A 140,046-nucleotide genomic window follows, 5' to 3' on the forward strand; every position below is an offset into this window, starting at 1 on the left:
GGCCAGGCTGGAGGGAGGCCAAGCAAGGGCTGGGCTGGAGATGGCGGGTGAGGCTGGTGCTCTGAACTCAGCCTAGGCTGGGGAAGCTCCTGACCAGGGTGTGTGACTCAGCACCCGCCTGTCCCCTCTGCCCCCTCTGGTCATTTGCATCCCCACTGCCTGTCTCCTCTGCCTGCAGCCTTTCCGCTCTCTCTGCATGTGGGAGGCCCCTGATCCTTCTGGTCTCCCACTGCTGAACCCCCTGCCCCTCCGCCAGGTCCCTTCAGAGTCGGGGTGACCAGGATGGAGTCCAGTGCCCCAGAAACTGGAAGGTCAGAACATCTGACCCTGAGAAAAGGCTCAATGGGCAAAATCAGCCTGTGGAACTCGCTGCCACTGGGCCACGAGCAGGATCCAGCAACGGATCAGAGGTTTCTATGGCGAATGAGAACAGCCAGCGTCACAGTGCATGGGACTGGACGGGCTCCTGCCCCAGGGCTTGGGGCCACTAACTGATGGGAACACAAAGGAAACTGCCCTGTGGCTGGGTTATTCCATCATGGGCCATTAGGGCGTGCCTGGCAGCTCCCTCTGGAGCATCTGGCACTGGCGACTGCCGGAGCCGGGACACCGGGGTAGATGGGCCCTGCTCTGATCCAGGGGGCGGTTTCTAGGCTGCAGGGACATTCCCAGCATGAATCCTGCTAACGGGGCCTTGGTGGGAACTGGGGACCAGCTAGTGTTGTTACTGCTCCCCCCAGCTCCCCTCTGCCCCTGCTCTCCCCCTCCCCAGCCCCCTTTCCGCCTCCCTCCCCACACAGCCTCAGCTCGCTGCCCCTCTGCATGCCAGGAGCTGGCACTTTCTGGCTGTTGTTTGCCCCAGGGCAGTTTGGATGGCGCTGGGCTGGCAGGGGGAACGGCCTGGGCGGGAGGTGTGTGACACTCTGGGATCGGCTCCCAGTGGACAGGGCCAGGGGTCTACTCCCTTGGGTGAACACTAGGGCCCTGGTAATGGGCAGGGGATGACCCAGCCCTGCCTCATGGAGGGATGGGATGGACAGGAGCCGAGGAGCATCTCCGGCTCTTCAGGGGCAAGTCCAGCTCCGGGCACCAGGCCAGGGGGTGGGTTAGTTGGGTGCCTCCATCAGTAATTTCCCACTCTTACATTTCCACCCCCTCTGTTCTCAGCTGCATCAGGGATTCCAGCCTTGCCCCCCACCCCTCAGCCGGGAGGAGCCGAACTCACCTAGCGCCGCGGCGCAGAGCGCTGAGAGCAACACGACTTGCGTCAGGAGCAGCATCTTCCTCTTGCTCAGCCCTGTGGGGACACGCACCCGTCAAGTCACCTGCCACCTGCCACCCCCAGGAAGGGGCGCTGCTGGGCCAGAGCCGAACACCCCCAGAGCCCCTGGGTAGCAGATCCCCCTGTGATCAGGCTGCCCCTGGCTCCAAGCCTGGACTGTCACCTGAGGGCAGCATCTCAGCCCTGCCCAGACCCCCTTCCCTCCGCGAGCTCCCCGGGTCCCCATGGCAGCCCCTAGAGCAGCAGGCTCGGCGCTGGCCCCAGCTGTACTAACAGCAGCTGCCCAGCTGGGGGTGCGGGGAGAAGAGCCGTGCTGGGGGCAGAGCTGGTCCATGGACACCGGTGCCCTGTGGGGTGCAGAGGGGGGCTGGCATGTGCCCACCTGGATTCCTGCAGAGCCGGGAGCAGAGTGAGCTCTGGGCACTGGCACCTGCTCCTCTCTATAAGCGCCTGTTAGGGTGACAGGGTGAGGCCAGGGCGGCAGTTGGTCAATAAACTATTGTGCCAATGCTGGCAGGAACCCCAACCACCGAGGAGGAAGGAGAGGGGGGGATTTCACCGGGAGCTGCAATTGCTTAAGACCAAGCCGGGCTCGTGCAGCAGGGCTCAGGGGTCTGTAGCAACACCAGGCCTGACAGACTGCGTCCGAGTGGGAGGGAGCGATTCTGGCCTGGCAGCGCGATCCCAGGGGCAGAACCTTCATCCCAACGTGGGCAAGGCTGGGCACAGAGCACAACCCGGCCTGGAGATCTGGGGAACGCCACACTGGGGGGGTGTCCGGCAAAGGGCTTCGGGCATCGCCCGGCCAAAGCCCCAGAGTCGGGACTGTCTGGGATGTGGGTCTCCCTAGTCCTGAGTCGCTAGTGTCAGGGACAGGCCATGTGCCTCCAGCCCCGGCTGGGGAGCCCTAGCCCATCCTCTCCCCCGGGCTCCAGGAGGACCCCAAGGCTGGCAGCTGAGCACTGCCCCAGAGTGCTCTGCGTCATGCCCCCTCCCGGCTCACTTCCCGCCTGCCTCCCCAAGCCAGAGGAAAAAGCAAAGACCTGAACAAACCTGAGGGGACGTCTCTGACCGTGCAAATGCCCAGAGTCCTTGCCCTCAGCAGCTCAGGTAGAGCATCATCTGGGCTGGTCCCCTGGCTCCTGCAGAGCTGCGGATCCCAGCCCTGCTCACCTCCTCTGGCGCCTTTCAAGGGAGCTGCTCTCTGCTCCCTGCCAAGCTCCTCCTCCGGTCGGGCAGGCCCTGCGGGTGGAGCAGGGCAGAGCTGCCAGGAGGGGTGGCCCATCACCTACATTGTATTTCTCAAACAAGGGGTGTTTCCTTAGCATCCCCACCCCACCCCACTTGCTGAGATTATCATCAACCTCATCGATAAGCAGGACTCACCTACCTTTGCCAGGCATCTTTCTTGCTGCTTTTCGCAGCGCTCAGCAGCTCCCGGTCTTGTTGGATGGAGATGGAAAGATAAGGGACGTCCCTTGTAATAAGGAACTGTTGGCAACCCTGCCACCGGGGCCCAGGGCAGTTCCCTGACTCCTCCCTCTCTGGGGCAGTTTGTGCATCCACCACAGGGCCCCGTCGTGCCAGGCGCTGCCCAGACACAGTGACTGAGATCAGGGCCCCGTCAGGCCGGGCGCTGCCCAGACACACAGTGACCGAGATCAGGGCCCCATTGTGCCAGGCGCTGCCCAGACACACAGTGACCGAGATCAGGGCCCCATTGTGCCAGGCGCTGCCCAGACACACAGTGACCGAGCTCATGGCCCCGTCGTGCCTGGTGCTGCCCAGACACACAGTGGCCGAGGTCAGGACCCCGTCACACTGGGCGCTGCACAGACACACAGTGACTGAGATCAGGGCCCTGTTGGGCTGGGGTGCAGGAGAGGGTGTGGGGTGCGGGAGGGAGCTCAGGGCAGGTGCAAGGGTCTGGGGTGTGGACTCCGCAAGGGAGTTTTGGTGCAGGAGGGAGCTCAGGGCAGGGGGTTGTGGCATTGGGGGAGTTTGGGGTGCGGGCTCTGGCTGGCGCCTACCTCAGGTGGCACCCGGGAAGCTGCCAACATTTCTCTCTGTCTCCTAAGCGGAGGTGTGGCCAGGCGGCTCTGCGCACTGCCGCTGCCTGCAGGTGCCGTTCCCCTGCAGTTTCCAGCCAATGGGAGATGTAAAGCCAGAGCTGGGGGTCCTGGGAGTAGCACCCCGAGCTCCCGTGACCACCCCTATGTCTAGGAGCCAGAGGGAGATGCCAGCAGCTTCCTGGGAGCCTCATGGAGCTGGGCAGGCAACCGAACTTTTAACGGCCTGGTCAGCACTGCTGACCGGAGCAGCCAAGGTCCCTTTTCAACCCGGCATTGCCGTCAAAAACCGAACACCTGGCAACCCTAGCGCCAGGCACTGTTCTCCTCATGGCACAGCAGGGGGGGAGGGGGTGTAGCTGCCCCAGGCTAGAAGACGGCTGGAGCTCCACGTAGCTGAGGAAGGGGCAATGACGGTGTCACCACTCAGGGAAACTGCACCGATCCTGCCCCTCCCTGGGCCAGCCAGGGCACTAGAGTTGCCAGTTTTGATGGGATGTTTTCCTGGAGATTTCATTGCATGACATAATCTTTAATTAAAGACTCATCTTTAATTCCTGACAATTCCAGGCCAATTCTGGAGGGCAAACCTAACGGGCCCCCGCCCTGGGCTCCTGGCGTGCCAGCCACCACCTCTCATGGGCAGCGACCTGCCTCCCTCTTGCTCCTGCCAGATGCTCCAGGCTGCCCCATTTCCTGCTTGCACTGTGGTATCCCCAGCAAGTCCGATTAGCCGAGCCGGCTGCTTTCCTGCCCCCTCAGAGGTTACAAGCCCTGTGAGCCCCACAGCTCTGGCCCCGCCCAGCCCCCCCAAGCAGCACCGTGGTGTGTACGGTGCCAGCACCGCAGAGAACACGCGTTAAACCAAGCAGTGAATGCACCCGCCTGTAATGAGCTTTCCGGGGTCCCCCCTTCTCCTGGTCAGCTGTTCATGGGCATTTCTCTCACCCAGTCCCATGCAGCCTGGAGCTAAATGAGGGGGTCTGATCCCCCCGTCTGCTTTCAGGGCCCTAATAGCACACCCCAAAGCACAGAAGAGGGGTTACCTGGCACCCAACCCCCGCCCCTTCTCGGGGCAGCCAGAGATCTGGGCTCTCGCAGAGCGAAGGGTTCTGCACTGGCAACATCAACCCACATTTCACTCCTGGGGGGCGTTTGATGGGGCATCGCGACGTGGGGTTAACGACGCTCTCCGCAGTGCCAGGATCTCTGCATCCACTGCGCGTCTTCCCTGAACTCCCACCTGCCGCTCCCCCTGGGAGCCGATGGACAGTTTACAATCTTAATAGGCAGGACAGATTATTACCCTTCTTTTACCAATGAACACCTGAGACACGGGGGAGATTAAGTTACTCAAACAAGGAGAACATTTCAGAGCCAGGCAATTGACCCCAGCTCTCCTGAGCTAGGTGGATTGATGCAAATGAATGTGATTTAAATCAACAATTTTATTCATGGTTTAAATCATCTGGGAGAAAAACCTGGTTTGAAGCACTGATTTTAATCTTGTTTTGCATTAGTATCTTTGAGCTATTTTCTTAAAAAAAAAGGGGGAGGGGTTATTTTCATTGCTTTTAACCATTAAAACATGTTGATTTGCAACTAGCTATAGCCTTTACATTGCCTTTTGTCATAACCAGGGGGACAGGTTATCTCTCTATCTATGCATTTATTCAAGCAATTATATAGCTGGATAAACATTTATTTAGATTCTTAATTTTTTTACATTATGGCAAATGACTCATTTCTTATTGACTAGATGCTTTTTTTTTTTACAAGCTGCGTTTGGATGCAAATCGGAATTCAATTACAAATGCACAAAACCCAGCATCTTAAAATTGTTTTCCATTAGCGAAATGGAACGTCATTAAGCGTGCTGGTTACACACACACACAAACAGTAACTTTGTCAAAACATATTTTGCATTTTAAATTAACTGACTTGCTGAACAAAGGAAGGCGTAACTGTAGTTAATGAATTGTACTCATGGTTTCTGGTCCCCAGGTCCTTCAAGATTTTAAGACTAGTAGCTGTCACCCTCTCTCACCTAGTTTATATTCACACGTTTGTAAGGCGGGTTTGAATGACCTCGCCCCTGACATCTAGAGATGGGCTGGCGGAAAAGTCTTCGGGAATTGCCCTTTGCCTAGGTGCGCAGCGTGATGGAGCTACTTTGCCCAAATGGTCGCTGTTGGCTTGCGTTTGATTGCAAGTCACTTTGGTATTGGGTGCAGGGGTGATGAAAGTGGGTGTCCTTGTTGTGTGAGACGGGCGAGTGGCAGGGCTATGCTTGGCCTGCATCACCCCCAACAAAACTGCACTTGCTAAGCAGAGGGTAGGTGTGATGGGCTCCCCGGGGTGCAACCTGGAAGTGTGGCCTCTGTGCCCCCTTAACTTTCCAGCCTGGGCTCTCTCTCACAATGCTTTGCTAATGACAAGCAGCAAACCCCTCCAGGGGCTGTGATCACTCAGCCAACAGCATACAGAGATACACCCAGCTAAGTTGCATGAATACTCCCAGAGCCATGCATGAACTATACAGGAGACACCAGCAAAGCCGCCCAACCTTGCACCCCAGAAATGTACCATCTTACACTGCTCACAACCATCTCTTCAACAACACAAGCTCATTAATTAGTTTGCCACTTCATCAAAGGATAGCAGCCATGCATCTGCTTTTGTAATCTGAGTGCAGAGTCCCCAGCCACATTAGACAAACTCACTGGTAAGAATAAAACATTAACATAAGTTTATTAACTACAGAAAGAGAGATTTTAAGTGTTTATAAGCAGGGCCAGCTCTAGGTTTTTTGCCGCTCCAAGCAAAAAAATTTTTGGCTGCCCCCCACCGCAGCCCTGGGCTCTCACCCCCCCCATCAATACCCTCCCCCACCCGCACCCCCTGCTGTCCCAGCCCTGGGCTCTCTTCCCCCCCCATCCCATCCGCACCCCCTGCCACCCCCGCCCTGAGCTCCCCCATTGCCTCCAGCCAGTCCAGCGCTGGCAGGGTTGGAGTAAGCAGCGGGGCTCCTGGGCCGCGCCTCAGCCTGTGGTCCCTCCAGCAAGGTCTCCCATCTCCAGTACCAGCCAGGACCCGGGAGGGCAGAGCTGGGGGACCGCCCGGCAGGGGACTGAGGAGCCAGGGCAGGGTAGCCCCAGAGGGAGCAGAGCCTCGGAGTGCGGGATGCAGGCCCCACATGTGTTGTCCCACAAACTTACACAGGATCGTTTTAGGGGTCAAGACAAAGATGCCACATTTATTATTAATCCGTAACTATTAGCAAATACCTTAATGCTTATACACATACACTTACACACACACACACACACCAAAATGTTCTGCAGCTGCTGGATAGTTACCAGTCCTGATTGCAGTTTGAGTTTGCAGCTTGGGATCGGAGCTCGTGGCAGCTAACTGGCCAGGAAAGCTGAGCACGAGGAGGAGCCGGGTCTCTGTCGGGCGCGCACCGATGCTCCTTGATGTTGATAGCAGAACGTTACCCAAAGTTTCTTATCTCACCCTTCCTTTTTTATAGGAGTTTAGTTTGGATTCAAAGTTCCTAGGTCTTGCTGTGTCAAGCCGCCTCTGGGTTTGCTTGATCACCCGTCAATTGCAGGCGTGACTGTCAGCCTGGGACCTGGCTTTGATTTTTCCTCTGTTGTTCTGTTGTCCTTTTCTTTTTAGGGTGGATGCTTCTTACTTTGTTTAGGGCTGTTGTCTAGGTCTTCAGCCGTTGGTATTTGAACTTATCTCATCAGGACAGGCTGGGGCTGGAGGTTGATTCTATTACCCATGCATACCTCATTTACACATGTAAACTAAACTAAGGGTATGTCTACATCTACAATTTTGCAGCGCTGGTTGTTACAGCTGTATTAGTACAGCTGTATAGGGCCAGCGCTGCAGAGTGGCCACACTTACAGCAACCAGCGCTGCAAGTGGTGTTAGATGTGGCCACACTGCAGCGCTGTTGGGCGGCTTCAAGGGGGGTTCGGGGAACGCGAGAGCAAACCGGGGAAGGAGACCAGCTTCGCCGCGGTTTGCTCTCGCGTTCCCCGAACCCCCCTGCAAACCGCAGGGAAGGAGACCTGCTTGCACGGGGGTTTGGGGAACGCGAGAGCAAACCGGGGAAGGAGACCTGCTTGATTACCAGAGGCTTCCTCAGGTATGCTGGGATACCTGCTTATTCCACGGAGGTCAAGAAAAGCGCTGGTAAGTGTCTACACTTGATTACCAGCGCTGGATCACCAGCGCTGGATCCTCTACACCCGAGACAAAACGGGAATACGGCCAGCGCTGCAAACAGGGAGTTGCAGCGCTGGTGATGCCCTGCAGATGTGTACACCTCCTAAGTTGCAGCGCTGTAACCCCCTCACCAGCGCTGCAACTTTGTGATGTAGACAAGCCCTTATAAGATTACAGCAGGGTTTGCAGAAATGAAGGTTGGAGGAAGCTTTTACAAAATGGAGTGAGTGTTTTAAAATGGAGTTTGAATTACAATATGGAACAGAAGTTACAGTGTAGGCAAGTATAGTGAATAGTGAACAGAAGTTACATTAATAAAGTGAACAATTAAAAACAGTTTTATTTATCAGTTCTACACATGGCAGCACCCCGCCTTCTATGGCCCCGCTGCAGCTGCTGCTTCTGGCCGCAGTCCCTCAGGCTGCTTGGCCCAGCCCCGGCTGTGGCGCTGGGAGGTGGCCGCCCTGCGGCACCTGCAGGCAGCTCTGTGTGCCATGCGGGGTGGCCCCCAGCCCGAGTGTCCCCCGCTCAGAGCCTGCCTGGCCCAGCCACAAGGTGCAGGTGCTGCTCCCCCACGACGCGAACCACAGCAGCCCCAGGGCACCACCGTGCACCACGTGCTGCTGCTGTCTGGGCCAGCTCTAGGCTTTTGCCACCAGAAGAAAAGAAAAAAACAGATGGCTGGAATGCTGCCCCTGAAAATGTGCCACCCCAAGCATGTGCTTGGTTTGCTGGTGCCTAGAGCCAGCCCTGTTTATAAGTGTTAGGCATAAAGGTCAGAGATAGTTACCTAAGAAAATAGAAAATAAACACACATTCTAAATCCTAAACTTTCAGACAAAGCAACATTTGAATCAAGCAGCTTTTTCATTGCCGGCAGGTTACAGTTCTTGATACACAGGCTGAATTTCCTTCTCCGCTTGGAACCAGTCTCCTCAGTTCAAAGTCTTTGTTCTTGTTGCCTTCAGCATAGGCGGGCGAGGAGAGAGGTGGTCTCACGATGCCGCTGTCCCTTATTCTAGACTCTCAATCCATGTCCCAGGGAAGGCATTGGCCCAGGCATGTCCTGATGGGCCTTGCTAAATCCCACATTGTGTGGTGCTTGCGCGCTGTCTCTCCCAGAATTATAAATCTCTTGTTTACAAATCCCCTGCTGGTCAATGGCTTGGGATGGTGGCTGGGTGGGGGTCGCCCCCTTTGTTGCTACTTGAGAACCAGCTCCCAGACACACGACATATTTCAACAACAACCCTGGAGCAGAATATCGTAACTCCACATCCGACGACGATACACATATTCTGACAGAACAGTGAGTTTCAGCTGACCATGACCTTTTGTATGGTACCCAGAGCCTCCCAGGGGGTGGGGCAAGAGGGGCAATTTGCCCCAGACCCCTCAGGGGCCCCTATGAGAGTTTTTTGGGGCCCCTGGAGCCCCCCTCCTTCACTTGCTCCAGAGCCCCAGAAAACTCTCTTGGGGCCCGGGCCCCTGGAGCTGCTTCCGCTCTGGGTCGTCGTCGGCAATTCTGTGGCAGGGGGTCCTTCCACTCCGGGACTCGCCGCCGAAGTGCCCCAAAGACCCATGGTGGGGGGGTCCTTCTGGCACTTGGGCGGCGGATCCTGGGGTGGGTCTTCGGCGGCAATTTGGCAGCAGGGGCCCCCCGCCGCCGAACACCCCAGGTCCCCTGAATCCTCTGGGCCGCCCTGGTGGTACCTTCCAAGGCATGCGTTGTGTGAAATATCCCAACCATACAGCAATGGTGAATACGGGGGGTCCAGGTGCTACTCTGAGGTGCCATATGTCACAGTGGACATGGCAGATCCCAGCGAAGGAGAAGACAGGAGGGGGCAGGTGCTTTGAGTGGGTGCTGTGGGCTTTGCCTAGGAGCGCTGGACCCCGTTTGGTCCTTGGTCTCTCTGCTGTTTAAAGATGGCGCTGACGGGGCTCAGTCGAGAGGTTTTGTCTGGCCATTAGACGCCGCTGCTGCAATCGGGGTGACGGATTCTTCCCAAAAGTGTGGGGGGGAGGGGGCACGAGTCCCCGCCCTTTCCCTGCCCCCACCTCTGCCCCTCCTCTCCCCACTGAGGCCCCATCCTTTGGCCAAGCCAGAAGCTGGAGTTGGGGAGCCTGAGAGCAGCCCCTGGCCCGTGTCCCCACCCCGCAGTTCCACCAGCCAGGGTGAGTGGAGGGTCTGCGGCTCCACACAGCTGCCAGCGTGGCTCTTACTCTGACTCGGCTCCAGCTTCTGGCTCGAGGGGGGGCTTGGGGGCCAAGGAGCCGCAGCTGGACCGTGATAAGAGCCGCTCGGGCAGCTGTGGGGAGCCGCGGACTCTCCATCTGCCTGTGGTGGGGGAACCAGGGGGGTGGGGATATGGGCTGGGGGCTGCTCTTGGCCCCTCCTCCCCCCGGGCAGGTGGAAGGTCCGCACCGCAGCTCTCACGGCTTCCCGGGATGCCCAGGCTGCTCTTACCCACGCCAGGCTCCAGCGTCTGGACTGGCCAGGGGGCAGGGCCTCGGGGAAGAGAAGGGGCCTGGGATGAAAAGTGGGAGGGCCTTGGCCCCTTGGCCCCCCCGTGCTCCGGTGCCCCTGACTGCAATCCTTGACAACCAGGTCTAAGTGTCCAAGCATTAGACCTGCTGTGGCGCTGCCCGGCCTGCACCGCGTGAAGTTCCCCAGCGAGCTGCTGAAATCACGGGGAGCCGGTGGAGTCGGTGCAGCAGGGAGGCTGGTGGCAGCAGAAAAAGCAACAGCACATCGGCCAAGTGAACCACAACGCAGTGCCCGATGCCTGGGAGTGGGGCACGGCGCAGAGAGAGGGGAGTGAGGTGTTAATAGGACGTTCGCACCATGACCCAACATGACCCAACATGCTCTGGTGTGGGTGCTTTGCTCCTGGATATATGCTTGAGAATCCTGGTTGTGGCATTTCCCCAAGTGAATGCTGAGTTCCTTTCCCCTTTTTAGTCAAAGTCTTTTCCTACCTAGACTCGGGGCTTGCGAGAGGGGAAGCGTTGCCTCTCAGAGGCACCCCGGTGTGGTGTGTAATTTTTCCAGGCTCGAGCCAGCTCTGTGTTGGGTTGTTAAGAGGAACGTTTAGATCTTGAACCCTGCTCTTCTTGCTGTCGACTCCACCTGGCAGAAGGGTTACACACTGGAAGAGAGAAACAAGCTCTCCTACGTGCTCTGCTCCCAACCAGCATCTTCATTTCAGCTGAGTGAATCATTGAACGGAACTAGCTGAATAGACTCATAGACTTTCAGGTCAGAAGGGACCATTATGATCATCTAGACTGACCTCCTGCACAACGCAGGCCACAGAATCTCACCCACCCACTCCTGTAGCAAACCCCTGACCTATGTCTGAGTTACTGAAGTTCTCAAATCATGGTTTGGAGACCTCAAGGTACAGAGAATCCTCCAGCAAGTGACCTGTGCCCCACGCTGCAGAGGAAGGCGAAAAACCCCCAGGGCCTCTGCCAATCTGCCCTGGAGGAAAATTCCTTCCTGATCCCAAATCTGGTCATCAGCTAAACCCTGAGCATGTGGGCAAGACTCACCAGCCAGCCCCCATGTCATGGAGTCCCCGGGCGATGCTCTGGAACTGCTCCCCACAAAGCCAGTCAGGACTTTGGGGAGCCTCCTCTCCCTTGGAGCAGACTTGTTCAGGGCAAGAAGCTCACACGGCTTCACCTCCTGGATCTCTCCTTGGAGCAATCAGCATTCTCTGCCCCTCCATGCACTTCCCACAGCGAACCCACCCCAGCGGGGTCCTGGGGGAGCCACAGGGTCCTGCACCCCCACTTTGCAGTCAGACATGACTCTTAGCCAGCCAGTAAAACAGAGGTTTATTTGATGACAGGAACAGGGTCTAAAACAGAGGTTGTAGATACAGTGAACCGGACCCCTCGGCCAGGTCCATTCTGGGGGTCAGTGAGCCAGACCCCCACGTCTGCACTTCACTCCTCATCCCCAGCCAGCTCCAGACTAACTACCTCCTCCAGCCCCTCCTCTCTGCTCAGCCCCTTCCCCGGGCCAGGAGGTCACCTGACCTCTTTGTCTCCAACACCTTCAGTTGGCACCTTTGCAGAGGAGGGGCCCAGGCCATCAGTTGCTAGGAGATAGAGTGCCAGGCATTTAGGTGCACTGGCCCTTTGCTCTGCAGCAATCACACACCCTTATTCCACCACCTGGATACTTAAGAACTGCCTAGGGGACACTGAGGCACCAACACAGTATTCAGAGGGAACATTAAGAACATTCCCAGTTTGTCACAGTCCAGGAAAGAATTCTCTGTAGTAACTCAGATCCCACCCCATCTAACATCCCATTACAGACCACTGGGCATACTTACCTGCTGATAATCAAAGATCAATTGCCAAATTAGGCTACCCCATCCAGGAGCGGCGCCAGGGTTTTTGGCGCCCTAGGCGGGGGTCCTTCCACACTCCCGGTCATTGGCGGAAATTCTGCGGTGGAGGGGGTGTCATTCCGCGCTGCCGGTCTTTGGGGCACTTCGGCGGCGGGTCCTGGAGCGAGTGAAGGACCTGCAGCAGAATTGCCGCCGAAGACCTGGAGCGCAGAAGGACCCCTCGCCGCCGAATTGCCGCCCCCCCCCCCCCAAATCCTGGTGCCCTAGGCGACCGCCTAGGTCACCTAAATGGAAGCACCAGCCCTGATCCCATCATACCATCCCCTCCATAAACTTATCAAGCTCAGTCTTGAAGCCAGATATGTCTTTTGCCCCCACTACTCCCCTTGGAAGGCTGTTCCAGAATGTTACTCCTCTGGAATGAGAAACACATTCTGACACGAAGCCTTCCACAACCTCTCACTACGGGTGCTTAGACAGCAACTTCCCCCAGGTCACTGGCTTGACTTTCTGTAAAACTTCATCAGCAAACCCAACCGGCTTGACTAGTATTCTTTTAAAATTTCGTTTCAGTGATTTTAATAATGATCATCAGTTAATCCTTAGCAGGTGTCATTATTTCAAATTTACATTCAGACGGGTTTAGATTTTAAAAGAAAAATCTCTTTAATTTATATTACAAGAATCCTATTTAAATAAAAAATCGGATTGAATAAATAAATAAATAAATACAAATCAGGTTTTTAAATCATTAGTGTTTCTCCACTCTGCTACTGAGTCCTAACTTACCCGTCCCCAGAACAACTTTTCTTTATGTTCCTCGAGCTGAGACTCTCAGAATCCCCTTCCTCCTGGAGCTGAGGCTTTCAGAAATACGCCCAAATTGGAGAGATTTGTGAAAAAATCCCGAGAATTGGCCACACCAGAAGGCTCCTGATTTTTCCCATTTAAAAAAAAAACAAACTCTAGTTCTTGATTTTTCCGTTTAGATTTTTCAACTTTTCAAACAGAACAAAAAAATAACCCCATCAAAATTATTTTTCAATTTTCAAGTTGGAGGGGTGTGGTTTGCACTGTCAATTTTGAATGGTCTTCTTAGTCACACAGGGACAAAACGTTTTCCAGAGAGCTGCAGGCTAGACTTTCAGATGTTCAACACCCAGCAGGCAAGCAGTATATCAACAGGGGGCAGGTTTTTTTCCCCCCAAATAAAAAATAAATAGATCATTTTTGAGATGCTGGCTGAGTCTAATTGTGTGGATAACAGACTTTATCAGCCATAACTAACCAGGTGAACATAGAACCAATGTTTTTTCAGGACAAATGCTGGTAGATTGGCAGGATCAAAGTTAGTTTGCATTCCCATTGTGTGATCAAATTTCAAGCTATCATTTTAAATTCTCAGGTGGTTCCTGGTCCTGCTGGCAGACTAAAGGACTCTGTAGGGCAGCGTGCAATCTGATTCAGACTGCAGAGAGCCAGCTTAGACTTGGGTGGGGTGAGTTGGGTCTCTCTTCATCAGGGAGCAGCCTGCCTTGTCTCCTCTGTTTTGGGTTCCTGATTGTCAGGGTTCTGGGTTTTAGGAAATAAAGTCGTTATGTTGCAACTTTCCAGCAAGAGCACTGCATGTTTTTTTCTAACTTTTCTGGGCTCAGGGGTGGCTCCAGGCACCAACGTACAAAGCCTGGGGTGGCAAGCTGTGGGAGGTGGCCTGCCAGTCGCCATGAGGGCGGCAGCCAGGCTGCCCTCGGCAGCATGCCTGAGGGAGGTCTGCCAGTAACGTAGATTCGGCGGCATGTCTGTGGGAGGTCTGCCAGTCCTGCGGCTTTGGTGGCAATTCGGCAGAGGGTACGCCAAAGGCACGGGACCGGCAGACCTCCTGCAGACATGCCGCCGAAAGCCACCTGACAGCTGTGCTTGAGGCGCCAAAATACGTAGAACCTCCCCTGTCTGGGCATATGCCATGATCTGGAGGTCATAGCAGACCACAAGCTAATATGGATAGTTCAGTGGTTTGCACGTTGGCCTATTAACCCCAAGTTGTGAGTTCAATTCTTGAGGGGGGCCATTTAGGGAACTGGGGTAAACAATCTACTGTCTGGGGGTTTGTTCTATTTTAAGCCGGGGGTTGGACTAAATGATCTCCTGAGATCACTTCCAACCCTGATATTCTATGATCCTATGAGTCAATGGTGTAACACTGTTGCAAAAAAAGGTGAACATCATTCTGGGATGTATTAGTGGGAGTGCTGTAAGGAAGACACAAGAAGTCATTCTTCCTCTCTACTCCTCTGATTCGGCCTCAGCTGGAGTATTGTGCCCGGTTCTGGGTGCCACATTTCAGGAAGGATGTAGACAAATTGGAGAAAGTCCAGAGAAAAGCAACAAAAATGATTAAAGGTCTAGAAAATATGAGCTATGAAGGAAGGTTGAAAAAATTGGGTTTATTTCATCTGGAAAAGAGAAAACTGACAGGCGACATGCTAACAGCTTTCAAGTACATAAAAGATTGTTACAAGGAGGAGGGAGAAAAATTGTTCTTGTTAACCTCAGAGGATAGGACAAGAAGCAATGGGCTTATTTGCAGCAAGGGCGGTTTAGGTTGGACATTAGGAAAAACTTCCTAACTGTCGGGGTGGTTAAACACTGGAATAAATTGCCTAAGGAGGTTGTGGAATCTCCATCATTGTGGATTTTTAAAAGCAGGTTGGACAAACACCCGTCAGGGATGGTCTAATACTTAGTCCTGCCATGAGTGGAGGGAACTGGACTAGATGACCTTTCGAGGTCCCTTCCAGTCCTATGAGTCTATAACTCATGGTTTAGGGTTTAACAATTGTCTTCCAATGCAAGGGCTTCTCTGGGAAAGGAAATTCAAAAGGGGCACTGCTGATATCAGCTTTCTTAGGCGTTGTACGGGGGAAGATACTAACAAGACAGGGCTTTTACCATGGCTTGACGGGCTGCAGCTGATCGATTCCAAAATGTCAGGGGACGTTCTTATCATCAAGAGGCGGCATCCAACAGATTCTGGCGAAAACCCGAAGTCCGATTTTCACTCAGGCCAGCTCTACACTCAAAAGTTCGGTTGACCCAGAGGATTTTTCACACCCCCGAGCGACGTAATTATGCCGACCCAGCTTCTGGAGTAGACGGCACCATCGACCTAGCTAGCACCTCTCAGGGAGATGGACTAACTGCAGTGAATGATGTGCCACAGTGGTGCTGCTGTAGCATTTTAACGGCAGATGTAGCCTGTGATTAGCCACCCTGAGTCCTGCAGGGAAAGAATCGGCCCAGCATCTGCTGCTGCCTACACACATCACAGGCAGCAGCTCAATATCCTGCTCTCTCAGGGGGGTGGATGCTACCGCTTCCCTAGGTGGGGCCCTGTGTAACTCACAGGTTCACAAAAGTGTGAAAAGGCCCCCGAGCGATGTGACCGCTTCAATATTTTGCTTTTTAAAGGAAAACAGGACAAAGTCTTTAACACAAAAAATAATCGCCGTCGTAGCTAGTCAATTTCAGGGACCTTACTTGTAACAGTCCTTCTGTCCTCCAGCCTGGCTCCATTTAGTTGTAAAAGCCATTCCTTGCAATCTCTGCGAAATTCAACAGCCTGCCGGTTACGTGGTCATGAATTTTCTAACAATCACTGAATGAATCATGAATTCCCAGAGCTCAGTCCATAAATAACAATGAAAGCAAACATTTATTACACCCGGTGGGAGGGAGGGCAGAACGATTGTCCCTAGTGTACAGCTGGGAAACTGAGGTACGGACAGACTAAGTGACTTGGCCAACATCACACAGTGCAGCTGCAGCAGAGCAGAGGTTTGAGCCTACCCTTCCTGAGTGTCCAGCGAGCCCCCTAACCACCTGGCCACACTGCTAGCTTGTGGCCGCTTGTGATTTGCTGTGACATATTTCACTCTGTTCCCCGTTCCCACATATCTATGAGGCGTCACCATGCCAGAGCACCAGAAGCGCCCTAGAAGTGGGAGGGGTCATCAGGGCGCAAACCGTGACCCCGCCCCCTGTTCTGCCCCTTCCCTCCTAGGCGCCACCCTTGCTTCGCCTCTCCCCCCGGGGCCCCTCCTTCACCCCGCCTCTTCCCCTAAAGCCCCGCCCTCCTCTGCCCCTTCCTCCAAGCCCACACCCCCGCCTGTTCCTCTCTGCCCCTCGCTCAGGGCTGGTGCAACCATTTAGGCAACCTAGGTGGTCGCCTAGGGCACTAGGATTTGGGGGCGCCATTTTCTTCGGCAGTGACCGTGTGGCCGGATCTTCGGCCGCGCTGGTCGCCGCCGGCACTTAGGCGGAGGGATCCGGGGCAAGGGAGGGCCGCCTGCAGCAAGGAGGGGGGGGCGGCATGCAGGGGGACTCCCCGCCCCAGCTCACCCCTGCCCCACCTCCTCCCCGAGCACGCCATGGCTGCTTCACTTCTCCCGCCTCCCAGGATTGCGACGCCAATCGGCGTAGGCGCTGCAAGCATGGGAGGTGGGAGAAGTGCAGCAGCGACGGCGTGCTCGGGGTGGAGGTGGAGCAGGGGTGAGCTGGGGCGGGGGGGCGCCTCAGGGCGGAGAGCTGCCACGGGGGGGTGCCTCAGGGCAGAGGGTGGGGAGTGAGGAGCTGCTGTGGGGGGGTGCCTCAGGGCGGAGGGTGGGGAGTGAGGAGCTGCTGCAGGGGGGGTGCCTCAGGGTGGAGGGTGGGGAGTGAGGAGCTGCCGCAGGGGGGGGGGTACCTCAGGGCAGAGGGTGGGGAGTGAGGAGCTGCCGCGGGGGGGGGTGCCTCAGGGTGGAGGGTGAGGAGTGAGGAGCTGCCGCAGGGGGGGTGCCTCAGGGCAGAGGGTGGGGAGTGAGGAGCTGCTGTGGGGGGGTGCCTCAGGGTGGAGGGTGGGGAGTGAGGAGCTGCCGCGGGGGGGGGTGCCTCAGGGCGGAGGGTGGGGAGTGAGGAGCTGCCACAGGGGGGGTGCCTCAGGGTGGAAGGTGGGGAGTGAGGAGCTGCCGCGGGGGGGTACCTCAGGGCGGAGGGTGGGGAGTGAGGAGCTGCCGCAGGGGGGGTGCCTCAGGGCGGAGGGTGGGGAGTGAGGAGCTGCCGCAGGGGGGGGTGCCTCAGGGCGGAGGGTGGGGAGTGAGGAGCTGCCGCAGGGGGGGTGCCTCAGGGCAGAGTGTGGGGAGTGAGGAGCTGCCGCGGGGGGGTGCCTCAGGGCGGAGGGTGGGGAGTGAGGAGCTGCTGTGGGGGGGGTGCCTCAGGGCGGAGGGTGGGGAGTGAGGAGCTGCTGCGGGGGGGGTGCCTCAGGGCGAAGGGTGGTGACTCAGGGCAGGGGTTCGGGGACGGGGGAGGGCGCAAGGTGGAAGTTTCGCCTAGGGCGCGAAACATCCTTGCACTGGCCCTGCTCTTCCTCCCCATTGCTCACCCTTGAGGCAGGTAGAGGGTGGCGTGTGTGGAAGGGGAATATGCACTTGTGGTCATTGCACCCGTCTTAGCTACGGAGGCTGGGATTTATGTCCGACAAGGACCTCCCCTTCTGCTCCCCAGGCCTCAGCTGTACCCCTCTTTTTGTGCCCATGTAGGTAGTAGTTGTTTGGGCCCGGGGGGTTCCTTGCACTGTGGATCTGGAGCACGACGGGACCCACATCTCTCCATGCTACCGCAGTTGGAATAATAATTCCCCACGTGCGCTGCTCAGCCTGAGCCCTCCACGCTGCCATCGGAGATTCAGGCCTGGAGAACAAAGCCTCAGCAGCACGATGCGCCGAAGACAGGTCTGAGACAGCTGAGCGGTGACTATCGAGCGCTGGAGTGGTGCAATTACACCTAATTTCCCACTGAACGACGAACATGTCACCTCGAGCAGCTTTTCTGCCTTTCGCCCGCCCACACAGCTTGCTGAGCGCAACAATTAACATTTAAACCTGCCTGTCTGTCTTAGGATAATCAACCCATCGCAGCTACCGCAGCACTAGGGCCCTTGGCCGGGCTGGGCGAAGAGCAATTTCAATCATTGCTCATCCTCCAAGGGCCCTTCGCCATCATTACCGATGGCATTTTTAATGACATCTTCAAAGGATTTTGCTAAAAGAGCCTTTTGGGGGGTGGGGGGGCGGGAAATTGCGACTGCAGCATGTGCCTCTTTTAAAAGTTTTGCAGCATTGCGTGCTGGGAATTCTGCTAACTCCAAACTCCACCTTGTGGAATTCAGCTGCGGGTTGGCGGTGTCCCAGGACCAACCGAATCGAACGGATCTGATTGGCTTTTAGAGTGCGGATCGAGTGGTTGCTTTCAGTAAAGCTTATTTTAAAAGTCACCGTGGCTGCCTGTGCTACCTTCCATCCCATCAGCACCTGGGCTTAATGAGTCGAAACCACAGGGCTTGCGCTCAAGTTACTCCAGTGTAGATCCCGGGTTTCCAGCAGCTCGAAGTGCCGGGCACGGGCTGATCCCAGGTTCTTATTTAGCTCATTCCTAAATCCAGCCCAGGTGAGCAAGAAAAACCAGAAGAAAACCCATCTCTATAGCCTAGGGCTTTGCAGAAAGAGAATAACGGGGCATATTGTACCAAGAAGAGATGGGAATAAATCCTACAATGCCCCAGAAAGACAGTGCTGCCTGGCTGAAGCATCGGGGTCGGCACTGTCTCAGAGAGGAGAGCGCCCTCTACTGGCACCTCACCCTGCCCTCTGCACCACAATGCCCCTTGGCATCACGCTGAGACATTCAGGTCAGCCTTGAGTCTGATAGGAGAGGGCCCCTACTCAGCCACTGACAGCACCCCACAGTGCTGCACTGGGGTCAGCACTGTCTCAAAAGGAAGATCGCTCCCTGGAGCACAGCGCCCCCTAGCAGCACATACTTCCATCTCTTCTGGAATCATACAAGTTTTTCACTCCTTCGCGCGTCACTCGGAAGGCCATTCGTTTTGGCACAGCTCACAGCAGGTTTGGCTTCTCCTGGAAGGTGTGAATTCAATTATTTCCACTGCACAGGGGAGCTGGAGAGATACAAGTGCCGTGTAGAGAACATAAACGGTGCAAACGAGCTAACGGGCCTGGCTCTGTATCACTGTTAGAAAACTCACACATCGTGCTAGTGCCCTACTGCAGCGTGTGAGGTCCTGCTCCGTGCCGGTTTTCACGATCACCTCGCTTCTTCTCAGCACTCTCCGGCAGTGCAATTAACCGCATGGCTCTTCCCTGAGCAAGGTCCATTCCCCTCAGAGCTCCCAGCATGTCTCTAATTGCCCAGTCCACCGTTCTGGACACTGTGTCTATCGCGGCAATGAACTGAGTCCCAGATTCCAAGTCCCAAAGGGCCCATTGTGATCATCCGGTCTGCCCTCCTGGAGAACCCAGCCAGAGACCTGCTCCAAAGTCATTCCTGGGTGTGGCAGGGCGACAACTCACTGGCACAGTGCCTCCTGCTGGTCGTCCAGGGAATTGGCTTTTCCAGCTTTTGGAGCACCCTCTGCAGCTGGTGTCTTGCCTGCCACTGGCCCCGTGTCTCTCCTGGATCTGGTGCCCCTTTATCTTGGGGTGCTGCCCCCTGGCAGTACCCCGACAGATCTGAGTCTCCCCTCCCGGGGGAACCCCCAACCCTCTGTCCCCACCTTGCTTCAGTCTATGGCTCCTGCCAGTCATCATCTAGCCCCTGCCCACTGGGGCAGACTGCAGTGTACAAGCCGTTCATCATTGGCAAAGGAGGGGTTGGACCTGCTGCCTTTGCCTAACCCCTGGACTGCAGCCTCTGCAACCCCAGTACTTGGTTTGGCCTTGCACGGGGCCTGCAGCCTGGGGAGTTGCCAGGCAGGAGCTCCCCAGCTCATCTCGCCTTTCCCCAGCTCTGCTCTGTTGCCTGCCCCCTGAGCTCCCAGGAAGCCAGATCCTTCTCCCTCTGAAGCTTGGGGGGAGTGTGTCTAGCGCCTGGCTCAGAGCCCTGTTATCAGGGCCAGCTGAGGTCTGATTGGGGCGTGGCTGTTTCCCCAGTCAGCCCAGCCCCAGCCCTCTCTCTGACTGTGACCCTTTCTGGACCAGGGAACGGGGGGCCACCCCACTACCCTAGGGCAGAACTGGTAGAAAAACATCCCATCCGGACTGAAAAATCGCCAGTGCTGGAGAATCCCCCTCAACCCTTGGGAAGTTGTTCCGACAGTTAATGATGCTCACGCTTCAAAAGTGACCCCTTATTTCCAGTCTGAATTTGTCCAGCTTCAACTCCCGCCATGGGCTGGTATTAGACCCGTCTCTGCTCGCCTGAAGAGCCCTTTGTGGAATAGTTGTGCTCCAGGTCGGTAGTGATAGACTGGGATCAAGTCAGCCCCTCACCGTCTCTGTGTTCAGCTGAGTAGAGTGAGCCCTTTGAGTCTCTCGCTACACGGCCGGTTTTCAAAGCCTTTGATCATCCTCCTGGCTCTTCTCTGACCCCCTCTGCAATTTACCAACATCCTCCTTGAACTGTGGGCACCAGAGCTGGACACGGGATCCCAGCAGCGGTCGCACCAGGGCCAGATACAGAGTCAAATCACCTCTCGGCTCCTACTCCAGATCCCCCCGTTAATGCACCCCAGGCATCGGATCACATTAGTGCTTTTGGCCAGAGCGTTACACTGGGGGCTCACGTTGAGCTGATTATCCACCATTTTTGGAGTTCCTGCTTCCCAGGAAAGAGCCCCCAACCTTCTCTGCTCCTACGGGTAGACCTTAACATGCCGCTGTACGGAAACACAGAATGTTTACTTGCACCCAGTTCACCAAGTGACGCAGATCTCTCTGCATCACTGACTTGTGCCTTTCGATATTTATCACTCCCCGGTTTTTGTGTCATCTGCAAACTTTATCGGTGTGAAATAGAGCAGGGCTAGCGACCAATCCCTGGTGGACCCTGCAGGCAACACACCCGCTTTGGGATGATTCCTCATTTCCAATCACATTTTGAGACTATTATCATAACCTAGTCCCAGATTTGGACCTTAGCGTCCAAAATATGGGGGTTAGCATGAAACCCTCCAAGCTTAGTTACCAGCTTGGACCTGGTAAAGCTGCCACCACCCAAAAAATTAGAGTGTTTTGGGGCACTCTGGTCCCCCCAAACCTTCCCTGGGGACCCCAAGACCCAAATCCCTTGAGTCGCACAACAAAGGGAAATAAACCTTTTCCCTTCCCCCCTCCAGGTGTTCCTGGAGAGAGACACAGAAGCAAGCTCCGTGAATCTAAACAGAGGGAGTCCACCCTTCCCATTTCCAGCCTTGGAAAACAGAAGTACTGAGAGCTAATCTATCTTCCCCACTCACCCAGAGGGAATGCAAAGTCAGGCTAGTAAATCTAACACACACAGATTTCCCCCTGACTTCTTCCTCCCACCAATTCCCTGATGAGCACAGACTCAATTCCCTGGAGTTCCCCACTAAAGAAAAACTCCAACAGGTCTTAAAAAGAAAGCTTTATGTAAAAAGAAAGAAAAATACATAAAAATGGTCTCTCTGTATTAAGGTGACAAATACAGGGTCAATTGCTTAAAAGAAATATGGATAAACAGCCTTATTCAAAAAGAATACAATTCAAAACACTCCAGCAACTATACCATGTAAATACAAAAGAAAAAAACAATAACCCCTATTGTATTATGATCTCTGTACTCACAACTTGGAAACAGAAGAGTAGAAAGCTGGAAATAGAGAAATCCTTCCCATAGCCAAGAGGGAGATAGGCACGAGACCAAGAACAAAGGACTCACACACAAACTTCCCTCCACCCAGATTTGAAAAAGTCCTGTTTCCTGATTGGTCCTCTGGTCAGGTGTTTCAGATTACTTCTTTCCAGGTGAAAGAGACGTTAACCCTTAGCTATCTGTTTATGACAACTATCCATTAGCCTCCACTCCCAGAGGGAATAATGCCACCCTGTTCTCTAGCCTGGAGCGACTCTCAGCCAGTGTAAAACAGAAGGGTTTATTGAGCATCTGAACCCAGCACAGGAAACTCTCAGGCAGGGCCGCCCAGAGGATTCAGGGGGCCGGGGGCTTCGGCGATGGGTCCCAGGGTAGAAGGACCCCCCCACCATGGGTCTTCGGGACACTTTGGTGGTGGGTCCTGGAACGAAAGGACCCTCTGTCACTGAATTGCAGGCAAAGATCGTGCACTTCAGCGGCAGGTCCCGGGGCGGAAGGACCCCCTGCCATGGGTCTTCGGGGCACTTCGGTGGCGGGTCCTGGAGCGAAAGGACCCCCCGCCGCCGAATTACCGACAACGACCCGGAGCGGAAGAAGCTCCAGGGGCCCAGGCCCCACGAGAGATTTCCGGGACCCCCGGAGCGAGTGAAGGACCCTGCTCCAGGGGCCCTGAAAAACTCTCGTGGGGGCCCCTGCGGGCCCTGGGGCAAATTGCCCGTCTTGCGCCCGCCTCTGGGCGGCCCTGATCTCAGGGCCCTCAGGCTTGGCATCCCTCAGCACAGTACATCTAGGTCTCTCCTGCATCCGGATAGGCTCTGCCTGCTCTCTCTCTCCAGTCCAGAGACCCTGCGCTTTCCAGCTGGGCATCTGATATCAGCAGCCCCAACAGCTCCACCCCTGTCCTTTGTCTTCCTTTGTAAACAGGTCGCTGGGACCCTCTCTCCTCCATCCTTTGTTCCCCCTCTGGCTGGAACTGGTTGGTCAGGTCACTGAGGTCCTCTCTCTTCAGCCCTTTGTCCTCCCACTGGCCAGAACTAGCTGATGGCCAACCTGGGGTGGGCCTCTTAGTCACCAGGTCACCATTTCCCCCATCTCCAGGCCATTGTCCAGCGCTAGGCGAGGTCCTGTGCAACCACAAACCCTCTCCTACCACCTCATTAAACATGCAGCACATGGGGAAACTGAGGCACGCACACACTATTCATGTAAAACACTACCAAAATCCCCAGCTTCGTCACAACTTTCCCCATCACTCAGCCTACTCTGTTGTTGGGGTCCGATTCCCCCAGGGCAAATGCCCCAGCCCCCTTGGCAGGCTCTGACATGGGCAGAGCTCGGCTGGACCCACTGAGGGAACAACTGATGTCAGGGCACCAGGACCCACCTCACCTCAGTGGGTCTGAGGACACTTACCACGAACCTCTCAGCAGCACGAGCATGGTTCTCATCCACCGGCTGGGTTTAGCTTATCTCCTTCCACCTTCCTAGCCTGCTCAGCTTCCCTGCTGCCTGACGACAGCTCCTTGCTGGGCAGATATCTGCCCCCGCATCGCGCTCTCCAAAGCACTTGGACGTGCCTGGAGATGCCCTTCATCAGCCTGCTGAGAGCTGCAAGGAGGACAGCTGGGGCCCGGGGAGCAGTAGGGGACCAGGGGAAAACTGGGAGCAAATCACTGCTGGAGGAACAAACTCCAGCGGGATTTCTTCTTCCTCTTTCAGCTCTCCTTGCCCCAGCACTGAAATGCTCAGAGCAGAGACCAGCGGGTCTGGAGGAAAACAAGCCCTGTGTCCTGACATAGTCCAAACCCCTGGCAAATGAAACCTGGGGCCGCACCAGGCTCTGTGGTGGAGGAAGCTGGGAACACGATGGCTGTTCGGGGAGCCATTCGGTGTAACAGGTGTGTCGGGGGGAACAACCCAGGGGCCTCGTTTATAAGTGAGGCATCAGGCAGAGCTCCAGATCGGGGATCTCTCCCCAGCTCTGCTGCTGGCCAACTTGGGCAAGTCACCCCCCCCCACCCTATGCCTCGGTTTCCCCATCTATAAAAATACGGATAATGAAGGATCATTGCCTTCTTTATAAAGCGCTTTGAGATCTGCTGATAAAAAGCACCAGGGATTGCTCTTGTTAGCCTGGCCAAAACATTCTTTTGCCTGGGTCTAGGTATTTCGTTCTGGGCCTGTTATGAGTTATTCCAGCTAAAGGACTCTTTGGCCAGCGTAAGCTGCATCTGCGCAAGGTGGGGAGATGCTGATATCACTATACCAGCAACCTCTGATAGCGCAGGCACATTCTGAGCCAAGGAAGGAAGGTTGCCTAGCAGTTAGAGCAAGGATACTGGGAAGCAGAAGGGTCGGGTTTTATTCCCAGCTCTGGGATTAGAGCAGGGGGGCTCAGCAGGGAACATGGTGCTGCAAGGAACGGGGCGTGGGGGCAGGGCAGGACCGCTGTCCCCACACAATCAGTGCTCACTGAAGCTAATCAGGAAACGGAATTTCTGCTCTGTGATCGTTTGCAAATCTGGGGGAAATTCTTTGTCCTGAAACAGAATGAAAAGCCAAAAACTTGACATTTTCCCCAGCACTGAAATCCTGCCAGTTTTCATTTCGGGAGCATGGACAGGAGATGTTTCCAAACGGAGACATTCTCCCTGGGAGCCCCACCAGCAGGGACTGACTGAAACTGACATGATTCTTGTCTGTTTCACAACTAGGCACCAGTGAAATGACCAGACTGGCCCAGCCAAGGAGCCAGTCACCCAAGGTTTTCACAGCTAAGGGAGGCATAGCTCAGTGATTTTTTCACTGGCCTGCAAAAGCCAGGGTTGTGAGTTCAATCCTTGAGGGGACTACTTAGGGATGTGGGACCAAATCAGTACTTGGTCCTGCTAGTGAAGGTAGGGGCTGGACTTGATAACCTTTCAGGGTCCCTTCCAGTTCTATGAGATAAGTATATATCCATACATCATTTTATAATGGCACCCACAAACATGGGGTCACAGTTACCTGTGGGTACAAAATTGGTGGGGGTGGACTGGGAAACTGGCTTTAAAAATCCAGATTTACTTGGATTTCCTGATGTTTATTCCAGTGTGAGTGTGATAAATTGGGGGGGGTGGACACCTAGCCAGTTGGCAATGGAATCCCTCTTGGTGGTTGTTCTCAACTTGCTTTACCTGTAAAAGGAGTTAACAAGCCAACAGGTAAAAGGGAGAGGGCACCTGACCAAAAGAGCCAATGTGAGGGCTAGAACTTTTAAAAACTGGGGGAAAGATTCCCTTTGTCTGTGCAGTGTTGTTCTTTGAGAAGGAGGGGACCAGGGAGCAGTTATGCTGTGAGACGCTGAAAGCCAGGTGTGAAAAACCATCTGATCATACCTAGAGGTTGCTTAATACCAGCCTGGAGTGGCCAGTATTAATTTTTATAATCCTTGCGGGCCCCCACCTTCCGCACTCGAAGTGCCAGAGGGGGCAATCAGCCCACATCCCCAGTGATGCCAGGAGACCAAATGGCTTATCTGCGGTTAGAATAGGGAGGGCCTGGGAGTCAGGACTCCTGGATTCAATTTCTGGCTCTTCCCTGATTTTGCTGTGCGACTACGGTGGGTGGCTCTGTCTCCCTGTGCCAGGGCTGTAGAATGGGTTTCATAGCCCCTCCGTCAAGTGCTTTGAGATCCTCAGGCAGCAACTGCTCCTTGGAGCTGTGTGGTGTTATTACCCCGAGTTTTCCTTTCTCTCCCCGACCCAGTGGCCCCAGGAAGAGCGAAGCAGCAAACTGCAGCTTCAGTCCTTGGCGTTTCGCCGGCTAATTAACGTTCCTGGCTTCCAATTTCCTTTCACCATAAGAGAACGCCCAAGGGCCCTTCAGAGATTTCTCTTGCTAACCCTCATGCTCAGCTTTGAGCAGTGACTCTGGAGGCTGGCTTCTGAACAAACTCACCCCTCGGCCTCCGGGTCCTGGCACAGCTCTAATACACACAGCCGGAGAAATGGTGAACACACAAGCCAGGAGTCCTGACTTTCCAGCTCTAACCACTCCACCCCACACTCCTCCCAGTGCTGGGGAGAGAATCCGGGTGTCCTGGCTCCCAGCCCCCTCCGCTCTAACCACTAGATCCCATTCCCCTCAGAGCCAGAGATAGAACCAAGGCTCCCAGCCCCACCTGCTCTAACCATGGGATCTAATTCCCCTCCCAAAGCAAAGGAAGGCAAATAGCTAGCTAGCTCGACTGAGCAATCGATGGGTCACCTAAAATGCACCCTTTGGACCCTTGTGCTTTGGGCGCTTTTCACTTGTTTAAGATGTGCAGACCGACAAGAGTCCCTGCTTCCCCATCACAGACAGTACCTCAGACTCTCCTGACTGCCCAGCCTGCCCAGCTGCACCAGACCCACGAGCTAACGCAAATCACATCAGCCTTCTATGAGCCTGGCTTCTGGAGGGCACAGCCACCCAACGCAAGGTGTCCCAGGGTAGCCAGGCCTCCTCCGGAGAGAGGCGCTCGGAAATAGACCTGTCAGCTGGTGCCTGGCTCCTTCGATGTGCCGGATCCTGTCTCAGCTATTGGGTCTGACTAGAAACGAAATACCTGAACTGCTGTTTGATTTTGCCGGTCAGAGATGTGGAGGCTGGGGATGAAAACAAACCTCAGATCCCATCAGGAGCAGAGCACGCTGGGGACCTGGGGCAGCAGCCTACTGGACTGATACACAAATCTAAACCCGGCAATTAAGACTTTGGAGAGATGCCATTTCTGTAGCAACAGAAATAACAGCCAGATTCTGGCTGTGAAGAGTAAATATCAGCTGCGGTGGCTCACAGGGCCTCAGCTGAGCAACAGATCCCCCCGAGTGCCCATCGTGCAGGGCGGGCGCCATCGCCACCTGGCCTCGCTCTTGGCTTGGCGTATGGGGTGGATGCAGTGCTCTGAACAGCAGTCTGAGACATACAAAGAGACAGGGGCTGCTTAGTGTTTCTGGCACTCAGATGCCCCGCAAGTCTCCGAACACCCCCAGGTCGCAGTTCCCAGTCCAGAGAACAAGGGTCAGGATCCCTTTGTCTGTACGGACTATAAACTCCTTTGGCCAGAGGCTGTGTGTGTCTGTATGGTACACGGCGCAAGGGGCCCTGATCTCGGTCACTGTGTGTCTAGGCAGCGCCTGGTGGGACAAGGCCCCGATCTCGGTCACTGTGTGTCTGGGCAGCACCCTGTGCGTCGGGGTCCCAATCTCGGTCACTGTGTGTCTGGACAGCGCTCGGCCTGATGGGGCCCTGATCTCGGTCGCTATGTGTCAGGGCAGCGCCTGGCCCGACAGGGCCCTGATCTCGGTCGCCGTGTATCTGCACAGATTCGGCACAGTGGGGTTCTCTGTGGTCCGTCAGTACTGGAGATGCTGATGTTCGGATAGACAGAACAAGCAGAGACACGTAGGAAAAGCCCGTTCAGCACAATGAGGGGCTAGTGGGTATCTTTGCCCTCTGACTTTCCTATGAGAGGGAGCAGAGGGGGAAATAGGCTCTGGGGTCTCCCACCCGTCCCTGCTGTGCGGGTTCCCTGCAGGAAGCAGAGCTTGGCGGGCAGCTGCCTACCTGTGCAATTCATTGAAACCAAATTGGGGGGAATTATCCCCAGCAGCTGCAATTACACCAGCCAGCAGCAGGAAATCGTTGCCTCGCTGCTCCCCTCTCGGCTCCAGCAAATTGCCTGTGATTAGCCCAGGACTGATCAACTCCCTGTTCCTAGCCGCAGCAGGGAAAGGACAAAAGAGCCATTCTGGATCCAGGGAGGGGGAGGGGCAGGTTTAATCCTAGGAGCAACTGGCCAGGGTGGCACAGGTACGAGGGGCCCAACAGCAGGGGATGGGGAACAGCTGGGCAGGTTCTGAGCAGCCACCGAGCCCCTGAAGAATCTCTGTGGTGCTCAGCAGCCTCTGCTTCCAAACCAGCCTCCCTACTGCTCCCATCACCCCCTACCTCCATCAGCCCCTGCTGCCAGAATCCCTCAACTCCACCCAACCCCATCCCCTGCCACCAGAACCCCTCAACTCCACCCCAACCCTCATCCCCTGCCACCAGAACCCCTCAACTCCACTCAACCCCCATCCCCTGCCACTAGGACCCCTCAACTCCACCCAACCCTCATCCCCTGCCACCAGAACCCCTCAGCTCCACCCCAACCCCTGCCACCAGAACCCTTCAACTCCACCCAACCCCATCCCCTGCCACCAGAACCCCTCAACCCTCATCCCCTGCCACCAAAACCCCTCAACTCCACCCCAACCCCCATCCCCTGCCACCAGAACCCCTCAACTCCACCCCAACCCCCATCCCCGGCCACCAGAACCCATCAGCTCCACCCCAACCACCATCCCCTGCCACCAGAACCCCTCAACTCCACCCCAACCCCCATCCCCTGTCACCAGAACCCCTCCACTCCACCCCAACTCCCATCCCCAGCCATCAGAACCCCTCAACTCCACCCAACCCCATCCCCAGCCACCAGAACCCCTCAACTCCACCCCAACCCCCATCCCCGGCCACCAGAACCCATCAGCTCCACCCCAACCACCATCCCCTGCCACCAGAACCCCTCAACTCCACCCCAACCCCCATCCCCTGTCACCAGAACCCCTCAACTCCACCCCAACTCCCATCCCCAGCCATCAGAACCCCTCAACTCCACCCAACCCCATCCCCAGCCACCAGAACCCCTCAAATCCACCCCAACCCCCATCCCCTGCCACCAGAACCCCTCAACCCGACACCTAACCCTCATCCCCTGCCACCAGAACCCCTCAGCTCCACCCCTGCCACCAGAAACCCATGTCTGCACTTCACTCCTCATCCCCAGCCAGCTCCAAGCTCACTCCCCCTCCAGCCCCTCCTCCTCTGCTTTGTCCCTTTCCCAGGCCAGGAGGTCACCTGATTCCTTTGTTCTCCAACACCTTTAGCAGTGGGGAAGGGCCCAGGCCATTAGTTGCCAGGAGACAGAGTGTTGGCCATTTATGTGCACTAACTCTTCGCTCTGCTACAATTACACCCCCTTATCCCACCACCTAGAGACTTAAAAAATGCATAGGGGAAACTGAGGCACCCCTACAGCATTCAGAGGAAACATTAAGAAGAGTCACACGTCGTCACATTCCCACGTCGTCACAGGGCGTGTTCTTAATGTTTCCTCTGAATACTGTGCGGGTGCGTCAGTTTCTGGCCGACACTGTCTCCTGGCCCTTCCTCCTGCAAGGGGATGCTAAAGGTAGAGGGAGAACAAAGAAGTCAGGTGACCTCCTGGCCTGGGATAGGAACTCAGCAGAGAAGGAGGGGCTGGAGGGGATTTCAGTTTGGAGCTGGCTGAGGATGGGAAGTGAGGGCAGGCGGGGTTGTCTGGCTCGCCGGGCCCCAGAATGGACCCGGATGAGAGGTCCCATTATCTGTATCTACAAGCTCTGTTTTAGACCATGTTCCTGTCATCTAATAAACCTCTGTGTTACTGGCTGGCTGAGACTCACATCTGACTGTGAAATGGGGGGACAGGACACTCTGGCTTCCCCAGGACCCCGCCTGGGCAGACTCACTGTGGGAAGCGCACGGAGGGGCATATGCTGAATGCTCCAAGGTCAGACCCAAGAAGGTGAAGCCGCGTGAGATTCTTGCCCTGAAAAGTTTGCTCCAAGGGAGAGGAGGCTCCCCAAAGTCCTGACTGGCTTTGTGGGGAGCAGTTCCAGAGCATCGCCCGGGGGCTCTGTGACACGCCCCCTGCCACAGGTGATGTGGGGGAGGAGGGTCATGGCTCCCCACCAGATTTTTTAGTTGTGTTCCCCCCAGCCCAGGGAGGCTGGGTGGGCTACTGAAGTCAGTCAGGGGCTGGAGGTGGCGCTCCCTTCCCAAACCCTGACACGTGGGGCTGGTCCCACCAAGCCAGGCCCGACCCCACCCCCCTGTGGCATTGCACCCTGGGTCGCTGCCCCAGGGCAGGGACTGGCTGGCTCGGGGGCAGGCAATGGGTCCTGGGGCCTTTCACCTCCAGGGGGCGCCAGATCCCATCCGCCCCATGGGCATGGGGGGAATTTCTCCCCTCCAAGGAGCTGACCATGTCTCTCCCCCACCCAGAACAGTCCTGTGAGGGCAGCCAGGACACAGAGGCCTCTCCCAGCCCCTCCCACCATACTCCATTTCCCCACCCTAGTCGCCCTTCCTCGACCCCAGGGGCAGCAGTGGGGGAGCAAAGCGGGTTAGGTGGGAGATGCAGGCCCAGGAGCTGGGAGTGGGACAGGCTAGGCAGGTCAGTGCTGTGGGGCGAGGGGCACTGGGGAGCCAGGGCTGGGCGTGGGGAGCTGTCCGGGGTGCTGAGGGAAGGGGTGGAAGCAGGGCGAGGGATGGGAGGCAGGTCCAGCTAGCCATCCCCAGGGTGTCCCAGGGCAGAGTTGTCCCCTACTGAGAACTCCAGGCCAGGGACAGTCCCATCTGCCATCCCCCCACCTGTCCCCCCCAGGTTTCACCCCCATGAGCCCATGGATCAGCTGCAGATGCAGGCAAAGGGTTGATGGAGGGTCCAGCCGCACACAGCCGGGCACCCCCTGACTGGCTGGACTGGGGCACTGGGGGAACCCTTTTTGTGGTTTGGGCTGCTGTGGAGCCAGGAGGTGCCGTGTTAGAGCTGGCATGTGCTGTGTGGCCATGATATTCTGGGCTCCCAACCTGCTCTAACCACTAGACACCACTCCCCTCCAATGCTGGGGATGGAGCCCAGGAGTCCTGGCTTCCTGCAGTGACATCCCCCACCTGCAGTGCGAGGAGGGCACCAGGCTATGGGGGCCCTGCCTGGGACGCTCCGTCCATCACTGGCAGGGGGCTGGGAGTAAGCGGCACCAGCAGAGCTAGGGGGAGCCCAGGGCTGGGATACCTGGAGGCTGCGGTTGAGGACTGAGGTGCCCGAACCCCCCATGCTGCAGCAGACCGTAAATCAGACACTGGGTTGTGTGCACATGCCCATGGGTGTGCAGCCGTGTGCAGGCATATGGGTGCATGTACCATTGTTCATGATCGCTCATCGTCCAGCTGCCTGGGCTCTGCTATCGCTCTGTGAATGGAGCCCAGCTCCTGCCAGTCACCCCCTGACCTGGCCCCACAGCAAAGCTGGAAGCGTAATTACTGCATCTCCTCCTACCCCCAGCGTGCCCTGGGGAGCAGAGAATTCTGCTCTGGGGGCCAGGTGGCAGGTTCCAGGACCGGGGTGGTGGGTGTCAGGAGGTGGGGGCAGGTGGGTCGGGGTGTAAGGGACTCAGAGCTGGATGTTGGGTGCCAGAAGGGGGGTGGGGTGGGGCTGAGTGATGAGACTCGGCGGCTAGTTTCTAAGGGCCCAGCAGGGAGCCATGGGATTTGTCTCCATCTCTTCAGGGGACGGACAATGGCTGCAACATTAGCACCGTTTATCGCAATAAAAGACATTGGATCGACCAGGCACTTTCTGCTGTCTCCACTTGGTACCAAAGGCCCTGAATTGTTGGGGGGGGGGGTGTTTGGTGGTGGCGGAAATCTGATGAAAGAGTTGAAACTAATTTGTTGTAGGCTGGGAGTGATGGGGTGGGGAGCCTGGGGCTGGGCTAGCAGGGGGCTGGGGTTCGGGAGTGAGGGGCACTGGCAGAGCTGGGGGGAGCCCAGGGCTGGGCTAGCAGGGGGCTGCAGGTCAGGAGTGAGGGGCACTGGCAGAGCCTGTGCCTTTGGTTGTGATGTGGGAAATAGCCCAGTCCCACCCCCCCCCACCCCGAGGACCCGGCACAAACACCAGCCCGGAGTTGAAGACGTTTAAGTCTCTAACCTGGGAAGTGATTGCAGCAGCCGAGCTGCTATCGAGCCAACCCAGGGCTGCGCCGGGATCAGGGGCTGCCCAGCACCAGAGCCTGGAGTGAAAACGAGCTTGCGCTGCAGAGAGGCACCAATGAGGGGCCCAACACCCCCCCTCCATCAGCCCCCACCGCCCCAACCTCCTCTGCTCCCCTGATTCAGGCAGGGCCAGATTAACCTTTGGTTGGCCTGGCACCAAACACATTTGTGGGGCCCCCCACTAGACGTCTATGGCCAGTGACTCCCAGGCCCACTATGGCTACCCCCCCCCGTGACTGCCCCACAGCCCCAGCCCCATGACTGCCCAACTCCCCACTGCCCAGTGCCCCAAAGCCCACAAACCTCCCCCCCGATCCCCCTCCCACGCCCTGCCCCCGGCTGCACAGACTTGCCCTGCTGGGAGGTGACCACGTCCACCGGACTGAGCCAGCTGGGGCTGGTCATGGGGCAGAGATCACTTCAGCCCCTCGGGAGCGGTGCCATCAGCCAGACCAGAGTGGGAGTGCGGCCTGCCCCCACCAGGCTTGCTCAGGACCCACTTGCTAGGTGGGGCCCGACCAAGCCCCCCATGCTGCCCTCCCCCCACTGGCCAAGACAGGCCCAGCCCCTGCACAACTCCCAGGTGGCTCTGCCCTGGAGAGGTGGGTGGTGCCCAACCTGCACTGGGGAGTAGGGCAGACCCCTGGATGTGACCCCCAAGAGCCCCGTGGCCAGCAGTGCTGCCCAGACACATAGTCCCTGCTCTGAAAGTCTCACCATCTAAGTAAACAGGGGAAACTGAGGCTCAGAGAAGGGCAGTGACTTGCACTAGGTCACCAGCAGAGCTGGGACTAGCACCTAGCTCTCCTGAGGCCCAGTCCAGTGCTCTGCCCACTAGGCTTCACCGGCAGCTCTACACCAATGAGCATGGCAAGGCGAATTCTGCACAGTACTTGGCCGGATCCCCAGCTGGTGTCAATGGGTGTTGGTCACTGTATGTCTGTGCAGCACCCGGCGCGACGGGGCCCTAATCTCGGTCACTGTGTGTCTGGGCAGCGCCTAGCCTGACGGGGCCCTGATCTCAGTCACTGTGTGTCTGTGCAGCACCTGGAGCAACGGGGCCCTAATCTCGGTCACTGTGTGTCTGGGCAGCACCCGGCCCGACAGGGCCCTGATCTCTGTCACTGTGTGTCTGGGCAGCGCCCGGCCCGACAGGGCCCTGATCTCGGTCACTGTGTGTCTGGGCAGCGCCCGGCCCGACGGGGCCCTGATCTCGGTCACTGTGTGTCTGGGCAGCGCCCGGCCCGACGGGGCCCTGATCTCGGTCACTGTGTGTCTGGGCAGCACCCGGCCTGACGGGGCCCCGATCTCGGTCACTGTGTGTCTGGGCAGCTCCTGGCGCGACGGAGCTCTGCTCTGCTCTCGGGTGGAACTAGTGACGCTGCTGTCATTCAGTAACCTTAATTAAAGCACAAACCAAATACACACGGAACATGAAATCGACGCTGCTGGATTTGCCGCCCAAGCTGGGCGCAGGGAAATCAGCGCGCGGAAGAGACGATGCGAGGTCACCTCGCTCTCTCCCGCTGTGTCTGCGGCATGGCTCCGAGGGTTTATGAAAACACGGGCAAAGTGTCTGCAGAGACCAAACCTCCCCCCTTCCATTAGCTCCGGCTCAGCTCGCTCCCCAAGGAGCTTTGAACCACTGGCTCTGCTGGTGCTACAGAAGCCCAAGCAGGCAATCGACTTTGAATTAGACACCCTGTAAGGGCCCCTCACTCTCCCACTCGGAGGGGGACCACTCAGGCTGGCCCTGTCACTCCAAGACTGGAGGCTGCGAGACAGCCAAGGGCCCACGATAGGGCTGGGTGAGTAATAGTCCCTGTCAGGGAGTAGCCTGGGTTTGAGTAACCCAAGCAGCCAACCCTTAAACAGAACCTATCCAGGCTGGCTTTAGGCGGGGCGGAGCCCAGGAAGCCAGTCAACGAGACAATCCACGGGTGAGCTGGGTCTGGACTGGAGTCAGGTGCAACCATTTAGGCGACTTAGGCGGTCACCTCGGACTCTAGAATTTGGGGGGGCGGCATTTTCTTCGGCAGCGACCGCGGCAGCCGGATCTTCGGCCGCCCTGGTCGCCGCCAGCATATAGGTAGAGGGAGCTGGGGCAGGGGAGCGCGGGGAGGGCCGCCTGCAGCAAGTAAGACGGGGGGCGGCATGCAGGGGAACTCCCCGCCTCAGCTCACCCCTGCCCCACCTCCTCCCCGAGCACGCCCGGGACAGGGGTGAGCTGCTTCACTTCTTCTGCCTCCCAGGCTGGCGGAGCCTGAGCTGATTGGAGGGCGCAAGGTGGAAGTTTCGCTTAGGGTGCGAAACATCCTTGCACCGGCCCTGGCTGGAGTAGGCTCAGGGTCCCAGCAAGCAACAGTTTAAGTCTGGTGTTAGCCTGGGCGGGGCGCAGGCAGCCAGCAAACGGACAGTCTACGGGGGAGCTGGTAAGGGAGGCTCCTTCTTCAGGGCTGGAACTTCCCTGCCCAGTAAGGAATCAGCCACCCCAGGGTGGGGAAGCAGGGGGATGCGGGCCCACCCTACTCCACCGCGTCCCAGCCCAGGGCCCGGGCAGGGGCAGGATTGGCTGCCCCTGCGTCGGCAGGGATTCAGCCGCAACACGTCTACTGAGCCTGGCTAGGCAGCCGGCTGCTCCGTGGCTGCCCCTGGGCTACTTCCTGCCAGCCCAGGGTTCGCTCCCTCTAGCCCAAGTCCTTTTCCGGTTCCCTCGGGGTAGACGGCAGCAGGCCCTCTGGGCAAGTCCTCGTTGGTGTCTGCGGATGGGGCACCGCTCGGCGAGGGTTCCTCTCGGGGACACAGACGAACCGGCAAAGCGCCCTTCTCCTCCACAGGCTCCCCTCCACCTGTGCTGCAGGGCCGGCCTTTTCTACTTCCAGCCATTTCCCGGTACTTCTGGCGAGAGGGGTGGGGCGATCTAGGCTCCACCCTCCATGGGGTGTGTAATGGTCCGTCACTCTCCCGCTCGGAGGGGGGCCACTTGGTATCACTACACGGCCCTTCTTGCTCCTCTCACAGCCACCCTGCGCCCTGGAGATCAAGCTGCAATTTCCCCTGGAGATGCTCGTTTCCTTTCCCCCTTCATTTCCATGCTGTGTCCAATTGGAAGGTTGCAGTCACTGGACACGAAGAGGGGTTGGTGGGTTACCAACTGCTGTAATAAGCCATAAATCCAGGCTCTCCGCTCAGACCAGGATTTCTAGTTGTGACAGGTTGGGTCACAGAACCCTCCCTTGGTAGCTGCCGCCTGATGTACTGAAACTACCTCTGAGCCTGGTTCCCATGCCAGCTTGGGACTTCAGTACCCTGCCTTGTTGAGCCAGACATGCTAGCCTGCTGCAACACAGAGCCAGGTCTGAACCACATCCCCCAAAAGCTGCAGGCTTCACTGAAAACAGCTTAAGAAGTGTTCCTGTCTCCAACACCCAGATGCCCAGCTCCCAATGGGATCCAAACCCCAAATAAATCTGTTTTACTCTGTATAAAGCTTATACAGGGTAAACTCATAAATTGTTCGCCCTCTATAATACTGATAGAGAGGTATGCACAGCTGTCCCCCCCTCCCCAGGTATTGATACCTACTCCGGGTTCATTAATCAGTAAAAAGTGATTTTATTAAATACAAAAAGTAGGACTGAAATGGTTCCAAGTGATAATGGACAAAAGCAAGTGAATTGCCAAGCAAAATAAAATAAAACACACAAGCCTATGCCTAATACAGTAGGAAAACTGAATACAGATCAAATCTCACCCTCAGAGATGTTCTAATAAGCTTCTTTTACAGACTAGCCTCCTTCTAGTCTGGGTCCAGCAGACACTCACACCCCAGTAGTTGCTGGCCTTTGTTCCAGTTTCTTTCAAGTTTCCTTTGGGGTGGAGAGGCTACCTCTTGAGCCAGCTGAAGACCAAAACGGAGGGGGTTCCAGAGGCTTAAATAGACTCTCTCTTGTGGGTGGAGACCCCAGCCCCTCTCCTATGCAGAATCCAGCTGCAAGATGGAGTTCTGGAGTCACATGGGCAAGTCACATGTCCATGCACGGCTCAGAACTTTACAGGCCGAGCTACGTTCCCAGGAAAGCTCAGATGTGGATTGGTGTCTCTCAAAGTTCATTGTTAGCTAAGTGTTTCTTCATTGGGCACTTACTGAGAATAGTCTGTTCTCAAGAAGCTGATCAACTGCTTTGCTGAGGCTGCTTAAAATCAAACAAGTACACAGCCAATATTCAGAACTTCCAATACAAAAATGATACATGCATGTAAATCGGACGAATATATCCAGTAGATCATAACCTTTGCAGAGATATGTTACATGGCATCTCTAGCAGAAAACATATTCCAGGTAGGTCATATTTACATTCGTAAGCATATTGCTGTAAAGTATTATGGGGTGCAACATCGCACTAGTTAGGAATTTAAACTCTCGGGCAGGTTTCTGTTGAGGAGGAGGAAGGAGAAGTCAGTTATGGAGCAATCGCTTTGTGGAAAGTGTTCGCCCATAGGGGACGAGGTGGTTTTGTCTTTTGTTGGTTTCCGGTGAGAGCTCATCCGCGAGCGCAGGGACTGTCCGGCTTCACCCACATGGTTGTGATGGGGGTGTTTAGTGCACTGGCTGAGATTGCACCACATGTTGTGCTAGGTAGGGGCAGGACCCACGGATCTGGCACAGTGTGTTGTGGGGGGCGTCGATCACTGTAGCAGTGGAGATGTGGCTGCAGGTTTTGCATCTGTTGTTCTGGCGGGGTCTGGTGCCGCTTTGAGTTGGTGGGTCCATACTGTGGCTGATGATGTCTGTTGAGGAGCAGCTGCGTCTCAAAAGGTAGGGGAGATGAGGTGGCAGGCTGGGGTGAGGGAGGGACATGGATTATGGCATTAAAGTGAGAAACAATCATGCAGTGCTCACACAGCAGATGCAAGTGCGATCGGAAGTAGGTCAGGTTCTGTAATCCCATTTCACAGAGAGGAAAACTGAGGCACAGGTGGGGTGCAGTTAGGACTTGAGGTCAGTGGCAGACCCAAAAATAGAACTGAGGAGTCCTGGCTCCCAGCCTCCCCCTGCTCCAACCAACTAGACCCCTCTCCCCTCCCAAAGCAGCATGGAACCCAAGAGTCCTGACTCCTGGCCCAGTGCACCTCCCACTCCTTTCTTCTCTGGTTCCCCCTCCCCAATCCCTAATGCCCTCCCCTCCCCACACCCTAAACCCAAGGGCACGCCCCAGGCATGGCAGCCGGACCCTGCTCCCAGTGGGAGGGGTTGCAGGGCCCTTCCCTAGACCGCATTGTCCCTGGCAGCTCGATCGTCCTGCCCCAGCCCCGGGGCATCAGGCAGGAGGCTGAGGCAGGTGTTGGCGAGGGCGCACTGTCCGATGTGCCGCTGCCTGTGCCGGACGGAGCCGCGCAGGTGGGCTCGGCACTTGCGGTGCAGCGAGGCGTAGATGAAGGGGTTGTAGCAGGCCGAGCTCATGGCAACCAGATGGCAGGAGACCTGGGCCAGGTTAATGTAGCGCTTTTCCAGGAGGGTGAAATCGGGGTCCAGGTCCCGGAGGAGGTTGAGGACCTGCAGGGGCAGCCAGCACAGGGCAAAGACCAGGACAGAAACCACCAGCAACAGGAAGGTCTTGCGCTTCGTCTTGTCCCACCGGGCCTGGCTGAGGTTGGCCGAGCCGGGCAGGCTCCTCCGGCGAAGGTGGGCCGAGATGGAGCAGTAGGAGATGGTGACGGCCAGGAGGGGCACCACGTAGGAGAGGAGGAGCATGGCGCAGGAGTAGACCAGCCGCTGCCTCTCCATATGTTTCCAGAACTCCTCACAGATGATCAAGTCATGTCCGATGGGCCGCAGATCCACGTAACTGGTGTGCCAGGCGGGCGGGGCAGCCAGGGCCAGGGCCAGGGCCCAGATGGCGGCCACCACCAGGCCGCAGTAGCGCGGGGCGATGCGCCGCCGCATGGGGTAGGCCACCACCACGTAGCGGTCCACGGCGATGGCCGCCAGCGAGAGCACCGAGACGTAGACAGTGGCGGCCTGCAGCAGGGCCACGGCGTGGCACATGGCGCGCCCGAAGAGCCAGCCCCGCCCCTCGAAGGCGTAGGAGGCCGTCAGGGGCACGCAGGTCAGGCACATCAGCAGGTCGCCCAGCGACAAGTTGCCCAGGAAGAAGTTGGTGGCGTTGTGCAGCTTTTTGTTGGCGGTGATGCAGCCCACCAGGAAGGCGTTGCCCAGGCAGGCCACAGCCACCAGGAGGCAGTAGAGGGGGATGAAGAGCGGCTTGAAGTGCAGCAGCAGCTCCAGACCGGCAAAGAGATCCTCGGGGTGGCTGGTGTTACCCGGCCGGGGGCTGCTGCCATTGGGCTCCATGGACTCACCCTGGGAGAGAGGGATCACAGTCACCTATGGGTGGGGCATTCTCCCAGCAGGGGCGCTGTGGGGAGCGGACCAGGAGCACTGGCTGTGGAGGGATAGATAGATAGATAGAGGGGGTGTATGTAGATAGATAGAGGGGGTGTATGGGGATAGATAGATAGATAGAGGGGGTGTATGGGAATAGATAGAGGGGGTGTATGGGGATAGATAGATAGATAGAGGGGGTGTATGGGGATAGATAGAGGGGGTGTATGGGAATAGATGGATAGATAGATAGAGGGGGTGTATGGGGATAGATAGAGGGGGTGTATGGGGATAGATAGATAGATAGATAGAGGGGGTGTATGGGGATAGATAGATAGATAGATATGGTGTATGGGGATACATAGATAGATAGAGGGGGTGTATGGGAATAGACAGATAGATAGATTTGTATGGTGATGGATGGATGCATGGATAGATAGAAGGTAGGATGGATAGGTAGAGGGCTGAGTATGGGATGGATGGATGAATCACAGGGGGATGGATGGATGGATGGATAGGTAGAGGGGTGTGTATGGGATGCGGGGATGGATGGATGATAGAGGAGTGTGTATGGGATGCATGGATGGATGGGGGATGGATGAACAGATGGATGGATAGGTAGAGGGCTGAGTACGGGAGGGATGGATGGATGGATGGATGAATCACAGGGGGATGGATGGATAGGTAGAGGGGTGTGTATGGGATAGATGGATGGATCACGGGGATGGATGGATGATAGAGGGGTGTGTATGGGATGGATGAATCACAGGGGGATGGATGGATAGGTAGAGGGCTGAGTACGGGAGGGATGGATGGATGGATGAATCACAGGGGGATGGATGCATAGGTAGAGGGGTGTGTATGGGAGGGAGCCCAACCTGGCAGCTGCAGAGGCAAATAGCTCCTGCCCAAGGATGGGATCCCTCTCCCCAGTGAGAGTTGGCCCAGATTGGAGCCCAGCCGGTGCCAGCACCTGGTGGCAGCTGTGGGCCCTAGGCTGAATCAGCCCAATCTCCCTCCTCTGCCCATAACCCTGCCCTTCACTCTCAGAACACACCCCCGTCTGCTAAAGCCCCAGCCCTGCTGGGGGGAGTCAGGGGGGTTGGGATCCCATAGGGCAGGACCCTGTTGATCATGGTGTGAGATCACAGCTCCCAGATCCACCTCTATGGCGGGGGCGGTTCAGGAAGGCAGCCAAGCCGAAGCCCGGAGGGGCTGGGGATGGCAGGTGGGGCAGCCCCTGGGTTTTGATAGAGCTGGCAGATACCTCATGTTATCTGCTGTCCCGCCGTACGGTGCCAACCCACCACCTTCTGCCAGTGACCTATGGTCGAGTACCACAACCCGGCTGCAAGTGCTAGCAAGTTAAACTCCCTGCCCTGGCAAGAGAATAGCAGGATCCCATTGGGTGGAGAGGGAAACTGAGGCACAGAGTCAGGACTAAAACCCAGACATGCGAACTCCCAGACCCTGGTCAAATGCTAGACCCCACAGCGCCCTCCCCGAGCTGGGGAGAGAACCCAGGAGTCTTGGCTCCCAGCCCCCACCGGCAGTAACCACTCGACCCCCCTTCCTGAGCTGGGATAGAACCCAGGCGTCCGGGCGCCCAGCTCCATACCCAGTGTCTGTCCAGCCGCGCACAGATAAAGCCGGGGGGGGGGGCCTCAGGATCCATCCGCCGCTGGTTGTCTTGCCCGGGGCAGGTTTCTCCGAGACTCTCTGGGTTTTAGGACTGACAAAGCCAAGCAGCCCATGAGGAAAAACTTTCCCCAGCCCGGGTCCCCTCCCAGCTGCCAATGCACCGACCGGCCCCAGAGGAGGGCGGAACCCGGCTCCTGTGGGGAGCGGATCCCCCCAGCCCCTGACCCGGATCATCCCAATTCGCCCCCTCTTCAGAAACCTTGCCGGGCTCGGGCCGATGCTGATTGACAGCTGTCAATCACACCCCGAGATTCGCGGCTCCCCGGAGAGTCTCCCCGCGGCTCCGTACCTGGGCGGCTGCTCCCGGGGCTGGGGGGGTCCCGGCGGCTGAGCAGGTTCCGAGACTCCCTCTGGCTGCTGCGGCTCCTGCATCGCCCCCGGCCCCTCCCCCGCTTGGGAACCAGACTCGTTAACTCCTTCAGCGCCGGCCGCGCCTGGGGGGGGAGGAACCCGGCGGCACACGGAGCACCCCCATTCCCGGGGCGGGGCGGGGCAGGGACCGGGCCCGGGCCCCAGGCCGGACGCTGAGCCCAGGGTCAATCCGGTATTTGCCACCTGTATCTGGCAGTGCCCGGGCCGGGTGGCAGAGGCCGCAGGCAGCAGCTGGGCATTGGGGCTGAGTGGGGGCGAGGGTCTCCGAACAGCTGGGAAACGAGATTGTTCCTTCTAATTAATCCCACAATCCCGCCCCCCACTGCCCTTCACCTGCTGCTGGTAGAGTCACGCCGCCCAGCAGGGAACCCTGAGACCAAGGGGCTGGGAAGGGCTTGTGGGGCTGCAGTGACCTGTCCGGAGGGACAGACCCATCCCTGGGCCGACATTCGGCCCAATTTACCTCAGGAGCCACTTACGTCCAACTTCGCCCCCGTGGGGTCAGGAGCAGAGGAATTCCCATGATACCTATAAGCCCGAGATTAGAACACAGACCCCGTCAGGCCGGGCACTGCCTAGACACGCGGCAACTGAGATTGGGGCCCATCAGGCTGAGTGCTGCACAGACACACAGTGACCGAGATCAGGGCCCCGTCAGGCCAGGCGCTGCACAGACACATGGTGACTGACATTAGGGCCCTGTTGTGCTGGGTGCTGCTCAGACACACAGTGACCGAGATCAGGGCCCCGTCAGGCCAGGCGCTGCACAGACACACAGTGACCGAGATCAGGGCCCCGTCAGGCCAGGCGCTGCACAGACACATGGTGACTCAGATCAAGGCTTTGTTGTGCTGGGTGCTGCCCAGACACACGGCACCTGCTGCTCTCAATAAGCACCTGGGAGAAGCGGCAGGGCTCCCATGGCTATTTAAAGGGCCAGGGTGGTAGAAGCACCAGGAGCCCTGGACTTTTTAAATATCCCCCAGAGCCCCACAGCTCTACCCCAGGGCTACAGCAGTTTAGCCCTGGTGGCAGTTTAAAGGGCTGGGACTCCAGCCTCTGCTGGGAACCCCAAGCCCTTTAAATTGCCCCCTGGGGAAGCCAGGCCACCCCAGTGTGGTGCACCAGCTCTTGCCAGAATGCTGTACCGTGGCTTGGGCACGGGGCCTGATTCAGAGGAATTGGGTGAATCAGCCTAAAGCCGGCCCAGGTCACACGCCATGCAGAAGGGTGGGATGCAGTTTCACTGGGTGCTACTAGTTTCATGAGGTGATGGGGGAGGGAGTTTGTTGTTACAGAGGACCAGCGAGGAAACTTGGGACCACATCCAGAACTACCACATGGACGACAGGGGCTGGTCTGACATCGGCTACAAGTGAGTGGGGTGAGGGCTTCCCCATAGTTATGGGCAGACTCAGGGCTGCTGCCCCCAAGAAGCCACATGGGGGCAGCAGGACCACATTCAGGGGTGGAGGGGACTTGTCCACAGAAGAGATTTGATTTTTACATTTAATATTTTTGACCGAAAAGGGGGAATTGGGGAGGGTGCACCCAGAGTCTCTGCAGTGGGGGAGGGGGAGCTGAGGGGCATAGAGCCCCTGGCAGGGGGAGACTGGGAAGGAGGCTCGGGGATGGGGAGACTGAGAGAGTTACGGGATGGAAACCCAGCTGGGAATTTCCCATGGGGCAGCAGGTTCCTGCACTGTTCTCCTGCCTCTGATCTGAGCGGCTACAGCCCTCACTTGCCCCCCAGCTGTGTCCCAGTGGGGCCCAGGGCTGCTTCCATAAGGGGTGTTACACACAGCGCCACCTAACGGCCAAACAGTGCAATACAGGTTAGCCCCCCAATTCCAGTCCCTTTCCTGAATGGGTTTTTATCTCCATGGCAGAGGATTGAGCTTCTAGCTCCGAGGGTCCCAGGTTCAAAGCCGGGCAGGGCCAGTGACGACCCTGGAGGAGCTGCCTGGAGCAATGGGGAGGGGAGAGTGCGGCTGACGTGCCTGTGTGGGTCTCACACTGCGCTCTGCCTGCAGCTTCCTGATCGGCGAGGACGGCAGAGTCTACGAGGACAGAGGCTGGAGCACCATGGGGGCCCACGCTAAAAGCTGGAACCATAAGTCGCTGGGATTCAGTTTCCTGGGCACCTTCTCCAGTACATGGGTCACGTCTGTACAGATTTCCCTAGCTAGGCCCCGAGAGAAGCTGGGAATTCCTCCTGCAGGGCTCCCGCCCTCTCCCTTGCTGTCCTGACGCCCAGGGCAGAGGGTTTTGCAGCAAGGACCATCTCCAGGTGACCTAGGAATAGGTAACTAATGACGACAGGTCACGGCTGCAGAGCAACCTGGCTGGCTGCAAGCAAACAATGTGGGGTTTTAATACAGCCAAGCACAAGGCAGGGATCGGGCCCAAGGAACGCATGCCAGACCTACGGCCTGGAGCCTGGACAGCAGCAACCAAGAAAGGATCTAGGGCCAGGGAAAGCAGCTGAGCAGGAGCAGCCCTAGGACCCTGGAGCTGTAGTGACCTTTGGCTGTAGGGGGAGGGGAGAGCAAGTAGGAGCTGGGAGGGGGGAGTCACCTGTATACAGCTCCCTGCCCCTGCCCCTGCCTCTGACTCCCCTGTTTGTCCCACCCAGTATCCCATGAGCCCTGCATGTCCCTCCGCTACCCTGGGGGCTCGGGTGTGGCTTGTGACCCCTAGATCCTGCCCAGAGCCTGGATCTCCAGGGTGCAGTCCCTGGGCTGGAGGTGGGGCCTGGGGCCCTCAAGCTGTAACTGTCTGTGGGGCTGGATAAAATGCATTTGGTTTGCCTGGGCCCAGCTCACGCTGTAGCACGGCCCTGGCCTCACCGGGCAGAGAGCGCCTGAGCTGGGCACTCACAGGGCGGCTGCAGCTGGGGGCGCTGGGCACCATGTGCCCGCTCCCAGCTGACAGCCTGGGGGCAGGGGATGGGATTCAGTGAGAGATCTGCCCCTGGGCTAACCCAGCTGGCCTCAGCACCATCCCGCTGGGCTCTGCCACAGTCAAGCTTCCCATGCCTGGGGCACCAGGTTGGGTCACAGGGCCAGGAAATGCAGCAGGCGAGAGGTTGCATTACCCAATGCAATGGGGCGAGGGGGAATGACATTGATGTGGCCAATCAAGAGCGTGGGCAGAGGGGGGTTATTTATTCAGGCCACAGTCACATCCCTTCAGCAGCAGAGAGGGGCCAGGGCCCAGGGTGAGATTAAAAGGGGCTGCTCTGTCCTGCAGGCAGAGTCCCCAGCGCTGCCGCCCTGAACGCCGCCCAGAGCCTGATCCAATGCACCATCAAAAGGGGCTCCCTAAGCAGCAGCTACACCCTGAAGGGGCATCGCAACGTGAACGCGACCGAATGCCCCGGGAACGCCCTCTACAGGGTCATCAGCTGGTGGGCCAGGTTCAAAGCCTGAGTCCCTGCAGCCTCGGGGCAGCCCCTGCTCCCATCGCTGACACCACCCATGGCTTCTGCCTGCTCGAGCAGCACCTCCGCCCCCCAGCAGGGGTAGCCTCACGCGTCTCACCCACCAGCCCGGGAAGGACCCGTTGGGTGGTTCGCAGAGTCCCACAAAGGGGTTTTTAATTCAAGTGCAATTTGCCTCTAACCCAGCGTCCCGCGGCTAAGTACTTGCTTTGCTTGGGAGCTTCTGAGCAGTGACAATAAACCAGCTTCTAGCACATGAAAACTTGAAGCGCCGTGAATCATTTCATCTCCTGTTAAACCATAACCACCCCCTACTGCTGGGCTGGGCTGGGAGAGCTCAGAGGGTGAGATTATGGTCTGTCGGATTAGCAATAAGACGCCCCTTTGTGCTAGGTGCTGTACACACAGAGCATGAGATAGACAATCTCTGCCCTAAACAGCTCATGGTCTAACTTGACAAAGGGTGGGAGGGGAAACTAAGGTCTGGGGAGGGGAAAGGGTTTTTCCCAATCTCCCAGGCCAGTCAGTGGCAGAGCAGGGAACACACCCCATGGCTGCAGTCCAGTTCTCTGCCCACTAGACTGTGCTGCCTCTCAGTCCAACTGTAAGATAAATAAGGGAAAAAATAGAAAAATTTAAGGGAAAAAAAGGCCCCACACTATGGGCAGGGCCAGCCCTCGACCAAACAGTGCCCCCGGTGAGCACCGTCTTCGGCTTCATTTTTATCTAAGCTGATAGACACTTTTTTTATTTTAAGAATAACTGAAATGTTCTAACATGAGGAAATTGATCTGTGCCCCAGCCTTGGGCAGGCCAGTATTAAATGGCGTTACTGAAAGTGGGAGCGTTGGAAGGGAAACCCTCGTCATTCAGTTCCCAAGGGCGCTTTTCTCACCTCTGCCCTTGCAAACGGACACTCAGTGTCTGAGAGATCCAAAGACTGGCCAAAGGCATTTTCCAGCGATAAAATAGCTGGTGAGGCCAGTCTCTCATCAGCTATCGTCCATCCAAGACTTGTTGTAATGAGCCTGAATTTTGAAAAGCTGCGCCCACCACACGCGACTGTGCCCTGCCCTGTGAGCAGAATCCTGAGAGCTCCCCACACACTAGGATCTGCATCATGCATGAATTGGAGAACTGGGAGGGGAGAGCCGCTTCCCCTGTGGCAAAATGTGACGGGTGTTGGCCAATTCGACATAGGGTCTTTATCACTGACAGCCGAACATTCCCCGTGTGTCAGCATTCGGGGGAATTGTTCAAGAGTGTTTTTCTGTCCACCGGCAGCTTACCAAGGTCACACAACGCCCCCCCCCCAGGTCTTTTCATAGTGCTTCATTTGTCCAAATTTTTGTCTATGGATACCCGAGCAGTGTCCCCTGATGGAGTCATGAGCCTAGCCTGCAAGGCCCCTTGTCTGGCGACATTTCCCTGTGCTCGGCCCTCTACCCAGGCTCCCCCAGTTCTCCTAAGCTACTTGCTGCGCTCGGCTGTGGGGTACCATGTGATACGTCCAGCGCCCGCTGTGCCGGCTCCATCCCCACGGCTCCCCTTGCAGCTCAGTCCTGTCTCCCTGCTGGTGTGGCTGGTCTGTGCTGCCCCAGCTCCCGGCTCCGGCCTGCTCCAGCCCAGCTCAGCCCCCTGGCTCTGCTCTGACCCCAGCCCAGCTGCACTCCCCTTAGCTCTGCCCTGCTCTGCCTCAGGCAGCCCCAGCTCACACAGAGGATGGACCCCTGTGCTCCTGACTATCTCATTGGTCTGCTGCCCTGTCAATTGGGAAGACAAGGTCATTGGCATCTCCCCATTGGCCCTGGGCACTGTCAGTCCCAGGATCCTGATTTCTCTTCGGTCCTTCCCCTTTCTGCTGGATTTGGGACAGGGCAGCCAGAACCCCACTAAGTGTCAGTGAGGGGCCAGCAGCCCCTGACACATGGGTGAGGGGGTCCTCTGGGTTTCACCCCATGCTCGCTGGCCCTCACCCCTGAACAGGTGAGATGAGTCTCGAGCAAGAGGGCAGAGGATGGTGCGGGTCAAGGACCCATCAGAGACTTCTGTGTAGCTGGCACCAGCCAGCAAAGGAAACCAATTGCCCCCACCCCCAACCCGTTTGGACAGCCTCAGTAGCCTGTGAGGGTGCTGCCCCCGTGTGGGGCTTTTCAACACCCTGCCCCCAATAACAGTACCAGGAAACCCATAAGAGTCAGTGACATGGCCCCTGGCAGGATGGTTGGCTGAGTCCCCGGTCACCGGGCATGGGACTGTGTCCTGAGGGGCTCAGACCTTTGCTGGGATAACCAACCTCTTGAGGGGAAATGTAGCCCAGCACAGATGGCTCGAATGGGACTTTCAGGCACCTCTGGTTTAAATGGGACCTAAGCAGTGTGAGGCTCTTGTGCTGGCTTTTGCCATGGTGTGTCAGGGGCAGTTTTACCCCGGTGAGCTGAGTGCACTGGGATCTGTGCTGGCCTCTCCCCCGGAGGGAATGAGTGTGGAGACACAGTTCCCTCCTGACTCCACCGGGGGCGATAGCCCATTGTAGGACAGGAGTCTTTGGTGACAGCCACTGAGCTGGGGCATGTGGGCAGGTGGGGGCCACCCACTAACCTGCCTGATGCATTTAACAGCCCAGCCTGGTGCTAATGCCCATTTGAGTAGAGCTGGATCCCCCCCTGAGTGCTAGGGCCCAATCCAGCCAGACACCTGTTCCTTCCTACTCTCGGCTCTTTCAGCGCAGGGACGTGAAGGGTTAACCGGGGCAGCACCGTGTTATTGCAGCGGTGAGTCCTCACAGTGATCCCATCCCTGCCACCATCTGTTCCCTTGTCTCTCCATATCTTGTCCTGCATCTGTCAGTGCGGTGCCTCCAGGATTAACCATTAACCAGGACTCGTTTTCTGCCAAACGCAGCAGGACCGAACAGGGGAACAAGAAAGAGAAAAAGGAGAAGAAAGCCCAACGCAAAACTGGTGGGGGGCGCTTAGCAGGGTGGCACCTGCTGGCATCACTGGCCCAGGGATTGGCTTCCATAACACCCTGTAATAGGGCTTGGAGATATGGACATAATACTGCCAGCTGGACACTGGCAAGCAAACAGAAAGGTGTCAGAGGCAGAGATACAGGAAAGTCCATGGTTTTCCCCAGGAATTGAAATTGGGGGGGTGTTTGAATTTTCAGGGGGGTGAGGGCCGATGAGGGGTGAGACTGTGAGGGTGAAGGTGAACTGTATAGCACCATAGTCAAAACTGAAAAATGTTTCACACTCATTTTATTAGATTTAACTCAAGTTTTAAAATCATCACACAAATGAAAATTGGCTACTCAAGCACTAAATCTACATCCTTCCTGGTTTCTTCTTGTAATTTTGCACAACTGTATTAGTGAACTTCCTGAAAGCAGTGCCTTCATCTTTGGTGGCTGCTCATTTTCTGGTACTTCCAGTCCTTCATGATATGCTCATGATCAGGCAGAAGGCAACTTCTTTCAGAACATAAAATTCTATTCAATGAGGAAAAAGAGAGCTCAACTCTAGCTATTGTGACCGGGAGTAGCAAGAGATGAATTCCTGCTTCTTTCGTCCAAGGAAACGTATCACAAAGATCGGGTCGAGGCACCAGTGATGATAAAGAAGAAGTTGAAGTCAAATCTTCATTCATTCGGCGTATGGTATTTCACTGTGTTCCAATTCTCTCTTCTGTCCCGATCACAGGGCAGCCCCATTGCTGGCAGCACCTCACTCCACTCAACTGTCAGTGTTTTAATAAGACTGGGACTATTCATCTTGGAAAAGAGGGGGGATATGATAGAGGGCTATAAAATCATGACTGGTGTGGGGAAAGTAAATAAGGAAGTGGTTTCATCAGTAGACTTACAGGAGAGAGAATGGTGATAGTCTTCTCTGCACATAGTAGCAAAAATAGTCCACCAGCCTCACTACTTAGATCCGTCCTATCTGAGTAGACACTTTCCAAAGACAGTAGTAACAGTTGCAGTAATTTTAAGACAACAGACAAGGATTGCTCATGGAAAGCCAGTGGCTGAACTAATTTGAACTTTGATCCCAGTGTATCACCTATTTTTTCTAAGACATTCAGTCCTTTTGGGCTCTTCCTGAATAAAGAGTACAATGAAAGCATTAAATGTTTGGCTTTTTTAATGTCTTTTGAAGATTCTGCAGCTCGTACTACTACTAGCTGAAGTCGATGGCCTCTGCAGTGTGTATAGGAGAGATTAGAGTTACACTTTTCTCTAAGCATTTTTCTTTAAGCAAAGCTTGTACTCCATTATGTCTTCCAGAGAAGTTTGCAGTACCATCAAATGCACAAGCAGCCTTCTGTTTGGGGTCCCATTGACAAGCGTTTAACTCTTCTAAGTTGTGGGTTTTCACAGATGCAGCCTATGTGTCTTCTATAACCTGAACATCTAGAAATGTATCTACTGGCCTACCATGGACATTCAAGATAATCACAGTGTCCTAATACTCGATGCTCATTTGCATCGGTGCATTCATCAGCCACGTATGCACATTTTTTGAATGTGGTGAGAGAGTTCTTCACTTGTTCGACAGCTGAGTCTTTCACTGTTGCATCACATGCTTCTAATCAGTCAGCTGAGTTTCTGGCAGAACGACAGTGAGCATTTGCCGGGCTTGTTTGGAACCAGTGTCTAACTCCAGGGTTAACAAGTGACAATGCATTTAACATTGGCCTCCAGTTTGTAGGGTGTGGTATCTTGTGCTTAAATAGGAAGTGTGATGCGACAGCCACGTTTGTTCATGTAAACTGTGTTTGTGCCTCCAACATTCTCAACAGCCTCATTTAGCACTTCTAAAATTGGTTTTTGTAGTGACTGGCTTATAAGGCATTCTGCATATTGATGCAGTCCTGAGGCAAGGTGTTTTGCAGCCTTTTCATGTAGGTTGTCAGCACTGGCTTTGCTGATCAGTCTGGCAAACCAAGCTCCTCCACTTTTACTATATCAATCCATGGTACACCCACATCTTGAACACGGCGTGCAAAAAAAGACATTAGAATTGGAAAAGATACAGAAAAGAGCAACTGAAATGATTTGGGGTATGGAACAGATTCTGTATGAGGAGAGATTAAAAAGACTGGTACTGATCAGCTTGGAAAAGAGACGACTAAGGGGGGATATGACAGAGGTCTATAAAATCACTACTGGTGTGGAGAAAGTAAATAAGGAAGTGTTATTTACTCCTCATAACACAAGAACTAGGGGTCACCAAATGATATTAATAGGCAGCAGGTTTAAAACAAACCAAAAGTAACAGAACACTTGCATAGGTCCTGGAGGGTCTGTAACTCTAATAACGGAGTGTACCCCAAAGTAATGAGCAAATCTGGCAACAATGTACGCCTCCTTTCTCCCTCCACCACATCCCATTCATAGTTATTGTCCTTGACCAAGAGTTCTGAGGTGCTTTCCTGTGACTTCACCTCCCACCCTGGGGTATGTGGGGTGGAGAAGGCACCTTGCTCATTCCTCCAGCTGCTCGCCACTTGCTCTGGCCACTGCTGTTCGCTGTTCCACCGCTCACTCCACTGCTTCATCGCCAAAGGCCCTGCGCCCCCATCACCTTCTGCTACCACCTGCCACTGTGATCTCTGCGAGTCAGTCTCTTGAGGTTCTACCCAGTTCTCAGTGATTTCAGCTCTCAGTGGGCGAACGCACTTCTAGTGCTGGCTGGGCTGTCTCTTCCACAGAAACACTGTTCCACAGCAGGTCTCAGCACTTAGCCCTGATGATCAGTGATTCCAGCTCTAGTGGTCACTTAAAAAAACCAAAGGAGTCTCTATGGAGCCTAATCAGATCTGTCTTTAAACAGGGGAGAGAGGCAGGTGAAATAGTGCCTGTGACTCTTAGGCAGAGCCCACCCCACCAAGCAAAACACCTGTCGGACGCCCAGAACGGGGGGGGCGGGGGGCGCAAGTGGGGCAATTTGCCCCAGGCCCCGCAGGGACCCCCATGAGTTATAGTATTCTATAGTATTGCAACTTTTTTTTATGGAAGGGGCCCCTGAAATTGCTTTGCCCCAGGCCTCCTGAATCCTTCTGAAAGGCCCTGGCCCCACCCTCTTTCTTTCTCCACTGGGATCTGGCATCCATATCCCCTGCTTAGTGACTGCAATTCAGTTGAGTGTGACCATGCTTAATTTATAATGAAAGAGGTGCCGGGGCTCAAGCAAGTTTTTCACTTTCAGAACTGACGTGGCAAGTCCAGAGGTGGTGGGACTATGAACTGCTCAGCCCTGGAAAGCTCTGGCACAAATTAAGCACTGCCTTTTACTCAGACATTATGGATCACAACATTTCATTACCTCTGAATTCCACTAAAGTGATTTGTAACCCCAAACCAAGCAAAACTGATCACTTGGGCAACAGAGCTCTGCCTGCTGGATACCTAGGCACAGTAGGTGCAGTCATGTAAATGCAGCCTGGTTCTGAAGCCTTTCCCCGTTCCTCCCTCCCTCCCCCACCCCTCGACTGCCCATCACTAGCTGTCAGGAAAGAGCTCGTTCAGACCTTGAAATTATTAGGTTGGGCAATATCTCTGAAACAAATGTGCCGACACTGTCATAAAAAACAACAGCTGTAGCTCCTGTCTGCAGGGACCTGGCCCTTTACAGCACAATGGCCACCTATAAAAGACCTTGGCAAACAGCTTGTAAAGGTCTCTGAGGTGTTTATGGAGAGATTGGGGTTGTAGGGGTGTGGGACGGGATGGGACAGGCACAGCAGGATTTTTTTGTGCCAAGGTCAGTAATAAAAATGTTAAATAAGGTTAGTCCCAAGATTGATCCCTGAGGAACTCCACTAGTGACCTCTCTCCATCCTGATAGTTCACCTTTCAGTGTGATCCATTGTAGTTTCCCCTTCAACCAGTTCCTTATCCACCGTTCAGTTCTCATATCAATCCCCGTCTTCTTCCTGTGTCTAAAAAATCAGCTATCTTGCAAAAGAAAAACATTCGTAACTTTGTTACCACCTCGAATCCAACAACTGAAACAATTATAGAAAAATCTACAATGACTTTCTATCATTTCGGCTACTCACTCGTTGCAGTTCACCAAGCTTGGAACAGATCACTGAACTTCAGGAAACATCCTAACAGCCCCTTTCTTACCTTAATCACCTGTTAATCACCTTGTTTATAAAAACAATGAGGAGTCCTTGTGGCACCTTAGAGATTAACAAAGTTATTTGGGCATAAGCTTTCGTGGGATAAAACCCACTTCATCAGATGCATGGAGTGAAAAATAGAGTAAGCAGTATATGTATTATAACAGATGAAAATATGGGAGTTGCCTTACCAAGTGTGTGGGGGGGTCAGTGTTAACGAGGCCAATTCAATCAACGTGGAAGTGGCCAAATCCCAACAGTTGACAAGAAGGTGTGAATATCGACAGAGGGGAAATTACTTTTTGTAGTGATCCAGGCCTAATTTGATGGTATCTAGTTTGCAAGTTAGTCTGCAAATTAATTCCAGTTTTACAGTTTCTTGTTGAAGTCTTTTTCCAAAGTTTTTTTTGTTGAAGAAAGGACACTTTTAAGTCTGCTATTGAGTGTCCAGGGAGGATGAAGTGTTCTCCTATTGGTTTTTTAATTTTACAATTCTTGATGTCTGATTTGTGTCCATTTATTCTTTTGCATAAAGACTGTCCAGTTTGGCCAATGTACATGGCAGAGGGGCATTGCTGGCACACGATGGCATATATCACATTGGTAGATGTGCAGGTGAACGAGCCCTTGATGGTGTGGCTGATGTGGTTAGGTCCTATGATGGTGTCCCTTGAATAGATATGCGGACAGATTTGGCAACGGGGTCTGTTGCAGGGATTGGTTCCTGGGTCAATGTTTTTGTTGTGTGGTGTGTGGTTGTTGGTGAATATTTGCTTCAGGTTGGGGGGCTGTCTGTAAGCGAGGACTGGCCTGTCTCCCAAGGTCTGTGAGAGTGAGGGATCATCATTCAGGATAGGTTGTAGATCCTCAATGATGCGCTGGAGAGGTTTTAGTTGGGGGCTGTAGGTTATGCTAGTGGCGTTCTGTTACTTTCTTTGCTGGGCCTGACCTGTAATAGGTGATTTCTGGGTACCCTTCTGGCTCTGTCAATCTGTTTCTTCCCTTCACTAGGTGAGTATTGCAGTTTTAAGTACACTTGATAGAGATCCTGTAGGTGTTTGTCTCTGTCTGAGGGATTGAAGCAAATGCGGTTGTATCTTAGAGCTTGGCTGTAGACAATGGATCATGTGATTTGGTCTGGATGAAAGCTGGAGGCATGTAGGTAAGTAGGTTTCCGGTATAGCGTGTTGTTTATGTGTCCATCTCTTATTTGCATTGTAGTGTCCAGGAAGTGGATCTCTTGTGTGTTGATGGTGGGGTGGAAACTGTTGAAATCCTAGTGGAATTCTTTAAGGGCCTCCATCCTGTGGGTCCATATGATGGAGATGTCATCAATGTAGCACCAGTAGAGGAGGGGTGCTAAGGAACAAGAGCTGAGGAAGCTCTGTTCTAAGTCAGCCATAAAAATGTTGGCATACTGTGGGGCTGTGCGGGTACAGCTATGGGTAATGCCCGCCTGGTGAAGTGAAGAAACAGATTGACAGAGTCAGAAGGGTACCGAGAAGTCACCTACTACAGGACAGGCCCAACAAAGAAAGTAACAGAACACCACTGGCCATCATGTCCAACCCCCAGCTAAAATCTCTCCAGCATGTCATCAAGGATCTTCAACCTATCTACAATCTGAAAGATGATCCCTCACTCTTACAGACCTTGGGAGACAGGCTAGTCCTCTCTTACAGACAGCCCCTCAACCCGAAGTAAATACTGCCAAAGAGAAAAACAGCCAAAATTGATCACTTGGGCAACACAGCTCTGTCTGCTGGATACCTAGACAGAGTAGGTGCACTCATGTAAATGCAGTCTAGTCCTGAAGTCTTCCCCCCTTCCCTCAGTCCATCACTAGCTATCAGGGAAGAGCTCATTCAGACCTCTCTTACAAATCATAATTTGAAATTATTAGGTTAGGCAATATCACCGAAACAAACGTGCCGACATTATCATAAAAAACAACAGCTGTAGCTCCTGTCTGCAGCACCCTGGCCCTTTATAGCATAATGACCATCTATAAAAGCCCTGGGCAAACAGCTTGTAAATGTCTCGAGGTGTTTATGGAGAGGCTGGGCTTGTGGGGGTGCAGGGAGAGATGGGACGGGCACAGCAGGATGCAGCCTCCTCGGGGGAAGGAAGGGCTCCTACGCTGCCCCCTGCAAAGCTCTCTGTGTGCCGGGCTCCTCTTCAGATGTCCAGAAGAGACCTGGGAAGATGAGTCGCAGCCCAAGCCAGTGGTCCCCAGATCATTGCTCAGCTGCTGGGCACGGGGACCTTGCAGCCTACACCCATCGGTGAGCCCTGCCCGTGCTGGTTTTGCTGTGGCGATGGCCGGATCCTGCTCCCGGGAGCTAATTGAAGCCAGGGATCCGCCCCCTGAGCAAAGAGCAGCTGCTGATATAAAAGGCTTGATAGCAAGCGGGGAGCTCCCTGCGGCAAAGGGGTCATCCCACGGCAGGGCTGGAGGCGCGGGGCTGGCTCTGCTCCTGGGGGAAGGTGCAGCCCCTATTGTGGCCTTGGTGAATTTAGGGCTTGACCAAGGTCCCTTTTCATGGCCCCGTGCAGCCCAGGCTCCTGTATGGGAGGCACTGCCAGGGTCACCCCCACGTGCCCACCACTTTCTACGAACGTGCCTCAGGCCTGTCCTAGTGGCCCCCAAATCAGGCCCTGCCCCCGTCATCACACAGCAGCGTCGGTAACGAAACGATCACCCATGTATCCTAGCAGTGCATCAGGGGAAGGACAAGATGGCTGCCGCACAAGCCGAGGGCTCATGGGAAATGTCTGAGGTTTGAAAACAAAATGGCCACTTCACAAGCCAAGAAGTACAGGCGCTGACTGGGTGCCTTAACGCACAATGGCTGCCTCTCAAGCCAAGGAATCAGGGGAGGTGACTGGGTTTCTGAAAGGAAAATGGCTGTTTTCTGAGCCAAGAGATATGGGTGATGACTGGGTTTATTCAGATCAACTGGCCACTGCTCAAGCCAAAGAATCATGGGAGCTGGCTGGGTTTGTTTAGATAAATGGCCACCTCGTACGCAAAAAAAGTTGGCTAACTGGGTTTCCCAAAACAAAATGGCTGCTTCACGAGCCAAGGAATCATGGAGGTTGACTGGGTTTCCCCCCCAAAAAAATATGGCCAACCCAGCAGCCAAGGAATCATGGGAGTTGATTGGGTTGCCCAAAACAAAATGGCTGCCCCATGAGGCAAGGAATCATGGGAGTTGACGGGTGTCCTAAAACAAAATGGACGCTTCAGGACCCAAGGAATCATGGGAGTTAATTGGCTTTCCCAAAACACAATGGCTACCCCAAGAATTAATGGAGTTTAATTGACTGCGTTTCCTGAAACAAAATTCCAGCCCCATGAGCCAATGAACCCTGGGCGCTGGCTGGGTTTCTACCCAACATTCCTGGGCCAAGGCCCTGGCCCGTCCCTGACTGGAAGGTGGAACCAGCTCCACAAGTGTGGGGGGCTTTGGGGGGCTCCTCGGGGACTCCCATCCTGGGGCATGTTTGCCAATGGGGCTGTTTCCCAACCCAGTTAGCTCCCGTGCCCAGCTCCCAGGGACTGGCCATCCTCCTTCCCTATCCTCCGTTTGTGTGCCCAAGCGATGGCCCAGTGGGGAGATGGAGGGGGAGCCCACGGGGACGGTGCTCGCTGGAGGCAAACAGACAGGGGCGGCTCTATGTATTTTGCTGCCCCAAGCACGGCAGTCAGGCAGCTTTCGGCGGCGCGCCTGCAGGAGGTCAGCTGGTAATGCAGATTCAGCGGCATGCCTGCAGGACGTCTGCCAATCCCGCGCCTTCGGCATACCTGCCGCTGAATTGCCGCAGAAACTGCGGGACTGGCGGACCTCCCACAGGCATGCCACCAAAGGCAGCCTGACTGCCGCCCTCATGGCAACAAGCAGGCCACCCCCACGGCTTGCCACCCTAGGCATGTGCTTGGTGCGCTGGTGCCTGGAGCTGCCCCTGCAAACAGCTGCTCCTCTCCCATCACCCTCCGCAGGGCGAGGCTGCTCCAGCCCAGCTCACGTTCCCCGGCTGCCGGTTGACCATTAACCCAGTTGTGGTTAGCTCTGGCTCGGGGTGTTGCCAGCACCCATGGGCAGGCTGGGGTCGCTGAACTGCTGGGAGGCGCCCACCACCTCCCTCCAGGGCCTCGCTTCTTCCTCCCCTGTTCACTCCCAGGCTGGAGAATTCAAGCCCATCTCCAGATGGATCATTAGTGCTCTGGCAGAGGCTAAGGGGTGCTATGCTCCTTCACCCACCCACGCCCCATTTCTCTGTGCCCTGGAACTTTCCCATCTCCTCCATAGCAGCCAGGCTGAAAGTCCCTTTATGCATCCCAGTTCTCTGTCTCCCATCCAGCCAGGGCCGGCTCCAGGCACTAGCGAAGGAAGCAGGTGCTTGGGGCAGCCAATGCAAAGGGGCGGCACACCGTCCGCTATTGGGGCGGCCTGGCTGGGTCTTCGGCAGCAGATCCCTCAGTGAAGGTCCCACCACCGAACAATGGAGCGGCGTGATCAAGCTGCCGCCAAAGTCCCACCAATCAGCTTCTTCTTTTTTTTTTTTTTGGCCTCTTGGGGCGGCAGAAATCCTGGAGCCGGCCCTGCAGCTAGCACCTACGTCCAGTAGAGTGAGAAGTTATTTAGAACTCCACTCACTATACAAAATGTTCTTCTGATCCCCAAAGGGCCAGCCATGTTACCAGGTCAATATTAGTTAGGATCTTACCCAAAATACCATGCTGTTGGCCAACCCTTTAGTGTCTAAAACTAAAGGTTCATTATAAAAGAAATAACAAGAAGAGAGTTGTTAAATGGTCAAGCAATCAGATACATACATAAGACTTCAAAGTCCATATATCGGGTTCTTAGCAGTATCGGTGAGTTTGCTGGCTTGAAAGTCCCTCTGGAACCCATCCATAGCTTGGGTAGGTCATTCAGTCCTTGTTCAGAGCTTCAGTTTGCAGAGGAGTGAGTCCAGAGGTGAGAAACACGATTGAAGACAAAATGGATATGATGCAGCTCCATGTGGCTCGTACTTCCTGTGTCCCAAACACAAGCTGCCCAGCACATGGCATGGAAAAACCTTATAGTTCCCTGTCCATAGGCCTGTCCCTGCAAGTCTTGCTGACACATAAGATGTAGCCCCTTGAGGCTTCTTTCAACGGGTTCATTGTACAGCTGATGTCTCTTGATGGGCCATCAAGCAGGCTTCGATCCGATGCCATTCTGTCTGGGGTCTCACCCAGAACCACAGCACAAGTCTGAGATACAAACATACCATACATATTTATAACTCACAAAACAAAGATGGCACATACATATACATATGATGATCATATTTAGTGAATTATAACTTTTCCACTGATAGCTTAGACGGCATATCTGATAAGATTCAGTGCAATTCTATAATCTTGGTATCAGTAATATCATAAAGTGTTTCACATATTCCATACATCATCACAAGGATGGTGGCAATATTAATATCAGGAGGTTGGGTGGGGCAGGGATGCTAAGAAAACAGTCTGTTATTTGTGAAATACAATGTTGACAAGCCTACCTAGTAGCTGTGTGCCACAGCTGCAGGGCACTGCCTGGCCAGAGGAGGAGCTTGGTAGGGAGCAGAGAGCCTTTAAAGGCACCAGTGGAGGTGAGCGGAGCTGGGATTTGCAGAAGGAGCCCGGCAGCAGGCCCAGCTGATGCTCTATCTGAGCTGCTGAGAGGAAAGGACTCTGGGCATTTGCAAGGTCGAAAACGTCTCCTTGGGTTTCTTCAAGTCTTTGCTTTTCCCTCTGGCTTGGTAAGGCCGGCGGGAAGTGACCAGGGGGTGGGGGAGGGTGGCACAGAGTACTCCAGGGGCAGACCTCAGTTGCTCCCCTTGGGGACCTGCAGGAGCGTGGGGAGAGGTTGGATCAGGGCTCCCCAGCTGGGGCTGGAGGCACACGGCCTGTCCCTGATGCAATGACTCAGGACTAGGGAGACCCACATCTCAGAGAGTCCCGACTCTGGGGCTTTGGCCGGGCGATGCCTGAAGCCCTTTGCCAGACAGGGCAACTAGTATTTGTTGGACCCTTTATGTACTCCAGTGGGAGTGGACACAGCCTGTGACCCAAACAGAGAGTTAGTCACAGGAGGGGACAGGGTGGGAGCAGCTACCAATAGGGGGTACTAGGACAGAGAGGGCCTGTCACAACCTCGCCAGACCACTAGGTGGAAGCTGTGGGCGCAGATCCCTTCCCTGGCCCCGATCTCGGTCACTGTGTGTCTGTGCAGCGACCGGGGTAATACAGAGAATCTGGAGAACTGGGCCTGGGGCAAGATTTGAGGCCTGAACCAGAGACTGTGAACCAAAGTCAGGCCATGGGTTAAAGCAAATGCTGACAAGTTTGCTGTGCGGTTCATGTACTTGGCAAACTTGTTGCTAGTGTCCTGGGCACTAGAGATTTATGTAAATATAGTTTAGCTGGGACAAATACGATCAATTTAGTGCAAAATAAGATGGTTGGACAAAATAATGAAGAGGGAGGTTTTGTCCAATATCTCAGGACCCAGGGGAGGTGACAGATGAATATTGTGACACACGGAAGGTGGGACATAAGCTGCTTGTCTCAGTCTATTACTCTCGGGGTACCTCGCTGTCACCTGTTTGGCCCAGGGGACAGTGGGCGACTCCCGTTACTGACTGAGCTGTTCCTTGCCCATGGGCACTCGTGTTAGTGAACCTGTACCCACGAAGCCAGGGCACTAGGACTGCGCCTTCAGGGCAATGCACCTGGCCAAGGGACTTTGTCACCAGACCATGCTGTGGTCTTTCTTTAAAAGTGCCATTGAGGTCTTATAAATTCACATACTGCCTTGTCTGCAATTAGTGTTAATAACCCTGGAGCTCCAAGAACAGTTGCTCTGGGCTGATCTAGGTTGGGACCTTCAGGCGCTGCCTTAGTGCACTGCAGCTGGAGTTCAGAGGAGCTGGGGCAGGCGGTGTGTCTGGATCAGTCACAGCAGAAAATTGTGGCCTGGACGGTGACTGACATGCTGCCCCCCAGTGTGGCGTTCCTCAGCTCTCCAAGCCGGGTTGTGCTCTGTGCCCAGCCTTGCCCACGTTGGGATGAAGGTTCTGCCCCTGGGATTGCGCTGCCAGGCCAGAATCGCTCCCTCCCACTCGGACGCAGTCTGTCAGGCCTGGTGTTGCTACAGACCCCTGAGCCCTGCTGCACGAGCCCGGCTTGGTCTTAAGCAATTGCAGCTCCCGGTGAAATCCCCCCGTCTCCTTCCTCCTCGGTGGTTGGGGTTCCTGCCAGCATTGGCACAATAGTTTATTGACCAACTGCCGCCCTGGCCTCACCCCGTCACCCTAACAGGCGCTTATAGAGAGGAGCAGGTGCCAGTGTCCAGAGCTCACTCTGCTCCCGGCTCTGCAGGAATCCAGGTGGGCACATGCCTGCCCCCCTCTGCACCCCACAGGACACTGGTATCCATGGACCAGGTCTGCCCCCAGCACGGCTCTTCTCCCTGCAGCCCCAGCTGGGCAGGTGTTGTTAGTACAGCTGGAAACACCACCGAGCCTGCTGCTCTAGGGGCTGCCATGGGGACTCAGGGAGCTCGGGGGGAAGGGGGATCTGGACAGGGCTGGGATTCTGCCCTCAGGTGACAGTCCAGGCTTAGAGCCCGGGGCAGCCTGAGTGCAGGGGGATCTGCTACCCAGGGGCTCTGGGGGTGTTTGGCTCTGGCCCAGCAGCGCCTCCTCCTGGGGGTGTCAGGCCAGCTGTGACAGGTGCGTGTCCCCACAGGGCCAAGTGAAAGGAAGATGCTGCTGCTGATGCGGGTCATGTGGTTCTCAGTGCTCTGCGCTGTGGCGCTCGGTGAGTTCATATCCCTGATGCAGCTGAGAACTTGAGGGGGGGGGCAGAAATCCAGGAGTGGGAAATTAACAATGGAGTCACCCATCAAACCCGCTCCCTGCTGTGGAGATGCCCCTTGGCTCCCGTCCAGCCCATCCCTCGGCGAGGCAGGGCTGGGTTGTCCCCTGCCCGTTCCCAGAGCCCTAGTGTTCGTCAGCCCAAGGGACCAGGCCCCTGGCCCTGCCCATGGGGAGCCGATCCCAGAGTGTCACACACCTCCCACCCAGGCCGTGTCCCCTGCCAGCCCAGATCCATCTGAACTGTCCTGGGGCAAACAAGAGCCAGAAAGTGCCAGCTCCTGGCATGCAGAGGGGTAGTGAGCTGAGGCTGTGTGGGGAGGGCAGGCGAAATGGGGCTGGGGAGGGGGAGAGCAGGGGCAGCGGGAGTGTGAGGGGAGCAGTAAGAACAGCAGCTAATCCTCAGATCCAACCATGGCCCCATTAGCAGGATTCATGCTGGGAATATCCCTGCAGCCTAGAAATCGTCCCCTGGATCAGAGCAGGGCCCAACTACCCCGGTGTCCTGGCTCCAGCAGCGGTCAGAGGGATGCACCGGATACCCCCTAGTAGCTCATGATGGAATAACCCGGCTACAGGGCAATTTCCTTTCTGTTCCCACCATGGAGAGGCTGCCCCAAGCCCTGGGGCAGGAGCCCGTGCAGTCCCATGCACTGTGACGCTGGCTGTTCTCATTCGCCATAGAAACCTCTGATCCATTGCTGGATCCTGCTCATGGCCCAGTGACAGCCAGTGGCAGCGAGTTCAACAGGCTGATTTTGCCTATTGAGCCTTTTCTCAGGGTCAGATGTTCTGACCTTCCAGTTTCTGGGGCACTGGACTCCATGCTGGTCACCCCGACTCTGAATGGACCTGGCGGAGGGACAGGGGGTTCAGCAGTGGGAAACCAGAAGGATCAGGGGCCTCCCAGATGCAGAGAGAGCGGAAAGGCTGCAGGGCAGAGGAGACAGGCAATGGGGATGCAAATGACCGGAGGGGGCAGAGGGGACGGGTGGGTGCTGAGCTGCACACCCTGGGCGGGAGCTTCCCCAGCCTAGGCTGAGTTCAGAGCACCAGCCCCACCCGCCATCTCCAGCCCAGCCCTTGCTTGGCCTCCCTCCAGCCTAGCCTGGCTCCCTGTTCGCCCCTTTGCTGCCAGCGGTGGGTGCTCCTGCACAGTGAGCAGGCTCCCGGCCAGGCCTCTCTCCAGCCCCGTCACATTTAACACAGGCTGCACGTCCCCCATGCACTGTGCACGGCCTTTGCTGGCCCCCACCCCCACTCCATTGCCGCGGCCCCAACCCACTCAGAGCACCAGCCCTGGGCCCGATCCTGCAGTGTGGGCTGGGGCCGGTGGGGGGCACCCACATTAACCCAGCCCTTTCTCCCCTCTCCTGCATGGCACAGGCTGCCCCTCCATCGTCACCCGCTCCCAGTGGAGGGGCCAGTCCCCGAGAAGCAGGGACCCACTGAAGACTCGGCTGCCGTACATCATCATCCACCACACGGCAGGGAACCGCTGCTCCACACTGGCTGACTGCAGCCGGGAGGTCAAAAACATCCAGAGCTACCATATGAACTCAAATGGCTGGGACGACATCGGCTACAAGTGAGCAGCATGGGGTGGGGTGGGGGCCTCCTCATAGCTATGGGCCGACTCGGGGCCACTGCCTGCAAGCAGCCACATGGCGGCAGCAGAGACCACACTCAGGGGTGGAGGGGACTTGCCCACAGAAGAGATTTGATTTTTATATTTAATATTTTTGGCTGAAAAGGGGGAATTGGGGAGGGTGCACCCAGAGTCTCTGCAGTGGGGGAGGGGGAGTTGGGGGGCAGAGAGACCCTGGCAGGGGGAGACTGGGGGAGCTGAGGGACTCCCTGAAGAGCAGGAGATGGATGGGAAGGGGCAGTCATGGAGCTGGTGGGGGGATGGAGGGCCTCAGGGAGCCCCTGGGTTGTGCCACGAGCTCGGCTCATAGATGCCATGTGGCCTGTGTGCTACTCCTATGCAACACAGCCCCATGCCGGCGTTATCAATGCGTTTTCCTGGGGCCGGCCTGACGCCTCGGAACGAAAACCTGGCCAGGGATTTTGCTCCATGAAGCATTTTGAGATGGTGACATTGGGGGATGGAAACCCGGCTGGGATTTTCCCACAGGGCGCTGGATCCCAGTGCTGTTCTCCTGCCCTACATCTGGGCCGGCTATGGCCCTCGCTCGCCCCCCAGCTGTGTCCAAGTGGGGCCCAAGGCCGCTTCCATAAGGGGTCTAGTATCAGAGGGAGAACTGTGTTACTCTGGATCTGTAATAAGCGACAAAGAGTCCTGTGGCACCTTATAGACCAACAGAATAGTCTGTAAGGTGCCACAGGACTCTGTCGCTTTTCCCATAAGGGGTGTTACACACAGCGCCACCTAATGTCCAAACAGTGCAATACAGGTTAGGCCACCCCCCTTCCAGACTCTTTCTTCAGTGGGTCTTTAGCTGCATGACAGAGGATTGAGCTTTTAGCTCTGAGGGTCCCAGGTTCAAACCCGGGTAGGGCCAGTGATGACCCAGGGGGAGCTGCCAGGAGGGGAAGGTGTGGTCAACGTGCCTGTGCAGGTCTCACACTGCACTCTGCCTGCAGCTTCCTGATCGGCGAGGATGGCAAAGTCTACGAGGGAAGAGGCTGGAGCACCAGGGGGGCCCACGCCAAAGGCTGGAACGATAAGTCGCTGGGACTCGCCTTTCTGGGCAACTTCTCCAGTACGTGGGTCCCATCTGTACAGATTTCCCCAGCTAGGCCGCGAGGAGAGCTGGGAATCCCTCCTGCAGGGCTGCCACCCACAGCTGCTCCCCTCTGCTGACCAGACCTGGCGGCAGGGGATTCTGCCCCAGCCAGGGACCATCTCTGGGTGACCTAGGAATTGGTAACTAATGACGATAGGTCACTGCTGCAGAGCGACCTGGCTGGCTGCAGGCAAACAACGTGGGGTTTTAATCCAGCCAAGCACAAGGCAGGGATCGGGCCCAAAGAACGCAGGTCAGACCTACGGCCTGGAGCCTGGAAAGCTGCGACCTAGACAGGATCTAGGGCCAGGGAAAGCAGCTGAGTGGCAGCAGCCATAGGACCCTGTAGCTGTAGTGACCTTTGGCTGTATAGGGAGAGGGAGAGCGAGTAGGAGCGGGGAGGGGAGAGGAGCAGTCACCTGTATATGGCATCACTGGATCCCCTGGCTGGCTCTGGTGGCCCAGAGGAGTTTGCTCCACTGGCTAATCGCCCTCACTGTTCGAAATTTGGGCCTTATTTCCCAGGGGAACATGTCTTGATTCAGCTCCCAACACCTGGCCCATCTTCTGCCTTTCTCCACGTGGCTAACTGCTAAGGTGCCTGGCAGGTATTTCCTCCCTAGGTGATCAGCTGGGCAGGAAACCCTAACCCAGCCCACTCATTGTGTTTGTGGCTCTTTTCTGTCCCCTGGACAATTTTTCCACATCCCTTTTATTGTGTGGGCCCCAGAGCCAGGCAAACTATCAAGCATCCGTCTCCCCACAGCCGAACACAGAGGGGAAATCTCCTCCTTGGCACTCACTGCCCTGTTTGTCCCGCCCAGGATCCCATGAACCCTGCATGTCCTTGTGCTGCCCTGGGGGCTTGGGTGTGGCTTGTGACCCCCTAGATCCTGGCCAGAGCCCGACTCTCCAGGGTGCAGCCCCTGGGCTGGAGGTGGGGCCTGTGGCCCTGGAAGTGTAACTCTCTGTGGGGCTGGATAAAATGCATTTGGTTTGCCTGGGCCTAGCTCACACTGTAGCACGGCCCTGGCCTCACTGGGCAGAGAGCGCCTGAGCTGGGCACTCACAGAGCGGCTGCAGCTGGGGGCGCTGGGCACCGTGTGCCCCCTCCCAGCTGAGATCCTGGGGGCGGGGAATGGGATTCAGCAAGAGATCTGCCCCTGGGCTAACCCAGCTGGCTTCGCAATGCGGGAGTGGGGAATGGCATGGACGTGGCCAATCGAGAGCGTGGACAGGAGGGGCAGGGTATTTATTCAGGCTATAGTCACGTCCCCTGAGCGGTAGAGAGGGGCCAGAGGCCAGGGCCTGGGGTGAGATTAACAGGGGTCTGCTCTGTCCTGCAGGCAGAGTCCCCAGCGCTGCTGCCCTGTTCGCCGCCAGGCGCCTGATCCAATGCGCCGTCTCCAGGGGCTCCCTGAGCCGCAGTTACACCCTGAAGGGGGCCCGTGATGTGATCTCGACCATCAGCCCTGGAGACGCCCTCTATGGGGCCATCAGCCGGTGGGCCAGGTTCAAAGCCTGAGTCCCTACAGCCTCGGGGCAGCCCCTGCGCCCATCGCTGACCCCACCCTTGGCTTCTGCCTGCTCAAGCAGCACCTCCTCCCCCCAGCAGGGGCAGCTTCGCGCTTCTCACCCACCAACCTGGGAAGGACCCGTTGGGTGGTTCGCAAAGTCCCACAAAGGGGTTTTTAATTCAAGTGCAATTTGCCTCTAACCCAGCGCCCCGTGGCTTAGCGCTTGCTTTGCTTGGGAGCTTCTGAGCAGTGAGAATAAACCAGCTTCTAGCACATGAAAAGTCGAAGCGCCGTGAATCATTTCATCTCCTCTTAAACCATAACCACCCCCCGCTGCTGGGCTGGGCTGCAGGGCTGGCTCCAGGATTTCTGCCGCCCCAAGTGGCCAAAAAAAAAAAAAAAGAAAAAGGTGATTGATGGCACTTCGGCGGCAGCTTGATCGCACTGCTCCATTGTTCGGTGGCGGGTCCTTCACTGAGGGACCCGCTGCCGAAGACCCGGCTGGGCCGCCCCAGTAGTGGACAGCATGCTACCCCTTTGCAGCTTCCTGGAGCCGGCCCTATTCGGCTGGGAGAGCTCGGAGAGCGAGATTATGGTCTGTCAGAGTGGCACTAAGAGGCCCCACTGTGCTAGGTGTTGTACACACAAAAGCATGAGACAAACAGTCTCTACCCTAAAGCGCTCCCAGTCTAATTAGACAAAGGGTGGGAGGGGAAACTGAGGCACAGGGATAGGAAAAGGGACCTCTCCAAACTCACAGGGCCGTCAGTGGCAGAGCAGGGAACTCACACCATGGCTACAATGCAGTACTCTGCCCACTAGACTGTGCTGCCTCTCAATCCAACTGTAAGACAAATAAGTGAAAAAATAGAAAAGTTTAAGGGAAACAAGGGCCCCACACTATGGGCAGAGCCAGCCCTAGACCAAACAGTGCCCCAGGTGAGCACCGTCTTCGGCTTCATTTTTATCTAAGCTGATTGACACTTTTTTTAATTTTAAGAATAACTGAAATGTTCTAACATGAAGAAATTGATCTTCACCCCAGCCTTGGGTGGGCCAGTATTAAATAGTGTTACTGCAGGTGGGAATGTTAGAATGGAAACCCTCGTCGTTCAGTTCCCAATGGTGCTTTTCTCGCCTCTGCCCTCGCAAACTGATGCTCACCACTTGCGACTGTGAGTGGCCGTGTGAGCAGAATCTCAGAGCTCCCCACGCACTAGGATCTGCACCATGCATAAATTGGAGAACTGGGAGGGGAGAGCCGCTTCCCGTGTGGCAAAATGTGACGGGTGTTGGCCAATTCGACATAGGGTCTTTATCACTGACAGCCGAACATTCCCCGTGTGTCAGTGTCCGGGTGAATTGTTTAAGAGTGTTTTTCTGTCCACCGGCAGCTTACTAAGGTCACACAACCCCCCCCCCCCCCAGGTCTTTTCATAGTGCTTCATTTGTCCAAATTTTTGTCGATGGACACCTGAGCAGTGTCCCTGATGGAGTCACGAGCCTGGCCTGCAAGGCCCCTTGTCTGGTGACATTTCCCTGTGCTGGGCCCTCTGCCCAGGCTCCCCTAGCTCTCCTCAGCTGCTCGCCGCGCTCGGCTGCAGGGTTACATGTGATACAGCCAGTGCCCCGTCCTGGATCTGGGCCCATGGCTCCCCCTGCAGCTCGGCCCAGGCTCCCCGCTGGTGTGGCTGGTCTGCGTTGCCCCAGCTCCCGGCTCCGGCCTGCTCCAGCCCAGCTCGGCCCCCTGGCTCTGCTCTGCCCCAAGCCCGGCTCCGCTCCCCTTAGCTCTGCCCGGCTCTGCCTCAGACAGACCCAGCTCACACAGAGGATGGGCCCCTGGGCGCCTGCCTCTCTCACTGGTCTGCTGCCCTGTCAATTGGGAAGACAAGGTCATTGGCTTCTCCCCATGGGCCCTAGGCACTGTCAGTGCCAGGATCCTGATTTCTCTTCGGCCCTTCTCCTTTCTCCTGGCGTTGGGACAGGGCAGCCAGAGCCCCACTAAGTGTCAGTGAGGGGCCAGCAGCCCCTGACACATGGATGGGGGGTTCCTCTGGGTTTCACCCCACACTCGTTGGCCCCCAGCCCTGAACGGGTGAGATGGGCCCAGAGCAAGAGGGCAGAGGCTGGCACAGCTCAAGGACCCATCAGAGCCTTCTGCGTCTCTGGCACCTGAGCCAGCAAAGGAAATTGATTGCCCCCCTCCCTCCAACCTGTTTGGCTAGCCTCAGTATCACCCTGTGTTGGTGCTGCCCCCCTGTGGGAAGAGATGGGCAGCAGTGACCCAATGGGGGTGTTGGGGTGACCAGCTGCCTGGCTGCCCCCATCAAGGGCAAGAAATGAAATGAGTGAATGGAGCAACAACCTGGGGCATGTCCCGTTGCGCTGGCAGCCCCAGCGTATGGCAGGATCTGGGCAGGGCACCATGTCACTTGGATTTTGCAGCACAGAGAGAGCCCTGCCCCGCAGAAGCTCACACTAGAAGGGTCTGAACTTTGATAGGGTCCAACCATAACCACTAGAGCCCCCCTCTTCTCCTAGAGCCAGAAATAGAACCACGGCATCCGGGACCCCAGGCTTCCCTCCCAACAACTACTAATCCCTCCGCCCCTCCCAGAGCTGGGACTGCAACCCAGGAGTCCTGGTTTCCAGCCGTAGACATGGTTTCCCACTGCTTTGAGCCAGGATCAGTCAGGGGCCATTCTAACACTGTCTGCCCTTGCTTGGGGGCAAAGCGCGGCAAATCCCAGCAGCATCCATGTGGCAGATCCATCGTCCTGTGGTGCTGCCAAGCCAGCCTGGCCTGGGATCTGCTGGCTGCACTGGAGCAGCTGGGCGCGGTCTCTGGTTAGGAGGTGGAACCTGGGGGCTTGGCTACGCAGCCCAGCCGCAGCTGTCAGGCTCCAGGCTCAGGTCTGGAGTTTAGATCTCAGCTGGGCCTCGAGCTCCCACAGATCTGTAATTCCAGTGTCATTTCCAGTCTGCTCCGCTGGCCCCTCTCCCAGCCAGGGGGATAAAGATTGTGAGTCCCCAGCACGCCCAGGGGATGCAGAGGGAAGTGTCTGGCTAGTTTGAACTTTGCCCTTTAGCATCTTCTGTTTTCCCACTGCCCCATAAAAGCTTTTTTCCTTCAGGTGCCATCCAGTGAAACGCCCCGAGGAGTTGTTCCCTGCTCTGGAGCGACTGAGCTTAACATACTGAAAGAACGGCTGCGATTTTAAGCAAATGAAAATGAAAATGAGGTGAATCTTCGCATCTGCATAATAATAATAGGCTGTGGATGTGAAATGGGAGGGGCCAGGGAATTAGCAATAACACAACATCCGTCAGGCCCCATCCTTAGCCAGGGTAAGTAATACCCAGCTCTCGCACTGGGCCTTTCTCCAGCAAACCTTAGAGTGCTTCATAAAGCATCATCCACTTTTATACAAGGGGAAACCAAGGCACAGAGCGAGGTGACATGCTCTGATGGGTTCTGCAGGTTGCAGCTTGGAACTGGGGTACCGCTGAGCACTCTGCCTTACCAGCCTGGGCTCCCTCTCCCACTGTGATGTTGTGCCAAGCTGCAAACCTCTCCATGTACTGTACTTACACAGACATCCACAGGAAGGGACACACAAAGCTGAGTTACAGGAATGCTTCTCCTAGCCACTCATGAACTAATGATAGAGAGACTCCGGCCAATTCCCCCAGTTCCCCAGCCTAGGATCTCAAGCCTGCACTGTTTTGCCCAGGTCAGAAGCCTGACCAGTTTAAGTTTATTACCCAGTCCACCCCTCCCTCAATGTGGACAGGACATGCACCAGGTCTTGTTCCTGAGCAGATTTCTCAAGCACTTCAACTTACACTGTTGTAAGTAAAATAGAAAACAGGTTTATTAACTCCAGAAAGACAGATTTTAAGTGATTATAAGTAACAAGCACACAGACCAAAGTTGGTTAACTCAGAAATAAAAGTAAAATCACAATCTGAGTTCTATAAAGTAGACAGGATTTGAATCAAGCAGTGTTCCACCCTGATAGATAATACAAATAGGTTACAGATCTTCCATCCACAGGCTGGAACTTTGCTTCAGCCTGGGACCTTCTCATTCCCGTTCAGTCTTTGTTCTCCAGATGAGTTTCCAGGTGTTGAGTTGAAGGGGAGTGGGGAACAAGGCCAAGTGATGATGTCACTTGCCCTCTTGTATACTTTCTTCCAGCTTGCTGGAAAGACTCTTTGCTATGATGTGAGTCGAGCAGTCTCTATTGTCTGTGTGCTGTCTCTGAGACATCTCCATGGTATACGGTTCTTTGGATAGTCTTGGGAGTGGGGATTCCTTCAATGGCCCATCAGCAGAGTCTGACTCCTCCGTTGTGGTACTGAAAGGCTGGTTGTGGGTGTTTCCAACCTCACAACATATTTCAGTAACACACACAAAGCACAACTTCATAACTTACCATCCAATGATAGCACATACGATCCAACAGGGTATTAACATTCAACAGATCAAAATGATACCTCCCAAGGCACACTGTGTACAAAACATATCATAATGATATCACAGCAGCGAACATGGGGGCTCCAGCGTGCCGCTCTGAAGCACAGTATGTCACATATGCCCAAGGTAACCCAGCAGGCCATCTACAACACACAGGGCTCCTGGGAGCCATGCCAGTGCTCTACCCACTCAGCCACACTCCCTCCAACTGTGGCTACATTGCCCTTCACTTCTGCATGCCGAAGTGTGTCAAGCTGAGCTCAGCTGAGGCCCAAAATCCTGCCAAGAGGCGTCAGAACCGGGCGACAATTTAAAATCTGCAGATTTTGTTTCATTTGTAATTTCAAAGGTCTAACCACTAGACCCCACTCCTCTCCCAGGTTCCCATGGCCCCAAACAACCTGCCATCATTTTAAACAACTGCCCTTTGCGCCCTCCGCAGTGGCATTCCTCCCCCTGTCCTCCTCCACTCGGAGACCCCGGCATCCTGCCACCGTGATGGTTAAGGGGGTGGGGGGCAGGGGAAGCAGCAGCCTCCAGTGAGCAAACCACAAGATTTTTAATTTAAACCCAAATATTACGAAATGACAAGCCAGGAAAATGCAGACGCCCCCTCTGTCCACATGACAGCCACTTCCTCCATCTTGTTTCATTGGCCCCTATTTGCCCAGGCAGCATCCCCTGCACCTGGAACAGGGTCAAGTTTGGGGGCCCAATTCTCAAAGGCACTAACTCCCCTGGCATGAGCACACCCAGCGATGCAGGGGGACAGAGGTGGAGGCCACCCTCTTTGCACCACTGCACTTTCAATAGAAACTTTTCTTCCTTTTATAAACAACTAACAAAATCATCCAAAGCCCAGGATTTGGTGGTGATGGGGGACTTCAACTACCCAGACATCTGCTGGGAAAATAGCACAGCAGGGCACAGATTATCCAACAAGTGCTTGCAATGTATTGGAGACAATTTTTTTATTTCAGAAGGTGGAGAAAGCTACTAGGGGAGAGGCGGTGCTAGATTTGATTCTAGAGGTTCTAGAGGCAGTTCTAGATTTGATTTTGACAAATAGGAGGAACCGGCTGAGAATTTGAAAGTGGAAGGCAAGTTTAGATGAAAGTGATCATGAAATGGTAGCGTTCATGATTCTAAGGAATGGTAGGAAGGAGAACAGCAAAATAAAGACAACGGATTTCAAGAAGGCAGAATTTAGCAAACTCAATGAGTTGGGTAGGTAAGATCGCATGGGAAGCAAGTCTAAGGGGAAAAACAATTGAAGACAGTTGTCAGTTTTTTCAAGGAGATGTTATTAAGGGCCCAAGAGCAAACTATCCCACTGCACAGGAAAGATAGACTGTATGGCACGAGACCACCCTGGCTTAACCAGGAGATCCTCAATGATCTAAAACTCAAAACAGAGTCCTACAAAAAGCGTAAACTCCGTCAAATTATAAAGGAAGAATATAAACAAATAACAGAAGCACGTAGGGACGAGATTAGAAAGGCCAAGGCATAAAACAAGATTAAACTAGCTAGAGACATAAAGGATGACAAGAAAATATTCTACAAATACATTAGAAGCAAGATGAAGACCAAGGACAGAGGCCCGTTACTCAATGGGGAGGTGGTGGTGGTGGGGGGGGCAATAATAACAGAAAATGTGGAAATGGCAGAGGTGCTTAATGACTTTTTTTGTTTCAGTTTTCACCAAAAAGGTTAGCAGTGACTGGACGTCCAACCCAGTGAATGCCAGTGAAAATGAGGTAGCATCAGAGACTGAAATAGAGAAAGAACAAGTCAAAAATTACTTAGACAAGTTAGATGTTTTCAAGTCACCAGGACCTGATGAAATGCATCCCAGAATACTCAAGGAACTGACTGAGGAGATATCTGAGCCATTAGCGATTATCTTTGAAAAGTCATGGAAGACGGGAAAGATTCCAGAGGACTGGAAAAGGGCAAATCTAGTGCCCATCTATAAAAAGGGAAATAAGGACAACCCGGGGAATTACAGACCAGTCAGCTTAACTTCTGTACCCGGAAAGATAATGGAGCAAATAATCCATCAATCAATTTGCAAACACCTAGAAGACAATAAAGTAATAGTCAGCATGGATTTGTCAAGAACAAATCATGTCAAATCAACCTGATAGCTTTCTTTGACAAGGTAGCAAGCCTTGTGGATAGGAAGGAAGCAGTAGACGTGGTATATCTTGACTTTAATTTTGATACTGTCTCATGTGACCATCTCATAAACAAACTAGGGAAATACAACCTAGATGGAGCTACTATAAGGTGGGTGCAGAATTGGTTGGAAAACCATTCCCAAAGAGTAGTTATCAGTGGTTCACAGTCAAGGTGGAAAGGCATATGAGTGGCATCCCGCAGGGATCAGTTCTGGCTCCAGGTCTGTTCAATAACTTCATCAATGATTTAGATACAGAGTACACTTATGAAGTTTGCAGACGATACGAAGCTGGGAGGCATTGCAAGTGATTTGGAGGTTAGGATTATAATTCAAAATGATCTGGACAAACTGGAGAAATGGTCTGAAGTAAACAGAATGAAATTCAATAAGGACAAATGCAAAGGGCTCCACCTAAGAAGGAATGGTCAGTTGCACACATACAAAACGGGAAATGGCTGCCTAGGTAGGAGCACTGCGGAAAGGGATCTGGGGGTCGCAGTGGATCACAAGCTAAATATGAGTCAAGAGTGTAATGCTATTGCAAAAACAGCAAACATCATTCTGGGATGTATTAACAGGAGTGTCGTAAGCAAGTCATGAGACGTAATTCTTCTGCTCTACTCTGTGCTGATAAAGCCTCATCTGGAGTATTGTGTACAGTTCTGGTCGCCACATTTCAGGAAAGATGTGGACAAATTGGAGAAAATCCAGAGAAAAGCAACAAAAATTATGAAAGGTCTAGAAAATATGACCTATGAAGGAAGATTGAAAAGAATGGGTTTGTTTAGTCTGGAAAAGAAAAGACTGAGAGGGGACATGATAACAGTTTTTGAGTACATAAAAGGTTGTTACAAGTAGGAGGGAGAGATGAAAGTAGCTGGGGCAGGAACACTCCAGGGTTTGTCAGGCCCATCTCCTGAGGTGGTGGAAATCAGCATCGCTCTGTTAAATCCATGGCAGGAGATTCCCCCAGAGGCAGATCTGGAGCTTGGACTGTCAACTCCAGATCTCTGGGTTGAGACCAGAAAATTGCCAGGTGGTGATTTGTGAGAATGCAAATGACCCTAATGACAGAGAAGGAGGGTGTCTTCCCGGAGGCTGATGAGACACAGAAATCAGCTGTGGAAAAACTGCTGGGAAAAGTTACATCTGATCAAAGGGAAAATAAATGTAGCCCAGAGAGCACCGATCACAGTCCTCTAGGAAAGGGGGCAGGGCAGGACTCAGTGCTGGGACGTGGAAACACAGGGTAACCCCAAAAAGGAAGCTGGATTTTTTGCATTTGTACTGATCTGGAATTGGGAGACAGCTCCCCAAAGGCCCAGCCAATATGCAGGATCCACCTGGACATCTATCTCGCCAGAATCTGAGGTGCAAAATCCCAGAAACAGGATTAAATTAAGAGCCCACATGGAAGAGAACACAGGAGGGAAGAGGATCCAGTGACTGATTACATTGGAGGGAATCAAATGACATGGTGGGTGATGGACAAACCTATCTCAAACCAGACTGTCTGAACAGAGGGCGCGGTATCATAAAGATATTTGTAAACCCCCATCTGTGATTAGCGTGACCAGACAGCAAATGTGAAAAATCAGGACAGTGGGTGGGGAGTAATAGGAACCTATATAAGAAAAGACCCCAAAATCAGGACTGTCCCTATAAAATCGGGACCTCTGGTCACCCTATCTGTGATACATATTTTGGTATTAATGTTAAGTCTTGGGAGAAGAATGTTGATACTGGTATTACACCTTGTGATGAGATACATTATGCACAGTTCTTGGGAAGAGCTTTGGGACATGCCACAAATGGTAATTGGAAACACCTGCAATATTAGGAAACTCATAGACTCATAGACTCTAGGACTGGAAGGGACCTCGAGAGGTCATCGAGTCCAGTCCCCTGCCCTCATGGCAGGACCAAATACTGTCTAGACCATCCCTAATAGACATTTATCTAACCTACTCTTAAATATCTCCAGAGATGGAGATTCCACAACTTCCCTAGGCAATCTATTCCAGTGTTTAACAACCCTGACAGTTAGGAACATTTTCCTAATGTCCAACCTAAATCTCCCTTGCTGCAGTTTAAGCCCATTGCTTCTTGTTCTATCATTGGAGGCTAAGGTGAACAAGTTTTCTCCCTCCTCCTGATGACACTCTTTTAGATACCTGAAAACTGCTATCATGTCCCCTCTCAGTCTTCTCTTTTCCAAACAAAACAAACCCAATTCCTTCAGCCTTCCTTCATAGGTCATGTTCTCAAGACCTTTAATCATTCTCGTTGCTCTTCTCTGGACTTTTATGATAATGCTGCTTCTCAATGAATACATGTAAACAGACTTAACACTCTGCACAATAGAGAAACCGTAACAAACCTGGTTTGCTGCGTGAAGGCAGAAATTGATGCATGTCGCCTCATGGTCGGATGCCAAAGGAACTATAACACAAACTGCCTCCGAGTTTGTCAGGAAACTGGGGAATGAATAGTGGGAGGACAAGAATATCTCCTCCTCGGTCACTTGGGAGACGATGCCTGGGACTGAATAGCTGAGTCAGCATCTGATCAGCCTGCCGGGCCGGCCCACAACATTTTGGCACCTGAGGTGGGGAGCTCAGATGATGCCCTCATCCCCCTCGGTTGGGCCAAAACTTTGAAAGACCTTGGTGGTGATGAGGGACTTCAACTACTCAGATATCAGTTGAGAAAATAACACAGTGGGGCACAGATTATCCCACACGTTCTTGCAATGTATTGGAGACAACTTTTTATTTCAGAAGGTGGAGAAAGTTACTAGGGAAGAGGCTGCTCTAGACTTGATTTTGACAAATAGGGAGGAACTGGTTGAGAATTTGACAGTGGAAGGCAAGTTTAGGTGAAAGTGATCATGAAATGCTGGAGTTCATGATCCTAAGGAATGGTAGGAGGGAGAACAGCACAATAAAGACAATGGATTTCAAGAAGGCCGACTTCAGTAAACTCAGAGCGTCTCTAGGTAAAATCCCCTGGGAATCAAATCTAAAGGGAAAAACAACTGAAGACAGTTGGCAGTTTTTCAGAGACATTATTAAGGGCCCAAGAGCAAAGTATCCCACTGTGTAGGAAAGATGGGAAGTCTGGCAAGAAACCACCCTGGCTTAACCAGAAGATCTTCAATGATCTAAAACTCAAAAAAGAGTCCCACAAAAAGTGGAAACTTGATCAAATTACAAAGGATGAATATAAACAAATAACACAGGTGTGTAGGGACAAAATTAGAAAAGCCAAGGCACAAAACGAGATCAAACTAGCTAGAGACATACAAGGAAACCAAAAAACCACTCTACAAATACATTAGAAGCAAGAGGAAGACCAAGGACAGAGTGGGCCCGTTACTCAATGAGTGGGAGAAGACAATAGCAGAAAATTTGGAAATGGCAGAGATGCTTAATGACTTATTTGTTTCAGTTTTCTCCAAGAAGGTCAGTGGTGATTGGACATCTAACATAGTGAATGCCAGTGAAAATGAGGTAGGATCAGAGGCTCAAATAGGGAAAGAACAAGTCAAAAATTACTTAGACAAGTTGGATGTCTTCAAATCACCAGGACCTGATGAAATGCATCCCAGAATACTCAAGGAGCTGACTGAGGAGATATCTGAGCCATTAGCGATTATCTTTGAAAAGTCATGGAAGACAGGAGAGATTCCAGAGGACTGGAAAAGGCAAATCTAGTGCCCATCTATAAAAAAGGAAAATAAAGACAACCCGGGGAATTACTGACCAGTCAGCCTAACTTCTGTACCCGGAAAGATAATGGAGCAAATAATTAAGCAATCAATTTTCAAACACCTAGAAGATAATAAGGTGATAAATAACAGACAGCATGGATTTGTCAAAGGACAGCTTACTTTGACAGGGTAACCTGACAGCTTGCTTTGACTGGGTAACAAGTCTTGTGGATAGGGGGGAAGTGGTAGATGTGGTATATCTCAACTTTAGTAAGGCTCTTAATACGGTCTCGCATGACTGCCTCACAAACAAATTAGGGAAATACAACCTAGATGGAGCTACTATAAGGTGGGTGCATAACTGGTTGAGAAATCATTCCCAGAGCGTAGTTATCAGTGGTTCACAGTCATGCTGGAAGGGCCTAACGACTGGGGTTCCACAGGGATCGGTTCTGGGTCTGGGGTTCTAGTCAATATCTTCATAAATGATTTAGATAATGGCATAGAGAGTACACTTATAAAGTTTGTGGATGATACCAAGCTGGGAGGGGTTGCAAGTGCTTTGGTGGATATGATTAAAATTCAAAATGATCTGGACAAACTGGAGAAATGGTCTGAAGTAAATAGGATGAAATTCATTGAGGACAAATGCAGAGTGCTCCACGTAAGAAGGAACAATCAGTTGCACACATACAAAATGGGAAATGACTGCCTAGGAAGGAGCACTGTGGGGTCATAGTGGATCACAAGCTAAATATGAGTCAACAGTGCAATTCTGTTGCAAAAAAAGCAAACATCATTCTGGGCTGTATTAGCAGGAGTGTTGTAAGCAAGACACAAGAAGTAATTCTTCCGCACTACTCCACGCTGATTAGGCCTCAACTAAAGTATTGTGTCCAGTTCTGGGCACCACATTTCAGGAAAGATGAGGACATAATGGAGAAAGTCCAGAGAAGAGCAACAAAAATGATTCAAGGTCTAGAAAACATGACCTACGAGGGAAGATTGAAAAAAATGGGTGTGTTTAGTCTGGAGAAGAGAAGACTGAGAGGGGACATGATAACATGTTGGGATGAAGGTTCTGCCCCAGGGACCGCGCTGCCAGGCCAGAATCGCTCCCTCCCACTCTGCGCGCAGTTTGTCGGGCCTGGTGCTGCTACCTGAGCCCTGCTGCATGAGCCTGGCTTGGTCTTCAACAACTGCAGCCCCTGGTAGAATCCCCCCCAGTCCTTCCTCCTCGGTGGCTGGGACTCCCAAACAGCATCAGCACGATGGTTTATTGACCAACTTCCTGGTCTCACACACACACACACAAACACACACCCCGTAGCCCTCCCAGGCACTTATACAGAGCAGCAGGTGCCGGTGCTCGGTGCTCACTCTGCTGCCAGCTCTGCAGGAATCCAGGTGGGCACATGCCAGCCCCTCTCTGCACCCTACAGGGTGCCAGTCTCCATGGATCAGCTCTGCCCCCAGCACAACTCTTCTCCCCGCAGTCCCAGCTGGTTAGGTGTTATTACAGCCGGGGCCAGCGCCAAGGCTGCTGCTCTAGGGGCTGCCATGGGGACCCAGGGAGCTCAGGGGGAAGGAGGGTCTGGACAGGGCTGGGATGCTGCCCTCAAGTGACAGGTTGGGCTTGGAGCCTGGTGCAGCCTGAATGCAGGGGGATCTGCTACCCAGGGGCTCTGGGGGTGTTTGGCTCCGGCCCAGCAGCGCCCCTTCCTGGGGGAGTCAGGCCGGCTCTTATGGGTGCATTTCCCCACAGGGCTGAGCAAGAGGAGGAGGATGCTGCTGACACAGGTTATGTGGTTCTCAGCGCTCTGCACCGCGGCGTTCGGTGAGTTCGGATCCCCCGGGCAGGGAAGTGGGAAGGGCCGGGAATCCCTGGCACAGCTGAGAATGGAGGGAGCAGAAACCCACAAGTGGGAAATTAATGATGGAGAAGCCCTACTAACCTGTCCCCTGCCCTGACACCCGGGGCTGGATCTGCCCCAGCAGAGCCAAAGATGCCCATTGTCTCCTGTCCAACCAATCCCTCCATGAGGCAGGGCTGGATCGTCCCCTGCTGCCCGTTCCCAGAGCCCTAGAGTTCATCAGCTCAAGGGACAAGGACCCTCTCCCTGCCCACAGGGAGCTGACCCTAGAGTGTCACACACCTTTGCTGGATCCTGCACTTGGCCTCAGTGACATCCAGTGGCAGCGAGTTCCACTGGCTGATTTTGCACAATGAGCCTTTTCTCAGGGTCAGGTCCAGTTTCTGGTACACTGGGCTCAATCCTTCACACCCTGTCTCTGAAGGGACCTAGCAGGAGTGACAAGGAGCTCAGCAGTGGGAGACAACAAGCACCAGAGGCCTGAAGAGCCTCCCAGATGCAGAGAGAGCAGAAAGGCTGCAGGCAGAGACAGGCAATGGGGATGCAAATGACCGGAGGGAGCAGAGGGGACGGGTGGGTGCTGAGCCACACACCCTGGGCGGGAGCTTCCCCAGCCTGGGCTGAGTTCAGAGCACCAGCCTCACCGCCATCTCCAGCCCAGCCCTTGCTTGGCCTCCCTCCAGCCTGGCCTGGCTCCCTGTTCACCCCTTTGGTGCCAGGGGCGGGTGCAGCTACATGGTGAGCAGGCTCCTGGCCAGGCCTCTCTCCAGGCCCATCACATTTAACGCAGGGGCTGCACGTCCTCCCTGCGCCGTGCACGGCCTTTGCTGGCCCCCACCCCTACCCCATTGCCGCGGCCCCAACCCACTCAGAGCACCAATCCTGGGCCCAATCCTGCAGCGTGGGCTGGGGCAGGTGGGGGGCACCCACATTAACCCAGCCCTTTCTCCCTTCCCCTGCATGGCACAGGCTGCCCCACCATCATCACCCACTCCCAGTGGAGGGCCCGGGCCCCAAGAAACAGGGTCCAGCTGAGCACCCCAGTGCCCTACGTCATCATCCACCACAAGGCAGGGAGTTCCTGCATCTCACAGGCTTCCTGCAGCCAGCTGGTCAGGGGCATCCAGAACTACCACATGGACTCAAAGGGCTGGGCCGACATTGGCTACAAGTGAGTGGGGCGAGGTGGGGTGGAGGCTTCCCCACAGCTATGGGGGAGACTCAGGGCCACTGCCTCCAGGCAGACACAGGAGGCAGCAGAGACCACAATTGGGGGAGAGCTGGGGGACAGGAGGTGTCTCCATAGAAGAGATTTTATTTTTATATCTAATATTTTTAGCTGAAAAGAGGGAATCGGGGAGGGTGCGCTCAGAGCCCCAGCTATGGTGGGGAGAAATTGGAGGGCCACAGAGCTCCCTGGCATGGGGTGAGAATGGGACCCTGGCATAAGGGGAGGGGCAGGGAGGCTCAGAGTCCCTGGCAGGGGCAGTTTGGGGAGAGGCTGAGGGAGTCCCTGAAGAGCAGGGGATAGATGGGACGGGGAAATCATGGAGCTGGTGGGGGGATGGAGGGCCACAGGGAGCCCCTGCATTGTGCCAGGAGCTCAACCGACAGACACTGCGCGGCCTGTACCCTGCTCACCTGTGACACTGCCCCATGCCGGTGTTATCGACGCCTTTCCCTGGGGCGGCCTGACGCCCTGGAATGAAAACCTGGCTGGAGATTTTGCTCCCTGAAATGTTTTGAGATGGTGACGGCGGGGGATGGAAACCCAGCTGGGAATTTCCTGCAGGGCAGCGGGTCCCAGCGCTGTTCTCTTGCCCCACATCTGGGCCTGCTAGAGCCCTCGCTCGCCCCCCAGCTGTGTCCTGGAGGGGTCCAGGGCTGTTTCCATAAAAGGAGTTACACACCGCGCCACCTAATAGCCAAACGGTACAATACAGGTTAGCCCCCCCACCCCATTCATCCCTTTCCTCAGTGGATCTTTATCTGCATGGCAGAGGATTGAGCTTCTAGCTCTGATAATCCCAGGTTTAACCCAGGAAGAGCCAGGGACAACTCTGGGGGAACTGCTGGGAGCGATGGGGAGGGGAGGCTGCAGCCGACATGCCTGTGCGGGTCTCACACTGCGCTCTGCCTGCAGCTTCCTGCTCGGTGAGGACGGCAGAGTCTACGAGGGCAGAGGCTGGAGCACCGTGGGGGCCCATGCAAAAAGCTGGAACCATAAGTCGCTGGGATTCAGTTTCCTGGGCACCTTCTCCAGTACGTGGGTCCCGTCTGTACGGATCTCTCCAGCTAGGCCCCGAGGAGAGATGGGAATCCCTCCTGTACGCTCCCACCCACACCTGCTCTCCCCTGCTGACCTGACACCCAGGGCAGGGGGCTAACTGAACTGGCCTCATCACCATCCCGCTGGGTTCCACCACTGTCAAGCTCCCCCTCCGTGGGGCACCGGGTTGGGGCATGGGGGCCAGGAGAGGGTGGGGGAAGGGGGAAGGAGAGGGACCTTGGCTAAGCAAATGCAATGGAGGAGGAGAATGCAATACCTAACATAATGTGTGGGGGAGGGAGAGTGACCTTGACGTGGCCAATCGAGAGTGTGGGCAGAGGGGGGTTATTTATTCGGGCCACAGTCACATCTCCTGAGTAGCAGACAGGCCAGGGTGAGATTAACAGAAGGCTGCTGTGTCCTGCAGGCAGAGTCCCCAGCGCTGCCGCCCTGAATGCCTCCCAGAGCCTGATCCAATGCGCCGTCAACAGGGGCTCCCTAAGCAGCAGCTACACCCTGAAGGGGCATCGCAACGTGAACGCGACCGAATGCCCCGGGAACGCCCTCTACAGGGTCATCAGCCGGTGGCCCAGGTTCAAAGCCAAACCCTGAGTCCCTGCAGCCTCGGGGCAGCCCCTGCGCACATCGCTGACCCCACCCGCGGCTTCTGCCTGCTCGAGCAGCACCTCCTTCCCCCAGCAGGGGGCAGCCTCCCACTTCTCGCCCACCTGCTGCCTCCTGGGGCCCAGACAGCAGGGATCTGAGAGTTGGGGTTACGCTCCCATCTCCCCTGGGCTCTGCTGCCCTTCCCCCCAGGGCTCAGATTTCTAATGGCGTTTGGGAGCCACCTGCCGCCCCCAGGCTGCTTCCTTCAGCAGACGCCAGGCCTACCCCTCGCTGCTGCCCGGGACTGGCATGTCAGTTCAGCCCAGGCCCTGGAATCCCACAGAAATTGGTCGCTATTTACCGCACCCCACAAAGGGAACCCAAGTGTCCCTGAGCCCTGACCCTCAGCTCTGCCTGGCCTCCGTAAGGTCTGGCTCCCAAAGCTTTCAGCTCTAGCACCTTTCACCCCGACAGTACATTCCCGCCAGCCTCTCTCACCGAGGGGGGCAAAGTGTTTGGATCTTCACACAGCAAGTGCCTGGGAAGGACCCGTTGGGTGGTTCACAGAGTCCCACAAAGGGGTTTTTAATTCAAGTGCAATTTGCTTTTAACTCAGCGTCCCTGTGACTTAGCGCTTGCTTTGCTTGGGAGCTACTGAGCAGTGAGAATAAACCAGCTTCCAGCACATGAAAAGTTGAAGCGCGTGAATCATTTAATCTCCTGTTAAACCATAACCACCCCCCGCTGCTAGGCTGGGCTGGGAGAGCTCAGAGGGCGAGATTATGGTCTGTCAGAGCGGCATTAAAATGCCCCCTTATGCCAGGTGCTCTACACACAAAGCGTGAGACAGACACTCCTTGCCCTAAAGAGCTGACAGTCTAACTAGACACAAGGTGGGAGGGGAAACTGAGGCACAGGGATGGAAAGAGGGACTTTTCCAAACTCACAGGCCAGTCAGTGGCAGAGCAGACAACGCCCCCCATGGCTGCAGTCCAGCGCTTGGCCCACTAGGCTATGCTGCCTCTCAATCCAATAATCAGGAAAATAAGGAAAAAATGGAAAGGATTATGGGACACAAGAGCCCCACCCAGTGGGCACAGGGACACCACAACCAGCCGTGTTTGGGATGTAAGTAAAGTTCTCAGTGTGCGCCTCACCTATCCCAGGCCTCCCCCCCAGGTCCTGGCTCCACTGCGGTGACATCACGGGTCAGACACCTGCCCTGGTGGTGGCCACGGACCCTCAGGCTCAGGAGGAGTGACCCTTCTCCCTAGCATCAGCCACCCCCCATCGGGGTCACACACCCCTCCGAGACAGCCCGCAAGACTTCTTGTCTGGCCATGTCTCTGTGCTGGGCCCTCTGCCCAGGTCCCCCTGGCTGTCTCCAGCTGCTTGCTGTGCTTGGCTGTAGGGTACCGTGTGATATGGCCAGCGCCCACTCTCCCAGCTCTGGGTCCACGGCTCCCCTTGCAGCTCGGCCCTGGTTTCCCATTGGCGCAGCTGGTCTGTGCTGCTCCAGCTCCCAGCTCTGGCCTGCTCCAGCCCAGCTCGGCCCCCTGGCTCTGCTCTGCCACCAGCCCGGCTGCACTCCCCTTAGCTCTGCCCTGCTCTGCCTCAGACTGCCCCAGCTCACACAGAGGATGGACCCCCAGGCTCTTGACTCTCTCATTGGTCTACTGCCCTGTCATTTGAACTAATATAGAGCGTTGGCAGCTCCCCATTGGCCCTGGGTACTGTCAGTCTGAGGATCCTGATTTCTCTTCGGCCCTTCCCCTCTCTCCTGGTGTTGGGACAGGGCAGAGATTGGGGCGAGATTGTGGAGGTGGGCAAAACCAGATTCCTCCTACCACTAGCTAAAATCCATGTGGTGTGGGAAGATTTGGAAAGTGTTTTGACTGAGGGGGTAATGGAGCACCCCCTAGTTTACCTGCGTCTTGGTAATAATTTTTTCTGTGTAGCTTTAGGTTAAGGTATTTGCCTGCAGCAAGAAGGAATTTTATTCTGGGACCCCTGAGGAAAAGGATAAGGTCACTGGAACTGCTAAGAGAATGGAAGAGAATCTCCTTGATTCTTCTGCAGCATGGGGAAGCCACATGTTTCTAGGTGGGAGGTTGATCGAGACCAGGTCCTGCAATGTAGCTGGAGGTAACACCACATCAGGAAGGGATGGGGGTGTACTGCTGGCCAAGGAGAGAACTGTCGAGGTGCGACGATGCGGTTCTGGCGGGACTCAACTGAGAGTGCCAATTCAGGACCAGTTGCTTAAACAGGGCAGTTACAGCCCTAGGCTGGGGTTTTTCCACCTCTAAGGCAAACCAAACCAGCCAGACAAAGAGGACTTTAGTTTCACCCCACTGGCTAACCACAAGTCACACAAGCAATTTCCTTAGACATTCCAGTCTCCCAGTATCCCCACCAATGCCACTCGTCCTCGGGATGAATGGTTATGAGAACCAACACCCCAATAAAAGAAAACGGCTCTCTCGATCCCAAAGAATCAAGCCCCAGACCCAGGTCAATATACAAATCAGATCTTTCTCACAAATCACACTGTTGCCAATCCTTTAGAACCTAAAATCTAAAGGTTTATTCATAAAAGGAAAAAGATATAGATGAGAGCTAGAATTGGTTAAATAGAATTAATTACATACAGTAATGGCAAAGTTCTTGGTTCAGGCTTGTAGCAGTGATGAAGTAAACTGCAGGTTTAAATCAAGTCTCTGGAGTACATCCCCCGCTGGGATGGGTTGTTCAGTCCTTTGTTCAGAGCTTCTCTTTGTAGCAAAGTTCCTCCAGAGGTAAGAAGCAGGATTGAGGACCCTAGGGAGATGAGGCATCAGCCTTTTACAGTTTTTTTCCAGGTGTAAGAACCTCTTTGTCCTTACTGTTGAAAATTACAGCAAAATGGAGTCTGGAGTCACATGGGCAAGTCCCTGCATACTTTGCGGAGTTACAAGGCGTATCTGCCTTCTCTCAGTGGGTCAATTGTATAGCTGATGGTCCTTAATGGGCCATCAAGCAGGCTAGGCAGAGCTAACACCAACTTGTGTGGGGTGTCACCCAGAAGCACAGCACAAATTTAAAATACAGACAGTATATAAAGTCAATACTCATAACTTCAACTACAAAATGATAGACATACAGACAGCATAATCATAACCAGCAACCCATAACCTGGTCTTACACACCTTATATGACCCTTTACATAAGATTTGGTGCCACTACAGGACCTTGGTTGCAACCATGTTCTATATTGTCCCAGATTATATCAATAACGTCACACCAGATTGTTAGCTGCCAGCAGGATGCTGGTAAACTAGGGACAGATCCCACTCTAGGGACCATAGGGAGATGTGTCCCAGAGGAAAGGCCAGGGTGTCCCAGAGGAGAGCCCAGGGAATGGTGATTGGATCTCAGAAACCACTGAGGTGGGTGAGGATTCCTGTGACTCTGTAACACAGGGAAGCAGGGTGATTCCAAGTATGAGAGGGGCTGAGACTAGCTCCTTTCCAAAAAAGAAAAGGCAACATGCCCTGAGGATCGGAGGCAGGAGAGGTGTTGTCAGGGATTAAGGAAACTGTCCCAGTTCTTAGCTAGCAGAGTTTTGCAGCTGAAGAAGGGATGGACCCCTTCCTAGGGAACACAGAGATGTGTCTTAGAGGCAGGCCAAGAGGAGGAAACTGGGGATGGAATAGTGGGAGGACAGGAATGTCTCCTCATTGGTCACTTGGGAGAGGATGCCCAGGGCCAAATGGCTGAGTCAGCATCTGTGCACCCAGGCACTCAGCCTGTGACCCAGGTTTTGAGAGGGAATTGTGTAACCGAACTCCTGGAGGGGAGCAATCTAGATGTTGCCCAGGCTAATAGGGTTGAGAGTTTACACTGCCTGCTTATATTTTATTTTCCTTTGGTAACTAACTCTAACTTTTTGCCTATCACTTAAAATGTATCTTTTGTAGTCCATACACGTCTTTGACCGTTCATCTTACCAGTGAGTTTGCCTGAAGTTTCTGGCAAATTGCAAAGGTTACAAAGCCTGGTGTATATCCACTTTCCATTGATGAATTGGTGAACCAATTAATAAATCTGCATGGCTCATCTTGAGCAGTGCAAGATGGTATTTTCCTGAGGCACAGTGCTGGGAACTGGGGGGATTGGGCTGGTGCCTTTCTCTCCCTGATTCACGAGTGGCTCTGGGAGCATTCATGCAATCTAGCTGGGTGTAGGGTCCACATGCGGTTGTGCTGAATGATAACAGGGCCTGGAGGGCTTTGACAGAGAGTGAAAACACCCAATGAACCTGCTAGAGAAGTAGAATCAGAACCCACTGACCCCAGCGATTCCCATCACTCCAAAAATCCACAACTGGGACCATTTACGTCCTGCATACAATGAGGCAGACGATATTGCTGAATATCTGACTACATTTGAAAGGCTGTGTCTAGTGCATGAAATGCCTGATGCCAAGAGAGTTCCTACCCTGATTGCAGAATGAACTGGTGAAGTCTGAATGTGTTCAATGAAATGCCCATAGAGGATGTAACACAAGGGAGCCGTGTGCTTCCAAGTACGGGAGGGGCTGTGACTAGCTCCTTTCCCAAAAAAAGGCAACATGCCTTCAGGATCAGGGGAAGGAGAGGTATTGTCAGTGATTAAGGAAACTGTCCCATTTCTTAGCTGGCAGGGTTTTGCAGCCGAAGAAGGGACGGCCCCCTTCCTAGGGAGCACAGAGAGATGTGTCTGAAAGGGGGGCCCTGAGGAGGAAACTGGGGAAGGATAGTGGGAGTACAGGACTGTCTCCTCCTTAATCACTTGGGAGAGGAGGCCCAGGACCAAACAAGTGAGTCAGCATCTGTGCACCCAGGCACTCAGCCTCTGTAAAGATGCAGCCGGGGGAGCCAGCTGAGGTCACTCAATTAGGGTGAACTGCAAACAGAACGGGGCAAACAAACCCCAAACGCTGGTGGATATTCCAGGATTTGGGTGTACTAAGCCAGCACAAAACAGCTTCTGTATTATCTCACTGGTTATGCAGAAATCCCAATAATGCAGTTCCCTTAAAGTGCCCAGCCTCTGGTCTTCATCCAGACACACATGTCAGATATGATGATTACTGAAAATTTCATCTCATCATATAAAATAAAAGGTTCTTCCAACCCCAAAGGATCAGCCACACACCCAGGTCCAATTATAACTTAGATTTTACCCAAAATACATGCTTATACGCAATTCTTGTTAACTAAAATTTATTTAAAAAGAAAAGAGAAAGAGTGTTGGTTAAAAGATCAATATACATACAGACTTGAATTCAGATACATAGCAGAGATGAGTCTGTAGTTGCCAAAAGTCCTTTTGGAAATAGTCCACAGGTTATAGTCCAATGTCCATATTCAGGGTAACTCCACAATTCTTATGGCTTAAGGTTTCCCTCTCTTGAAACCCAAAGCAGATCAGAAATGAAGAAGGATCTTGTCCCAAGGCTTTTATACCTTTTCCAGCAGCCTTATTTTCTTGGCCTGAGAAAATAAGCTTAATCTTCTGTCTCCCAACCATCCTGGCAATTAGCCTAGTGTAATTTATCCATTAAACAGTTCATATACAGTTTATCTAGGGTGACCAGATGTCCCGATTTTATAGGGACAGTCCCGATACTTGGGGCTTTTTCTTATACAGGTGCCTATTACCCCCCACCCTGTCCCGATTTTTCACACGTGCTGTCTGGTCACCCTAACTTTATCACAACCTTCAAAGAGACGTATAAACAATAATACTATTTCATGCAAGTGTCATCATAAATGTCAATATTCCTTTTTTGATCTTTGAATCAAAGCTATAGCAATATACCAGACTTGTTTGCTTACATCACAACAGCTGAGCAAACCCCGACCCTTCTATCCCTAACAAAGCAGGCTGCATTTCAAAGCTCTATTCACTTACCTATCTTCCTAACCAGTCTTTGAAGTTCGTCCACGGGTCAGGTCAGTCTGTGTGAGTTAATTAACTTTTTCTGGCCCTTTCAGTGAGATAGTATATTACACTCATAACATCACAGCCTGTGACCCAGGTTTTGAGAGGGAATTGTGTAACAACCTCCTGGAGGGGAGCAGTCACACAGCTGACTTCTCAGGGACAGTGAAAGGGGGGACAGAGGCTATCCAAATCCAGGTCCCAGTTTTTCAGGATGCTGTTTCTGAGAAATGTTTGGAATGTAACTGTGTCTTTTTAAACCAAGATGCAGCTCGAATGCCAGCGACAGCAGAAGAGTTGACACCAGAAAATTGCCAGGTGGTGGTTTGTGAGAATGCAAATGACCCGAATGACGGAGGGAGGGTGTGTCTTCCCCCAGGTTGGTGAGACACAGAAATCAGCTGTGGAAAAACTGCTGGGAAAAGTTACATCTGATCAAAGGGTAACCGCTCGTAGCCCAGAGAGCACTGATCACAGCCCTCTAGGACAGTGGTTCTCACACTTTTGTACTGGTGACCCCTTTCACATAGGAAACCACTGAGTCAGACCATCCCCTCCCCTTTATAAATTAAAAACACTTATTTATATATTTAACACTGTTATAAATCCTGGAGGCAAGTGGGGTTTGAGGTGAAGGCTGACAGCTCACGACCCGCCATGTAATAACCTCGTGACCCCCTCAGGGGTCCCAACACCCAGTTTGAGAATCCCTGCTCTAGGAAAAGGGGGTAGGGAATGACTCAGTGCTGGGAGGGGGAAACACCATGTAACCCCAAAAAGGGAGCTGGATTTTTTGCATACGTACAGTCCTGGAGTTGGGAGACAGCTCCCCAAAGGGCCACTCGATATGCAGGACCTCCTGGACCCCTCTCTTGCCCAGGGCCGCCCGGGGGGGGGCAAGTGGGGCAATTTGCCCCAGGCCCTGGGCACAGCAGGGGCCCCCACAAGAGTTTTTCGGGGCCCCAGGAGCAGGGTCCTTCACTCAGTCCGGGGGCCCCGGAAAACTCTCGCAAGGCCCGAGCCCTTGGAGCTTCTTCGCTCCCAGTCTTCACCGGTGGGGGGTCCTTCCACTCCAGGACCCGCCGCCGAAGTGCCCCAAAGACCTGTGGTGGCGGCCACCCCGCTGCCAAATTACTGCTGAAGACCCGGCTGCACTTTGGCGGCGGGTCCTGATTCGGCGGTAATTTGGCGGCAGGGGGGGTCCCCGCTGCGGGTCTTCAGGGCACTTTGGAGGCGGATCCCCAAGCGGAAGGCTCCCCTGCTTCCAAATTACCACCAAAGCGAGGGGCTTCTGCCACTGAAGACCCCAGGCCCCCGGAATCCTCTGGGCGGCCCTGCTCTTGTCAGACCCTGAGGAACCAAAATCCCAGAAACATGATTAAATTAAGAGCCCACACAGACAGGAATACTGGAAGGAAAAAGAAGCCAATAATATCCGTGTTTCACGAATGCCATAAAACATTAACAGTGATGATGATGAAGCTGCAGTTCTGTCACAGAGATCGCGGAAGTCATGGATTCTCTGACTTTCCGTGATCTCCATGACTTTCACAGCTCAGGGCAGAAGCTCCGCTCAGGCAGTCCCGAGGCAGCTGGCCCCGGGAAGCACCCAAGCAGCGGTCCCCAGGGCCTCGGAGCAGGGGTGGGCTGGGAGAAGTCAGTCCCCACGGCCAGGGCAGGGGCTAACCGTCAGCCCCCGGAATGCCACAGCAGTGATGTCCTGAGACCCCCTAGAGCAGCAGGCCCCAGGAGCTGCTAAGTTTTGTCAGTATAGTAAAAGTCATGGATAGGTCACGGGCTGTGAGTTTTTGTTTATTGCCTGTGACCTGTCCATGATTTTACTAAAAATACCTGGGACTAAATGCAGCGAAGAGTCTTGTGGCACCTTATAGCCCAGGGGTCGGCAACCTTTCAGAAGTGCTGTGTCGAGTCTTCATTTATTCACTCTGATTTAAGGTTTCACGTGCCAGTCATACATTTTAATGATTTTCGAAGGTCTCTTTCTATAAGTCTATAATATAGAACTAAACTATTGTTGTATGTAAAGTAAATAAGGTTTTAAAATGTTTCAGAAGCTTCATTTAAAATTAAATTAAAATGCAGAGCCCCCCGGACCTGTGGCCAGGACCCAGGCAGTGTGAGTGCCACTGAAAATCAGCTTGTGCGCCGCCTTCGGCACCTGTGCCATAGGCTGCCTACCCATTATAGACTAACAAATGTATTGGAGCATGAACTTTCGTGGGTGAATACCCACTTCGCTGGATGTTGCATGCTCCAATAAGTCTGTTAGTCTATAAGGTGCCACAGGACTCTGCTGCTTTTACAGATCCAGACTAACATGGTTCCCCCTCTGATATGGTGACTAAATCTTAGCCTTAATGATGATGATATTAATATGAGGAGGTGGAGTGGGGTGGGCGTGCTAAGAAACCAGTGCCCTGCCACACCCACAGGGCTCTGCCCGGCCAGAGGAGGAGCTTGGCAGGGAGCAGAGAGCAGCTCCCTTGAAAGGCACCAGCAGAGGTGAGCACAGCTGGGATCCGCAGCTCTGCAGAAGGAGCCGGGCAGCAGGCCCAGCTGATGCTCTACCTAAGCTGCTGAGGGGAAGGACTCTGGGCATTTGCAGGGTCGGAGACATCTCCTGGGGTTTGTTCAATTTTTGCTTTTCCCTCTGGCTTGAGGAGGCCGGTGGGAAGTGATCAGGGGGAGGGTGACGCAGAGCTCTCCGGGGGCAGAACTCAGATCCAGGGCTGGATTAACTTTTTGTGGGCCCTCATGGGGCAAGGCACAGGGAGGGCAGGATGGTCAGTCTCCAGAATGAAGGGCGGGCTGGGGGCAATGAGGCACAGCGCGGCGGGAGCAGCCCAGCAGGAGGGCACTGTTTACAAACCTGCAGCTGCCAGACGCACACTGGCCTGCCCAGCCCTTTGCTGCCAGCCCCTTCCCCTGGAGGGCGAGCTCGCACCGCACTGCCTCCCTGCCCAGTGCCCCATGCTTACACCCAATGCACCCTCGCCCGGAGACCTCCACCACAGATCTCTGTGCCCAGCCCTGACCCATCCCAGAGACCTCCCCCGCTGGCTTCCCACCACAACCACACAGCCCCCTGCACAACACCCCGCTTGCCCAGCGCCCCCCGCCCATAGACTTCCCCATGTCCCACCACCGTCCTCACAGTCCCACTGCACAGCACCTCATATTCCTGAGGGGATTCGGAGCCAAAACAATAATAATTCTGTGCACAATATTTTAAAATTCTGCAAATTTTATTTGTTGATAAATAAATGTGGAGGCACCAACATGACAGTGTGGCGCATGGGCCACTGGTTGCATGGAGGCGGGAGATTACCCTGCAGCCTCCCCCCACCTCACCCCAGCAGTGAGGCTGCACCCGACCTTAATGCAATGCAAGAGCCAGGCCGGCCCCAGAAATGCCCTGGAGCCCTGCCCCCCTGTGCCAGGTGCACCAGGTGTGGGTGAGCAGGCTAAGCCCCACAGCAGGATCCAAGTGCAGAGAGACTTAGTGTGGGGGGGGTCCAGGTGGGGGTAAGAGAGGTCTCTGTGGGGCATTCTGGGTGTGGGTGACTCAGTGGGAGATCTGGATGCACAGAAGCTCTTTGGGGGGTTCCAGGTGCAGGGGCAATGGGACTCTGCGGGGGATCCAGGTGAAGATGTTTGGGGCTAGCGGGAGGGGGGTCTAGGTGCTGGGGTTCCAGGTGCAGGTGGTTGGGGCTGAGTGGGGAGGGTGTCTAGGGGGCTCATCAGGGTGATACAGATGGAGGGGAGATAGGGCTTGTCAGGGTGAGGGTTCAATGGGCCTGTTTAACAGGGGGGCCCCAGCTTCTGCCAAGGGGATGCCGTATGCCGGGCTCCAGCTTCTCCCCGACCCCTACTTCCCCTATCCCCTTCTCTTCCCCATCCCATGCCCCTTCCCCACTGCCACATCTCCTTCCCATCCCACCTCCTTCCTTCACCACTGCCTTTTCCCCTTGTCCCTACTTCCCCCATCCCCCTCTTTTCCCCATCCTATGCCCCTTCCTCACTGCTCCATCTCCTCCCCAGGCTTGGAGGGCCAGGCAGAAATCCCCCCCCAGCATGAGCTGGCAGAGCGGAATGGGCTGGGGCCGGTGAGTGCAGGGCAGGTCAGACCCATGCCGCAGTCCCCCTGGATGTGTAGCTCAGGGGAGAGGGTTTGGGGGGGAAGAGCGGAGGGACTGGGGTGGAGCAGGGGTGGGAAGAGGTGGTTATGGGGAGCGAAGCAAGGGCAGGAGCAGCTTTCCCGACAGGCTCAGCCGGCTGGGGGATTGGGCTGGTCGGGGCCCATTCTGACTCTGGGCCCAGCGACATGGCACCATGGTTAACCCGGTACTGCTCAGCAAGCCGCCTTGGGGCCCTCCTGGAGCCCAAGGTGGAGGTTGGGCCAGGGCTCCCCGGCCGGGGCTGAAGGCACACGGCCTGTCGCTGACACTAGCCACTCAGGACTAGGCAGACCCACATCCCAGATTCCCAACTCTGGGGCTTTGGCCGGGTGATACCCACTCGGATACAGTCTGTCAGGCCTGGTGCTGCTACAGACCCCTGAGCCCGGCTGCAAGAGCTCGGCTTGGTCTTAAGCAACCACAGCCCCGGGTGAAATCCCCACACACACACACACGCCTTCCTCCTTGGTGGCTGGGCTCTCGCCAGCATCAGCACGATGGTTTATTGACCAACTACTTGGCCTCACTCCGTCACCCTCCCAGGCACTTATAGAGAGGAGCAGGTGCCAGTGCCCAGAGCTCACTCTGCTCCCGGCTCTGCAGGAATCCAGGTGGGCACCTGCCAGCCCCCCTGTGCACCCCACGGGGCACCGGTATCCATTGTCCAGCTCTGCCCCCCAGCACGGCTCTTCTCCCCACAGCCCCAGCTGGGCAGGGGATGTTTGTACAGCTGGGGCCAGCGCCGAGCCTGCTGCTCTAGGGGCTGCCATGGGGACCCGGGGAGCTCGGAGGGAAGGGGGATCTGGGCAGGGCAGGGTGACAAGCTCGGCTTGGAGCCCAGAGCAGCCTGAGCACCGAGGGATCTGCTACCCAGGGGATCTGGGAGTGATTGGCTCTGGCCAAGCAGCCCCCCTTCCTGGGGGTGTCAGGCTGGCTGTGATGGATGCATTTCCCCATAGGGCTGAGTGAGAGGAGGAGGATGCTGACACAGGTTATGTGGTTCTCAGCGCTCTGCGCCGCGGCGCTCAGTGAGTTCGGATCCCCCAGGCCAGGAAGGGGCCAGGGTTGGGAATCTCTGACACAGCTGAGAACAGAGGGAGCAGAAACCCACAAGTGGGAAATTAATGATGGAGGAGCCCGACTCTAGCACATGGGGCTGGACCTGCCCCTGCAAAGCCAAAGATGCCCATTGTCTCCCGTCCAGCCAATCCCTCCTGGATTGTCGCCTGCAGTCCGCTCCCAGAGCCCTAGAGTTCATCAGCCTAAGGGACGAGGCCTCTCACCCTGCCTACAGGCAGGGCCAGCTTTAGGCCGATTCCACCAATTCCCCCGAATCGGGCCCCACCCCTAAGAGGGCCCTGTGCCCAGTGAGAATCCCTTCCCTGGCTAGAGGTGCCTTTTTAATTTTTACTCACCTGGCAGTGCTCTGGGTCTTTGGCAGCACTTTGGCGGTGGGTCCTTCAGTGCTGCCAAAGACCTGGAGTGAGTGAAGGACCCACCGCCAAAGAGCCGCTGAAGACTCGGAGCACCGCCCGGTGAGTACAAGCCCAACGTGTTTCTTTACATGTGTTTTTTTTTAAGTCATCCCTGCGGGGGCCCCGTCAAAACTGTTCAAATCAGGCCCCACACTTCCTAAAGCCGGCCCTGTCCACAGGGAGCTGATCCTAGAGTGTCACACACCTTTGCTGGATCCTGCACTTGGCCTCAGTGACATCCAGTGGCAGCGAGTTCCACTGGCCGATTTTGCACAATGAGCCTTTTCTCAGGGTCAGGTCCAATTTCTGGAACATCGGGGTCCATCCTTCACACCCCGTCTCTGAAGGGACCTGGTAGGAGGGACAAGGAGCTCAGCAGTGGAAAACAACAAGCACCAGGGGCCTGGAGAGCCTCCCAATTGCAGACAGAAAGAAAGGGATGCAGTGGAGAGGAGGGTACAGGCTGGAGGGATGCAAATGACAGGAGGGGTCAGAGGAAACAGATGGGCTCGGAGCCGCACACCCTGGGTGGGAGCTTTTATAGCCTGGGGTGAGTTTGGAGCACCAGCCTCCCCACCATCCCCTGCCCTGCCTGGCTCCCTGTTTGCCCCTTTGCTGACAGCGCCGGGTCCTGCTGCAAGTCGAGCAGGCTCCATGTCAGGCCTCTCTCCAGTCCGGTCACATTTAACGCAGGGCTGTGCAACCTCCCTGTACCGTGCATGGCCTGTGCTGGCCCCCACCCCCACCCCATTGCCGTGGCTCCAACCCACTCAGAGCACCAGCACCCACATTAACCCAGCCCTTTCTCCCTTCCCCCGCATGGCACAGGCTGCCCACCATCATCACCCGCTCCCAGTGGGGGGCCCGGGCCCCAAGAAACAGGGTCCCACTGAGCACCCCAGTGCCCTACGTCATCATCTACCACACAGCAGGGAGTTCCTGCATCTCACAGGCTTCCTGCAGCCAACTGGTCAGGGGCATCCAGAACTACCACATGACTCAAAGGGCTGGGCCGACATTGGCTACAAGTGAGTGGGGCGGGGTGGGGTGGAGGCTCCCCCATAGCTATGGGGGAGACTCGGGGCCACTGCCCTGGGGCAACCACAGGGGGCAGCAGAGAACACACACAGGGGGAGAGCTGGGGGAGGAGAGGAGTATCCACAGAAGAGATTTTATTTTTATATTTAATGGTTTGGGCTGAGAAGAGGGAATCAGGGAGGGTGCGCTCAGAGCCCCAGCTACGGTGGGGAGAAATGGGGGGCCACAGAGCGCCCTGGCATGGGGTGAGAATGGGACCCTGGCATAAGGGGAGGGGGATGGGGCACAGAGGCCCAGCAGGGGGAGATTGGGAGGGGGGCTGAGGGAGTCCCTTAAGAGCAGGCAGGGGATGGGAAGGGGCAGTCATGTAGCTGGTGGGGGGATGGAGGGCCGCAGGGAGCCCCTGGGCTGTGCCATGAGCTCGGCCGACAGACACTGCGCGGCCTGCACCCTGCTTGCCTGTAACACTGCCCCATGCCGGCGCTATCGACGCCTTTCCCCAGGGCTGCTTCCATAAGGGGTGTTACAAACAGCGCCTCCTACTGGCCAAGCAACCCAATACAGATTAGCCCCTCATTTCAGTCCCTTTTCTCAGTGGGTTTTTACCTCCATGGGAGAGGATTGAGCTTCTAGCTCCGAGGGTCCCAGGTTCAAAGCCGGGCAGGGCCAGCGACGACCCTGGGGGAGCTGCCAGGAGAGACGGGGAGGGGAGGCTGCGGCCGACGTGCCTGTGCGGGTCACACACTGTGCTCTGCCTGCAGCTTCCTGATCGGTGAGGACGGCAGAGTCTACGAGGGCAGAGGCTGGAGCACCGTGGGGCACCCACGCCTCCGCCTGGAACGATATATCACTGGGATTCAGCCTCCTGGGCACCTTCTCCAGTACCTGGCCCCCTCTATACTGATTTCCCCAGCTAGGCCCTGAGGAGGGCTGGGAATCCTTCCTGCAGGGCTCCCGCCCACACCTGCTCTCCTCTGCTGACCAGACACCCGGGGAAGGGGGCTCACCCAGCTGGCCTCACCACCATCCCACTGGGCTCCACCGCTGTCAAGCTTCCCCTCTGTGGGGCACAGGGCTGGGGCATGGGGCCAGGAAAGGGAGGGGAAGGGGGAAAGAGAGGGATCTCGGCTAAGCAAATGTGGGCAGGTGGATGCAATACTGAATGCGTGGGCAGAGGGGGGTTATTTATTCAGGCCACAGTCACATCGCCTGAGCAGCAGTGCGGGGCCAGGTGCCAGGGTGAGATTAACAGGGGGCTGCTCTGTCCTGCAGGCAGAGTCCCCAGCGCTGCCGCCCTGAACATCGCCCAGGACCTGATCCAATGCTCCGTCAACAGGGGCTCCCTAAGCAGCAGCTACATCCTGAAGGGGCATCGCGACGTGAAGGCGACTGAATCCCCCGGGGAGGCCCTCTACAATGTCATCACCCAGTGGCCCAGGTTCCAAGCCTGAGTCCCTGCAGCCCCTGCACCTATCACTGACCCTTCCCGTGGCTTTCGCCTGCTCGAGCTGCACCTCCGCCCCCTAGCAGGGGGCAGCCTCCCACTTCTCGCCCACCTGCTGCCTCCTGGGGCCCAGACAACAGGGATCTGAGAGTTGGGGTTACGCTCCTGTCTCCCCCAGCACTTGGCTGCCCTCCCACCTGGGGGGCTCAGATTTCTAATGGCGCCTGGGAGCCACCTGCCTCCCCCAGGCTGCTTCCTTCCGCAGACGCCAGGCCTAGCCCCTCGCTGCCGCCTGGAACTGGCATGTTGGCTCAACCCGGTTCCACACACAGCCAGGCCCAGGGTCTTACAGCATCCGGGAGGTGGGGCCAATCCTCAGCTGAGCTCTGTGGTGACAGCCCTGCCAATCCCTGGGCAGCTCAGGGAATGTCGCCTCCGTTCCCGGGTTAAACGTCTGAACAATTCTCAATTCCAGAGTCAAATCCTCCTCTGCCCCTAGCCCTCCTGAAATCTGCAGCAAAACTTCCATCTGGAATCCCCCAGAAATTGGTCGCTATTTACCCTACCCCACAAAGGGAACCCAAGTGTCCCCGAGCCCTGACCCTCAGCTCTGCCTGGCCCCGCAGGGTCTGGCTCTCAAAGCTTTCAGCCCTAGCACCTTTCATCCCGACACTCCATTCCCACCAGCCTCTCTCACCGATGGGGGGCGAAGTGTTTGGATCTTCACATGGCGGGTGCCTGGGAAGGACCTGTTGGGTGGTTCGCAGAGTCCCACAAAGGGGTTTTAGTTCAAGTGCAATTTGCCTCTAAGCCAGTGCCCGGCGGCTTAGTGCTTCCTTTGCTTGGAGCTACTGAGCAGTGAGAATAAAGCAGCTTCTAGCACATGAAAAGTCGAAGCGCCGTGAATCATTTCATCTCCTGTTAAACCATAACCACCCCCCACTCCTGGGCTGGGCTGGGCGAGCTCAGAGGATGACATTATGGTCTGTCAGATTGGCGCTAAGATGCTCCCTTGCGCCAGGTACTTTACACACAGAGCATGAGACAGACAATCCCTGCCCTAAAGAGCTCGCAGTCTAATTAGACACAGGGTGGGAGGGGAAACTGAGGCATAGGAACAGGAAAACAGACTTTTTCAAGATCACTGGCCAGGCAGTGGCAGAGTTGGCAACAGACCCCCTGGCTGCAGTCCAATGCTCTGCCTATTAGGCTAGGCTGCCTCTCAATCCAACGGCCAGGGAAATAAGGGAAAAAATGGAAAAGGTTATGGGACACAACAGCCCCCACGGTGGGCACAGGGACACCACAACCAGCCGTCTCTGGCACGAAAGACAAGTTCCCAGTCTGCTCCTCACCCATCCCAGGCCTCCCTGCCAGGCCCTGGCTGCACTGCGGTGACACTATGGGTCGGACACCTGCCCTGGTGGCAGCCATGGACTCTCAGGCTTAGGTGACAGGACCCTTCTCCCCAGCATCAGCCCCCCTGCCCCCGCCCCATTGCAGTCACACCCCCTTCTGAGCTGGCCTGCAAAGCCTCTTGTCTGGCCACATCTCCCTACCCAGGTCCCCCTGGCTCACCCCAGCTGCTTGGCTGCAGGGTTACATGTGGCACGGCCAGTGCCGTCTGTCACTGCTCTGGGCCCATGGCTCCCCCTGCAGCTCGGCCCTGGCTCCCCATCAGCGTGGCTGGTCAGCGCTGCTCCAGCCCAGCTCGGCCCCCTGGCCCTGCTCTGCCCGACTCAGCTGCTGCACTCCCCTTAACTCTGCCCTGCCCTGCCTCAGGCAGCCCCCGGGCTCCTGACTCTCTCATTGGTCTGATTCTCTGTCAATCGGGCTACGTAGAGCATTGGCACCTCCCCATTGGCCCTGGGCACTGTTGGTCTGAGGATCCTGATTTCTCTTCGGCCCTTTCCCTTTCCCTGGGCATTGGGACAGGGCAGCCGTGCTGCTGAGCTGCGGTTTTGAGCTATTGGTGGCTGCCAGTGGTCATGGCTGGCACTGCACCCTGTGACGGCTTATTAAATCCCACAGCTGGCACTCACCAATACCCCTGTGCCCGGCAAACATGCCCCATGGGGACAGCCTGGCCCTTCCTACGCGTTCTGACTGCCAGACACTCCCCACACCCTCCTCTGCACCCACAGCTGCCAGATCCCGCCTGCCCTGGCCCGACCCGCCAGGTAAGCAGAGCCGCCAAATGCCTCTTGGCTGAGCAGCCTGCCCTGCCGTGGGACCTCAGAGTCCAGCCAGAAGTGGTGACAGGCTAGGTCCGGGTGGCTCCCTGCCCTGAGAGGGGAGAGGCCGGCAGCGAGGTGCTGACTGTCGGGTAGGTGCTGTGTCCCAGGCCTGCCCCAGCCCCCCTGCCAGGGAGTGTGACACAGCCCCCCACCTCGAGAATGAGGCTGCAGGTATCCCCAAATACCCCCTCCAACGCCCCTCAAAGCTCCCTCCGACACCCCCCAAATACCCTGTCCTGTTCCAGGACCCCCCCCCCATGTTTTTTGGGTTGGTTTTGAATTGGAGTGTCATCTCACAGCTTTGGTGCTAGTGTGGACAAACTCCTGCTGGGCCTGTTAGTATTTTTTAAAATCAAATCTGTACCAGGGATCCGTGAACACTCCCATTTGTTCTCTGATGTACAATCAATGTGTTGTTAAAAAAAACCTTTGTTTCAATAAATAGACTGGACTAGTGTGGGGCTAATTTATAAGTGGCTTTGGGCTATTAATGCAGTAGAAATCTGCCAGCCCTGCAGGGCAGCCAGAGCCCCACTAAGTGTATAGTGACATTGGCTGTCATTGAAAAGTGCTAGGAGATCTTCAGCAGAGCCAGTAGTTTTGGCACCAGTGCTGTCTGGCCCTCTGTCCAAGGCTCATTTCTGACCATGGCAGGTGTTCCTCCATCGCTGGACTAAATCCGCCTCTCCCAGAGGCACTTGTAGAACTGATAAATGAAATTGTTTTTAATTTATTAATGTAACTTCTGTTCACCATCCACACTACACTTGCCTACACTGTAACTTCTGTTCCATATTGTAATTCAAACCCCATTTTAAAACACTCACTCCATTTTGTAAAAGCTTCCTCCAACCTTCATTTTTGCAAACCCTGCTGTAATCTTATTAGTTTAGTTTAGATGTGTGAATGAGGTATGTGTGGATGACGGAATCAACCTCCAGCCCCAGCCTGTCCTGATGAGATAAAGTTCAAATACCAACGGCTGAAGACCTAGACAACAGCCCTAAACAAAGTAAGAAGCATCCACCCTAAAAAGAAAAGGACAACAGAACAACAGAAGGAAGATCAAAGCCAGGTTCAAGGTTGAAAGTCAGGCCTGCAATTGATGGGTGATCAGTCTAAACCCAGAGGCAGTGTGACACAGCAAGACCTATAGACTTTGAATCCAAACTAAAAGCCTATAAAAAAAGAAGGGTGAGATGAGAGACTCTGGGTAACATTCTGCTGCCAACATGGAAGGACATTGGTGCCTGCCCAACAGAGACCCAGCTTGTCCTTGTGCCCGGCTTTCCTGGCCAGTTAGCCGCTACAAGCTACGAACCCAAGCTACAAAATCAAGCCATGAACTTAAGCTATCTTCAGGACTGGTAACTATGCAGCAGCTGCAGAACATCTGATGGATGTATGTGGGTGTATAGGTATTAGGTATAATGTGTGTGTATAAGAATTAAGATATTAGTTATTAGTCAAAAATCAAATTGTTATCGTACTAAATGTGGTATCTTTGTCTTGCCCCCTGAAAAGATCCTGTGTAGTTTTGTCTGTACAACACACTAGCTGGGTTAACAGAAGAATTCTTTCATCAACCTAGCGCTGTCTACACCGGGGCTTAAGCAGTTTAACTACAGCACTCAAGGGTATGAATTTTTCACCTCCCTGACGGATGCAGCTGGGTCGATCTCCCTTTCAAGTGTAGCACAGACCTCAAGCCCTCTGCAGACTCAGTCAGTGTTGCTGTGTTGGTCACACCCAAGGCAGCTTCCCCTTCTCAGAGCGATGGGCTCAAGCTGGCTGCAGACTCAGGCAGCGTTGCTGTGTCGCTCAGACCAGGCCAGGGTTGGAAGGTTTTCTTTGTGACTCTGAAGGTAGGAAACTGCCTCTTCGCAGTGCAAGCCGAGATTCTATTCATACCAGCCACAGACAGGCATCCCCGGAGCCGGATCCAGACTGCACACCATATGGACACCTCTGTGCCAGAAGGATGCTGGAAGATCTTCCTAAAATTGTCAGTGCAGATGCTGCCTGGGACTTGAAAGCCCCGTCGGTTTCTCTGCGTGTATTCTCAGCAGCACCACGGAGAGGTGCAGTATTTATTACTGCCGTGAAGCCTGGAGGCTCCAAATGTGTTAGAAACAGGCTTGTCAAAATTCCCTTTTCTAAGTAACTTGAACGCATCAGATAGGCGTTTAATTGTAAGCATTTTTAAAGATTTGGCTCAGTTGAAATGTCCAGCTGCAGGACGTTACGGGGGGACTGTCGGACAGTAATTATTGAATGACGGTAGATGCTGAGATTCAAGAAGTGAAATGGAACCTAAATGGCATCCTTGGGCCAGTTTCGCTAACACAGGCAGTACAGTGTGTTTTAGCATGTTAAGGGGGGACTCAAGTTCTCAAGCAGAATTTTTCTTGAGTTGCCTTTAAACTTCAGTTTTCATCCGTGCAAATGGTTTTTTGTGGGTTTGCGTGTATACGCCGAAATCGACGCTTCCTGACATTACTGATAAAAATCGAACCATTCCAAGCCCAGCCATAAGCCAGATTCAGACTTTAAAACCCATCAGGCCTTACAGCCCCAACACTCTGCTCCCACAGCCCCTTCACTTAGTACCTTGTCTTAGAAAAGGCTTTGCAAAATCTCCTGTCTGTGCGGCCTTCAGTAATCAGGAGTCACTGCGACTCAACACCAAAATGCAGCCAACTCTACGGGGGGGACAAGGTAGGTATGTAACAAGCACATGACACAGCAGTTTAGGACAGGAAGTGAAGAATACCAGATCTAAAGCTGCAAGGGGAGTTTAAAGAGGTAGGATGGAATCACCCTGGTTAGTAACTGGTCCAGGGACAGGGGCTGACGCCCTGCATTGTGCAAGGAGAGAGAGATCTTTACCTTTAAACGACTCTGTACGCCCCCAATCTCGGTGTCTCCAGTTATGACTAATTTTGTCTCCAAACTTTTTTGGACAAATACTTCACAATTCTCAGAGCACCCCACAGCAGCGTTCTCCTGGCAAAAAGTTCCTTTTTTCGGTTCAAACTAACTTTGCATTTAAGTTAATTTATCAGAAAAAATCTAAACCAGGGCCATCCTCGCCTCTCTGTCTGTGAAGTGCCACCCCAACACAGCGGTTGTGGGGATTAACCAGTGTCTGGGAAGCATCTTGCAAACGTAGAGTCCTGTAGCATGGGTAAGGACAAATCATTTTCCAAGTAATTAAATGATCAACATGTTGCTTAACCTGAACGGAATTTTTTATTTGGCAACATTTTCCAAAACGTCGACTTCTCTTCCTGATTTGAGACAGGGAAACATTTCTGAAACCTCGCACATTTCCCCAGCACAGACCTGTTTCCCGCCCAGAGCTGAGAGCATGGCCTGTGGGACTCTTCTCTCCTGATTCTAACCACATCTCTTCCTGCTCTCCAGCAACAAAGCCAAGCTGTTAGCAGCTGCCTCCACTGGCGGCAGCTAATACAGGAGGGAAGCCATGCAGATCCTAGAGAAGTGGCCGTCTCAGGGATGCGCTGGGCAGAGGGTGAAGCCCACCCTGAGGGAAGAGCCTAGAGGGCAAAGTACTAAAGCCAGTCACTGCAGCGCCTCAGAAGCGGATCACCCCCACTCCGCTGGCACCCAGGAGAGGTCGCTGGGATGGGTCAGGCTGCGTGTGTCTAGCCGGGAGTGTGGTGTTAATGCACCCAGGGAAGGACAAGGCTACCCTACATTCACCAGCGAGGCTGCAGCCCCACCCCGCTGCCTTCTCAATCCCGGCCCAGCTCAGCCTGGCCATCTCTAGCCGCTGCTGCTTTGTGGTATCTGAAATATAGGAGGACATAGACTCCGGTCAGAAAGAAACCCGGTGATCACCCAGTCTGAGCTCCTGCAGACCCCAGGCCGGAGAACCCCAACTTAGCCATTCCAGCAGCCAGCCCATAGCTGGTGGTCGAGCTAGGGCAGAGCTTCAGACGTTCAGTCACGATGGAGAGAATCCAAGTGATGGAGAAATTCCCTCTCCCCCTGGAGGAATTGCTCCAATGGTTAATCACCCTTGTTATTAAAGATTTCCCCTCTGAATTTGTCTTATGACAGCTCCCATCATTGGATCCCATTTTGCCTTTGTCCACTGGGTTGAGGAGCCGTCTACTCTCAGAAATCTCCTCCCCATAGAGTGCAGACAAACTGGGAAACCAAGTCACCTCCAACCCTTCCCTTGGCTAAACTAAATAGATCAAGCCTCTTTGGTGTCTCGCTAGGCGGGAGGTTTCTCAGTAACATGGAGCCACGCAAGAGAATGGTCGTTCAAAGCCTGCACCCCTGTCACAAAACCACAGCCCTGGGGGGCTGATTCACACCCCCACAGGACAGGCTGAGACAGGCTGAAGGCTCACTGTGCTTTGGGCTCCAGGCCTTTAACTTTCACTAGCCCTCACATTCTCTGCAGATGCTTCAGCGGAACACGAACTAGCTTTCTGTGTGTCATATCCCCTCTACTGTTCCCAGCTGAAGGCGATTCTGCTTTGGCTCAAGGGACAGGGCTTTGGTGGCATGAGCCAAGTTCCATCCCCATTATCGCTGGCACAGGGTGGAGCAGAGGCATGGGAGGGGATCGGCAGCCGGCAGGAAGTTAGAAATGTTTATTTACAATAGGGATCATCACACAACACAACAGAGCAACAGCACGTGTGGGGATGGGGCACACACAGGATCACAGCACAAACACCTGCCGCCCACTGGGACACTGAAAGGAACCAGATACCGCTCAGGGGCCAGCATGGCTAGATTAACTGTGGATGCAGCTACTGGCTTGACCTTGGAGCGAAGGGACCAGATCCCATAGCAGACAGGGCTGCTGAGGCAGACTCTGGGCATGGGGCTTTTAGCTCTAACAGCTGAATGCCCAGTGCTGAGCCGGGCTGAGGCTCCTCCAGGCCCATCAACAGGCTGGGGGTTTAGAGCAGCTGAGGGACCAACGGCCAAAGGTCTCCCGAAGCCCCGTGTGCTGCCATGAACCCAGATGAGGGGGAGCACAAGGGACACTCCCCCAGCCGCTGAGACGCGGGAGATTTCACGCACCAGCATTAAAAGCAGTTCAAGCCACTGGAACGGCCAGAGACTGAACAGCTTGCACGTTTCACTGCCTCCAGGGACGACCCGCTCAAAGAGCCGGAGGCTCGTGCCTTTCCCTGCTGTGTCTCTCCTGGGTGCTCTGACCAGGGGCCTGAGCGCAGGGCAGCCTGCCCGCCTAGGCAGGCAAACTGGCTGCAAGGCGTCTCCCCTCTCGGCTGCCTCGGTGGGACGTGGTTAGCTGGGAGCAGCCGGTGCAGGGCGAGGGCTTGGCAAGATCAGACCGGGCCACAGCTTCTGGGGTAGCCCAGAAGCAGGTAAGTGCTGCCCCCGTCTCGAGCTGGCTTGGCCTCCATGTTAAGAGGCTGCCCCCTTTTCCCCCCACTGATTGCAGGACTCCAGCCTCCTGGGGGCTCTGCTCTGAGGCTGGAACAGCCGGGAAGCTGCCCGTGGGGGGTGGTCAGGCTCCAAGGCTGAGGCTGCAGCTGTGAAGGGCTGGGATCCACCCAGGGATTCCAGCAGCCCAAGGGCAGGTCAAAGAGGCCCGGAGGATCCTCTTATCCCAGCTCGGCGCTGTCAGCATTGAGAGGCCAAGGCCGGCCCAGGGGGTAAAACACCTCCATTGCCCTGCTGCCTGTCTCCTTCAATGCCACGGCTCCTGCTAAGGCTGCAGCATCAGGCTGCTAAAACGGAGCTAAACGGGGGCGGGGGGGGAGAGGGGTGGAAGATGGTCCCATCAGCCTGTTGAGCTCAGAGTTCTCCATAGGACCCTCCACTCCACAGTGGCCTCCCCCCCTTCCCCAAGGGGTCAGAAATCCACAAGCCACAGTGGGGCAGGCGCCCCCTAGCTGCCACCAATGTGAAGGGAGTCACTCCCAGGAGGAAATGTCCCATGATCCTTTGCTCCTGGGCTACTTGGGTACAACTACAAAGCCACCTGCCTTCTGTCCAGCCTGTGGGGGTGGGGATTTATGATGGGAACAAGCTGGGGGGGGAGAGGGGACTAAAATCCTGAGCCCCCTCTCCCAAAGATCCACCTTGCTAATCTTCTCTTGTCCAGCCTGGAGCAGAGCCCAGAGACAGCAGGGCAAAGGGTCCCTGTGGGAGAGAGAAGTCCTGGCTCGGCCCCATGGGAGCAGCAGGGAGGGCTCTGAGCCTCGGCCACGTGCCTGCCCTCCCGCTCCCAGACTCCACTGGCTACGTCCTGGTGTCCAGGTTGTTCATGTACTCCTGCAGCGCCTGCAGCCGGGCGTCGATCTCGGACAGGTCGGCCGACGGCTCATCGTACAGGTTCTCTGTCAGAGGAGACGAGTATTCGTTGGCTTGGCCCTGCGATCGCCAGCCCAGCCCCGCACTCTAGTCCCTGGTCCCACGAGTGCCACAGCCACAGGAATGGGGAACTGCTCAACAGGGAATCTCTCTGCAGCCCTGTGAGCAGGATCAGGCTCAAGGCCGGGCGGAGGGGAGCCGAGTATGGAGAGGGAACTTCTGAGGGAGGAGAGGTTGGGCGAGGGGGTGGGGGGGAGGAGGGAGGAGAGAGGGCACATGTGCAGGGATCGAAGAAACCATAATCTGCAGAGACCTTGGGCTGCTCCAGGAGGATTTGCAAGGGGCTGAAATGCAGCCAGCTCTGGGGTGGAGTGTGGCAGCTGCTTATATCGGGGGTGGCAGTGAAAGTAGCTCGTCCAGCGAAGCTCCAGGGCAAATGGAATTTGGCAGCACACGGGGGTTAGGAGCCTGGCTCATGGGAAAAGGGCAGGAGGCCTCAGTAACCATGATGGGGACAAACGGAGCGAAATGAGTAATTCAGAAGACAGCAGCAACTGCTAGTGCCACGAAGGGCACTGGGGTCAGCACAGGCTGCAAGGGGAGAGCGCCCCCTGCTGGGCCCACACTGCAGCACAGCCCTCTTCCTAACCAGCTCACCTTTATCCGCTCGCTTGGTCGCGGTGGGGGTGCTGGCCAGGCGTTTCCTGCGCCCGGCATCCACTCGAGGGGCCTGCAGGGAGAGGAGAAAGCTGCAGGGTCATCTCCTCTGGGCTGCCCAGCTGGGTCCCCCCAGCTTGTCCCCGTCCCAGCCAGCGCCACACTTCAGCCAGCAATTACCAGGGCTATCGGAGATGAAACCAAGCTGACAGGGACAGAGTCCTGTTCCCTGCTGACACACTTAGCCCCAGGGTGCAGGGAAAACGGGACACCTGGGTTCCGGACCACACCAAGTCAGCGGCAGAGGTGGGAACAGGCGCCAGCTGTCCTGGCTCCCAGCCCCCCTGCTCTAACCACTCGACCCCACTCCCCTCCCAGAGCTAGGGAGGGAACCCAGGAGTCCAGGCACCCAACCCGTGCTCTAACCACTAGACCCCACTCCCATCACAGCCCCTCCCCTTCCCCTCGGTCTCCAGTTCCCGGATTCGCCCTGTGCTCTCGGATGTACTCCAGGTCATTTAGCACTGAAGGCAGGGGTGCTGCCTTGAGGCAGCTGGGTGGGGTGGGAGACCCTGGTGCCCACCACGGCCCCAGCCTCTCCCAGCCAGGGGCGACTTGGAGCACTGAGCTGACCCCCTGCAGGAGGGGAAGGGAACCTTTGTCTTCACGTGGCCCCCCTCTAGCTGAAGCACTCCAGGGAGCAGTGAGGAATTATATCCTCAGCCAGTGGCTCTCAGCAGGAAGAGATTCAAGGGCTCCAGCATGGGCTTTGCCCCCACAGAGAACAGGCCACGCCAGCCCTGGGGGCAGCCACCTTCACGTGACGCACACAGGGATCTGGAGCACTATGCCTGCTGCCCAGAGGGCCCCCCCCGGCTGCAACATGGCCCCCTCCCTGATCCCCAGCTGCAGCACTCAGGGCAGCACAACAGAGCCTGTGTCCCCCGGGGCCCCAGCTAACCTCCCACCCAGGCTAGTTGAGAGGCGCCCTGACAAAGAACCACTTACCCCGCTGGGGCCGTTCCAGGAGGAGGAACTCAAGGGCTTCCTACCTCTGGGTGCTCGCCGCCTGCCCCTGACGGAGAGAGGGAACAAGGCAGTGTGATGGCGCAGTGCTCCGCCAGTTAGCGCCCTGCAGGCTCGGATCCCCGCTCCCATGGCTAGCAGGGGTGCACTGTGCTGGAGAGGCCAGGCACTTGTCCTGGGAGCACTGCCGCTCAGAAACCTCTCTATGCGGCACCAGGGCCCCACCATGGCAGCTCCGGGGTAAACCAGCTCCCATGCCCCCAGCATCAATCTCTAGTCTCTGGCATCTCAGGAGTCCCCACAGCCACCAGCGCCCACCCCCCAGGAAGGCCTCGCGCACAGAGGACGGGCCCAGCTTCCGAGAGAGGTCTCCAGCTGCGGGTGCCCACCCTCGGCGCCCTGAGCGTGGCGTGCACAAGTGTTGAGTGGAACACGCTCCAGCCAGAGGCAATGGGAGCTGTGACTGCTCAACCCTCCAATAATCAGGCCCCAAATCAGAGATCACGTCTCAAAAGTTGGGTCAAAATGACTTGTGGAAGCAAGGGAGAGAACCCACGTGTCCTGGCTACCAGCCCCCTCGCTCTAATCACTAGATCCCACTCCCCTCCCAGAGCCTGGGAGAGAATCCAGGAGTCCTGGCTCCCAGCCTCCTGCTCTAACCATGAGATCCCACTCCCCTCCCAGAGGCAGGGAGAGAACCCAGGCGTCCTGGCTCCCAGGCCCCCTGCTCTAACTACTAGATCCCACTCCCCTCCCAGAGGCAGAGAGAGAACCCAGGCATCCTGGCTCCCAGCCCCACCCCCGCTCTAACCACTAGATACCACTCTCCTCCCAGAGGCAGAAAGAGAACCCAGGCATCCTGGCTCCCAGCCTCCCTGCTCTAACTACTAGATACCACTCCCCTCGCAGAGGCAGAGAGAGAACCCAGGCGTCCTGGCTCCCAGCCTCCCCTGCTCTAACCACTAGATACCACTCCTCTCGCAGAGGCAGGGAGAGAACCCAGGCGTCCTGGCTCCCAGCCCCCCTGCTCCCCCGTCCCAGTAGCAGATTGTGATTTCGTTACCTTAGGGGTACTGGCTCGGAGTAATCATCCGCCTCGCTGCCTGAGCTTGCTGAAGAGCGCCGGCTGCGGAAGCTCTCCACTGTGGGAGTGAGAGACAGTAAAGGGGAACTCAGTCCTGGGCGGGGGGGTCCCCAAAGCCAGCGCCCCTGCCCCTCAAACCCTCCCACACACAAACCACCGCATTCCTCCAATGACCTCACTGGGGCAGGCCCCCTCTAGGCACGGACTCTCCCAACACCTGCTCCAGCCTTGATCAGCTGGTCCCCGGAGAAGGGATGGCCCAGGGGGTGGGGGATGTGGCCATGGAGCTCCCAGGCAGCGGCAAGCTCAGCGCAGTACCCCACCCTGGAGACAGCCCCGGTCCCCGCACGTACCCGACGAGCTGCGTCCGCGACTCCTGCCCAGGCTGTCTCCATTGAAGGCTGCCAGGCCCCGGGAGTTGGAGCAGCCCCAGCTGCCTGGCGGTGCATCACCCGCGCCCCGCCGGACCCGTCGCTGGCTGCGCCCAAGGGAAGAGGGTTATGCACAGAAGCAGGCATCTCGCGACCCGAAGCTTCCTTGCCAAAACAGGCTGCCTGCCCCTGAAATGCAGCCACCTCTTGGGTGCAGCGCGGCAGCAGACACGCAACTCGTGGCAGGAAGGGAAGGGAAATCACAGGGGGACCAGAGGGAAGCAGAGGACTAGGACCCCGAGGCTGACGACCCCGCCCTTGCTAAACAAGCCGGAATCCGTAAATGGGCCCTGGGGCTCCAAGATCTTGGTGAGTTTCAGATGTCACCTGCCACTGGAGCTGTGTCAATGCCTTCTGATTAACCCTTGTGGCTCCAGCACCCTGCCCTCCCCAAGGATGGCGGAAGGGCTCAGATTGAGGGGACAGTGCCCACCAGAGCACCGGCAAGAGTCCGCTTCCCAGGCAGCACAGGGGCCACTGAACGCGGCGGCTAGAGGTGGAAACACGTGGCCCTGTACATCCCCCAGGGACACCCTGATCTTCGGGGGGTGGGGGGAGGGACTTACTTTTTCAGTTCAGCCTCCTTCTGCTTCCGCTCTTTGGCCTTCACAAAGGCTGTGGGGTCAAAGCGTGGCGGCCGGGTGCCTGGGAAAGGGGAGACAGGCAGTGGGGTCAAAGGTGGGGTTGCTGCTGCCACACCTGGGACCAAGATGGGGGGGTGGGTAGAGGTGCTGCTGCCACACCTGTGATCTGATCACCCTACAGTGCAGTGTGAGGAAACAAGAGCCCTGGGGACGGATGGTCTCCATTCCCAGAATGGGCACAGCACGGGCAACAGCGGGGCAAGCCCCCCAATCCCTCCTCAACAACATCCCCTCCCCACCTTGACGGGACAAGACTGGAGTTTGGTCCCCCTGGTCTATTCAGCTCTTGGCTGAGGCTGCTGACCGGGGGCTGCGTGAGGTGGACCCCACCCCGGCTGGCTAGGAGCTGGACTGAGGCCCCAGGCCCCCAAACCTCATCTCACACTGGGGACCAAGGCCCAGAACGTTGGTCATCACAGCAAGATCTGGCTCTGAACCAGCCACCTGGAGCAGAAGGGCAGGGTAGACCCTTCCCTGCCCTGACAAACTGTTCAGGATTCAGCCGCAGGGACTGGAGCAGTGGGGAGGGGGATTGCTACCTCCCCCACATCACTGCATGTGACCAAGGTTCTCATCTCGCCCGGAGACATCACTGTGGGGGATAGGCCACTCCCACAGTGCTCAACCTAAGGTCCCCAGGCCCTGTGATCTGGGCAGGGGACCCGCCCAATGGCTCCTCTCCTACCCCCTCACCTGTGGGTGATGGTGACTGGCGAGGGAGGCGGGTCTGGCTCCCGCCGCGCCCTTCTCTGGACGTGGAGCGTGGACGGTTCACCGGCCAGGTCCTGCCACGCTCCCGGGAGTTGGAGCGCTCCCCGGAGGTGGAGCACCGCTCCTGTCGGGCCATGGCCGCAGCGCTGCTCCGGCCTGGGGCAGCGTGACTGAAGCCACGGGAGGACGCCGATCGGTTCTGAGGGGATGGGCCGGTGGGGGTCAAGCGCCTGGAAAAACAGGAGGGAGCAGTCAGAGTCCTAGACGTGAAGGACAGGCCCGTTCGGGTCATCCAATCTGGCCTCCTGCATCACACTGGCCACAGAATCCCCCCAGATATCCCTGCATCCAGCCCAGAGCTGAGTGTCAAGCTAGAGCAGAGATATCTAATGTTAGTGAAAGACTCCGAGCCCTGGAGCACTCCCTATCCCTAACACTGGCTCAGTCGTTCCAATGGTCAATTCCCTGGCGCCTTATTTCAAGCCTGAATCTGTCTAGCTTCAGCGCCAGCCACTGATCTTGTTCTGCCTTTGTCTGCTGGACTGAAGAGCCTCCGCTCTCAGAAAGTCCCCCTGTGCCACAGGTTCACTGCTCCGTGCCGGCAGCTCTCGTTAGCCCTGACGAACTCACTGCCCAGACCAGATGATCTGTATCCAACTGGTGCCATGGGAGGTATCATGCCCAAGCTGGTAACACGCTGGTCCCAAAACCAGCGTGTGGTGGGGGCACGAAGGGTTATCAAGGTGCATTAGCACAACGTTCCGAACATGTGTTTGGCGAGCAATGCGTAAGCCCAATCTGCCCTAGACAAAGGAACGTGCATTTGCTCATCTGACTAGCCTGGTGGCCAGGCAGAGGCAACACACGTTCATATACACGTAAGGTAAACAAAGCTCACGAGTAGGGAGAAGCCAGCCTGGCATCTATGCCCCAGCAGAGACATGGTGTCTGGGCTTACTCTGCGACGAGCATGTTCCCGAGGGTTCCTGGGCTCTCACAAGAGCGGGAGAGTACCTGGGCAGCCAGGCTGAAGGAAGACGGGTGAGAAAACTTTGAGAACAAAGGACTCTAGTTGCTTAAGTTAGACTGATGTCTTAGAAGCGAATTTTTACTTCTGTTTGTTTGGAACCATTTGTGTCTTTGCCTTATACTTGGTATCACTGATTCCTTTTCTTAATACACCTGTTTTACTTTTCCCATAACCCAGCTCAGAGCTTGGATTGAAACAGCAGGTTTGCTAACCCCAGTAAGGTAACAAGCGGCTGTGTAAGGTTTTGTGAGCATAGCAGTAAGGAGGAAAGGGGGTGTTGCAGAGAGACGGCTCTGAGGAACCTGGGAATAGGGGTTCACTGGCAGAGCCTTGGTGAGTTTGCTGGCAGGGCAGACATGCCAGCATGCCAGGGGGCGAACACAGTTTAGCAGCAGCAAAACTCCCACTTGCAGAGGCCAAGAGGGATAACACAGTAACTCACAGCTCTGGGAACCCCAGCGGCTTATCACATCTACCCAGGGAGGTGCTGACAAACCGGGGTGGCGTCACCTCTGAACCATTTCGGGGATAAACTAAACAGATCCAGCACCTTCTGTCTCATGCTCACAGGCAGGTTTCCCAGCCCTTGGCTCGTTTTCAAGGCTCTTTCCGAATCCTGTCTAATTTTGCAGCATCCTTTTGGATGTGCGGACACTAGAACGCCCGGCATCGCCCTGAGAGCTCCTGGTTAGCTGGTTCCCACCATGGCCCCTTGATGCTATTCAGAGTGACTGCTTTCCAGGACACAATCCCCCAGCTCACAAGCGTGACCTACATTCTGTGTCCCTAGGTGCCATCAAAAAGATGCAGCCACCAGGGCTGGCTCTGCCCTGCAGAAGCCCCAGTGACCCTTCAAGATGGCCGTGGGTAAGGACTGATGTCCACCATCCTCCTTACCCTGTCCCCTACCAGATCTCATGCGTCAGGACATATTACAATCCCTGCAGAGTGCAGGAAGGAATCTTCCAGCATCACCCAAGTAGCCAGATGCATTATGGGGGATTCGATCCTTCCTCTGTAGTATCAACTATTGGCCAATACCAGGGGACCAGTATTTAAAGACCAATGGGCAAAACCTGGGCTCGAGTGTCAACAGAGGGGCTGGGATCCTTAGACAGGTGAACGAAAAACATCTGCTTCAACCCCGCCTAGAGTACTGATCCAGCCTAGAGCAGCTGGTGTCACTCACCCTTTCTTGTATAAGGCCAGCTCATTGGTCAGACTCTTCACTCGGACACGGAGGCTCCTCTCCGATGCTTTCACCTCTGCCAGCTGCAAGGAAGGGGAAGAAATCTCATTGCTTCAGCTGCTGGACATGCTCTGGAATGGGCCCAGGAAATCGACCCAGCAGACAGTCTTGCAGCCAAGCCAGACCATGGAATCTGGGCAGGGCTACATAACTGCCAGCAACATTCCCCTTCACTTCCTGACCTGAACTGGGGTGCCATGGTGTTGTGTTAAACAGCTGCCATGTTCCACCCCAGAGGTGGCTGCATTTCAGTGGTGGGCAAGTGAGCCCTGTACAGAGAGCCAAGGGCTTTGGGATCTTTGGGTGTATGGTGCTGTGTAAGATCTCAGGGTAACAATTATTACTGGGGCTGTCAAACGATTACAAAAATTAATCGCAGTTTTAATCCCACTGGTAAACAATAATAGAATAACACTTATTTAAATATCTGTGGCTGTTTTCTACACTTTCAAATATATAGATTTCAGTTACAACACAGAATACAAAGTGCTCACTCAATATTATTTTTTATTACAAATATTTGCACTGTAAAAAAAATAACCGAGGCATTGAGAGTGGTAGCAACTTGCCTAAGGTCACAGAATGAGTCAGTGGCAGAGTCAGGTTTAGAACCCAGGAGCCCTAGCTCCCAGCCCCCCTGCTCTAACCCCCCTTCCCTCCCGGAGCTGGAGCTTGGACCCAGGAGGCCTAATTCCCTGCCTCCCTGCTCTGACCACTAGATCCCACTCCCCTCCCATGCTGCTTCCACTAAGGTTCGTCTCTCCTTCAGAGCTTTGCCTTTAGGAAGCTCTAGTGCCACAACTGAGGAATCTGGAGTCCTGACTTCTGGTCTATGGGGGGTGATGTCACACCAGCACTGGGGGACGGGCCGGAGGAAGAGAAAAGGGGTTGTCACACCAGGAGGCATGTGGGGAGGCTGTTACACCAGCGCCAGGCTGGGTGTGGGCCCTACCTGGGCAAGACTGTTACACCATCACCTGACGGGGAGGGAGGGGGGTTACGCTGGTGCCAGGGCCCAGCCAGGGGGTTCACTACCCCACCTCGTCAGCCAGCTGCCGGTTCTCCTGCAGGCGCTTGCTGGCTGCTCGCTGGTGTTTGCTTCGCTCCTTCAGCAGCTCCTCCTCCAGGCTCTGCACAATCTTTTTCAGGATCTTCACCTCTTTCCCGGCGCTGCTCTTGCTGCACAGTTTCAGCTCCTCCTGCAGCCCGAGCAGGGCTGACTCCACCTCTTGCTTCTCCTCCAGCACCTGGGCCAGCCTGGGGAGGCAGAGACACGCACAGGCAGGGTTTAGGGGGCACAGTGACTCACAACGGAGAGGCAGAGAAGGCTGCGAGGGATCAGCAGGGCCAGTAGGAGGCGCTGTGACATACTGCTATGGTGAATCCCCTTATGGCAGCAGACCTCAGAGCACTGGACGAACATTAATTCACACTTAGACTCGCTGGGATGAGACGATAAGCCCCGTTTTACAGAGGGGAAACTGAGTCACAGAGAGATGTGGTTTACTCCAGGTCACCCAGTGAGTCAGCGGCACAGCCCAGAACAGAACCCAGGAGTCCTGGCTCCCAGGCCCTCTGTGGTAATACCCAGATCTCTCTCCTCCCTTAGGGTCAGTCTGAAGCATTGAGCGGGTATTCTTATCTGAGGGGAGCAATAGCTCAGTGGTTTGAGCATTGGCCTGCTAAACCCAGGATTGTGACTTCAATCTTTGAGGGGCCATTTAGATATCTGGGGCAAAAATCAGTACTTGGTCCTGCTGTGAAGGCAGGGGGCTGAACTCCATGACCTTTCAAGGTCCCTTCCAGCTCTATGAGACAGGTATATCTCCATATACTTTTTTATTATTATTATTATTATTTTAATTAGTGGATCGGCTGGGACAGCTGACTGCACCCCATGTAGTCCGCAGGTGCTTGAGACAGCGTGGGGGGAGGAATCAGCTCAACGCCGAGGCGCCCATCCCCCAGCCCCTCCCCTCACTCACTCATCCCGCAGCCGGCGGATCTCCGCATCCCGGAAATCCCTGCCTGGTTTGGCCTTCAGCACGGCCAGCTCCTCCTTCAGCTCCCTGATGACCTTCTGCAGCGCTACCGGGTCTGGCTTGCCCACGTAGGGCAGCGGGAGGGGGTAGTGGATCCTGTGCAAAAGCAAGAGACAGGGGCAGCTGGAATCAGCACATGCTCTGAGGTTGCTACAGTCACATGTCTACACATCCCCCTATATCACCCCTCCTCTCCAGTTAGATTAATAGCTGGAATTAATTAGATTAATAGCAGAAGGGACCATTGTGATCATCTAGTCTGACCCCCTGGATAACCGAGCCAGAGACCTGCCCTGAATTAATTCTGCTTTGAGCTACAGCAGATCTCTCTGACAAACACCCAGTCGTGATGGAGAATCCAATATGACCCTTGCAAAGTTGTTCCAATGGCTAATTACTGTTAATGGTTCGAGCCTCATTTCCAGCCTAAATTTGTCTAGCTTCAGCTTCCAGCCGCGGAATCGCGTAAGCCCTCTGTCTGCTATCGTGAAGAGTCCTGAGCAAAGACCTGTTCCCCAGGTAGGTACTTATAAGACTGAGATCAAGTCACCATTAACCTTCTCTTTGTTAGGCTAAACAGATGCAGCTCCTGGATTCTCTCATTATAAGGCAGGGTTTCTAAGCCATCAATCATTCTTGCAGCTCTTCTCTGACCTCTCTCGATTTACCAACATCCTTCTCGAGTTGTGGACACCAGAGAGGGACACAGGATCCCAGCAGCGGTCGCATCAGAGCTAAATCCAGAGGGAAAATAACCTCTCTGCTACTACATAAGATCCCCGGTTCATGTAGCCCAGGACTGCGTTACCCCTTTTGGCCATGGTGTTGCACTGAGAGATGGCTTCAGCTGATTATCCACCACGCCCCCCGAGCTGCTGTCGTCTTCCTAGTCCACCCCCTGCGCCGAGCTGCCCTTACCTGTCAAACTCGACGGAGTAGATGAGGATGAGGTAGCGCTTGGAACTCAGCAGTGAGGACTTGGAGGCAGAGGGCGTGTGCCTTGGGCCCAACCCAATCTTCCGGCTCCTCAGCGCCTCCAGGTCAGTGTAGGTGAGGAGGTCCAAGGTGACCGACTCGCTGCTCTGCGGGGAGACGCGCTGACTCAGAGGGACGCACCAGCCCAGCCCTTCGCGCAGCACTCCACAGGGAGGGAGGAGGTGATAGCATGTGGCTGGTGTTGGGGCTGCCCCTAAAGACTACAGCTCCCAGCATGCCACTCTGCACTAAAGTAAGTGACAGCAGTCCAGCGGGATGGAGCACCACATGTAGGGAATTGCGAGGCAGCTGGCGGTTACAGCCAGCTCCATTTTTCCACAGAACAGGGGCGACCCTTGGGCTCCTAGCGAGCTGTCCAGTGAGACCCACAGCAGCCCAGAGCCCCTTCTGCCATTGCCAGGTGCATTTGCCTGGCTGCACTGTTACCTGTGAGCTCTGCAGGCCTCACCTGGCTCAGGGCAGACTCCAGCATGCTGCAGAAGATCCCAAATTGCTTGAAGTTCCCCGTCTTGTGAGTTAAATCTTCAATAACTGGGAGCAAACGAAAGAAGGAGAGACCCTGGTCAGGCAGGGTCAGACTCAGCTCCCCGCAGGAGTTTGGGACTCCCAGCCCACCTGCTCTAACCACTAGCCACCACTCCCTTCCCACAGCTAGGGATGGAACCCAGGTGTCCTGCATTCCTAGCCCCGCTACTCTAACCACTAGCTATGACACTGCTCCCACAGCTGGGGATAGAACCCAGCAGACCTGAACTCCCAAACCCCGTTGCTCTTTCCCACAGCTGATACAGCCCTTACAGGGGAGGTGACCCACGTAATGCGGTTGGCAGGACACTCACAGGCAGCATCAAACTCTCCTCTCCACTGATCGGTGGTGAGCCGGTCCTCCACTTCCACCTCCAGGACGCTCCCGCTCACGGTCATCCTCACAACGTGCTCCGTGCCGCGGAAGATGTAGTCAGCCTGAAGCCCCTGCAGCTTAGCCATGGTGAGCCCTCAGTGCTCTGGCCCTGCGTTCCCAGGCAACCCTGCAGCAGGAGATGGGAGTTCACAGGAATTGGGATTGACACTCAGGAGCCGGGGACTAGGATGGCAGGGGGCTGTGGGACGGGAATGAGAAGCATGAGCAGAGTGGGGGTCAGGATTGAGGGGCACTGGGAACGTAGGGAGCCCAGGACTGGGACAGTAGGGGGGAATGTGGGTCAGGATTGAAGGGCACGGGAGAGCTGTGTGTGGAGGAGGCCCAGGGCTTGGGGCACAGGTGGTTGCAGGCTGGGCCTGAGGGGCATTGGCAGAGCTGGGGGCCGGGGATAGCCGCAACTGTGTCAGGGAACAGGGTTGGGACTGAGGGGCAGCAGCCCGTTCAGCACCACACTGCAAGTTACACTAATCTGTCGGAACTGATCAGATTTCAGGCCTAGCTGGGCCTGCTGAACACATGTGCCTGTCCCCCTCCTCTGTTAGTTCAGGACTCGCTCCAGCCACCCTTGGCAGAGTACCCCATGTTGGGGAATTCCATCTCTCAGATCCAGAGCGTTTCCGCATAGACTCGGTCTGTTCAGACAACACACAGGAGCCCCAGATTGTCCTGTCACTGGGCGTGTACAGCCTACTCCGCTAACAAGGTGACTGTTATCCTTGGAGGTGTAAGCAGGGGAATAGCAAGGTGCAGAGTCTCTAGGTCACATCTTTGGCTTTAGTGAGACCAAAAGGACGCTCCCAAATTGGAGAGGGTTCAGAAGAGAGCTGCTGGACTGTTTCCAGATCTGGGGAACCTGACTCATAGCAAGAAACTAGGGGCTTCTCTACACAGGGTCACTCACCGAAGTAGCTATTCTGGTGTTGTTATTTGAATATAAGTCTCCGCATCAACACTTTTATTCCAAAATACAATGCCTTATTCCAATACAGCTTAATCCACTCTTATTCCAGAATACGAGTGTCCACATAGGGATTTACACCAAAGTCGCTATTCCAGAATCAGGATTTCAGTAAGTTTCCAAGTGCAGACAAGCCCGAAGGAAGCTCAATCTATTTAATCCAAGATTAAGTGGTGATTTGATCCCAGCCGTCAGCAGCTCCAAGGGGAGGAGATCTCTGAGAGTAGGCAGCTCGTTAATCCAGTTGACAAAGGCAGCATGAGATCCAATGGCTGAAGCTGGACGTGTTCAGGCTAGAAATAAGGCACAATTTTTTAACAAGGAAATTAACTAATTACTGAGACAATGGGCCCAGAGACAGGGGAGATTCTCCAGCACTTGGGGTCTTTTAATCTAGCGTGGGTATCTTACTAAAAGATTGGCTGTAGCTCACACCGAAATGGTGGGCTTGATACTGAGATTCCTGGGGGTGTGATGCTCCAGCCGGGGCTCGGGGGGAAGTCACACTGGATGTACAGAATGGTCCTTTCTGTTTACTAGCAGGATGCACAGGCCAAGCCTACGAGCAGGTGCAGAGACGGCGTACATTAGAACCAAGGTGCACGTGCACTGGGGAGCAGAATTCCCTGATGGTGAGCGCCGTGGCACAGACAGGGCCCAGGTGTTTTTCTAACTGTGTTGTCTGACTGACTGTGCTACAGCTCCCAGCACTGGTCCTGCCTTGGAAGTGGTACCAATGGTACTGCAGCTCCCGTTAAGGGCAGTATAGAATCATAGGACTGGGAGGGACCTCGAGAGGTCATCTAGTCCAGGCCCCTGCACACAAGGCAGGACTAGTATTATCTCAACCATCCCTGACAGGTGTTTGTCCAACCTGCTCTTAAAAATCCCCCATGATGGAGATTCCACAACCTCCCTAGGCAATTTATTCCAGTGCTTAACCACCCTGCGACACAGCCTGGTGCAACTGCACTGACGTAATGCTCTATAGCAGAGGTTATCAAACTGTGGTCCGCAAGCTCCATTCAGGTGGTCCATGATAGTTCCCTCTAAGGTGCGTGCCTGGGCGGCCACCCACAACAAAACGAAGGGTGAGACCTCTCTCCTTCCCAGCCCCAGCTCAGGGGCTGCTGTGGTGGGGGAGAGGGTGAGACCTCCCCCTCCTTCCCAGCCCCAGCTCCGGGGCTGCCGTGGCAGGGGAGAAAAGGCACATCCATCGCACTAGAAAGTTAAGACTACTGATATTAAAATATGAGTTGTGTGCTTTTATTTGTAGAACAAAAACACGTTAATTCTGAAGGTTTTTTTTTTAAATATAGTACTTTTATCCAAAGCACTTTACAATAATTAGCTAATGGTACAAACAACATTTGGGAAGATCATTCAGCACTCCACCGAGACCCTCAGCAATTTTCAAGTGGTCCATGAAAAAAAGTTCGAGAACCACTGCTCTAGGGCAGAGGGAGTGGTTGGGTGCTTGCTGGGGCCGCTGTCCACCTGGGGGAGCAGCAGCGCTGACAGGACTAAGCCAGAGGTTCTCAACTTTTTCCATACCAGAATCCACCCTTCCAGTACAGCAAGGGCCAGGGCTCCCAACCCCACGCCGCTTTTGCTCCCAGGAGGACAACCCAGGGAGGAAGCTGTTTGCAGCGTCTCACAGCTGAGAACAGGCTGGCTGCATCCAAGCCAGTCGAGCCGTGATGGCTGCACCCACTCTCAAGACCAGGTACAGGGGGGGTGCTTGCGCAGAGGAGGCCAACAGGTGTAGAGGGAAGCAAATGTCACTATGGAAAGTGCAGAGCTGCTGCTCCAGGGCTGCCTCCTGGCTCCCACCAGCCCACACAGGGGATCCCCCAGGCAGCACTGTCCCCCACCTGTCAGAGAGACACACACAGCTCCATCCTGACCCACGCAGCTGGAGGCCTGGCTCATTTCTTAGTGGGCATGACAGGGAAGGTGAATGGAAAGCCACGGTATAAACAGGGGCTGAACAAGCAGTATGCTGGAGTCAGGATGTCTGTGCTAGCTAATGACAGGTTTCGGAGTAGCAGCCGTGCTAGTCTGTATCCGCAAAAAGAACAGGAGTGCTTGTGGCACCTTAGAGACGAACACATTTATTTCAGCATGAGCTTTCGTGAGCTACAGCTCACTTCTTCGGATCTGTATGTATAAATATCTCCTGTCTGTGTTCCATTCTACGCATCCGAAGAAGCGAGCTGTAGCTCACGAAAAGCTCATGCTGAAATAAATGTGTTAGTCTCTAAGGTGCCACAAGTACTCCTGTTCTCTGTGCTAGCTAAGATACACCAGAGCACCCTGGTGCGAGGGCCCATGGAAGAGATGAACTGGGAATGTTATACCTGGACACAGCAGGCTGTCCAGGGACCGGCGCCCCAGAAGTAACCATGCCCATCCCGAAGCGCGTGATGCCATGTAGCGCTGTGAATGCAGGTGTGAGCAGAGTTAGTAACAATGGGGCAACCACTACCCGCCCCCTCCACTCAGCAGGGCTTTACAGCAGGGCGAATAAAGGCACCTGAGTCGGATCGAGTTCTTGGGGAACCCCAACAATGGCAAATGTGGGGGCAGGTAGTCAAACCCCCCAAAGCCCCCCCAAAACACCCCCTTGGCTGCCCCAAACCCCAGTACCACGGTGGGCGGAGCAGTGCTGGGTAAGGAACAGGGACTCTGGGGTGAGATGGGGGGTATCGGGGAGGGGACCCCCATGGCGGGGGGGGCACAGGGAAGGAGCAGGAATGGGGGACCCCATGGGGAGGATTTAGCTGGGGGTCAGGAAGAAGCAAAGCCTCCCCCCCCTTGAGCAGGGCAGGAAACTCCGGGGGGGATTTGGGGGGGTTACAGACCAGGAGGGAGGTCACGTGCCAGGGGGGTCTCCATGGGGGGATGGGGTTCCAGGGGGGTCGCTATGGGGGGGTCACGGGCTGGGGATTCCCCGTGGGGGGAGGGGAGCGCTATGGGGGGGGTCACGGGCAGGGGATTCCCCGTGGGGGGAGGGGAGCGCTATGGGGGGGGGTCACGTGCCAGGGGACTCCCCGTGGGGGGAGGTGCGCGCTATGGGGGGTCACGTGCCAGGGGATTCCCCGTGGGGGGAGGGGCGCGCTATGGGGGGTCACGGGCAGGGGATTTCCCCGTGGGGGGAGGGGCTCCAGGGAGTCACGTGCCAGGGGGGTCTCCATGTGGGGATGGGGTTCCAGGGGGGCCGCTATGGGGGGGTCACGGGCAGGGGATTCCCCGTGGGGGGAGGGGCGCGCTATGGGGGGTCACGTGCCAGGGGATTCCCCGTGGGGGGATGGGGTTCCAGGGGGGCCGCTATGGGGGGGTCACGGGCAGGGGATTCCCCGTGGGGGGAGGGGCGCGCTATGGGGGGTCACGTGCCAGGGGATTCCCCGTGGGGGGATGGGGTTCCAGGGGGGCCGCTATGGGGGGTCACGGGCAGGGGATTCCCCGTGGGGGGAGGGGGCCCAGGGGGGGTCGCTATGGGGGAGGGGCCGATGCGGGCCCGGGTAACTCACCACCTCGGTCGCCGGCTCAGCCCAACCGCCGCCTCCCCTGACAGGGCCCTGCCCCGTAGCGCCGCGATCCGCTCCCATTGGCTGCCGACCAACCGCTGCCGGCGGGCCATTGGCTTGAAGCCTTAGTCTGTCACGAGTAAGGCCCGCCTCCTTCGCCCAAGCCAGGGCGGCCACTGGTTTTGTGAGGCCGTCCATCAACCACCGTGCCCTAGTCCCGCCTCTCGCTGTCCCGCCTACTCAGAACCCGCCTCTTTCATCCAGCTCAGATCGATCATTGGCTGTTCTTCGCCGTCGATCCCCATGTAGCCCCGCCTTCTCGAAAGAAGAAGCCTGAAGCCGCAGAGCGCGGCCCTCTAGTGGCTGCTCACCGCATCGCACCCGGCGTGGCTCTTCTTGCTGCGGGCGGGCGCTGGGGTTCGCGGAGTCCTGAGTTCGAGGTCTGCAACGGGCCGCTCCTGGAAATCCCTGTCCTGGCTCCCTGGGCTGAGCAGCAAAGCGGCATCAAAGCATCAGCCTCGGCGGCGCGATAGGGTAAGAGATGGCTCCCTAGCTAGCAAATCCTAGGGGGAAGGGGTTTCCCAGTGGGAATTCCCATGGCCAGGGCAGCACGGAGCTGGCTAAGCCAGGCAGCCCTGTCACCCCATCGTGGCCCAGAGATCTGAGCTTTCTTTAGTACAGTACAGACCCATTTACACACATCAACATCCTTGTCATTGTCATTTAAGCCTGCGTTATTAGAATTCTCGCCATCACTTTCGCGGTCCGAAGTAGTCTCGCAGCCCGTTAATATTTCTTCCTTGGATAGAAATCCTGAAGTCGAGCAATCTTCATCCATCTCCAGCCACTCGGTAATGATTTCCAGCAGTGTATCCAAACTAAAGATTTTTATCATTTGAAAGAGAAGTTTTCCTTTATCCTCTTTTATCTGCATGCGTGTTTGTGGGATGTCGTCTTCCGAAAATCCTTCATAGTCTGCCTCTGACTCAGTGCCCCTGCTGGAGTTTTCCGAGTCTGAGCCGAGGCATCACCGAGAGCCTTCATCCAGCAGTTTTCAGTGGACTTTTGTTTTTCTCTATCCCAAGTTTTTTTAACTAAATAAATAATTCCCTTCACGTTTAACTGGTTCAGCAATTTGGAAATGCCTGACGATGCGCATGACACAATCACCAAAGTCAGGTCCTGGCGATAATTGTTTTTAAAATTCTAAATAATGCCCTGGTCTAAAGGTTGAATTTTTGATGTTTTGTTGAATGGTAGGTATAGCACTCGAAGTTTTCCATCTCTTAAGACCAGTGATTCGGCTGGAGGGTGGCCTGGACAATTGTCAAGTAGCGAAAGTGCTTTGGCTTCGAGTTTCTTCGACCGCAGATGCTTACGAACAGCTGGAACAAGGCTGTGGTGGAACCAGTCGTCAAAAATGTGTCTCGTCATCCAAGCATTTTTGCTGTTAGCGTACATTACGGGCAGTTTGGCTCTACTGAGGTGATTAAAGCAGCGAGGGTTACAAAAGCGGCCAGTGAGAAGAGGGGTAAGGGTATGGCTGCTCTTCTTATTACTACAGAAAAGAAGAGTCACATGATCTTTTGTCTTCTTAAATCCAGCTGTTTTCTGTGTCTCGTAATTAAAGGCTTAAGTCTTATCAGGTATCAGTTTTGCAAATAAATCTGTTGCATTGCAATTATAAAGTTGTCCTTCGTGGTAGTCTTCATTTTGTAAAATCGATTTTAACTCGGCGGGAAACACATTCACAGCCGATTCATCGGCTGACCGGCTTTCTCCAGAAACCGATACCTGCGCTGTGCCATGACGCTTTTTAAAACAACTTCTAAACCCCTTGCTGGCTTGGAATGATTCATCCTCAGTTAAATTGCCAAATGTTGTCGCTTGGGCTTGAAGAATTGGCCCACTTAGCCGCATTCCTTTCAGCCTTTCCTGAGCAAACCACGTGCGCATGGCTTTGTCTGTTGTGGGCTTTGCTGCGTAGTGCACACGTTTTGGCTTAAGCCCCACGGCAGAATCGATATTTTGTACAAAGCCATTCAGTTTAGATGAGTTTTTAGCCATCCTCAGAGAGTAGATTTGGCAGTCCCAATATCTTTTGAAACTTTGGCCTGGGTTTCTCCGCTATTTACTCGATCTATTGCAGCTAGCTTTTCTTCTCCAGTGTAGGAACGCTGACGCTTGCCTTCTGCTATTATATTAGGCCTACGGTTAAAATTTTCTAATGTAGTATATGTACTGTATTACTATATAGCTACAGTACTACTGTATATATTATATATATCTCTAGCGTGACACTGACTAAGCATGCGATACGTTTTTACCAATAAAATGTCGATAAAGACATACAACACATTTCCGCTTCGCACTTCCTGTCGATTTCTGTGTCAGTGAGTTAGTGAGCAAATCTGTAGCACTACATAGCAAGTTCCTGTATCTCATGTTAACGAGTCTCGCATGTTAAATAGGTAGCACTGGGAGGCATGGCGCAACTGCGCTTTAAGCGGATTCGTGTGTAAACGGGTCTGTACTGTAACAAGCCTCTCACCTTCCTGGCTACAAGAAGCCAACTTCAAAATGTGTAATGGATCCAGTGGCCTCTGCCTGAGTCAGCAGCCAGCCTGAAACGGGAGCCCTGGCAGAGCTCTGAACAGCCCAGCAATCATGTGTGGGTTGTTGACCCTGAAACCTAATGACTGCGATGTAAACAGGTTACAGTTCTTAACTATTTTGCTGCCGATTAAACCTGCACACCTGCACATCAGTGCTGTGTGAGTGACTGGGCAGAACTTAAGCTTGGGAGCCAGCACTTTCCTCCCCCACCATCCCATTCCCTGCATCTCTGACACACACAGGGATGTCTTGGCTTCTGTGTGGCCAGCGCAATATCTAAGCAATTTGCTAGAGAAATACCTCAGGTTTGATTCCCTTGGCGGATGCTGCTTCGGATCTGTCCCCATTGTGATCGGATCTATCATCTTTGCAGGGACCCCTGTCACCCCTCAACCCCCACCACTCTCTTAAGAACATTAGAACGGCCATACTGGGTCAGACCAAAGGTTCATCTAGCCCAGTATCCTGTCTTCTGACAGTGGCCAATGCCAGGTGCCCCAGAGGTAATGAACAGAACAGGGAATCATCAAGTGATCCATCCCCTGTCACCCATTCCTGGCTTCTGGCAAACAGAGGCCAGGGACACCATCCCTCCCCATCCTGGCTAATAGCCATTGGTGGACCTGTCCTCCATGAACTTCTCTAGTTCCTTTTTGAACCCTATTATAGTCTTGATCTTCACAACATCCTCTGGCAAGGAGTTCCACAGGTTGACTGGGTGTTGTGTGATGAATTACTTCCTTGTGTTAGGTTTTTAACCTGCTGCCTATTAATTTCATTGGGTGTCCCCTAGTTCTTGTGTTACAAGAAGGAGCAAATAACACTTCCTAATTTACTTTCCCCACCCCAGTCATTATTTTATAGACCTTTATCTTACCCCCACTTAGTCGTCTCTTTTCCCATCTGAAAAGTCCCAGTCTTATTAATCTCTCCTCTTACGGAATCTGTTCCATCCTCCTAATCACTTTTGTTGCCCTTTTCTGAACCTTTTCCAATTTCAATATCTCTTTTTTGAAATGGGGCAACCAGAGCTGCACGCAGTGTTCAAGATGCAGGCGTACCCTGGATGTATACAGAGGCAATACAATATTTTTTCTGACTTATTCTCTATCCCTTTTTTAATGGTTCGCAACATTCTGTTCGCTTCTTTGACGGCCGCTGCACATTGGGTGGATGTTTTCAGAGAACTACCCGCAATGACGCCAAGATCTTTCTTGAGCGGTAACAGCTCATTCAGACCCCATCGTTTTGTATGTAGAGTTGGGATTATGTTTTCCAATGTGCATCACTTCTCATTGATCAGGATTTGAATGTCATCTGCCATTTTGTTGCCCAGTCATCCAGTTTTGAGAGATCCTTTTGTAGCTCTTCGCAGTCTGCCTGGGACTTAACTATCTTGAGTAGTTTTGTATCGTCTGCAAATTTTGCCATCTCACTATTTACCCCTTTTTCCAGGTCATTTTATGAATATGTTGAATAGGACTGGGCCCAGTACAGTCCCCTGGAGGACACCACTATTTACCTCTCTCCAGTCTGAAAACTGACTGTTTATTCCTACCCTTTGGTTCCTGTCTTTTAACCAGTTACTGATCCATGAGAGGGCCTTCCCTTTTATCCCATGACAGCTGACTTTGTTTTAGAGCCTCTGGTGAGAGACCTTGCCTCAGATCTCACCGCTCCTTACACCTCTCTCTTGCTATTGGGCCAGCTGAATCCCCAGCACCCCTTAATCTTTACCTCTCAGGCATGCAGCCCCCCCAATCTGGCTCTCTGCTGCAGGACACAGTCAGCTCCTCTGCTGGGGCATATTCTCTGCATCACCCTGGGAGGTGCAAAGGATCCAGGGACCCTGTTCCCTAGCAGGTTCCCCACTCTGCATTCCCCCTCCTGCCCACCCTCAGCAGCCATCCTCTGCGCATCTGTCCAGCCCCAGAGCAGCCCTGCTCCTTCTACCCCCTTGGAAAACAGTAGCCAGTTTGGGGCAGTGGGGTCACACCAAGGCAGAGGGGGAACAGCCGGGACATGTAGGGATCAGAGAGGCAGAGCCAGGGCTGCTGTTGTGGTCTTCTGGGCATATCGGGCTTTATAGCCTCACAGCTGGGGGACAGTAAAGGAGACTGCAGGGGGTCTCGATGAGGAAGAGGATAGTGGGCCCATAGCAGGCCAGAGCGTTGGGTGTGTGGATGCTGGGACGCTGCTTCTAGCCCAAGTCCCTTCAGTTGCTTGGGGGAATCAGGCTGGTTTCTAGCAGGACGGGTGTTGAGATCCCCTCAAATCTGCCTCAGTGGCAGAGAAACAGGCAGGCTCAGCAGAATGGCCGAGAGGGAGTGGGCCATGGAAACAGAAATCCCTTCCCACCAAGTGCAGGGCTGAGAAAGCTTCGCAGGAGGCCAAGCATGTCTGTCTGGGTATGTCCCTCCCAGCCGCCACCCAGAATGAAAGCTGGCAGACAGGGAGCTCCTCGACCTCTATTGCCAACCCAAAAGGAGATCCTTGCCTGGTGCCCTGTCCCAGAGCCATGCAGAGGAAAAGCCGATCAACCACACCAGCAGTTGCTGGAACAACAACACTGTTTATTAAACAGAAGGAAAAGGGGATAAGGGAGTGTTTCATGTTTAATGAAAAATAACTCTCATAAACAAACCCTCAAAACTCATAACACAGAGAGAACAATCCCTGCCCCCGTACACACACTTAGTGCAATTAACAACATCAGTGAAAACGCGACGTTTATGTGTATGTTAGAATTCAAGGCTTTTTCTGGCATGATTTTAAAAAAAAACTCACACTGCAAAGTCGTAGTGATTCCTGTGGTGTGTAAAACAAAACGAATAACACTTGACTGGGAAGAGAAGTTTCAAACAAAACAAATCTACCAAAGACAAACGCCTTGCGCCCATCCAGCCCGATGGGTGTTGCCTCGTCGGCAAACGCTCAAAATGAAATCTCTGCATGAGTTAGCAGGACAAAGGCAAAACTATGAAACTCCCGGTTCTTTGGCACTGGTTCTCTTCCGACGGAACTCACGGCAAGGCAGGGATACCCAAAACAGGCTGCTGTTGGGATTTAAAGAAACCAGGGTGACTTTCTACGTGGCTGCGTCAAATCCACCCTGGACTTTAAATGCAAACTAGGAAACAAACGGTAGCAAACTAAACTTCAGTTCCAAGCCTCTTCTGGCTCCCGGGTTTTGTCCCAGGGTGGAGGAGGTTTCTTCCCCGGCCGTTCACCGTCTCACGATGAAACCAGCTGAGTTACGCCCGCCTTTGCAGTAGAGGGACTGCTTTTCTTGATTGCACGGGCAGTATTTCAGCGTGTGAGCCTGGTCTCCTGTAGCCCCGCAGAGCGGGCAGACGTAGTTGCGCAGGATGGGGCACAGCACGGTGCCGTCGGCTTGCTTCAGCAAGTGGGAGGAGTAGACCTTCTTGGATTCCCCGTTGTGCTTGCAGAAGTTGCATATGAATCTGCTGGGCGTCTGAGGGGTAGCCGCCCTGCTCTGCCCACTTCCAGGACAGCTCCTGCTCCAGCCCGATGACTTCAGGCTCAAGGCGTCGCCCGGAGACATTTGAAGGGGTGTCCCTGGCAGGCAGGGATCTGCCATCTGACAGGTTAGGAGGCTCCTGGATTCCCTTCTGCGCTCCTCAATAATTTCACCAAGAAGCTTTGACAGGTTCAAGTAGTCCTGCCACATGTTGAAGTCATGCGTGTTCGTGACGGGCGGAGAAGGTGGCCCGGAATGCCAGATGGGCAGCATGGTGCTCGTCAGAGAAGCCCCCTCCTCTGCAAAAAGCTCCTCGACCCCTGCACCGTTAATAGTTTTGACCTACAGTCGGCAGCATTGAGAAGCTGCTGTATGCCCATCCAATGCAAGGAGGTGGAGTCTGAGATTTAAAGGGCCAGAAATCAAAACAGAAAAGCATCCTCCGCTGGAGATTAATGAGTTAAATATCAAGGTTCAGCTATAGCAAACCTACTGGGCGTCAGACGCACCCCTCTTCTAGAAAACTGAATTCCATTCCCCCCCATTCTGCTCCAGAAACTCGTGTCCTAGTCGGGGATAGTCCATTATTTTTTGCCAAGGTCCAGATTTCTTGGTCAAGCTCTAGTCAAGATCCTGACTCCAGAGAAAATAATAAAAATAAACTAACCATCATCATAAGTAAATAAAAAGATTTCGAGGTCCATTCAGAAGTGTCTGCTGGTCCGGATTTGGCCCACGGTCTGCCTATTGACTACCCCGTCCTACTGTAACGTTGTCAGTAGCTGCGATCCCTTGACCTTGATGCGGGAGCCTGGACTGCCTGAGCTAAAAGCCACCCCCTCTTAGCGGTGTTTGCAGCAGGCTCATCCCTATAGCCCTGCAAATCTGCGGCTCACCGGTTTGTAGCCACAGACTTCGTTTGCGGGTCATGGCTTGGATGCGAATACAAATTCTGTATCCGCGCAGGGATCTACTCATCAATCTGTAGCTGGCCTCGCCACTGTTTGAAGGGGACAGAACCCCACCCAGAGCGGGCGTGGCTTACGCTGGTGTCACCAAAACACCCACAAAAGTCTCAAATGCGGCTTCTGTTTATCTCGCTCAGATTGATCCATCAAGCCAAGCCTGAAAGGCATTAGTTGAAAGCTTTTAAAGACTTTTAAAAATGTTTAAAGAGGCCTTTTCTGCTCCAGCCTGTTAACACTTTTCTATTTTCTTAAAAAACCCAACAACAACAAAACCAAATCCCACACATATATCTGCTAAAAACTGCCATCGTCAGTTGCAAAGATTGACAGAGATGCTAAGGGGACTAGATCCATAAAAAATAATTGATCAGTTTCCCGCCAGTCCCCTCCTTAAGGGAAAGTAACCAGCATATCTGTATCAAAGTAGTTATTACACTGTAGCTATTCCAGCATAACTCCAAGGCAGAGTAAATATTCTGGAATAAAGTCATAAAAACATAAGAAGGGCCATACTGCGTCAACCCAAGGTCCATCTAGCCCAGTATCCTGTCTTCCGACAGTGGCCAATGCCAGGTGCCCTAGAGGGCATGAACAGAACAGGTAAATCATCAAGTGATCACATCCCCTATCACCCATTCTCAGCTTCTGGCAAACAGAGGGTAGGGACGCCCTCCCTGCCCATCCTGGCTAATAACCATTGATGGGCCTATCCTCTATGAATGTATCTAGTTCTTTACTGAACTATGTTATAGTCTTGGCCTTCACAACATCCAATGGCAAAGAGTTCCATATGTTGATTGTGCATTGTGTGAAGAAATACTTCCTTTTGTTTTTTTTAAACTCGCTGCCTATTAATTTCATTGTGTGACCCCTAGTTCTTGTGTTATGAGAAGGAGTAAATAACACTTCCTTATTTACTTTCTCCACACCAGTCATGATTTTATAGACCTCTGTCATATCCCCCCTTAATCGTCTCTTTTCCAAACTGAAAAGTCCCAGTCTTATTAATCTCTTTTCATATGGAATCTGTTCCATACCCCTCATCATTTGTGTTGCCCTTTTCTGAATCTTTTCCAATTCCAATAGATCTTTTTTGGAAATGGGGCGACCATCTCTGCATGCAGTATTCAAGATGTGGGCGTACCATGGATTTATATAGAGGCAATATGATATTTTCTTCTCTTTTTATTAGGGCCCTACCAAATTCACGGTCCATTTTGGTCAATTTCATGGTCATGGGATTTTTAAAATTGTAAATTTCATGATTTCAGCTACTTAAATCTGAAATATCATGGTGGTGTACTTGTAGGGGTCTAGACACAAAAAGGAGTCGTGTGGGGGTCACAAGGTTATCGCAGGGGGGATTGAGATACTGCTACCCTTACTTCTGCGCTGCTGCTGACGGCAGCACTGCCTTCAGAGCTGGGCAGCTGGAGAGCAGCGGCTGCTGGCTGGGAGCCCAACTCTGAAGGCAGAGCCTCTGCCAGCAGCAGCGCAGAAGTAAGCATGGCATGGTATGGTGTTGACACCCTTACTTCTGCGCTGCTGCTGCCAGGGTGTTGCCTTCGGAGCTGGGCACCTGGACAGCAGCCGCCGCTCTCCAGCCGCCCAGCTCAGACAGCAGCAGCTCAGAAGTAAGGGTGGCAATACTACGACCCCTCCTAAAATAACCTTGCAACCCCCCCTGCAACTCCCTTTTGAGTCAAGCCTCCAAATTTGAGAAACGCTGGTCTCCCCCGTGACATCTGTATAGTACACGTCTGTCGCATCTTACACGCATTTAACATGTGCAATTTCAGCCTTACACGGTCGGCAAAAACAAACAAAAAAGAGAAAAATAACAATTTTAATACTGTACCTGTAGTCTGGGCGATTTCGCCTGCCATTACACTCAACGTAGTTCTGACTATACGCGATTCTCACTTTACATGCTGACTGTGGAACGTAACCCTAGTGTAAGATGCAGCAGACCTGTCTAGAGTAAAAGCACCCAACGATCCAGATTTCATGGGTTTTCATGGACCGTGACGTTTTCCATGACCGTGAATTTGGTAGGGCCTCACTTATTCTCTATCTCTTTCTTAATAATTCCCAACATTCTGTTCGCTTCTTTGACTGCCGCTGCTCATTGAGTGGATATTTTCAGAGAACTACCCACAATGATGCCAAGATCTCTTTCCTGGGTGGTAACAGCTAATTCAGACCCCATCATTTTGTATGTGGAGTTGGGATTATGTTTTCCCATGTGCATTACTTTGCATTTATCAGCATTAAATTTCATCAGCCATTTTGTTGCCCAGTCACCCAGCTTGGTGAGATCCCTTTGTAACTCTTGCAGGGCCGGTGCAAGGAAGTTTCGTGCCCTAGGCGAAACTTCCACCTTGCGCCCCCACCCCCAGCCTGTGGCAGCTCCGTGCCCGCCCCCTGCCTTGAGGCGCCCCCTCACAGCAGCTTCCCCTGCCCCGGGGCGCCGTGTGGCACCTCCCCACCCCAGCTCACCTCTGCTCCGCGTCGTCCCCGAGCACGCCGCCCCTGCTCTAATTCTCCTCCCATCCCAGGCTTGCAGCGCCAAACAGCTGATTGGCACTGCAAGCCTGGGAGGCTGGAGAAGTGGAGCAGCGACCGCGCACTCAGGGAGGAACCGCTGTAAAAAAAAAATTGGGGGCACCACTTTTTGGCGCCCCCAAATCTTGGCGCCCTAGGCAACCGCCTAGTTCGCCTTAATGGTAGCACTGGCCCTGAACTCTTGGCAGTCTGCCTGGGACTTAACTAGCATGAGAAGTTTTGTATCATCTGTAAATTTTGCCATCTCCCTGTTTCTCAGTTGATTTTGGAATAGAGCAGTGGTTCCCAAAGTGGGGTTCGTGAACCCCTGGGGGTTCATAAAATGTTACAGGGGGTTCTTGGGAAAAAAAAATCCCTAATGGTGGCCAGAGCTGTCCCTAGGGACCCCAGGCAGCACGGGGCCAGCAGCCCGGAGCCGCTGGACTTCCAAGAGCGAAGCAGATCAAAGCAAGCATCTCTATCACACTGAGGAGACTGAAACGTCAAGACTTTTTATAAGAAAGGGAGGGGGATATTTTTTGCTGTTTTTTAAATGAAATAGGCAGCTAGTCTTGTTTTTTAAATGATAATGAAGAACAAGTTGTTTGCCTGAATGCTTGTGTAAGAACTCTGAGTTGGCTTCTTAAATCCCGTCCTGCTGTTTCACATCTGATACGTCTTGATGAAACATACGAGCCTTGTCTTATAACAGGTTTATTCAAAGTGATACACGCTCCCAAAGTGAGATCTTGGAAGAGTGTTGCTGTTTTCATAATGTAATAACAATCCTGTAGTGATAAATAATAATTAATAGTAAATAGTGTGTAATAAGCGTGTCATAAAAACAAATTTTATATGTCCAAGATCATGGCTTCTATAATTTATACTTAGGTAAAGGAGAAAATCCCTGGAAATATTCATTTTTTGGAGGGGGGTTGCGAGACTTGACATTTTAGTGAAAGGGGATCACAGGTTGTTAAAGTTTGGGAACCACTGGAATAGAGTGCGCAGACAGGGAGTTATTCCGGAACGCCTGAGTTATCCTGGAATTGCTATCGAGTGAAATAGTTATTCTGCTAGAGATATTCCAGAATAACTCCAAATCAGGGAAATATGCTGGAATAAAGTGAGTTTGTTTGGGAATAGACCATGGGGAGGAGAGGTATTACGGAATACCAGAGTTCTACCAGAATTCCCCATGTAGACAATGCCTAAGAAAAGCCAGGGAAATTAAATGGAAAAAAGCTCCAGGACGAATGCAGGTTGAAACATCAAGCAACCAATATTAGGAAATTTGAGCAGTTAAATGTAGCCAGCTCTCATGATGTGTTGTCTTGTTTTCCTTATTCAAGCGAAACTGTCCCGACCAGCTCGTTAAATTGCTAACATTGCCAAGGAAAACCGGCAGAGAAAAAAACACTTTTGCAGACTCGCAGCTAGGCCAAGTTAGCCGCTGTGGAACCACCTCACGTTTTGGAAGAGTCCACTTTGGGGCTCAAGCCTGCAAACCCATATGTATGCAAACAGCCCCGCTGATTTCAAAGCACAGTGCAGCGCTTGGACCTTTGATTGTTTGGCATTTCAACCCTCCCATTCAAGAGAGAGGAGGGGTCTTGCATTTCATTTCCCTGGTTGCTGCCCAGGGCTGGCTTCAGGCATCAGCATTCCAAGCGGGTGTTTGGGGCGGCAATCTGCAAGAGGTGGCAGTCCCTGTGTTTTTGCCCCCAAGCAGCGCGCCGAATTGCCGCCGTGGACGGTGAGGGGTGGCACACTCGTTTCCACATCGGCAGCAATTCGGCAGTAGCTTCTGCCTTCAGCCAGAAGCTGCGCCACCGCGGACAACTGAACACAGAAGCTGCCGCCGAATTGCCGCCACGGCAGAAACGCGCGTGCAGCCCTAACGGCGCATGGACTGCCACCGCCGTCCACGGCGGCAATTCGGCATGCCGCTCGGGGCGGCGAAACCAGTAGAGCCGGCCCTGTTGCTGCCCTCTCAGTGCTCCCTCTGCCCTAGTCCGGCCTCATCCTGGTCTGGTCTATTTCCAGGGTCAGTTCTTTGGGTCAGAGACCTTTCGTTACCCTGTGCCCATCAAGGGCAACGGGGCCCCCATCTCAGAGGGGCCTTAGGCACGACCCTAACGAGCATGATCAATAATAACCAGCTTTCGGGGCCTTGTGCTGGGGCCTCTGGCGTTTTTTTGTGTGTCTACTGCACCTGCCCGGGTGACGCTCTGTCTGGAACAAGTTGGAACTTTGTATCTTCCCCCTGGCACTTCCTTCCCTTCCCTCAGTGCTCTAGGGAGATAAGTTACAGCCCCGACAGCTGAGTGAAACTGACCAGAGCAGCGGTTCTCAACTCCCTTACCCCTTTCAGGCATCTGATTTGTCTGGCCTACCCCAAGTTTCACCTCACTTAAAACTGACTTGCTTACAGACGCAGACCTCAAAATACAAAAGCCTCCCAGTGCGCTGTAACTGACCAGTTGCTGCCTTTCTCATTGCTCTCTTCGTGTGTCAGTAGATTGGGGATAAGCAACCTATGGCACAGATGCCGAAGGAGGCACGCAAGCTGATTTTCAGTGGCACTGACGCTGCCTGAGTCCTGGCCACCGGTCCAGGGGGCTCTGCATTATAATTTAATTTTAAATGAAGTTTCTTAAACATTTAAAAAACCTTATTTACTTTACATACCATAATAGTTTAGTTATATATTACAGACTTATAGAAAGAGACCTTCTAAAAACGTTAAAATGTATGACTGGCCCGCAAAACCTTAAATCAGAGTGAATAAATGAAGACTCAGCACAGCACTTCTGAAAGGTTGCCGACCCCTGCAGTAGATAATGCCTGCATCTGTCATTTTCACTCCATGCATCTGAAAAAGTGAGGGTTTTTTACCCACAAAAGCTTGTGCCGAAATAAATCTGTTAGTCTTTAAGGTGCCACCGGACTCCTTGTTGTTTTTGTGGATATAGACTAACGTGGCTACTGCTGATACTTGTGTCTGTATGACATTTTCGTTTGCAGTGACTCCACTAGTGCTGTTTATGTAGCCTGTGGTAAAACCTGGCAAATCTCTAGAGGAGTTGATGTACCCCCTGGAAGGTCTCTGCATACCCCCTGGTGGAGAACGATTCGACCAGAGCCAGGACATAGCAAAGGAGACGCAGACAGTTCGGGGCTGGAGGTGAATGGAGACAGCAGCTGTGCTGAGTGAGCAAGGGCTGCCATACCTGGTCCGTCTGGGCGGGTGGGGTGAAGCTCAAAGTGTAAACAAGCTGGACAAAATGCCCTCTGTGATGAAGCGGGATTTTTTGTAATATGTTTATGATGCCAATGCGTGCCTCAGTTTCCCCTATACTTCCCATGGTTACCCAATGGAGGGCAAAGGGCTAAGTCTGCTCTTGGAGGGCAGTGCAGGACTTGAGGCGAGGAGAGCGCACACTGACAGAGATCCTCCATGAGATGGCTTAAAAGCCAAGGCATAGCACAGATCCCGTGGAGCCGTGACACACACACACACACACACACACACAACCAGCCCTGTCACTTGATCTGTGACCGTGAGGCTGGGTCAGGGCCAGTGAAAACACAGGAGAGAGGGGCTGTCTCGCGGTTACATTCTCCCCTGAAGATCTGCCAGGAATTGTCCTGGGGCAGGGGGATAGCGCTGGCCACAGGAGTCTGCTGCAGCACTGCATTCTCAGCTCTTCCTCCCCCAGTCCAGCATGGGGATCCCTGGAGTGTAGCCCTGGACATCTGGGTTCTGTGATTGCAAGTGACCAGCCACCTGAAGCCATCTGCATCCGCTTGAGAATCAGGAAGAGCAGCTAAACAGGGTCATCTCGCCCCCACCCCCATCGGGCTTTCACAAGGGGCCTGCGACTCCCACTCAGGGCACCCCCGTCCTTGGCCTCCCTGCCACTGTCAGCTACAGGGCCCCTCATTTCAAGGAGGGGCCCAGCGGGGAATTGAGGAGCCCCACAGTGACTACTCTCTGCCCAGACCCGGCTGGTCTGGATGCACATGGGATCCAGGGGTTGTGTCGGATTATAGGGGGATGGCAGATTATGGGGGCAGTGTTGCAACGGGCGAAGCTGTTTAAAGGCGTTTGTGAGGGGCTGAGGCTCAGAGAGAGCAAGCAGAGGGTAGATCCTGCACCTGCAGTCTGGGCAGAAAAGTGAGCAAGGATGAGCTGTTCGGGGAAGAGGAGCGACCAGATACGCACGACCAGAGGCAGGGCTTAGAAAGGGGGATGCTGACCAGAAGCAAAACTGAGTACGAGCCCCGGAGCCGTGCCCAGCGGAGCAGCCCTGGCAGGGCAGGTGGACGCCCTAGCGGATAGAGTCCAGAATGGATGAGCGGGAGAGTTTGGGGCCGTCTCCCTAGAGAAGAGGGGGCCAGGAGAACACCCACCGCAACCTGGACCCCAGCCAGATCAAGGCGCAGCTTGAGAGAGAAGTGCATGAACTGGAGAGGCACTGGGAATGACACGCAAAGCGTTGCTGCCAGAGTTGAGCCAGTCCCAAAGTGCATAGGAGGAGATTTCCAGGGTGCAGACTAAAAGGGCTCCGAGTCACCCTGCAGTTATAACCCAAATTAGGGGCAACATCAGGACGTGAGTGGGGTCGGCCTGGGGAGGGACAGCGGTGCCTCAGGTTTCTGAGCCTAGAGAGGCGTGCAGCTGGGAGGAAACCCAAGGGGCTCCATTCCTGGATGGGCCCCTGGAGGGGGCTAGGAGGGGGCTCCCCAAAGATGGGAAGGGGGAACCCCCAGCGGCAGAGATCCAGATGCTATGACTGCCAGGGGACACGAAGGGGCAGAATGCCCAGGGCTGGGGCACTCGGGGGCCAGCAATAGGACACAGCTGTTCAGTTACTGCCAGCCCAGGCAGAGGGGCTGCCGGCACCCCGACCCAGTGGCGCTAACGGGGGCAGTTCCCCAGGAGGGGCCATCATCTACAGGATGCTGAGTTCACTTCTCAGCCGATCAGGCCTATGTCCTGCTGCTCGCTAATTCCACAGGTTCAGGGAATTTAAGGCCAGAAAGGGCCGTCATCTCCGCGAGGCTGACCTCCCGTCTAGCCCAGACTCACATGTAAACTTTCACCCACTGCCCCGTGGGCCGAGCCCAAGGACTTTAGTTAGACGCCAGAGTTTGGGTCCTTGGCAGGCTAAACTCTTGAGTGCCACATGCAGGGACCAGAACAGTCCCAAGACCTGCCCAGATCCATGCCCCACCCTGCTGGAGAAGGGGAACCCCCCGCCATGTTCCCTGCCGATCTGGGGGAAAGTTCCCTCCCCTCCCCAAACCCTGCAATCAGTTGGATCCTGAGAACAAGCTGCAAAGGCCAAGCCACGAGAGGCGGGGGTTCTCTGGATAGCATTTGAGCAGTGAGACGTAAAGGGGGTGGGAGTCATTTCAAGAGCGGAAGGACTGCCTGGAGGTGGAGAAACCGAGACACAGCTGGATGTTGCTGTAGACAGAAGTGAGGAAACTGAGGCAGTTGAGTACTGTCTCACGTGGCTCCTTCCAGAGGGTGAGATGAGCACAAAGTCAATATAAACAGCCAGGAGGCCGCTGCCTATAACAGAGGAACCTTTCCAGAGGGTGACTGTGGCTCTCATGGGACCCCTTACTCAGGGGACCCCAAATCACTTCCCGCTGGGGGTGGGGTGGAGAGAGGAATTTGACCCCAGGCCAAATATTCACCTGTGGGTGTGGAAACAGATTCCTCAGACACCCACAGCCCAGGAGTCGGGTCGCCTCCCTGGAAAGACTTGGGGATGGGGCGGGGGCTGTATCCAGGACCTGACCAGCTCTGCAGTGGGCCAGGCCTGTCCTAACCCCCCAGGGGGTGCCTCCTCTCCATCCCCAGGTGGGGAAGCCCAGTGCCCTGTTGGTGCGATGTGGAAACTACAGAACCCAAACCACCAAAAGAGAAAATCAACCTGCTGGTGGCATCTGACTCAGATGATGAAAATGAACATGCATTGGTCAGCGCTGCTTTGGATCATTATCAAGCAGACCCCGTCATCAGCATGGGCGCATGTCCTCTGGAATGGTGGACGAAGCATGAAGGGACATATGAATCTTTAGTACATCTGGCACATAAATGTGAAGCACTGGAATGGTGGTGGAATCTCCTTCCTTAGAGGTTTTTAAGGCCCGGCTTGACAAAGCCCTGGCTGGGGTGATTTAGTTGGAGATTGGTCCTGCTTTGAGCAGGGGGTTGGACTAGATACCTCCTGAGGTCCCTTCCGACCCTGATATTCTATAAATATCTTGTGACGCCAGCTACAACAGTCAGGCAACATCATAAACAGGAAGTGGGTAGGATTATCTCCCACAAATGTAAACAATCTTGTTTGTTTCAGCTATTGGCTGAACAAGAAGTAGAACTAAGTGGACTTGTAGGGTCTAAAGTTTGACACTGTTTTATTGTTGAATGCAGTTATTTTATGTACATAATTCCACATTTGTAAGTTCAACTGTCACGATAAAGAGATTGCACTGGAGTACTTGTATGAGGTGACGTGAAAAATGCTATATCTTTTGGTTTTTTACAGTGCAAATATTTAATCAAAATTAATATCGAGCACTGTACTCTTTGTATTCTGTGTTGTAATTGAAATCAATATATTTGAAAATGTAGAAAACGTCCAAAAATATTTGAATAAATGGTATTCTATTGTTTAACAGCTGCCGCAGGGGGAGAGGGGGAATGGGACCCTGCAGCTCCCAGCTGCAGGTCGGGGGGCTGCCCTGAAGCTACCAGCCTCTGCCCAGCACCTTCCCATATGATTGTCTCATGGAAATTTTTAGTAAAACTCACAGACAGGTCAAAGCTTCCCTGAATTTTGTGTATTGCCCATGACCTGTCCGTGACTTTTACTAAAAATATCCGTGACAAAATCTCAGCCTTACCTATAAGTGGCTGTTGAAATGGGATGGGTTGCGGAGTTGCCCTGTGGTTGGGGTTTGGGGTGGTGGCAGGCTTGGGGGTAGGGTTGACATTTCAAAGGTGGTAACACTAGTGTCAATCCGGAGCGACTCCACTATGGGGATGGGACCACATTCTGATCTGAGCCCATCAGTGTAAATCCAGAGTGATTCCACATGTATGGCAACATTGCTGAGAGCAGGATTTGGCCTGGGTTGGGGAGGGTTGGGGGGGCAGGAAAGGGGGTGGCTGAGACCCAGGAGGAGGGTAGGAAATCCCTGGGGAACCCATAGGGCTATCTCTCTGCTCACCCCCACACTGCTATGTGCCTCACCCCCATGCTGGAGGGGCGGGGGCTGTGCTGAGGGTGCCTGGGAGGGGGGCAGCTAATGTCCAGTTGGGAGCTGGACTGAGAACTCGCAAACTTGTTTCACCCACAGGCTACACCCCGGCCACCCTGGTGGGTGCCAAAGCCTATGAGCCAGACACAGACACTCAATAGTGAGCCAGCTGGGGATTCAATTTAACCTCCCGGTGCTGGTGGGCTCTGGGGGGGGAGGGGGCACAAGCAGGGGGCCATGTGCTCCAGCCCCTCTCAGAGAGGAGCTTATACAGTGATGGATTTCGAGTTAGTGGGACCCTCTGCACAGCTTCATTTTTGCCCCCCCTCCTCGGGACCCAGCGAAGAAAAAGACCATTCTCTCTTATCTCCCTCCCTCCCTGATTTTCATTCTTTTTTACCTCCTCCTCCTATATTATAAGTAATGGGAAGTAAATGAAAATAAAGTGAGGTACCTTGATGGGGGTAGGGGAGTTGGGGGGGAGGGGGGAGGGGTTGAGCTCTGGGAGGAAGTTTGGGTGCAGGCCCTGGACTGGGGCAGGGGGTTGGGGTGCGGGAAGAGGGGGAGGGGTTGAGCTCTGGGACGGAGTTTGGGTGCAGGGTGCGAGCTCTGGACTGGGGCAGGGGGTTGAGCTCTGGGAGGGAGTTTGGGTGCAGGGTGCAGGCTCTGGACTGGGGCAGGGGGTTGGGGTGCGGGAAGAGGGGGAGGGGTTGAGCTCTGGGATGGAGTTTGGGTGCAGGGTGCGAGCTCTGGACTGGGGCAGGGGGTTGAGCTCTGGGAGGGAGTTTGGGTGCAGGGTGCGAGCTCTGGACTGGGGCAGGGGGTTGGGGTGTGGGAGGGGGACGGCGCTTACCTCGGGCAGCGCGGCTCCCAAAATGACCAGCACACCCCCCCCTTCTGTCAGCGGCTCCTAGGCGGGGGGGGGAGAGGGCAGGGGGTCTCCGTGCGCTACTGCCCACAGGCATCGCCCCTGCAGCTCCCATTGGCTGCAGTTCCCGGCCAATGGGAGCTGGGGAGTCGGCGCTCGGGGTGGGGGCAGCATGTGGAGACACACACCCTCCCTCCCAGAGGCCACCGGCACATGCCAGATGCTTCTGGAAGCAGCGCAGCATGGAGGGAGGGAGGCAGCGTGCGCAGGGAGTCGCCTTGGCCCTGCTGCTGGCATGTCTCTGTGCTGCCCGGGGTGGGGGCAGTGCACAGAGCCACCCCCCCCCTCGCCAGGGGCACGCAGAGACATGCCAGCAGCTGGCTGCTTTCGGGAGCGGGGGAGGCCACTGGCCACAACATGCAGGCAGCCTGCCTGAGCCCTGCCGCGCCGCCGGCTGGGACTCAGGGACAGGTGAGATTTGTCCTGCATTTTGGGGGGGCCCTTGTCACTGGGGACCCCGTGCCACCGCACGGTTTGTTTCATGGTAGATCTGCTCCTGAGCATATGGCCCCCTGCCCTGTCTCACTTCCTCTTTGGGGTGGGGGCTTGGCTAATGCAGACCAGGGCATCCTATTGGCCAGAGGGGTCCATAGGAGGGACACAGGTGCTGGCTCAGCAGCCCTGGCCCTCCTCAGATCCAGTCATCAAAGGTGTCCTGGCACTTGCTGAACGGCTTGAACTTGTGTGCTGCTTGGCCGCTGCCGCCTCACCCCAGAGGTGGCTGCATTTCCAGTGGGTAAGGCCAGATTTCTGCTCCCGTTTCTGCTGGGGTGACCTGGGCTGACGCCATTGGGCGGAATGAGCCCCCTTTGCTGTGCCTGTATTCTCAGCCTTGGCTGGTGACAGTCAGCGTGGCCTTGGGGCTGCTCTAATTCATGATCCTGGTGGGGCAGCAAATAGCCATTCTCCTAGGGGAGAGGCAGGGCCAGGGATGCCAAATGGGCTGAGATGAGATATTTAAGTTAGAACTGGCTGGACTCAGTGCCATGAAGGACTGGCCCCCAGAAGATCCAACGGAAAAGCCCAGGACGGGGAGGGCCGTTAATGCATAAGGCTGGAAAGCCCCAGCAGCCTGAATGGGTGAACCCAGCCACAGGAGCCAACTTTCCTTGGCGCCAGTGGGTGCTCGTGTCCCCCCGCCCCTGGCCCTGTTTTGACTCCGCCCCCTCCCTGCCCCTATTGGACCCCTCCCCAAATCCCCACCCTGGCCCTGCCTCTCCCCCGAGCACTCCACATTCCTCCTCCTCCCGCTCCCTCCCACCGCTTGCCGTGCGAAACAGCTGTTTTGCAGCGCAAGTGCTGGGAGGGAGGGGGGAGAAGCAGGACTCGGCGATGCGCTCAGGGGAGGAGGCAGAGGCAGACGTGAGCTGGGGCGGGTCAGGGAGCTGCCGGTGGGTGCAGAGCACCCACCAATTTTTCCCTGTGGGTGCTCCAGCCCCGGAGCACCCATGGGATTGGTGCCTATGAGCGTGGCTGGAGACCGCAGGGCCGAGGTGCTGAGAACTGGGCTCACCGCCACACAGGGTGCATCTAGGCTGGAGCTCGAGGTGCCATTTCCAGCTCTAGGAGACCTCTGGGGAGTCACTCACCCCGGAGCCAGAGGCTATGGCTGCAGGCCAGCGCCTGTGCTCGGCTAGTCCCCTCGTGTAAAGGGAGTTTGTCTGCTGGCATAGGAACAAACCCTCCCCCCCACGGCAATATCTGGCCAACAGAGCTACGCCTGGGTATGTTTTGAACATAAACCAGCCCCAAAGAGACCAGGGCACAGAGCAGCCCCTGTAAATCTATGACTGGACAATTCGCCAGGAGCCCTTCCTGCCCCATTGATGCTGCTAGAGGGGTCTGAGAAGTGGCCCCAAAGACGCCAGGGTGCCCCGTAACCAGGTGCCCCGCAATGCACGTCACAATCCTTGGCAGACGGGAGGGGAGTTTATTCCGGGCCTGGGTGGTGGAACAGGCCGGGGCTCCCGCTGGCTTTGTCCATCACGGAGGAGGGGTGGCTCCCGGCTCCCTCAGCAGGTGACTCACCCCTCATGTGCGGAAAGGCTCTATATTCTCTTCTCTGCAGAGAGACATGGGGGGCATAGGGAGAAGGGGACAAGGGTCAGGAGTTGGCTGGAGATGTCCCCTGCAGCCCCCCCCCACCCCAACCTGTGCCTATTTTGCTGCTGCAGCCACTGGGGCTCATAGGCTAGTAAAGTATGTCCCATTCACAGGCTGTGATTCAGGATCCAAAAGAGACAGTAGGGGGTGCTCTCCCCTTGCGGTCAGTGCCGGCCCCAATGACCCAGCGTGACAGCAGGGGGTGCTGTGCTGCAGGGAGCAGGGTAGGGGCTCAGTAGGGGGCGCTCTCCCCTTGCAGTCAGTGTACCCCAGTGTGGAATAAAGCCTGAGCCCCAATTTACACCAACAGCGAATCTGCCTTATCAAACATAGCTTCTCTCTCCTGCGGCCAGCTCTCCCGTTGTGTGAGTCCACATCTGCCCTCTTGCAGTTCCACTTGGACACAAGCTTTGGCACTTCCTGGCCTAAAGTGCCGTGTGGCTGTTAAAGAGCTCCTGGGCCCCATCCCAGAGGTGGCTGCATCTCAGTCCTGAGCCAGGGCTCCCAGTGTAAACAGCTGCTGGGCCCCATCCCAGAGTGGCTGCATATCTGTGGTGGGCAAGCCATCCCTACGTTTCCCTCACAGGGAAGGTTAATTAGGGGGCCTCAGATGGTTGACACTCTAAAGCCAAGAGTGGCCACCACGCCTTTGGGGGAGATGCTCCTGCCAGCCTGCAGAGCGCGTTGCAAGGGCTCCTGAGGGCAAAGGACTCGGGGGGGTGTTTGATGCTAATTGGATCCAGCGGGTTTGAGCCAGGGGAGACGCTTTCTGGCTTGTAGCCCTCGGCACTGATCTAGAAACTCCAGCTCTGGTGCAGGCAGGACTGCTCCTTTGGGGCCTCCGGACTACGCTCCCGGTCTCCCACCCCTAGGAGGCAGCGCGTGGGGCTGGACAGAAATAGAGGGGAGTGGGGCTGCTGCCGGCTCAGTGCTGGGTGGGGAGAGTTTAATGGGGAGTTCAAACCTTTTTCCTCCGCGGCAAGTGCAGTCACCTGGAATAGGACACATAGGACAGCAGGAGTCAGCTGGCTGCAGGGATCTTGGTGCTGTGTCGTCTCCTTCACCAGCTCTCCACCCCTTCCCCCTATCCTAGAACCCCCAATCCCGTCTACAGCCCAGCTTGTCCCCCTGCCTGTCCCACTCCTCCAATCTCCCCGGGTGCCCTGCAACTTCACCGTGGCCAGATCCCCAGCTGGTGTGCGCTGGCGCCGCCCTACGGGAGCCAATAGCACCATGCAGATCTACCCCAGCTGCAGATCTGCCCCCACAGCTCAGTGAAATCAGCGCCATGCTCTGGCCTTTTCCATTCTGCCTCCGGGTTCTGCAGCCACGGCTCGCTGGAGGGAACCCTTCCCACGCAAGCAGCAGTGAAGCGCACGCCACGGTTCCCCTCTCCTTGAAGGTCCCCGTGATATTTACAGAGATGCTGGCAGGGCGAGTTAGCCCTGGATTGGAAAAAAACCGAACCAACCCCCAAGGTTTTAGGGAACCAAAAACCAACTGGAAACGTTGCTGCAGAACGGCTGGAGCTTTCAAATTCCAACAGCAACGTTTCGGCCTGAGGTCACGTCCATGGCTCTTTGGTGCCAGCAGCCACAGCATCACAGCCTCAGGGGTTCAGGCCGCCGAGCTCAGCACTGGAGTCCGTGGGCCCCCTCACATGGGGAGCACCGAATGCCTGAGTGAGGGGCCCGTCGCCTGCCCTTGCAGGAGCCAGGCCAGCGAAACTAGCCAGTATCAATGTAAAATAGACTATGGTGGGCAGTGTCCAAGTCTTGGATCAGTCATTGCACTACGACTCGGGAGAGCTGGCTCTGCCCCAGACTTTGGGGAAACCACAGCCATGCTCCGTGCCTCAGTTTCCCCACCCTCTGTCCATTCAGATTGTGAGCTCTTTGGGGCAGGGCTCTCTCACTGCGACCTTGTCCACACACTAACTCACCTGATGCAGGTAAAGGAGTACAAACTCCCTAGTTATACTGGTAGAAACGTGCTTCTCCTGGGCCATCTATCTCTATACGGGAAGGGGGGATCAGGGATCTGGGGATAAGGAACTTTTCTACCAGTACAAGAGCTTGTCTACGCTGCAGGCAGTAGTGGCAGAGCTCCGGGGCGGTAGGTATCCCACCGTGGTAACCCTGCACCATAGCTGCTGCCTGCACCGACAGACGGGAGTTTCCCGGCGCTGTAGGAAATCCACCTCCACTGGGGGTTCGGTCAGCAGAGCTGCAGCATTCCAGGGGTGCAATTTTCACACCCCCCGAGTTCGGTAGCTCTGTTGCTTTAAATGTTAAGTGTAGGCCAGGCCTTACTGTGTCTGTAATCGGGGTTGTATCAGTGTAGCAAGATGGGTAAAAAAAAAAAATCACATCGCTAACCCATGCAAAAAGTCTGTGTACATAACAGGCCCATGTATCCAAGCAGCACCCGACACAGTGAGATCCGGATCTTGTTACTATGTGTCTGTTTGGTGCTCGGAAGAGTAAGCTCCTGATTTTGGTTACTATGTGTCCAGGCACCTGGCATGACAGGGCCCTGATCTCATTCACTGTGTGTCTGGGCAGCACCTGGCATGATGGGGCCCTGATTTCAGTCGCTGTGTGTCTGGACAGTGCCCAGCACAATGAGGCAAGTCATCCTACTCCTGGGAATAAGTTAATTTCAGACTCTGACTCTTGCTGGACCTGTGAAAATTGGATTTTGACCCCCCACCAAATACCCAGCCTGCCCCACAAAACATGGTCGGGTTGGACTACGAAAACTGAAAGGTCTCTGGCTTCTAGGAAGGGTGCATAAAATCCAACCCTTTGCTCCCGCCTCCCCAGTTCACTCTGATAGGAGCTAGTGTGCCAGGTCCTCAGCTGGTGTGACTGGGCCTCGTCCCCTTGGCTTCAGTGCTCATCTGAGTTCCAGTAGCAGGGGGCTGGCCCCCGCATCGGGTACTTACACAGCTGCTCTTCCAGGATGTAAATTTCGTCTTGCTGGAAGAGGAGAAAGAGAGCTGCTGTCCATCACCAAGCCTGCAAGTGGGCTTTGAGGATCTTTAGCTACCCAAGTTCTCTGCCCCTCCAGTGCATCAGGACAATGGGGCGCAGAAAGCAGAGCGCCCCCTGTGGCAACACGCTTCATTGCACTGCGCTGCGGCTATTCTCTGCCTCCCAGGGCCCATGGCGGGCGGAGAATAATTTAGGGCAGCCTCAGGGCTGCTCTAAGTGACACGGGGTGCAGGGCCAGAATACAGGTAGGTCAAAGTCACTTTACCCCCTAAGTCAGGAGCAGTATGGGGGAGCTGGGAACCAGCCCCTGTATTTCAGTAAATGCCCCCAGGCCGTCTGGTGTGAGCTCTCATCCAGGTTCTTGAGGGGTTGGTGTCTCCGCAGGGGGGCTACATAGAGGGTCCTAGAGCAGGAATCACAGGGCACAAGGAACACCCCTGCTCAGGGCTGGGGTATTTAAAGGGGTAGGCACGTAGCAGATCCAATGGGGCTGTGGGTTGGGAGCAGACCTAGGGTTGATGGGATGGTGCGTTAGGGCCAGCATAGGGCTGCCCTCCGCCCCTGGCAGGATCAGGCTTGGGGTGGATTGGTGTGTGGAGCTGGTAGGATGCCAGGGCTGTGTAGCCTCCCACCTGCGCTGGGCCCAGGGGCAGACCCTATGCCCACCCACAGAGCCCCGCTCACCAGGCTCTCCTGCAGTTCTGTCAGCTGGATGATCCTCTGCTTGATCTTGTCGTTGTCCCTGGAATTCAGTGCAAACGTCCACAATCACATCCCTCCTGCTCCACCCTGGCGCCTGGACTGGGCATGCCCATCCCGGCATTGCTGTAGGGGGTGCTGTGCTGCAAGGAGGGAGGCTCAGCAGGGGGCGCTCTCCCTTGACAGTCAGTGCTGACCCCCAGTGTGTGTGGGATGGTGTAGCTGGAAAGCTCTATGCCTGAGGGCAAGGGTGCTCTCTGCTACCCGCCCATTCTTCCCTTGAGATGATACCCAGGGAGTTTTCACACTCCTGACTTGGCTTCCATCAAGCTTAGATGCCTGTTGCCTGCTCTAATGATTCTCAGCCCCCACTGCTTTAACCATTAGACCCCACTCCCCTCCCAGAGCTGGGGACAGAACCCAGAAGTCCTGGCTCCCAGCCTACCACTGCTCTAACCCCTAGATCACTCACATCTCTGGGACACACTGAACTGGCCCCTGGGTTTCATATTTATTCTACTGCCATCTGGATCTTAAATAATGACAATCCCTAGCTCCTGTTTAGGGCTTTCCAAAGGAGGGCAGTGTCATTGTTCCCAT

At 54.9% G+C, this 140,046-nt stretch overlaps 4 protein-coding genes and 1 pseudogene across 9 annotated transcripts; 2 read left to right on the forward strand and 3 right to left on the reverse strand.

The window, feature by feature from the left end:
• Positions 1-36,780: 36,780 nt before the first annotated feature.
• On the reverse strand, positions 36,781-37,866 carry LOC127036958 (prolactin-releasing peptide receptor-like). Its single transcript, XM_050928245.1, has one exon. The coding sequence runs from the start codon at positions 37,864-37,866 to the stop codon at positions 36,781-36,783; it is 1,086 nt and encodes a 361-aa protein (XP_050784202.1).
• Positions 37,867-39,064: 1,198 nt separating this feature from the next.
• PGLYRP1 (peptidoglycan recognition protein 1) lies at positions 39,065-62,739 on the forward strand. Its single transcript, XM_050928246.1, has 9 exons — positions 39,065-39,124; positions 41,268-41,344; positions 42,003-42,121; positions 43,222-43,387; positions 46,262-46,374; positions 58,337-58,408; positions 59,851-60,052; positions 61,072-61,190; positions 62,561-62,739. Exons 1-9 carry the CDS (start codon positions 39,065-39,067, stop codon positions 62,737-62,739), a joined length of 1,107 nt encoding a protein of 368 aa, XP_050784203.1.
• Positions 62,740-74,424: 11,685 nt separating this feature from the next.
• LOC127036960 (peptidoglycan recognition protein 3-like) lies at positions 74,425-91,987 on the forward strand (annotated as a pseudogene).
• A 5,463-nt stretch (positions 91,988-97,450) lies between these two features.
• CCDC61 (coiled-coil domain containing 61) lies at positions 97,451-115,920 on the reverse strand. 6 transcript variants are annotated; one of them, XM_050928074.1, is made up of 16 exons: positions 115,831-115,915; positions 112,733-112,856; positions 112,241-112,590; positions 111,257-111,445; positions 110,866-110,948; positions 110,340-110,503; positions 109,365-109,517; positions 108,420-108,636; positions 107,320-107,402; positions 105,083-105,330; positions 104,312-104,390; positions 103,668-103,792; positions 103,294-103,372; positions 102,213-102,279; positions 101,205-101,277; positions 97,451-100,573 (listed from the first exon to the last, which is right to left on the reverse strand). In XM_050928074.1, the coding sequence occupies exons 4-16, from the start codon at positions 111,402-111,404 to the stop codon at positions 100,476-100,478; spliced, it is 1,617 nt and encodes a 538-aa protein (XP_050784031.1). In that variant the 5' UTR covers positions 111,405-111,445; positions 112,241-112,590; positions 112,733-112,856; positions 115,831-115,915; the 3' UTR covers positions 97,451-100,475. The 6 variants fall into 6 exon arrangements, with proteins under 6 accessions (XP_050784031.1, XP_050784029.1, XP_050784028.1 ...); XM_050928072.1 differs by having other exon boundaries at positions 112,709-112,856; XM_050928071.1 differs by lacking the exon at positions 112,733-112,856 and having other exon boundaries at positions 115,831-115,920.
• A 5,749-nt stretch (positions 115,921-121,669) lies between these two features.
• Positions 121,670-122,197, reverse strand: NANOS2 (nanos C2HC-type zinc finger 2). The gene is made up of 2 exons (XM_050928247.1): positions 122,007-122,197; positions 121,670-121,910 (listed from the first exon to the last, which is right to left on the reverse strand). The coding sequence occupies exons 1-2, from the start codon at positions 122,195-122,197 to the stop codon at positions 121,670-121,672; spliced, it is 432 nt and encodes a 143-aa protein (XP_050784204.1).
• Between the last annotated feature and the right edge of the window lie 17,849 nt (positions 122,198-140,046).

Source organism: Gopherus flavomarginatus, chromosome 18, assembly GCF_025201925.1.
Source record: "Gopherus flavomarginatus isolate rGopFla2 chromosome 18, rGopFla2.mat.asm, whole genome shotgun sequence".
In the NCBI taxonomy this organism is placed as follows: Eukaryota; Metazoa; Chordata; order Testudines; family Testudinidae; genus Gopherus; species Gopherus flavomarginatus.

Excerpts from the sequence above, each read along its gene's own strand:
- LOC127036958 (XM_050928245.1), bottom strand. The coding sequence starts at position 37,866 with ATGGAGCCCAATGGCAGCAGCCCCCGGCCGGGTAACACCAGCCACCCC.
- PGLYRP1 (XM_050928246.1), top strand. The coding sequence starts at position 39,065 with ATGGCGGGGGCGGTTCAGGAAGGCAGCCAAGCCGAAGCCCGGAGGGGC. Across the intron at positions 58,409-59,850 it reads GCTCTGCGCTGTGGCGCTCG|GCTGCCCCTCCATCGTCACC; the intron begins GTGAGTTCATAT and ends TGCATGGCACAG. Across the intron at positions 61,191-62,560 it reads CTTTCTGGGCAACTTCTCCA|GCAGAGTCCCCAGCGCTGCT; the intron begins GTACGTGGGTCC and ends TCTGTCCTGCAG.
- CCDC61 (XM_050928071.1), bottom strand. The coding sequence starts at position 111,404 with ATGGCTAAGCTGCAGGGGCTTCAGGCTGACTACATCTTCCGCGGCACG. Across the intron at positions 103,373-103,667 it reads TCGCGGACGCAGCTCGTCGG|TGGAGAGCTTCCGCAGCCGG; the intron begins GTACGTGCGGGG and ends TCACTCCCACAG. Across the intron at positions 100,574-101,204 it reads GACCAAGCGAGCGGATAAAG|AGAACCTGTACGATGAGCCG; the intron begins GTGAGCTGGTTA and ends CTCCTCTGACAG.
- NANOS2 (XM_050928247.1), bottom strand. The coding sequence starts at position 122,197 with ATGCTGCCCATCTGGCATTCCGGGCCACCTTCTCCGCCCGTCACGAAC. Across the intron at positions 121,911-122,006 it reads CCAGGGACACCCCTTCAAAT|CAGATTCATATGCAACTTCT; the intron begins GTCTCCGGGCGA and ends TCAGACGCCCAG.